We start from the raw sequence: 144179 nt of genomic DNA, 5'->3' as shown, positions 1-144179 counted from the left end.
ATTAGCGTTAGTCTCCAAGTCTGAATGCACTCTTTAGTGCTGGTTTAAAAGCAAAGAAAGGTGCACAGTTTTCTTCAGAGTGTTTCCTCAACAGTTTTATATAGTTTCAGATATTATGGTCTGTTTTCTTCTGTAAAATAGCTCCACACTTCTGACTCTAAACTCTTTTATTTACCTTCTGAGAACATCTACACTGTTGCTTGCTAGGCAATATTGTCCATTAATGGTGCCTTGAGGACACCAGATGGTATATATATAGATATACTGCCTAGCTGTGCATATGACTGTTTCACAAGCATGGCCTTTCACATTACGACTGAGCATGTGTCCAGGGCCTGCTGTCTTGTTGTTCTGTTATTTGTAGTTTTTCCTTGCCAATGTTGCCTGCTTGTAGCTTTTTGCACCTCTCTTTCTTTGTGTTTAGTATTTTTCTCATTATTACATATAACTTAATTTATGGACAGCTATGGTTTGATTTCTTTGCATATTTGGATTGGATGAGCTGGTGAGGATTTCATGTCAGTAACACCTTTACAAATATATTTACTAAGAAAATTGGTGACATGTTAAATACTTATTTCACCTGCTGTATATACCTTATATTAGTCTTAGGGTGTGTTTATACTTGTACTTGGGTTCCCTAGGTCTGGACCAAGCAAGAAAATGATACATTATTAGATTTTAGTCCTAGTTTGCTTTGCGTTCATACATATATATGCAATCAAACCAAAATTAGGGGTAAAAAAAAAGATAGATACCTGGCTGCTTGAAGAAGCAAGCAGCAATAAGCATATTGCTCTTACTGTGGTTGCATCCCAACTCACACACATATTTCATGAGGGAACTAAACTAATGAATGCAGTTCTAATGGTGGCTAGATCTGAAACACTGTGATGAAGGAACTACCAGTTGTGGAACGTAAAACCAAACAAACTTTGAGAATTGTGTAATATGTGGGCCCTTTGAAATTGGTTGGATGAGAATGCTAACTATAATTTAAGCTCTGTATGTTATGTTATACTTACCCATAACATTAGAACTACCTGTCTAATAACATGAAGGTCCCACTCATGCACCTAAAACAGCTCTGACCCATCAAGGCATAGACTCCACAAGATCTCTTAAGGGGTGTCCTATGGTATCTGGCACCAAGGCGTGAGATCAGGCCTTCTTGGATCACCATAGTGAACCCTGGGTGCATATGACCCTGTCACCTGTTCACATGTATTCCTTTCTTAGAGCACTTTTAAAAAGTACCTGCCACTGCTTATACACCCCACAAGACCTGCCTGATGTTTTGGAGATGTTCTGACCCAGTCGTCTAGTCATCACTATTTGGCCCTTGTCAGAGTAGCTTAGATCCTTATGCTTACCCATTTTTTCAGGCTCCCAACCTCAAGAACTCAGCGTTGACTAGTAGTCTAATGTGTATCTCCCACTCCTTAACAGATGTTATTCACTCCACCTGTCAGTCATTTTAATGTTATGGCTAGTTGGTGTAGTAACCCAAAGTTTTCTAATGTGTTCTGGAAAACACTGAGCATTGGTCCTGTGTGTGTGTTTGCCATGTACATATTAGTGTAAATGTAAATGTGTTAGCGTGTATCGTTAGGTTATTGTTTTTGTGGCAGCTCTGTGAATCTGTGTATGCGCCTCATGTAACGTTGTGCGATGTTACAAGGCTGAAGGTGTGCGTCGTAATTAGGGCAATATCAGCATTGCTGCTGCCGCTTTCTCTTCTCTGCAGCGATGAGCCGTGCTGCTGGGGTCTGTCTGTTGTTGCCTAATTCCCACTAACAGCAGCCGGTGTAATCACACACCCCAATTAGCCGCCCCTGCTCCCCACTTCCCTCAATCGCTTCCTCTCCTCGCCTCTCTTCACCACACCGCCTAATGAGCTTTCATCTGTCGCCGCGTCACGTCGAGCGAAAAAGAGCACCTCAGCCATCGTAACAAATACTCCGAAACTTGCAGGAAACTGAAGATGTCCTAAGTTCTCACCTGTTCTTTGCCTCACACAAATGTCTGCTTCGGCTCAACAGTGGTCGCTGAGGAACCTCACCCGGTATCTTCACCCCATTTTAATAAACAGGCCGTTTCTGTTGCTGCACCTTTAAGAACGATATGCACTGTACAGACAAAAGTATTGGGACACCCGCTCATTCATTGTTTCTTCTGAAATTAGGGGTGATTTAAAAATGTTGGAGTAATTGTCTCTACTGTCCAGGTTTTCTACTAGATTGTGGAGCATTGCTGTGAGGATTTTATGAAATTCAGCTGAAGTATCTTGGATGTTATCTTAAAGAATGTTGGATAATCACCATCCCACCTCAATCCCAACTCAAACCCAACTTATGCTTATCTTCTCCAGAGAGTGCAATTTTATTGGCGATACTTCTCTACAGGGACTAGTCAAGCTGTATCTTCTGTGTCAGCAATGGGTACAGCTTAAACAAACTGAATGAAAGGCGTGTCCACAAATATTTGGACATATAATGTAGGATAAACAAGCTCTGAAAAAAGAATGGTGCATAGTTTAACTTCAATTGTAGCTGTGTTTACATATTACTTTAAAGCCTTTTTACCCCCATGGTAGTTAAAGGGCAATTAAAATTCAGTTTTCCATCATAGGCACCATTCAAAAATAAAATAAAATAAAATAAAAGAATAATAATGAAATAAAGGGCAATTGAAATTCAGTTGTCCATGGTAGGGGCCCTTCAAAAATCTGAACAAATTAAATGAAATATAGGGGCATTTGAAGTTCTGTTTTCAATGGTAGGGCCTGTTGAAATATTTTTTTTTAAATAATAAAATAATAATATATAATAATGATAATAATAATAATAAATAAAATTCCTCCATCCATTTCCTTGATGCCCCTAAGCCATTGCATGGATTTGTTCAAATCTACTGTCGGCACACTTTATTGAACTTACTAGAACTTACAATTTATTAAGACTAACTAGACAAACCACGATAATACCTTGGACACAAGTACACTATGGACAGGGCGCCACACACCCATTTGTCCAAATACTTGCTAGGAGCAATTTAGCATAGCCAGTTTATCTACCATGTTTTTTTAGCCGTAGGCTCAAGAATACAAGGGAAACACTCCTAACACATCAGTCGCAGAGATCAAAGTGTGAAATCAACCTGCACTACCTGCGTCGCCACCATACTGCTCCAGATTAATAGCTTTTTTCCATTTGTTTCATTTGTTTGGTTTTAAGTACTGTGAATTAACCGTTTGTAGCTCTTCCTGAGCCCTAGCAATGCTCCCGACACTAGAAGGCACGTGTCTCCTCCAATACATGCAAAGACTTTTTTTTTTTTATTGCTATTGATGCGGCATTGCCAGGCACCTGATGCTCGCAGATAAGTGCGGGGTCCCCATCTCCGCCATACTAGCTAAAAGACACCTGTGCAAGCCGGCATCACTTCAAGAATGATGAGGAGCAAGATCATTTTTATGGACACGGTGTAGATCTGAGGTCACTAATAGGTGGACCGCAGTCCAGGTCCAGACCCAGACACTGTATCATCTAGACTAGACCTGTAACTGTTGAAAACTATTTCATTTTGACAGTGTTTATTTAAAATGGAATAACATAGCATGTTATGAAATAGCATTTTATCAGCCCAGAAAGCCCACAGACCAATTGCCTGTGTTGTAAATATCCTACATGATTTTTAGATCTGTGCATTATGGTGAGCGCTGCAACTCGAGTGTGTGACATACATACTCACACATACATACAAGAGACAAAAAACAGCAGTCGGTGAAGATAGCAAGTCTGAGGAAAGTTCATTAACATAAGAGCTCTGAAAAGAGAAAAGTGGAGTGAGAAAACCAAGCTTTTAATGAAGAATAAGAGACTTGCACATGTTTCTTCTTCTCACAAGCACTTCTAAACCAGCATGTCTCATATGTTCAGAGGCCGAGCATTAAAAGCAGTGATTTCAAGTGGCACTTTGAGATGAACGAATAAGCACTTCATTTTAAGATGCACATTTTTTTCAAAAGCATTTTATTACTTTATTTTTTATAATTCGTCCAGTTCAGTGTGAAAATTACAATAAATATTGTTGCAATATATTAAATTGTAATTAAACTTGTAATTGTATTGACATTCAGTTGTTGACTACATAAAACGTCTATATAGCTATTGTGCGACTTCAGTATACAGGATATGTCACTTAATCATTATCCAAGTTAGATATAATGATGTTCCGGACCTTGGCTTAAGGGAATCTTCTAACTGACTTTACTGAATTTTAGTTAAATAGTCCCTTAATGATTTACTAACCAGTAGCAGTGCAAGCAACCTTCAGTGAACTTAAGAAGTTTACTATCTCCTTCAACAATCTAATTTGGCTCCTGATGGTGGGTCACAAGGAAACAATCGAGAGCTCAATAGGACACGGTCAGAAATCACTTAATACAGCATTTCTTGACGTTCTCCTCTGTTGTTTGCTAACTTCAGTTGCCTCATCAACAGTAGACGGTCAGGAACAATAATACAAAAGTAAAATATACGTTTATATAGAGTAATATGTAAGTTTCTATATCTCAAACCCAGGATTGTGTTACAACCATGATAGACTAGACACTAGAACACACAAATCAACAACAGATAGGAGTGACTTTCAACCAACTAACAAAGAACCTGAGAAAAGAATGAGCCAATGCAGAGATGCCTGAAATGCCTCGAATGAGTTGAAAGAACAAAGTCTTTGTTGAGCACGACAAAGTCACGACCAGTCAAACCTAAAACATAGATTCAGCTCTGTCAAATACACAGTATGTGTTTATTATTAGACTCTGTATCGTCATACAGATTCTCTAATCTGATCGTCTGAGGGATGTTCTCATCTGTGTATATGATACTCCTATACACACAAATGACTGAATAAATCCAATAAAACCTATATTAATATATATTATAATATATATTATGATTATTTTATTATTATCTATTTATTTTTTTATTTTTATGTTTGAGCACCCCTGGTAACATTATATGTGGTGTCAATTTTCTAAATTAAAATAAGTTAATCTATTATTATCTAAACACACTTCTGCGCATTCAAAAGCATCATTTGTAAATTAACATATTGTAAATAAATAAAACATAATGTAAATGTGCATGAAAACATTTGACCATCCCTGGTCGAATTGCACATTGTTTTGATTTCCTAAATGTTAATATGTGAATAAATCCTCTACAGAAATCAAACTTATATACATTATAAACATTTTCTGCACATTTAGACACTAAAGCCATGTATGTTTGGAACAGATTGGTAACAATAGACCAGTGTATTCTACTTATGTGTGCACACATCACCTTCAGTGTTTTTTGTTTTATTCTGTAAATAAGCTACTGGGAGGAGGAACATACCTATATATATATTTATGTTTTATTTATATAAATATATATAACAATTTCAGTTAGTTTGATAATGTTTTCATGTGGTGCTAAACTGTAGCCAAAACCCTTTGTTAATAACGAGTCATTTATAAGGGAGTACACAGTGCTTGTAGTTATGAAGGTTTAGGGAATCTCTCGTTAAGAGACAAACAATTTTAAGAGCTACTTTCCGAAGTACTTAGCATTATGAAGCTTTTGGGAAACTCACCTCAGTACAGTTCCTCAGCCTTCAGGCCAACGTTCCTCAGTCTGAGGGAAAAAGGCTTCTAGGCCGATGAGCCCCTAATCCACTGAAAAGTATTAAAGCAATAATTAATGACTAGTCTTACTAGTACTACTTTTATTTAGCATTTATTGTGAGTGGGCCATTATTCTCAAATCGGTGTTGCTTTGACACAAGTCGACGTAGCTTTAGTGTGACTACTGCTTCTGTGTTTTAGTGAAAAGCCATGTTTGTAAAGATTTGCATCCTTTCACGCTGCATCTCTGAATTGAGAAACAGGATGTTTGATGTGAAGGCAGCAGTAGCACCTCCTAAAAACCCCCGGCATCCACAGGTGAAGTAACACCTTGTGGGAAGGCAAAGTGTGTCTGTTTTTCTACAGTGTGCTTGGCAGGTGAACGCTGCATGTCAACCTCCGACATCTCCATCCCGAAGCTTCCTCACACACGGAGACAGCTGCTTTCCAAACTCTGCTGGAGAATCTGCGATATTCTGCAACAAAAGCGCGGCCATATTAAAATGATATGCAAACATCAGACGCTGAAGGCAACTGTGCTGGTGTTTGGTTCTGGGCATGGTGTTGTCGCTTGTGTGTACACTGTGAGTGAAATGATGCAAGAATCATTTCGCCTTGATTTGACCATGAATATGTATTTGTCAGGAGCGTTATTAATGACTTGTTGTTACAAGTTCTGTTGAATTTCAAATTTCCGGCGCCGTTTCAGTAATAACACGAGTGAGGGCAAAGTTTCTTTGCTAAGTTTTAAGTGTGTAATTGTCTGTCGGGGGTAATGATGGTAAACAGATGTATGTGACAAAATCAATGTAGCACAGCTTTCCCAAACTAGAGGATCTTCACAATGTTTTTTTTCCCACTGAACCAAGAAATGTGGAGGTGATTTAGTTTTTCTAGTAGGCTTTATTGGAGGAGCTCTATGTGTTAAATGTTAGTATTCGTAGGAGTCAAATAGGCAGCATTAAAGATCAGTTGTATATGTCTGCTCTTAAAATCAATAAGATGCAGAGATGCTACAATCCCAACAACACACCTCTAATAATCTATGATTTGATATTGAACATCTTGACCTCTGCTCTCAGCTGGTCAGCTCTTTTATACCGTGCTCTCGGTTGAAATCACAACAATTAGCTTTAGAGTCCAGTTCACATTTGGCTTGGAGAGAGTGCACTAGCATTCATCAGCATCAGAACTGTGTTTGTTCACCACATACAGGACAACAAAGCATTTCTCTTAATGCAAGTGTCAACATAAATATTAGCAAAATAAGACGCAGGAGAGGTTTTACTGCTGATGACTTTCCTTCACCAAGGAAACTATGCACCACTATGTAATTGCTGCGTGCATTTTTGGCTTCAGTCATGGTCAACTTCATTCAAATTTACCGTTTCAAAGAAAAAGGCAGCTGCAGTAGAGTCTGAAGCGGTTATGCAATAGATTTCTAAAAGTTACCAAAGACCCAAGGTGTTGAACGTATGGGAGTGCTTAAGATTAGAACGGAGCAAAACATTTGTTTGCAGATTTTCCCCTTTTTCTCCCAGTTAGGTATTGCCAGTTAACCCACCCCATCGTAACTCCCCCAGCACTAGCAATGCTTTAAACATTAGGAGGGTAATCTCCTCCAATACATGCAAAACCTGCCACTGCCTCTTTTCAAACTACTGGAAGAAAGAGTTCCACACTCGGAAGAAAGAGTGTTCAGGTTTACAGCTTCACTGCACCAGCTATCTCTGCCTGTCCTGGCTAACATTGCTTTTAGAGTGATGGGGGGGTGAGCACCATCTACCCAAGGAGAGAGCACAGCCAGTTGTGCTCTCTGTTGGACTCTGTTGGTCATTTATTTCAAGGCGGCATGGCTCGGGATTTAAACTTGTACCCCTCCCCCTGGGCCATAGTGATAGCGCAGTAAACCGCCCAGCCACTCAGATCCCCTAAAAAGTAGTGGCCTATCACAGCAGTACTAGTTAAATGCGCACCACAGGAAATAAAACACAAGCACTATTCTGCATTAGGGTCAGAAACAAATAAATCACCATAAGTGTTTAGTAAGTGTTAGTTGAGAAGCTTTTTAAAATCGGTTGTAGTTTTAGTTGCTTAATGCACTCATTACACACACGTCTGCCATCTACCCTGCAATTTCATTGAATAGGAGAAATGCTAAGGCAAGAATCTGGGGTTCATCATTGATTGACGATGCCAGTGTGTGTGTGTGTGTGTGTGTGTGTGTGTGTGTGTGTGTGTGTAGTCATGTGCTTTGAGCTTGATGGGACATGTACCATATCTAACATGTAATATGTATGATAACTATCTTACATAATATAAGAACTCACATATATAAGAGGTATATGTGCGGGATTTGGCAGCTAAAACCTTCAGTTTGGAACATTTGTAATATATAACTGACAGTTATTTGTTGTCAAAATAAAGGGAACTTTAATGAAATGATCACTTTGGTTTTTGGAGGAAAATTGATCAGTCAGATTAGATTAGATTAGGCCCTATGTGCCCTCATAGACCAAGCTGACACTCTTTACATGGGCCTTAAATAAACAGTAGACAGTTCCTTCATAATCATTTGGTTGTAGCATGTAGAACTGGGTATGTTGGCACACCTTGTCATAGATGTCAGTCAATCATGCAGATTGATTGTTTAGATTAATTGCTAAAATAGTCAATAGTAGGTGGTAATGATCGTTAGTGGCTGCCCTACTAAAGTGTTCCTTATCATTTGTTTTCTCATCAAAAATGGTTGGGTAAGCTGTGAATCCTTCAGCTTTGTTGGATCCTGTTCTTTACATATCAAAGCAAATGCGACCAAAGCATGTTATTAAAGTGGAAATATCTGTCTTTTTTTGTCTTTATTGGACGATTAAAGCAGGGCACACACACATAAAATGGACTGGGATTTAGAAATGCTTCTTAAGATGGAACAGATATTGTGTGTTTTATATCCTGTTGGCCATGAACAAGCTTTCAGAGCTGCCTTGACTTGTTTTTCTTTTTTGAAATCCAATAATGTGTCTTAAAAGTAGCTTGGTAAGATGCAAGGCGTTCTGTATTTTCAGAGATATCAAATGTCTAAATGTATATGGTGTTTAAAGCCATAGGACCTGAAGTGTCTGAAGTGCTGGCCATGCCTAGCCGCTTCTCCAGAAGTGCTTCAGACCACGCATGACACCATCAAAAGGACGCAAGCAGCATCACAAGTCACCGACCTTACACTGCTAACCATACATCACACACACACTCACACACGTGCACGCGCACACACTCCCCACAGCTCTCTGCTGAGCTGTTTGTTTAGGAATCTCGGCCCGAAAATTGTATTCCATCGACCATGCTCGCTATCAACACACAATTATCTGGGTTAATCATGTGGAACAGTGGCAAATTCACCTGGGGCTTAGGAACTAATGACATTCGCGTCTGGCCTGCTTTAGTGAAATAGCCTCACACCTGCAGCAGGAGAGGCGAGATTGCCAAAGAAAATTTGGTCTCATTTTGCCACCCTTCCCACCACCCCCCCCCCCCCCCTCTCCACCCTTTCTTCCTTTCTCTCTCTCCCTCTCTCTCTCTCTCTCTCTATCTCTCTCTCTCGCTCTCTTCTATTTTCCCTCCTCTCTTTAAATCTACTCGCGCTTTTGCTTCTTTTTTGTACCCTCCTCTCCCCCCTCTTTCTTTTTATCTTTCCCCACTGTTTCCTTTATTATTCTTTTTTTTGTCTTACTCATTTTTCTTTCACTTTCTCACACCTCTGCTTTTCCCTGGTTTCTCACTCTTCCTCTCTCCTGCCTTCAGTCGCTCCCTTTCTACTCTCAACCATCTAGGGGTGCATTTATTTGTAAGGGAGAGTCCAACCTTTTCATTTTCACACTCTACATAATATTGTACACAATTGCATGTAATATTACCAACATGTATTATGTGCTGTATAATGTACTGTGTATACTGTGTATGTTATTATGCTATTATATGTACACTGTGGACAGCAAGGGTTGGGATATAACAAATAAAAAGTACTGTGGAATGTGGGACATATCTGTGTTCAGTCGACAAAAGCAGTATTAGGGTTACTTTTTATATTTTTGGTGAATCTTTTTAGGTAATTATCTAATAATTGAATCAATATACCCTCTTTAAAAGATGTACCAAGTTTTTTTATTATTAATTAACAGCATCTTTACAAGCACAGAAGTTGCTACTACAGCATGAGTAAATCTGTGCTGTTTAGATATTTATCTCAGTGTCTCTGAGCTCTACTAAAGCATGAGTAGACTGATAAATCACTGTGCTGATCAGATATTTATCTCAGTGTTACTGAGCTCTACTAAAGTCTGAGTAGACTGATAAATCACTGTGCTGATCAGATATTTATCTCAGTGTTACTGAACTCTACTAAAGCCTGAGTAGACTGATAAATCACCGTGCTGATCAGTTATTTATCTCAGTGTTACTGAGCTCTACTAAAGTCTGAGTAGACTGATAAATCACTGTGCTGATCAGTTATTTATCTCAGTGTTACTGAGCTTTGCTAAAGCATGAGTAGACTGATAAATAATCACAGCATCGATCAGTGACAGCAGTTGTTTCCCCTATGTGCTGTATCAAGACTTTTTATGTACTTTTTTATGAATATGAATTTTATGAATTGCAGACAGAATAGGTTACTGAATGCATTTAGGATGGTGCATTCTGTATTATCTTAGCGCTACTTTGTTGAAGTATTCTGCTCAGCTACCATATACTCTGTATACAAATACCATGTACCATACTTTCTTTTCAGGCGCCTCTTTTTTGTTTTTCTCTTTATTTATTTTTTTCTTCTTGTCCTCTCCTTTCATTTCTGAACAGCAAACATGCTCCGGTGCTGCTGTCACTGGGCGCATACCTGGATACATCTGATGAGAAATGCATAGGACGGGTGGTCAGATGTGTTGTCGGATGCCCGTAGATGAGTTCACGCTGCATAATTTGCGCAAAAAAAAGCTTGAAAGAAAGATGCTGTCATGGCAGACGCCGCTCACTTTATGAAGTCATTTCGGCCAAGTTCCAGTACAGGAAAGAAAGTCTCTTTGCTCATAATTATTTATCGATACTGACACACTCTTCTCATCACAGGCGGCATCCATGTGTGAAATAGCAGCGTGGGGCTGGGGGGATCATTACCTGGGAGATTATGAAGAAGGCCCCATGTGCTCTCTGGATCATCAACATTGCAATGCTATAGACCAGGCAGCCACTCACTACACGGGCCTTGAATAAACAGTAGGCAGTTCCTTCGTAATCATTTGGTTGTAGAATGTAGACCTGCCTATGTTGGCACACCATGTCACATGCAGATTGATTGTTATAGACGCTAAAGTAGCCAGTTCTCTTTCCATATTTTATTGCGGGAAGCCATGAGAGGTCGGGGTTACGGCCTTGAGCAGGATGGTGTTCATCCTATATCCTATGTCCTATACCATGTCAAATAAAAGGGCTGGTTTTACCACGGTATGTTCATTATGTCCCTTTCCTCATTAGAGTCAATGAGTCAGACATGCTTTTGTTGCATCCATAATTGCGTGACTACTGCACTGAAGAACCCTCACAGAAGAGTCCAGACCCTCTTATCTACGGCCACGGTCCTCAGTGAATGCCTTCCTCTCACTGAGCGTGCACAAATACCCCACTCGCACACATTTGCTCAGTGCCTCTTCCATCCGGAGCCAATATCCTCTGCGTTAATTGAAAAACGGCACTGAGAAATAATCAAATTTAGGGCTTAAAGATGCATTTTATAGCACAAGGAGGGGAGAAGGCGCATCAGGGGCGCATGCCGGCGTGATCCTCCAAAGTCCATGACATGGTTTAACACTCTCACGGAATTCATAAAACGCCCCTGAAGGCCCACATAATCTCCCCTTTCTCCGCGCTTAATGGGAGATAATACAAGAGCGCGCCCGATGAGTCAATATGCAACAGCGGCTTTAGTTTGATAATTAATACGGAGCGTTTGGAAATAGATTTGCGATTTTGGCAGCACAGGTCGCAGCGCAGCAAGCCCCGCTTCAGCCGTAACCCGCGTCCTTTCAGCTAATCTCATTTTTCCATTTTTTTTCTTTTTCCAATAGTGTTAATTCTTCCGCTAAAGCCTGTTATCTTATTTAAGAGGGGCTGCCATGGGATCCGATGGCACCCTGACATCTGTATTCATTCGCCACAAAATTAGTCCTGACACAAATTTAATGAAAAAAGGAATACACACACACATGCATGCTCCAAACGCGGAAGATTAGAAAGCAGGCCAAGAATATCTGAAAAATGTCTTTCCATAGGTGGGGGTGGGGTGCTTGTTTGTTTATTTATTTATATTATTTTTATTATTTTAATTTGAGACGTGTTAATAACATTTTAATGCTGCCTCTGTTTTAGGGGGTTTATTGAAACCCCATGTGTATTGGGGTCAAATATAAAAGAGGTTCTTTTAATGGGACCTTTCAGCGCGACAGTGCTGACGACACACGATCTGCCTAAATTGGAGTTTAGTGATCAAGTTTGTGATGCAGGACACGGTAATCATCACCATTCACTAATATTAAGCCTAGGACAGTTTTTTCCTTAAATTCATCAACCCCTAAGGCCCTAAGGGGACATATTTCATTATTTCCTAACTCATTGCATCCCCGATAGCAACATTAACATAGTCCTGACCTGAGCCACATTTGGCATTTACCTAGTGGCCCACACACCATAGAAATGATGGCCAAAAAGTGGACCAGATGCAGAACACATTCATGATTTGTATCCTTTTGATTTACGTCTCTTGAATGTTTTTATTTATACATGATATATATTTTTTACCTAAACAGTACACTTCAGAATGGTAATTTAAATAATTATATTTAAACAATTCTGATAATAATTATTATTATTATTATTTCATTTACTGTGCATGCTGTTCGTGACAAGTGTGAGAGGGTAGCACCTAATCTACCAACACCATCTAAACTAAAACTGCCAGAACTGACCCACCACTCAGCCACTAGTAGATGTCGGATGTCAGATGTAGTCCAGGTTTTGGGCCACAGTAATGTTGCTATCAGGGATAACTTATTTTGATTACAGAAGTAGTTGCCAAATAATAACAGTTATGAGGTATCTACTGTTTAACCTGTTAAACACCAAGGGACCCTATAGGCTGGTTTACATTGCTTCCAACAGTTGAACAACAGTAAATGTAGATGTAGTAAAAGTCACAGTTTAAGAGGTTAAATACAGGATTACTTAATTAATAATTCATTTTCTGATTGCTTTGATGTCAAGCTATTGCTAAAACTTGGTAAAATGTATTGCAGCAGGTCTGGGCAATAGGTTGATGCAATTAGACATGGGTTGCAAGTAACCTGATGGAAATGCACAATGAGAAATAATCGTGTTAGAAAATAGATTATAGAGAACTGCACTGGTTTAAAAGACGATTCTAAAAAGCGTTCTAAATAATATAAAATATGTACATGTGATATTTCCTTTTATGGCTTTTGTTATACACCAAATCACCTATAACACTATGATCACCTGCCTAATATCATGTTGGTCCTTATGCCTCCAAAACAGCTCTGACCTGTGGCATAAGAGACATGGACTCCACAAGACCTCAGAAAGTGTCCGTGGGTATTTGGTACCAAGACATGACCAAGACAGTAGATCCTTTAAGTCCTGTAAATTGTGAGGTGGGGCCTACACGGCTCGCATCAATGAACCTTAGGTGCCCATGATCCTGTCACTGGTTCATCGGTTTTTCTACCACTGCATATCAGCATATCAAGCATATCACGTCTTGCCTTTTTGGGCAGTTGTCTGGCCATTTGGTCCTTGTAAAAGTGTCTCAGATGCTTACGCTTGTCCATTTTTCCTGCTTCCAGGTCATCAACTTTAAGAACTGACTGTTACGCTTGTAACCAGATAATTAATGTTATTTTATTTTGCTCACACTGGGGCGAGCAGAAAGGAGAGGCTAAAAAGAGGCTACTACATTGTTAGACTTCAATAGGGTACATTTTCCCTCTCTTTGCTGGTAGATTCCCACAGTGTGACATACCATCTAAGAAACATATGAAGCCTTGTCCATACCACTTAAGTGTCCAGATAGTTTAGATAAATTGTACAGTAACCAGTATAAAATACTTCATGGCTTTCCACAGGTGTCTATTGAATACTTCCTGTGCCCCTGTGTACTACGCATCTCCTTTGTTTATGTAATATGAAAGGCACATGGACGTTGCTTTGGAACTCACTGCTTAGGTACAGCACTCTGACGTTTCTCCAGCAGGGCACATGCAAGTTGCTTGTGTTTGTATTTAAAGGGAGAAAGAGCCACAAGTTTACACCAATAGGATCTCACAAATGGTTCACATGGTTGCAGTTACAGTTTTTTTAGTTCCTGGAAAGCCACATGTGAAGAGTATAAAAGGAGTAACACTTTAATTTAGTGTTTGTATTATGTATTTCCCCCTGCTATTCCTGCTCTGTAAACACTGGTCATTTTGGGCATTGATTTTTTGTTGTCCGTGACCACTGACCACTGTTATTGGCTTGTCTTAGTTAAGAGGCTATGCCAGCAGTGTAGCTTTGCATAGATATACATACCTAGAAGCCACATTGCCTGTTCTCCATCTGAGACAATATGTCAGTGCGTCCAGCATGTTGGATCAGTCAAGATCTACTTAAGATAATGAGATAGGATAAGTTCTTATGATTAAATCGAGCCTTAACTTCCTCATTACCCAATCAGTTTCCACCACATTTCTTTTGTTATAATCCTCAGACAATTCTGCATGTTGATGCTTACATCGGCATATGATATGTAAACATTTTAAAGTCAGTTATATATGAACAGTCAAAGCTGAGATTAAATGAAAATGCAATGATAGGAGTAAGACATGAGGGTGAAATATATATTTAGAATTACACCTATTTATTTATCTGTGGCTTAAAAAGAGAGCGTTGGGATGAGTAAAGTGTAAGGAAAGTAGAAGAGAAATACAAACAGAACTAAGTCTTGTACACTGGAGAAAAACAGGCCCTTTTACTGCAACGTTGGTACACTTGTCTTTATGTGAATTAAAAAAAGTTCTCTGTGATAAATAAATTAACAACTGTGAAAAACAAAAGAAAAAATGGATTGCTTTATCAACCATTTGACCAAAATCTATAAATCAAACAATACACAGCCAAGTATTAATTTTTACATTCTCTTTGTAATAGTTACAATAAAAATATTCAAACAGGACAACAAGTGAAACAAGTGGTTTCCCCAAATTCAACTCTGAATGATCCAACCCCCTGAACAGAATCCCTACTTAAAGCACTACTTAAAACTTAAAAATGAAAAGTCAACACTATGGTCTGCACTTCCATCTTAAAAGTTCAAGATGACTGCCCTAAGATGGCGGCACCATTAACGCGCCTGGCAGGACCCAACATGGCATCTAGGTATGTAGGTATGTATATCTATGTGGCTTTGTATGAGTGGAGTGCTCAGCAATGGCTGCCACAGAGCTCAGCATAAAGAGACTGCACATGGTTGATGTTTTGTTTACTGTAAAAGACCAGATACAGTCACTAAATCATCAGTCAATCATGAGCCAGCCAAGCATCTTACTGCACAGAAACATTTGCTAGGAAAGTAGCTTGTTTACATGTTAGCACTGCTAGATAATGCTCATTTCTAGTGATAGGATTTTAATTATATGTTAGCATCAAGTTAACAGTGGTGTATTGTGGCTTATTCTAGCAGCTGAATTTCAGACATTTGAAGTTCATAACAGACATTTAGGTGACACATTCTTTCTGTCGGATGTTCTTTCTGTTTTGGATGTTGTTTCTTAAGTAAATAGTTCAAAGTCAAAACTTTCTGCATTAAGGGGTTAACACTAAAATGTAGTCTGATCATTGTCTTAAGATCATTTACAGACAAACACAATGTAACTAAACTAGTGGTACTGTTCACGTCTTGTATTGAGAACATTTTGTAAACATCTATAATGCAGGGTAAAAACTGTAAGTGAACCATTGAATTAGTTTACCGGTAGATACCCAATTAGCAGCAATTACCTCCACCAAACGTTGGTCCAAACTTAGAATGTCGGCTTTACATTTGCCTGTAAATGTTTTAATCCTTTGAAATTATTGATTCCTCAAGGATTGCAAGGAGCTTAGGCTCTGAGCTAGTAAAGTAGCCTGGAAATGTGATCCCTCCACCATGCTTCACAGTTGGGATAAGTTTGGTGTTGGCATGTAGTGCTCCTTTTCCTCCAAGCATTGGCTTGTGCATTGTGTGACTTTATATAATGGGCAAAGCACCCTTGAAAAACAAATTCCAAAATCATCTTCTTAAACAAAAAGACACCCTTTGACAATTGGCTCTAGGAGACGTCTTAACCTCCTGAGACTATTTTGGGAAGTATAAAAAGGGTCAAAAAAAAAAAAGAGGCCAAAGGGTCAAAAAAAAAAATTAAGTAGCATGGTGCAGAGAAGTACAAATGTAATGTCCCCATATGAGGATGCAGGGTCTCAAGAGTTTAATGACACAGAAGTTCACTTTCTTTTTCTAGCCTGCATTATGGATGTTTACTTGTGCTCCGTGTGCTCAAAGGAAATGAACAGTAGTTTAGTTAGATGATGTTTTTTATAACTGACAATTGTGCAACCTTTTAATAAGTAAGCAGTGCTGCAATTACTGTTCTACTGCTACGGGTTAAGATTAATAACTGAATAATTACGCTTTTACAGGGTAAACTGAATCAGTCCTTACACAGGGTCAAAGAAAACCTCTTGTCACCTGCCACGTTACTTTTCCACTCATTATATCTCTTCTTCATCCCTCCTGTTAAAACGCTCATTCCCCTTCTCTCCTCTTCGTTGGAGGAGGCTGCGTGAGTAGCTGCACTGATAATTCACTGTATTTGAAAAAAAAAAAAGAAGAAGACATGAAAGCAGCCATGGATGAAAGCAACTTGGATTTAATCTTTCTTTCCGTCTCGCTTGCTCTTCCAGTACACTGTGTCGATCGTTTTCTCTGGGAAGAGCGTGAAAATGCAGGCATGCAAGCAGGGGAACGTGGGGGAGGAAAACGAGCAGCCTATTCTGATCATGAAGGAAGAGGAAAGAGAGTGGTGGGAGAAACCGGTGGAATATAATCAGCCTCCCCTCCCTAATGTACACAGGAAGCTAATGAAATTCAGATGGACTTTAGAGGCTGATAAAGAAAAGCTAGCAATGCTACTGCTCAGGCCCTTGCTCTCTCAGTGCAGATAAGGAGACCAAGAAAAGTATTTTGCCTCTGAGTCAATGACCTCTTAGGTGAGCTGTGAGGGCGCAGAGTGAGAGGCAGTGGTGACAGATAGGAGGAGTTTGTAAAGGGGGGAAAGCATTGTATAATTTCACATACGTACTTTTTCTATATCCATTTATTATTCGTTCCTTGAAGAAACGATGTCGTTTTTTTTACCTTATTTGCTGTCTGTTACATTGGTTTTCCTGAACTTCGTGTTTTAGTACCTGCCCAGCTTTTACGAATACGTGCCATAGAATGTGTAGAATTTTAATGTGATATTTGGTGAATTTGTGATAGTAAGTTTGTGGTTTTGGTTGTTTTTTTTTTCTTTTGATTTTTTTCCTTTAATGGTGGGCATGTGGGGAAAAGATATGCTTTGTTTTTATTGGCTGATTTCTGTCACCATTAGTAGACTTACAGGTTTACAGTAGCCTAGCCTAGTCGAGTCCAGCCTAGCATAGTATAGCATCGCATATCACAGAATAGCATAGCTTAGCTAGGTTAAGTCCCCCGTTTGGGAAGTGAAAAATGTGGGATGTGCCCGGCTAGAATTTCTAAATTGTGTAAAATGGCCTGGATTTCACATTGATTTAAAGGTAAAGGTGCACATATTTGTCACTGTACAGTGAAATGTGTCCTCTGCATTTATCTGTGGTAGTGAATACACACACACACACACACACACACACACTAGTGAACTAGGGGCAGTGAGTACACACACCCAGAGCGGTGGGCAGCCAACTCCAGCGCCCAGGGAGCAGAGAGGGTAAAGGGCCTTGCTCAAGGCCCAACAGCGACACCCACAACCCTGTTATCTATAGCCATTGATAACTCTAACCGCTAAGCCACCACTGCCCCATAACATTCGTTCTGTGTGCAGGTTTTCTACATGAACCTACATGAAGCCATTGGTCAAACTGCTTGAGTCACACTTCCTTACCGCCACTATTGGTCCACGTGTACCTGCATCTACAATTCACCACTGTCTAAAAATGCCTAAACACAAATGTAAATAAACATAAAATAGGCTGACTTGACATGATTTAAAAATTCAAAATTCAGTTCATTTGCTTTTACATTGGCTTTGAATGAAAGGCTATGATGTAGCAATATAGGCTATTAAGGCTATTTATTAGTTTTGGTAAATGAGTAAATGTTTCTGTATTAATGTTCATTAATTTAGTTGTATGATTTTAGACATGTCATAACTCCCTCCTATTCTCACACACACACTGCCACAGTCCGACAACTTTTTGCAGCCACCACATCCTAACCATGACAGAAAATACTGCACCCCTAGCTTACCACTATAATAAGAACAAATGATTTTTTGTAATTGTTCCTGAGTCTTACTGGATAGTGTTGCTGTCTTCTTGGTGTCCTCTTAGTGTTCTGTGTGGATAGCCAGCTGACAGGCTTACAGCTAGTCGCCTAGGTTAGCTTTTAGCGAAGCAACTAGTTGTCCAAAGTTCTTTTTTTACTAACTTTTATTTCATTATAACTAACCAATCAAACAAGAACAATTTAAATAGCTCAGCACAACTAATAAAACAAGTGTTTTTTTCCGAATTTAACACTAAATGCTACCTTTAATGACTACTGCAGTCTCAGAATTATTCAACCCCTTCAAGACAAGTGTCTTTAGTACTTAGTAGAGCCACATTTTTCTGATATCACCTGCTGCAAAGCCACCTGCTTAGCCAGCGTTGCTTTCGGCAGCATTCCTAAAGCACGCCATCCCATTCCTCATGGACAATGGCCTCCATTTCACTAATATTCTTGGGTTTGTGTGCAGCAACCGCCTTCTTCAAATCCCACCAAAGATTTTCTTTGGGGTTACAGTCAGGTGACTGACAGCCGCACCAGAATCATCCGGGACTTCTTCTGAAACGAAGCCTTGGTGGACTTTGAGGCATGCTTGGGATCATTGTCTTGTTAAAATGTTATCCTAAAATTCCCTGATACTTGATTGAATCTATCTATCTCGATTGCAACTGCACATATTGCTGGAAACATTTGCCTTCAACTTTCTGTTACATCTGGCAACTCACAGCACTGTTTAATTTCTCTCAGAGCCAATCACAATTTTACTGCGCTATGCTAAACTATATTAAACCCGGATTGAGACCACAGAAGTCATAGTAGAAGTGTTGTTTTAATGTTACACCGGAAAAGGCAGCTAATATAAAGTAAAATGTGATGTGATGCCCAGAAAGCAGTATAAGAAGACAGCAAAGCATTTTCAGGTCTACAATCACAACCACTGTTTCACTGCAAAAGACCTTCAGGGAGATTTAGCAAACTCACACAGTGGTTATGCACTATTCTACTGTGCGGCAACACCTGAAAAAGAAGACCTCTCTAACTGAACAACTTGTGAAAATTCCCATTAATAATGATAAAAGACAGGTGAGCGCACAAACAGCAAGTCCAGCTGCAGACTGAGAGGAAAAACTGGAGTCTGTAAGGTCAGATTACGAATGCAGAGTAAATTTACTTTACTATTTTTCAGATCAGGTAGCTTTGCTACATTTTCATTGAACCAGTGCTGATATATCCATGCCACACTAACTTCAACAGCACATACAACAGTAGAAACAATGTGCTTTGTGAAAATAATACCTCTCAGAACCTCCAGAAGACTATATGACAGCGTAACTGTTCCCATTTAAGATGGATAAGTGGATCAGTGGAGGGTGTATAGTTTGAGGTACCCCAGACCAGGTTATAGAGGTTGCATGTGCCAAAGCAGTAGGCTGAAAGCTTGAGGTGGATGTGGGCTGCGTTCACCAGCTCAGTGTGTGTAACGTGTTTAACAACGGCATGCTGATCTGTCCAATATTCATTAACCTGCCACGGAGCCGAGAGGGGGGAGAGCGGGCCACAGGGGCGCACAGCAATCACAGAACTCATTATAGACCCGAAAAGAGGTGGCCAGAGAGAGAGAGAGAGAGAGAGAGAGAGAGAGAGAGAGAGAGAGAGAGAGAGAGAGAGACAGAGTGAGAAATATAAAGAGAGAGGGAGAGACAGAGTTGGAAAGCAAAACAATCCAGAATGAAAGAAGTGATTAGTATTATTGAAATTTACAAGACTAAAGAAAACAGTACGGTTTTCCTTTCACAATGTGATGTTCAGAGGCCTTCATAGCACAAAACATCCCGAGTGTAAGTAGAAATTGTGTATCTGGCTGAGTTGAGTGACTGGGAGAGAGGTAATCTAAATTTGTAAATGTAAATTTCACTGGGTCCCCATTTGTTGAATAGGTGGAGAATATAACCTTAAACTGATGGAAACCAACTTGACACTTAAGTTTAACCTGTGGCTCCTTTAATACTGGAGCACAGTGAGTATTACTACAGATGTACATTTTGATGTCTCTACTGTCCAGGGAAGGCTTTGTACTGGATTTTGAAACTTTAATGTGAGGATTTGGCTGCATTCAGCTACAAGAGGTTTAGTGAGGTCAGGATGCTCACCATCCCATCCCTGTAATCTGTATGGCGCTCTAGTCATCTGAAGATGCTCGGTATAAGCTTCCTCTACTTGTTAGCTACTAGTGGCATCACAGTTTGGTTCACAACACAGCATCTAGGACATCTGGGACATTTAGGCTCAGTACCCAAAAACAGCTAACTCCAACAAAAGCAGGATAAACTGTATCCCTCAGCTTGTCCAGAAATGCATGTGTAAAGCATGTTATTTAAGAATGGCTCAAAGCAGGAATTCTGCTTTCAGAATGTAGAGGGACCCCAAGAGCAAGAAATGCCAACTCTCACGTAATACTGGTTTAAAGTGCAACTATCTAAAGGATATGTGAGTAAATTTTTGTGACCCCATATGTATCATTGTGGTCTTGTGTTGATTTTTTTTTTCTATTAAAGATTTTCATTATGTTCATGCAGGTTCATTCTGCTCCTGAGAAAGAACAGTTCAGAAAAATCACTGATGACTTAACATTGCCATGGCATTCATGTCCATATTAAGTGTATTTAAATTTCCAATCACAACTGTAGCTACAGCTGTAGAATACTAAAATATTCAATATATATATATATGATTGAACTAAGTTTGACTGGCACCACTGCCAACTCTTTAAAGGACCAGAGCAGTGTCTTTCAGAGAAAGAGCAATGTATTCCATTAAAATGCAAAAAGTGTTGTTTATATGACTACCCGGGACTAGCATGCCCAAATGTCCACACGGCTGTCTGGTACTAGCAGTGCTGTTTTGATCCAGACATTGGCGTCTGCTTTTTTTTTTCCTTCTGTTTGTATGAGAGCAGTCATCCAGTGGCCACTCAGGGGACGGCCCGCAGAGCCGGGGGCCCTCAGAGCCGAAGTCCAGACGAGTCCAGACGTCATCTCACAATGTGACCTCCAGAGGGCCCACTCATAAACAGAGACAGTGGTCCAACAAGGCCGGCGGGGAGAGGGTGGGGGGGGGGTGTGGGCGTAATTGTTGGAAGAGGGCGGGGGGGGGACACTGGTCCAACAGCAGGTCCCCAGGTTGAAGGTCCTGATTCCAGAAAGTGTAATTTCCTCTGCTTGGCTGAGCATGGGTGTGTGGTAATTGTACCCCTTGGGTGGCTCCCCAGGACAAACTGTGCCATCCAAATGAGGCTCGAGCTGGCAGTCTGTGGGCTGGAGACTGCGGGGCCTTGACTGTTCAGAACATGAACAAAGCCTCAAACATCAGCGCAGCAACATTTTTGACTATTTATCAGAGTTTCCTTCTCTATACTTAATTCTTTCTGCAAAAATCTGACCAGGCTTAAAATGGTAGAATTGAAAATAAAACAATAAATAATACAAACCTCTTAACTATGAACCCAAGGAACACCCATCTGAGGACGATAGCACCCATCTGGGGCCCACATACATTATACAATAAATATATATTTAAAATACCTATTCAGTCTACAGCAGCTTAGCCCTGCCCATTTCTGCTGACATAATTAGGAGTGTTTCAACTTTTTTTGATGCATATGCTAGGGTGACCATGTTTTTGTTTTCAAGAAAGTGTACACTGGGAACGGGTATTCACCATAGTTAGGATGTTGGGGGTTAAGTAAAGCTAGGTTGTATGTTGACCTGAATGGAGATGATTTGGTCATATAGGCTATTAAGACTATTTATTGGTCTTACTAAACTGTAGCTGCATGGTTACACACTGCCACGGCCCTACAGCTCACTTGAAATCCTTCAGCCAAGACATCCCAACTATGGTGGATACACGTGTCTTCACTGTCCTCTTTTTTTGAAAACAAAAATATCATAGTATGTCCAAACTTTTGACTGGAACTGTATATCAGTCTTAAAGGCACAGTAACAAAACAGCCTGTTTAATTGTAAAGGATGAGGATAGGTTGGAAAATGTTGGCCTTTAAACATACATAGTAGAATTACTGTGTGTCATCCTTCTGGACATTCTTGAGGACAACTGCAGATGCTAGAATGCTTGCTGGGCCAATATACTCTGGCCTTGAGAGGTGCTACACCAGTCAGATGCATTTAAACTTACGTTTATTAATATTGTTACAGTGCAGACCACTGTTAAGAAATGGCTGTTCAGGGGAACTGTGGAGGTCAAGAGGAGTTCTGGAAGACCAAAAAAACTCAAAGCAAAGCAAAGCCCCCACATGACCTCTAAGAACCTGCCAGAAAATTAAGCTTAGTTAATGTTGTTCTACCATGCAGCGCTGCATGCATAAACATAAGCTTCATGGAAGATACTTAAGAAGGAAGCCCTGTCACAAAACTCTAGAAAAGCCAGACAAGCAAAGGTATATTTGGAGAAAAAATGGAACTGCACTGCATGAAAAGAACACCTTGCCAACTGTGAAGCACAGGGGTGGCTCTATCATGCTTTGAGGTTGTGTTGCAACCAGTGGCACTGGCAGTATTGTGTAGGTGGATGGAGGAATGAATTCCACAAAATACCAGCAAGTTCTGAATGCTAATGTCAAGTCAATCAGTCCCCTGAAAGTGTGTAAATCGGCCTTAAACACGCTGTGCAGTGAAAACTCTACCAGGGGACACAGCATCACCGTTCTTCAGCCGATCATCACCTGTGACTTCAATGTATCTGAGAGAGTCTTGATGTTGCAAGACCTAGGCTGACGAAGGGGCCTACACCAAAGAGTGTACCTGTCAACAAAGAGTTTTAACTGGCTAACTGAATGACATAACTGAATTTTGGGAGATGGACCACACCCCAATTTGGACCAACTTCTTCTCCTGGCCGTCAAGCTCTTTATATAACCTCGATTCTCAGTCCAACTCCATGTCCAAGAAACGTCACACCCACCTCCATCCCGTCTCCTCCCTTTCTTATATCACTCACCACCCAAACGGCAGGTTCGGCTTCACATACAGACCACAGGAAAGCCAACCCAGACTCCAAGCCAGCCTACCGTTCTATCTCAGAGCATGGTCTGTAGTAGCAAAATTTGTGCTTTACTGCACTCATGTCTCCAGAGTCTTCTGGTAGAACTAGAGACCTTCTGCAAAAATTAATGGGGACCAATTCCAACTACAAGAACCGAAAGACATTCATTGGGATTTGCTGAAAACATTATGTTTTATGTTTGATTGGTGTTACTTCTACTGCTGCTACTTCTTACATGGTGCCCAAACGTTCACCTACGACTGTATGTTATCTGACCAGCAGAGGCCATGGTTTGGCATTTCCTTTACCTTTTCACTGGCATTGTAGAAGACTTTTTAAAGCTGCATGGGGCACAACAAAGTTACATTTCCCTCCTGCTTCACTCAGCAACAGATATTTTGAGCTCCGTCGGTTCTTCTAATGGTATCTCTGAAAATGGTATAACTGAAAAGACGTAAAAGTCACTTTAAATAGAGCTGGCTTTGTTATTTCCTCTCAACTAAGCCTGGAAATTATGCGACCAAAAGAGGACATTACATGGCCTGCTTGGGGGCATTGTTGGAGGTCATTTTTAAGACCGTAGGGGTCCGAAAAATTGTTTATTTTGCCTCATGCTCTCAGTATCAGATATTTTGAGCTTCGTCCCTGAACTCTTCTAATGGTATCTCCTGGAGAAACTATGAGAAGATTAAAAGGCCTGTGCGGTGTGTCGTTAAAGCTCCTGAGGTAATTGCTCTGGACAGTTCCATCTCTCCGGGACAAAGACCCTGGTGATGAGGGGAGCAACAACGTGGGTGGCAGCGGAGCAGGGGGAAGAAAGGGGGGGAGGTGGCTGAGTGGGAGCGGGGGGGCATGAACCGGTAATGAATCTGCCAACAGATTCCCCACCATGCAAGAGAGAGAGAGAAAAAAAAATTGAATCTGAGAGATATGACTGAATACGACTCGCCGTATTCATTAAAATCTACCTTAAAACATCAATTCGTTCCAGGGGTGCGACGAGGGTGGGACTGACAGAGATGTTTAAGTCGGCGCCGGTGGAGAAAGTGAATGTGACAGGTTCAGGTGGTGTTACAGGCTGAGAAGAGGAGGAGGAGGAGGAGATGGAGGATGGAGTGCAGACATTGGAGATATGGTGATGCACACTGTTGGGACCTCCAATCAAACTCCAATCAGCCCACATTTGCCTTTCCCAATTAGAAAGGTGTGAACGTACACAGATTCTGATTACATTCAGGTGGGTAGAGTAGCCTAAAACCATCCTCTAGCAAAATTCTCATTACTTTAGTGGAGTGATAACTCAAGAAGGTGAGAAAGTAGCTACGAAAAACAGTTGAACCCGTCAGATGCCAAAGCTTCTCAAGTTCTCTTAAGAACTGCAGTTGAACTTCTTGGTACATCCAGCATCTTTCATCAGAGGTTTGTCTGGAACTATTCATCTCTTTGTTTGGTCTGAAATAAGCTGATAACAGAGTAGGTGTCCAGGAGCTGACACATGGACCTACACGTAGATCATGGACCTGAAGTTTGGGACTAATGTGGAGGAATTGTGAAACTAATGGACTATTAGCATTATCATGGACAAATACTCAGAAAATAACCTATTAGAAGTCCTTCAGAGTTCTGGTAGAACTATTACTGAGGCAACTGCAGATGTAGCAGATGGAACTGCCAGTGTCTGATAGTTCAGAGTGTGTCAATTTGATGCATTCAGTTTGTTGTATTACCTGCCTTGCCTTCATTGTAATCCTATAGGCTACATAAGCTAAAAGATTTGATTAATATTTTTTCCCCAAGCTGGTTCAACAACCACAGAGCCCTCCAGGACACGAGGGGCTGAGATTTCTTTCCTTACACCACATTTCACAAGATCTAATGCAATACTGCCCTCTGGTGGTTGGTTTGTATAACTAAATTAAGTTAGACAGTGGTTCCTCATTAGAACCACAATTAGTAAGAGGTCATCATTAGCTTGGGACATCTTATTGCTGCAGTATATAGGAGATTCACCTGCTTTTGAAGTCCACCATATCAATAGACAATTTGTCAACCACATATTATTCATGTGGTGGTCCATTCTCAACAAAGCAGTAGTGTTTATGGCACTGGTACAAGTGTATAAGGCACAGGCCTGAGCTTTTACACATGCCAGTGACTAATCTGCTTATCTAACTAGCAAACTGTTGGCTGTTTGCCCACTATGATTACAGTCCTGCAAATTTGATCTTACCCATCAGTTACCCAGAGGCAGACCCACCTTGTGGAAATTTCTACGCAGTAAAAATGTAACGTACTATTTAGTAATATAATAATAATAATACTATTATAGTAATATAATAGTATAAGATAAGATAATACAATATAATAGTAGTAACTGATTACAGCATTTTTTAAGTTAAATCAAATGTTTAGTTAAAACTCACATCTGCATCTCAGTTTGGTCAACAATACAATTTGTTTACTGATTATTTCCATCTGTATAATCTGCATATTCCCATTTGTAGGTTAGAACGCCCTCTAACACATGAAGTCCATAGAGGGTTGTGGTGTTGATGGAAATTAAAAAATGATCTCTTGACAAGCTGGCAGTTAGACAGTTGTGCCACTGTAGAGCTGTGAAATTATGTCCATTTTATGACCAAGAAAAAATTAAAAAGCATGAACTCAGAACTGAGTTCCCATATAGTGTAATTTCACAGCTCTAGTCAATTATTAATTTATTTTTGTCAAATTTCCCCCTTTTTTTCTTCTAATTTGGTACCCGTTCGTAGCTCCCCTTAGCATTAGCAATGCTCCAGACACAAGGACGACGCAGTCTGCACACTAGGGGGAAAGCGTACCTACACGCCATCAGCTTTGCTGGCCAACATCACTTTAAGGAGAGAGCGCCATCTACCCACATGGAGAAAGGACTGCCAATTGTGTTCTCTCAGGCTCTGGCTGATGACAAAGTGGCATATATATTTAAACTCTGCAGCGCATTAGAGGCACTCTGAGACACTCTGAGACAATTGTGTTAATGGGGGAGTTCTAATCTACAGATGGAAATAAACAGTCTGTGTCAGATTGAGGGAGAGGAGACTTGACTGAGCAGCATACAAAATGTTTAAGTAATTTCAGGTGCAGCTCATTTTCTAGTGTTTTTTTTTACACAGATACAGTTCTGAAAATAACCAGAACATTATACAATTATAAAAATATATAACAACAACAAAAAAAGAAGAAGAAGAATAAATGAAGTTTCCAATTTGGGGAGTCCATGCCAGCTTAAATGCGCCATTAAAGCATAATATTTATTTTAAAGTCTGGAATGCTAACTTATCTACAGTCTTCTTCTGCACTGTTTCTCTTCCAGTCCAACAGTTAATTTCAGAGTATTAGTAGACCTGGAAGCCAACCAGCCATATTCTTCTTCTCCTCAGGAAAGTGTTGTTTTTGTTGTTTGTGGTTTTGATCTACAGCGTGCTGACCTGCCATCCCTCCTGCACTGAAGGTGGCTCACATGCTGGACCTGTGGACTCAGCTATAGAGGCGTTGTGCGTGAGCAGGATCAGCAGGCCGCAGAGGAGGCAGAAGAAAGAGGCGGCAGGGGCCAGCATGAAGGAAAGGCCGTAGTGAACACTGAGGTGGAGGCCAGGGCATGCTGAGAGCCTGCGCTGGAGGACGTACTGCTCCAGAGAGGACGAGCCCTGCACCCACACCACGAACGTCCCCAACACCACCAAGAGAAGAAGGCCTACACACACACAAACACACACAGAGAGAAAAAAGAAGAAGAAAAGTTTCAATAAAACACAAATGCATTGTTAGGGCTTTTGATTAGGTATTTTTATTTGTGGCCCAGATACAGTTCTGTAGTGTTGGTTTAAAGGCAGCTGAGATGTGATCCTCTCAGGGCTGTACAATGGATGGGTTCTAACAACCATGTCTAATTTGTATCTTTGCCATCATTCTATTTCAGTATTTGGGCCACAAGTCAAAGCTGGGTTTGTAACATCGGCTATCTGAGCGACTTGCAGATTACTGTGACGATGAGGCTTATTCCAAATTGCTGTACTTTCTTACTGGTTCCTCCACAAGGATAAATGAGTGCCAGAACATTCTTGAACTTCTCAAAGGTAAAGGCTCATGATCATGGGATTGTTGTCAGGGACTTGGGGTGATCTATTAGTTTCTCACCTTACTGTCATTAAAACCAATACATGCCTTGGATTTAGGAGATCTTCACAGTCTCTGACAGTCATAAAATACCTAGTGATTAAACCAGTAGACAACTGTGCATTTACTGTATTGGTACAGGAAATTTTCATATTCCGTCCCACACAGTGATCGGACTCAGTCTGACTAAATGCAAGTGGCTAAAATCGTATCAGGAAACAATTCAGATACTAGTCACAGGAAATGACCAGGACTAAACAGGGTATTTGTGAGTGGTGCATCTGAGGCTGAAACTCATCGGACATTCAGATTGTTTAGACCTTTAGCCCAGCTCCTGACATCCTAATCAATGAGAGAGATTGCTTGGCTATATCTGACTAGGGAAAATCAGCAGACAAATTTAGGTAAAATCTTATCTTATCCAAACAAACCAGTGAAAAAAGTGCATTAAGATTGCATTAAGTGCATAAACATTAACCGATGTGATTATTTGATTAAATAATAATGAGGGTAAACTTTATTTGGATGGTCAATTGTAGATGCCTTGCACATGTTCCCATGACATTCAACTAACTATGTCTCTTAAATGATTGTTTATTGAATGTAACACTGCATCCAACCCTAACCTTAACCATACCCTTTTAGGATTAGGTTTAGGGTTAGATTTAAGGTTAGGGTTCGGTGTAGAGTTACGTTCAATAGGCAGTCATTTACATTCAACTTAAGGTTCAGTTGCATTTAATAGACATTAAGTTAAATAGTAGTTGAAAGTCAGGTGAGCATCTATAAGTGATACCATGAATTTATTTTACTGTCAGGTTGGCCTATTCTTAGTTCTCAGAAATGTTCATAGACAGCCCTGAAAGTTCACCATTAATACAAGCACTGGTTTAAGTCAGGTCAAGCCTTCTGACCATCATCCCTTGTTACAAAGCTTTGCAGTACTGCCATCAGTTCAACATGAAGGAAGGAAGGAAGGAAATAGGCACATGAAGGTTCTCTTCATTTTTACAACCCATAACCCATTGAACTCAAGCAGACATCATTGCTGTCTGTTTTTCTTCTGAGTTGCAAATCTGATCACCTCTTAATTAATATGTTGAAAGAATTAATAAATAAATGAGTGCTGTACCAGCAGTTATGAAGAGAGCTCCTCCAGCTTCATAAAGACGACGGCTGGCCGTTGGGATGCCGCAGATGGTGACAAACACACCAAGCATAACCATGGTGAGTCCCAGCACAGACATAATGCACCAAAAAGTCCTATGCACTGGACAGAATAACAGATATGACTACAGTGGGTCAGGCTTCAATGCAAAATTATACTTAAACTAAATTCTGTTTCTGGTTTTATTTGTTTGTTGGTGGGAAAAACGTACCTGTCGTTGAATCTGAGGTTAAAATACCCGAGAGAGGAACCTGAGAAAGATAGGCTGGTGTGCAAATCTTCTCTGATGGCTGGTTGGCTGTTAAAAAGGTAATTTTCTTATTAGTAACATCATATTTTAGGGGCATTTCAGATATGTGGCAACCTCTGGCCAAAATACAAAATGAGCTTAATCTGTTGCACATGTCACCTCTAGAGAGAGAGAAAAAAAATTCTTCCCATGATGCATCTTGAAGGCAGGAAGGTCTATATCTTTTTACTAGCTAGTTACAGCTAGTTGGGACAAAATATAATGAAGCAAGCAGGATTTCTTCATCACCATAGATGAATAATTATATGACATATACCATATGTCCAAATGTTTGTGGACGCCCTCTAATTAATGCGTTCAGCTACTTTAAGTTGCACCTAGCACTGACACAGATATGCACACCCACAGCTAGTCCCTGTAGAGAAGTACATGTCAATGGAATAGGACTCTGTGAAGCAGATGAACATAAACCTATTGGCACCATGTCTAATTCTAGATGTGGGCATTAGACATGGTGTAAAGGGGTCTAGAGGCATGTAAAGCCCCCAGCATTAAGCTGTGGAGCAGTGGAAGTGCCGGTGCTCCAGCCAGTACTTCCAATTATTTTACAAACTGCTACTCAGAGTCATTGGCACTGTCACTGGCACTGTCTTTTTGGGAGGTAATTTAACCTACTGATCCAAAACTCCAACATGCTGTCATCTTCTCTGTCCATTTCCTTCCAGTAGGAGCATCTCCAGAAAATGCCTTCATGAAAGGACAGGACTGTGCTTGCAGAACCGTCTTGTTCCTGTTGACTGTTCTCCTTCATTAAAATAGAAAATTGTCATTTAAAAGCAGTTGCTATTAGGTTTAAAATACTTATTCCAAACAGAGATTCCTACTAAACAAATAGCATCAGTTTCTGCTCAGTATATTCAGTTGTAACAAGTGTAGAATTACACTGAACCTGAGAATTACATTCAATTTTGCAGTAAGTGCAGTTTAGCAGCTTAAAGACTGACTCAGTCAGTCAAGACATTTGGTGTCTGAAGTCACTTATTTTGTTTTGCATGAGAGCAACAGGGCTAATTAGGATGTAACTGTACGGACATGCATGCAATCTTACAGAGAATACATGGCAAGACTGATGAACAGAATGTGGAACCAAATTTCACAACCATTGAGTTCCACCAAGAAACCTTCAGCTGTAAGCCGTTAGCAAGTTAGCATCATGTCATGCTAAGCTTAGCTCAAGCTCATGTGTGTCTGACTATGGCGAGTGCAAAGGACACACAGAAGCTAGAAGACTATCCAACTTCTTTGAAATCACCAAGGCTTATATTCTCTGTTTTGTTCTAATGTAATCTAACAGATGCTTTTAAATTTTGTAATTTTGTTTGTTTGTTTGTTTTTGATCAGCACCTACATAAGAATATGGCCGATGCACACATTGTGTTCACTGTTTAAATTGTACTGCTTAACCCACTACAGGCTGTACCAGCTACCTCAGGGGATCGGGGGAGTCGGGGGGACTGTACAACGCTAGGTGAAGCAAATTGTAACTGGTACGACTGTCAGCTTACGAATAGTGGAAGCTTATGATTTAACAGTTAACATCATGCAAACGTCTGCAGATGATTAGTGCATCATACAGATTACAGTGGCAGCTCTGTGATTGGGCCTTGCAAGACTGGGCCAACCAAAATGCCTTGTTTACTGTATTTTAAACAGAGAATAAAGTAGCCAACAAACATAAATAAGCCATGACTTTTTGTACTTTATCTCAAGTAAAAATATAAATGAAGCACTTCTTTAAAGGTTATCTGCTTATACTTAAGTGCAGAATTTTTGTACTTTGACCTGTAGACCATGGAATGTGAAATGGAGCTGTTTACTCTCCAGGTTTTTTATTGTTTGTTTTTGTTTCATTGTTGTTTTTCATAAACACAAAACATCAGTAGTTACAGATCAGTGTCAGCATTCCACCCTCAACCCCAACCCAGCCAGAAAAGAAAAAAGACCCAAACCTCTATAATGTGCAATAAAAGAAACAAGCATTCCACTTGAGACCCTCTCCACAGTTCATGATGTCCACTGCAGTCCTGAAGTCAGCAGTAGACTCTTCTATCAGTGTTAACCTATAGATTGTTGCTTCTCCTCTAGCTTCTACATAAGCTGTGCGATCTCCTCCCTATACACTGACGCATCACTGTTGCCGACAAGGCCCACCGCTGTAGTGTCGTCGTGATTTGTTCTTCATGATGTATTTTGAGCTATACTTTGCAGCACAGTGTGAAAAGTCAGGGGACTGAGCACACAAGGCACTGCTACTTCACCTGAGCAAGATTTACTTGAAAGTTACTTGAGAACTGTTGGGGGAATGATTCCATTACTTGACCAAAGCTTAAAAATAAAAAAAGGAACTTGGACACCACATATCGGATGATCTGCTGCATCTTAGGGTTGGGATAATATTCCGTAAATTTGATTAGAAACTTTCACTTAAGGCACCATGAATGAAAATACTGGAAAGAAATCTCTAGTTAATGGTAATGGTCAGTTTAGCACTGCTCTCTGGTTCATCTCTCATCAGTTGTTCTTTTTAATGAAAATACCATGAGCATGCTCCTCCTTTACCTCTGTAGTGATTTTCTTTAGGCTTACTGTGTTTTTGTCTTCTGGATCACAAGACTCCGAGGCCAAAAGCCAGTAGTCAGTCCCGAGAGAAAGCAAAAGAAAGACTGAACCCAGAGCTCCACAGAAACCGGCCATGAACTGCAGCACTGCCAAGCGCATGGTGGAAGAACCGAAGCTCATTCATCTACTGTATCATTTCATCTACATGTAGTCTCCTGTCTATATTACCATCTGCCATCCAGGATCTGGTTGTGATGTCTGAGGGGTGAAGTGAGTGAGACAGAGTGAGTGAGTGAGAGCAGCAGTGCTGCCACTCTATTATTTTTGGTACCAGCTACATTACCCAGCTCGGTTTAAAACAGAGGTGTGGCGTGATTCAAAAAATAACTGGCAGTGGAAGGATGTGTCTGACACGCATGATTGACAAGGGTTGCATTCCTCCTGGTGGGTGCTGTAAGGCTCACGCAGTGCTGTAAGGATCGTGTGGGCTGGATGGATGTGTGCAGCTGCATGCTGGAGATGAGGTAACATTAGTGAAAATAGAATCTCTCTTCCTGTGTTGCCAGCTTCCAAGATATAGTTACAGTTATAATAGTTGCAATCTTTAACACAAGCCCATTAACACAAGGAAAATATGTACATGTTTACCTTACATTTAACTTAACGAATCTTAATATTGACTATGTATATATATATATATATATATATAGTGAATATTAAGATTTGTTAAGTTAAATGTAAGGTAAACATGTACATATTTTCCAGTGGGCCACTGTTCTTCTGTGACTTTATCTTTGTGTTTAAAGCTATAAACTAAATGATGAGTAGTTTTACAGTAAAGGCTATAAATATATGTACATAATTCTGGATGAATGGACCAATTGAAATGCTCTAAATTACTTGGAATAAACTCTCTCATTTGACAGTGACATATATCCTCACTTTCACGCAAAAACCTCTGTTTCTATTACTTTTTGACATAATGCGAATCTGGCAGTTCTTTACTTTGTGTCAAAATTTATGGATAAATGGACCCATAGAAATGCTCCAAAACTAGGCACACAATCTATTTGCGTTGACTTATGAAAGTTAAGTTAAGAAGAGTTTTAAGTTTTTTCATCAAATGCTGTTTTGGAGATAATAGGCTTTTGTGTGACAGTACCAATATACATATACCATCAAACACCCACCTAATAGTGAAAATAACCACCATTGGCTCGGATGACACTAGCAAGACGTTGTGGCATGGACTGTATAAGGTGACAGATGTTGTTTGTTATAGAGGTTAACTGCTCCACAGTGGCATCGATTTCTGTACAATTCAACCCAGTCATTGGTCCCCTCTGGCATCAATGGTCCATGGGGCACCACTGTTATGCACATTGGGAGGCACTCAATGTGCTAGACAACCATTCTCTGTAAAGTTAACGGTTTCCGATATGCTACCACCCTTCGCATGGTACCCTACTACCATTGCCGTTTGACTTGCTCGCTTATTTATACATGCAGCAAACCCTGTGTCGTGGCATGTGTAATATCCTAGGCTGAGTTCATTCTAAACCAGGGTGAACATAATATTATGATATGACTGTGACAGTGGGCAAAGGATGGTAGCATCTTGGAAACTGACAACTCTGTAGGATGTTCTAGAGCTGTCGTAGTGAAGTTATACTGGAAATAAACACATTAAGTGCCTCCCAACAGCATAACAGTGGTGCCCTACAGGCCATTAATGCCAGAGGGGAATGGCGACTCCAGTGAGGGGTACAGAGCAATTGACACGCCACTGAGGAGCAGTTATAATGAACACATTTCTTCACAGAAGTCCATGCCATGATGTCTTGCTAGAGTCATCCAAGCTAAGAATGGTTATTATTCTGATATGACACACTGTGGGCAACACCTTGTTACTGGCCTTATGGGCCATTACCATTCTCATTATCTTAAATACCTGTTTTGATGGTAATAATACTTTCTGGTTAGAATTTAAAAGCAAACTAGTTTAGGTTATTGGTTCAGGTAAAACTTTTAAATCAGATCCATGCTTCAAATAGTTAATGCAGAATATGCTATATGTGCTGTTGCATGCAAAACTTTGGGCATCCCTGGTCAAATTATGGATTTTGTTGACTTTTGAAGTGAAATGAAGTCAATATACTGTCCTGTTTTTGTCCTGTTTGTGTCCCTCTGACACTTTGTTTTGGTTTCCCCCATGTGCTTCTTTGCACACGGCTCTGTGTTTGTTCTTTGTCTCCGCCTTAGCCCGGTTTTGCCATTAGTGTTCCCACCTGTGCCTCCTTTGTAGGTTTTCCTTTTTTGTCCCCTTGTCTTCCTTATCTGGTCTAACTCAGCCAAGCTAATTGATGGCTGCAGATCAGAGGAAGGCTGTTTATTTAAAGGTGCTGTCCACTGCCTGAAATTATATTATAATATAATATTAAGAAATGGTAATAAGGGGGAACTGTGAAAGTCAGGACTAATAGAAATGCATGTATGCTGGCAAGAAAGGCAAAGCGAACCCCTGTATGACAACAAAAACTTGAAGTTGTCGGTGTGATGAGAATTTTCTACTCTGCACTGCTGATACCATATACTTCATCTGTACAGAATAGGCATCCGAAGGAAATAAGAAATCAGTCATGGCTAAAAATATTTGCACCCCTGTGCTTCTTTCAGACATTTGTTGCAGTTACAAAAAGTAATTCTAATCATTCCTCACACATTCCACAGAACGCCTTTCATGAACTGGATAAAATTACTGTCACCTTTGTAAAATTGTAAGAAAAATATTTGGATTTCAATCAAATGTTGCATCTTTAATTTGTATTTGTTGCAGTAGCATCTGTCTGTGAACCGAACTGAGCGTGGAGAAACGAAAGAAGAAAATAATTGATTGTGGACAGTATGGAAATCTCAAGGCTACAGGTCCATCTCCAGATATCTTACTGCTCCTGTGTCCACTGTGTGCAACATCATTTACAAGTTAACAGTCCACGGTACTGTAGCTGACCTACAATTAAAACTGATGGAAGATTGCAATGAAGTATTTTGTTCAAATGGTGGCCAGGGTGGAGAAGTGGAGAAGACGATTCTAAGTGCCTGTGACTGACAGGGGAGGATTTGGGTTGGGGAGTTGTGGGGCCTAGTGTAATATCTTTTCATGCGGCCTAGAATCCCTGGCAGTGCCTCTGCAGGTGGCTAACTGACCTGCAGCCATGAGGTACAACTGTATCAGCTTGCACTCTCCGTCTCTATCTAAAGGGAATGGGAGGCTATGGTAGAAGATCCAGGAGGTCCCACTCTTGACACCAGTACTTACCTTACCTTACGAAGCCACAGTTCCTCTGGGAGAATGTTCTGTGGGTAGCAGGGAACTAAATAAGGGCCTCTACATGGTGGAGGTTCAGAGATTGGGATGTAAGAATGTGATTATTTTTGCTGCCTCTAGCACTAGATGCCTTGACTGTGTATATGACATAAGAAATCTGAGGACAGTGTAGGGCCCAGTGTCAGAACGCTGGGTTTCTATGAGGTCTTAGGTCTTTCAGCAGGACAATGAACCAAAGTATACTTTAAAAAGCACATAGACATGGGTTAAGACAAAGTGGTCAGCAATGAGTCCAGACCTAAATCCCATAGAACACCTGAGGAAAGATACATCACATACATCTATGGCCATAAATGTGGTCAGATGCTGTTTTGAGTATGCACCCTTCAGAGAGATCTGTGGGGAACTTTAGGGATACTTATATTTTTGGCAATAAATGTATGTAATGACAACTGAAGCTGAAGTATTTTACAACAGTACAATGACTGAAAACATACCTCCAAATACTACTGCTGCTTTATACAGCCAGGTCCATAAGTATGTAGACAGTGATGGATTACTTGTATATTTGCCTCTCTGCTCCACCACAGTGGATTTGATGAAGCAATCAAGATGTGCTACGAAAATATACTATTAACCGTTTAGGAATTACAGTCACTTTTACATAGTTCCTCCATTTTTAAAAGTAATTGGACTCTTACGGTGTGGTCTGTCCTCTCATTATTCCATGACAACTTAAGGAGACCTGGAGTTTATTAAAGAGGTCCAGAAGTGATTCCAACGTTGAATTTGGGAAAATCGGAATATGGTCTATGGTCTAAGGAGGTGTTGATGCCCTCATTAGCCTGAGAAAATGTCCAAATATGTCCACAATATGCTACTTTAGTGGAAGGTGTAAAAAGATGTGAATAGAAAGTTAGATAGGTAGCAGGAAGGGCTTCAACCGTGGTCGTCCTCCCAAACATATTTCATAACTCCAGTCATAACTTGCAATTTATATTAACATTGCTATTCTGTATTATCTGTGCAAAGTTCAGCTAAAACTCAACATGCTAGTTTTGCTTGTTTGTGCAAGTGTAGGTTTAGAATTGTTCAATATTATGTTAGCTGTGACACCCAAGATATGACCAAGATTAATTGTAATTTCTAGCTGAACTTTATTCATTTTGGGTTAATTTGAAATTTTGCTAATTATATACTTACAACAAATGACCACGTGGTGGCAGCATAGATTTAACTCAAATACGGCCATGGCGTTCATGTGTGTGTGTATATATATATATATATATATATATATATATATATATATATATATATTAATAATATTTTTTTCATGTATAAATAAATCATGTATTATTATTGATTAATAAAAAGTTATATATTCATATAATTTATTTTAATTTAAATAAACAGCGTTTATAAAAAAATATGTAGACAAATGTAAAAGTATACAACATATACGCTAATAATCTACTTATTTTTATTAAAATAAAAATAAAAAAGGTACATATTCAAGGAAATAATTATTAATAAATAGTTATTCTCGTGTTTTTGGGCTCATTATGTGCATCCAAATATGAGGATATATACTAATTTGATTCGAATAATTAAATAGGCCAGTTATTTGACTTGATTTTCTTTTAATTAATGAAGTATTAATATATCTGATGTAAAATACGTTTATGTTGGATTATTATATTATTTGATTATTAAAAATATGATGTCAGCGTGCTGCCGAACATTAGACTGCACGTGTGGTTGCAGACGGAACGTGCGCGGTGGGTGGGTGGTGCCTAGGCCGGTGATGTCACGCGCAAGGGCGGGGCGAGTCTATGCAGTGGCGCAAGAGGCAGCAGAAGCGGAAAGTGTGGTCCTGGAATATGCCTTCAGACAAGTGAGCGTCTCTGGATTATGTCGCCTTCAGGCATGGAGGGACTGTAAGGCCGACGGAGATGTAAGTGTAGATGCGTTTGGAAGATGTAGAGGCATCCGGTGGACGTTATACAACCGGGTAGTTCACCGTGAGCTGTGCAGGAGAGGCTGAAGTTGGCTTCTGGGGCGAATTATCCGTTCCACCTTAAATAGTGCAGCAGTTCCATTCTGGCGCCTGAGGCGCCAGAATGGAACTGCTGCACTATTTAAGGTGGAACGGATAATTCGCCCCCAGAAGCCAACTTCAGCTTCGTGAGCTCTTGTTTACTTTGCTGTGGTAGACACATTGACATGTGCAGTGCTCGTATAAACAGTTGACATGTGAAGTGCTACTGTGTAAGGTTAGTTTTGTATGTTTTTTTTTTTAGATTTCAGCAGTAGTTTTAATTACGAAATCAAAAATGGTGAACTAGCTGACTTGCTTCAGGAGGGCAGAATACAGTGAGCCAAGGCTCAAAGGTAGCTAGTGAATGGGTTTCCTGCTCTAAAAAAATTGTGTTGTTCTTTTCAGTTTCTGAAGAAGATCTCATGAATAGATTATCAGGCTTATCAATTTCAGGGTATCTCAACCTGGCTGAACTTCCACCCACGACCTGCCAGTTCTTTCCACACGTCCTCAAGCTTCTCAGCATCATGGGCACCTTCACGTGGGTTTGTAAACAGCAGCTTGTGTCCTGTGTGAACTCCACATTTAAGGTGCAGGGGTCAAACAGTGAGAACATGTCGCTCTACTGACCAAGATTGATGGATCTGGCCAAAGGATGGACAGAGTAGGTTTTTTAAATGGTGGGGAAAGGCTGCCACAGGTCAGGTCAGCCACAGTTTTCAGGTTTGCTGGTGCGAGAGAGTTGCTCATGCTGGGTCGGAGGCTGACAGGCTGTTGCATAAGCGTGTATGTAGGGGATTTCAGCAAGTTACACTCAGCTGAAAGGAAAACACAAGGCTCCCCGTGTGCAAGTATCCCATACACACAGCAGATCCTTCACATCAGGCTTAAACTGTTAATTGACTGTTTAGTCTAATCCGTTTAAATGGAAATCTGCTGGATGATTGCCTCGTATTCGATGTGCATTGTTTCGTCGGTTGGGATCATCTAGCCTAATGAGTAGCTTGGCTAGAAATGTTAATAGCAGTCATTTAGTAATGATTTGGCGAAACGTTGCACTAAATATTAACCTGTACTTTGCTTCCAGGTGTCCCACCGTATCTCTAAACCTATGCTAATAAACATGGGCATGAAGAAGTCAAGACAGTCATTGTGCTCTCATTTTACAATTGAATGAATATCGAAGACTAAGAACCAGTATCCAGTGCTGGTTGGGCAAATATGACCCATATCTAGATCCATCCCTACATCGTATAATCATTTTGACATAAGTCTGATATCAGTCTGACATTTCTGAGGAAATTAACCCACAGTATCGCTCAGCACTGGACCTTAACCTCATTATTGGACCTCACCCTGACTGTTATGAGTATAGGCCGCTCTAAGCTTAGCTGTAAATAGCACTGTGTTCCTTGTCCGATTGCTGGTTACTGTCTCAATAAAGTCCTCAAGCGAAAGTGATCAAGCATAGATTGGCTTTGAATGAATAAGCCTAAGAATCAGTCTCCAGTGCAGGTTGGCCACATGTAATCTAGTTTGTTTAGTAATGGAAACGGTACTGTTTCCAGTATGTTGGAATGATCAATCCTTACATCTTGTAATCTTTTTGAGATGCGTCTGGGTTCCTGTTCTATTCTTCTTCCTAGTCTGGCATTTCCGAGCATGGTAACCATCAGAAATGCTCACCACTGGACCTTAACCTGGTCACTGGACCTCACCCTGGCTGTTATGAGTACCGCTGCAATTAGCACTGCATTTATCATCATCTGGGTTAGTGTCTCGTTAGTGTCCTCTCTGTGGCCAAGCATAGACTGCCTATGTGAATTTGCCACCTTGTCTAAGAGATAAAGATATCTACTCTCGGTTTCTTTGCAGAGGTGTGCTTCTCAAGAAGAGCTTTGCAGGGCCTGCTGGGGGTTTGTGGCTCAACTTTCATATGCCTTCAGGTATGGCAGAGTACTTAACCACAGCTCTCTGCTCCGGCCCAAATGTGACTTCATCCTTAAAATGGCCGATAACATGAAGGCAAAGTCATAAAGGTGGAGGGCATAAATACGGCATAAATACAGTGCGTGGCAAAAGTGCGCAGGCAGCTTTGGTCATAATTTCTGCCAAATTTCTGCAAGGTTTTGCTACTAAAATAAGAAAAAAGGCAACGGGCCCAAAGTAAAGGTTTAGGGACCCTGCATGGTCAGTATCACAGCTTGTAAATGCTTATTTCCAATGAGATTATATTTATGCAGGAGTTGCTGCACAGTAGAATAGTGCACCACCATTACAAAGTATGCTATAGTATCTTCCTGAAGGTAATTTTTTCAGTCCGACAAAGGTTTTGTATCAGTTATTTTTAGTTAGTTTTTTATAGTTTTAGGCAGTTGCTTGGAGGAGCCCGAGGCTGCTGATTGTTGGGACTAGGTTTGAAGTATTTAGAAAGCTTTGACACATGGCCTACCTATGAATGTGAGCAAGCCGTAGCTCTAACAAGCTCATTAAGGTATGACAACTTGGAGTGCTCAAACCTTATTTTTATTCTAGTATTGTACAAAACAAAAATAAACACAAAACAAGTAAAATGTCATATTTGACTAACTTATCTATTCACAGTAACCAGAAATGTCTGTCTGTCACTGTAAACTGAGGTTTTCCCTGTACAGTTACATTGTGATGTTACCATGAGGGCAGCTGTCTTATCCACATGGAAGCATTATTCATGAGCTTATCCATCTAGTTCAGGAGACTTTCCACTTATTAAGAATTGAATAGAAAGCTAGAGCTGTAGTTGTAAGAACACACTGTGCTTATGTCATATTAGCTCATATTAGTGTCTTTCTTACCTGGATTTTGACGAACGCACAACTAGTAATGTATCCCAGAGTCCCGACTATAATGGTGCGCTTCAGAGTTGGCCTGTCGTTACACAACGCTGCTCTTTATTATTGATGTGCGTGAGTAAACTGAAGGACGTCTAGCCCACGTGCAGGATGGAGTGGAGTCAGCCCATGCATCCAGCCTACTTTTTTAAGTCTGTCCCCAAGTGGCTTGGAGTGTGCTTGTAAATGTGACTGTGCAAAAGCATCCACAGCCTGGCTCGACATTGGGGGAAATGATGTTGCGTAATGGTGGTGCTGATGCTGAGAGTTTCCACGTATTGGAATCTGCTCTCCAGTCATGTAGTACCCTAGAATAGATCTTAGAAACTGGACCCTGTGGAACAAGTGAAAACAGCTCCTTAGACTGAAATAATTATGGTGATGAGCAACAGTTGTTTTCCAGTTTATATATTTTTGTTCTTTTTTCTGCCAGATTTTTGGCAGCTAGCTCGTCCTGCAGTTTCTTTAGGGTATCAGCATAACACAATACCTTAGCATCCACCCTAACTACCACCTACCATACCATATCAACCACCTAGAAGCACTTTAACAACACTATAGCATACATTTCCCAACACTTTAGCAATCACCAGAAATAACATAGCAACTACCATAGCATGCAACTAGTACACCTCAGCCACCACCTGAATTACCTTAGCATCCACCTTAACCACCACCTTATCAACCACCTAGAAGCACTTTAACAACACCATAGCACCCTGGCAACCACCTTTTTTTTTTTTTTTTGGAGTAAACTTATGGGTCCTGAAACGGTTGATATGATGTGTTTTAGAAGCATGTTTAAAAGACACTGGTGGTCTTTAAAAAAAAAAAAGAAAAAACTGGTCATCTTTTCATTGCAGCAAAAAAAAAAACACATTCTCAGCTAAATTTCATCTTATTAATTTCATCAATAATATTTATCCCAATAAGATCATTTAGCCAAAAAAATCTCATTCTCACAATGATCTTGGTTGCAATAAGGGCTCCACAGTGCGTATGTGACATGCATCCATCACTAAGCCCTGGACAGCTTTGTTACCTTTGCTGGGTTATTGTAGATCATTCAATTAGATGGTCTATTGACTCACTTAGCATTGACCTTTGTGTGTGTGTGTATGTCCAGCGTTTATACACACTTATGTCGTTGATCTTTTGACTTAAACTTGAGTCATAAACCTGACACTGATAGAAAATGGACAGTTAACTTTACAGTCCCCATTTGTTTACTTAAAAGAACTGGTACTTGCTCTTTTCCGACGTCCAGCTGTCTTCATCAAACATTTGTATTCCTTTTTAGAGAACATCCGTCACAGAAACTGTGCATGCCAACTACACCATAAATCATCACTTACATTTGCTAGCGAGGGTGAGGGCATATCTGGAAATGTATGGATCATATCTAGCATATGATTTCGTTGATCATAATTGCTGATAAGTATTTATATTTAATTATTTTTGTATTATTTTGGACAGTGGAGATATGTAGATGTCATAATTTATCTATACTATATGGTATTATTCTGTATATATTATATATACTCTATGTTATTTGGACACCTGCTCATGCATGGTTTCTTCCTAAAACAAAGTGTATTAAAAGGAGATTATCCTGCTTTTGTTTGAGTTACTCTTTTGTTTGAGTTGTGAAACTAATCAACCAATTGTTTTCAAGTTGCTGCTAACACATCATCATTGGACAGCTGAACACAATAGGAGGAGAATACTAACCGCTAGTTCTGTTACATCAGCTAACCGACACCTGTGCTGGCTAGCATCACACTGCGTGATGAGGGGAGAGGGAGGGCCACCCTACCTACCCAGCAAGTCCAATTTCGCTCTCTGGGACTCCCAGCTACAGCACTTAGCCTACTGCACCACTGAGGAGCCCCATTTAGTCCTGTTTTAATCGCTGTAATATGCTGTAATATTGTTCTGCTGCCTCAGCCCACATGCTTCTTTACCTTTCAGTGACGGTTCTGCATCTTTTAGCTAGTATAATGCAAGTACCCATCTGCTGTGTGGAACATAAAATGCAAATTTGCTTGTTGCACAGCAATTATTGCTGGTGTTTGGGTTGTACTGAAAGGGGTTTAGGTTGTTGAATGTGTCTTGGAGAGACGGATGTGTTTGCACAAATGCATCTCGGACCATCTCCTGATGCGGTTTAGTGATGAGAGTGTTTTAAATGTGTCTTGGGTGTGTTTGCACCTGCATTTAAATGTGGGTTGGCCTTGTTCAGATGTAACCCTGATACTCAACACACATGAAGTGACCAGACATAAATGGGATCGGAAACTGACTGATCATATAGTGCTCTATGTTTCAGCGTTCATAATCAAACTCATGCTTCTCTCCCTGACCTGTGAGGTGAGTTGGAAATGGCAAAAAGTGAATGAGTAAACTGTACATTTAAACACTTCAGCATACACTAAAAGATGTGAATGGTGTATGTGTAATGGTTTATACAGTATGTGCGTTTATCTGCCCTGTTACACCAGTACTTACAACGTGTTTGGTATCTGCACTTATCAGTTGTTAAGGAGTGGTTTTGTGGTAAAGTGTGTGATGATTTAGACGTAGAGGTTGGTGGAGCATGAGCTTCTGTTACTTATTAGCCATGAAGCTCTGGTGTATCATTTAAGCTAAAACGGAAATTCTGTAAATTAGATTCGTCACTGAACTGTTCCTCTAACTCCCAGCAGTGACTAACAGTTCAAGCCTTAATATGTTCCCATCAATCCAGCTGTTTCCGTGTACAGCAGAGCACAGCACCGGATAATGATCCAGGGACAGTAAGACAGTATCGATCAGCTGCTCAGCATCACTGCAGAGAGCCCCGAAAAGCTTTTAAAAAAACGCTCTGGTTATTATACAGTAAATGGACACTGTCCACACTGGAAGTGTTTTGGGGCAGTGTTGGTTTTGAAAAGTAGCAGAAGCTTCATCTACTATTAGCATTAGTAAGTCAGGCATTTGCAGATCTTGTTTACTAGGCGTTTCAGTACCTACTTTGCATGCATTATTAATATACTGATACATCTTCATGTTTACATGAGTTGCAAATAACCACCAATATGTAAAAACTAACATCTCTTAACAGTCTGATGGTTGAATGAATACCTTTTAAGTGTAGAAATTAAAAAAAAAAAAAAAGAATCCCCTCTCCTTCTTGCTTTAGTATTTTAGCCTCTACCGCAGTGAAATGTGAGTCTGTTACATTACCAGCATCTGTGTGGCAACGATGAGCAAATGCCCTTTGCTGCTGACCTTCACCATCAAAGATTCATTGTCACCGCTTAGAAAGGGAATTAGCTGATAGAGCCAGGCACTTGTGCCTTTATGGTCTGTAAACAGACTAGAAATATTTAAATTAGATTTTATCTAGATTTTATTATATATAGAGAATGATACCTAAACGTAGGACTGAGCAGTATAACCAAAAAGATTCTGGTGGCTTCACAGTATATCACAGTAAAAATGTATTTCTTTTGCATGTTTGGGTTGTACTAAGAGGGGTTTAGGTTGTTGAATGTGTCTTGGAGAGATGGATGTGTTTGCACAGCTACAACATGTGGCTCAAATGCATCTCAGACCACCTCTTGATGCGGTTTAGTGATTTAGTTTGTTTTAAATGTGTCTTGGGTATGGATTTACACCTGCATTTTTATGAGGGTTGGCTTTTTTAAAAATGTATTTCTTTTGCATGACTGGGACTATATATATATATAGAAGTATTGGGAGAGAACATTCCACATACACAAGCAACAAGGGTATCATATATTACTTGATGCTATTGAATCATTAAGTGCTTAAGGCATTAGTTTTCTAGCTCCAGTTAATTAATTAATTTTTTTATTTTATTTTATGACCTCACCAAAGCTTCATGCAGTTCACGCCCAATTTCTTGAAGCCACGTCTGCAGAACGTACAGACTGAGGCCTTCTGCAGAACGCTTCTGTGCTTGCTTCTGCAGGTGTAACAATGTGCAGCATTGTGTTTCAAGTGAAATTTTAACTGTCTGTGTGTCACCACAAAGACTTCCTGTTATTCTCAGACTGCGAGCTAAAACAGTAAAAAGCTTTGAAGTCCCCTGCATCCCCACCTGGTATTTGGCAGGAACTCCTACAGCAGTTTCAGCTTTGGTGCGAGCAAAGAGGAACTACAACTTTCTTGAGTGAAGTGGCCTCTTGCCAGAGGAAGCTCTGCCCCTTTTCTAGACCGGCTGGTCATTTTCCGCTTACCGGACGGATCAAACTACACAGTTTCCCGATGGCCACCTATAATAGGACCCCCCCCACCCCCAACCCTGACAGCTCCCCCTGCTCCTTTTTTCAAGCACACAAAATGGTTTTGTCAATATGAAACCTGAAGGCTCTTATCTGGAAATTGATCTCAGCAAGCCATGTTGGGGGATGTAAATCACTGTGATTGCAATTTGCTTTACTGTTTCTAGGCTTATGCTGTTGTGTAGTTAGGGTGGCTACAGCTGCCCCACAATGCAATATTTTCACTATACCTGATCCCCAGTTTGATTTGGGTTGCAAGGTTTATAGATCCAAAATTTGCTAAGTACTGAGCTATGACATCGCGGTTTATTACTTCCTCAAAAAACTGGTGTATCTTAGAAAATCTGCTCGTCTGTTCATCTCATGTCAGTCTTGTTAATGAGGCAAAACAGAACTGCAGAGTTCTACATTTTACATGTTAGAAGAACTGTGAACTTCTACATTTACCTATTCAGAAGCAGACAATTTAAATCAGGATTTATCTTTGCATATTAACAAATGCTTTTCAAGAGCAATTTGCAAAAGGAGATGGATGTAATGTTGGCAGCCTCATTCACTAATACATTACTGTGGTGTTTGTCTTTATTGGAATATTGTACTAGTGCAAGGCTGTCACTGTCACAAACATTGCAAGTAATGAACTACTCGATTTTTCATGGTTTGGTATTTTGTTTGTATGTAAGGCTAGACAACAATACTAGGATTTACAGAACAGCAGTGTATTGTACCGAGACTAAAAAAATGACTGAATAACCTAAAGGAAGTCTTTAAAAACATGAACAGGGTTAAAATGCACAAAAATGCTCTGTTCCTATGACTGTAGAAAACATGGACTGTGCTACGGCCCTCAAAAGTGAAGCGACCACAGGTCTAGCCCCTCTGCTGTTTGGTTACAGTATGATGTGTAGCTCCGCCCATGCCCAAAAGTTTCAATGACCGAACATCTCATTCCCATCTCCAGTGTCTAATTCCAACAGTTAATTCGTCCCTGTGCTGATGTGCTATAAGAATATACACATATAAACATATAAACATTACTCGTAAGTAGGCAGGGTTACACTTGTGAAATGATTGACAGCTTTGGCTGGTTGAGACCATCTGCAGGACCCGCTTTGCGTCCTTTCTGTTCTGTTCTGTTACACATTCCCGAAGAAACTGGGTATTCAGGGGAAAGATCCGCTTAGTATAGCTCAATGAAAGCGGTCTGAGACAGTAGTGTCTGCTTTCTCCTGCACAGATTCTGGTTGCAGGTTTGACAGCATGGCAGACAGTTTTGGCTTCTTTTCTGTAGAACAGAGGAGGATGGAACCACAGCGTTCAGAAGTAAGGTGCAGAATTTTCAGCGTCAAACGGTATCATCCGGCTGAACTGAACAAAATAATATTGCAGCCTGTAGGCTGATTTAAGCTACACTGTTTAGGCTAGACCTAGTTAAACACAACCCCTTACTTCATATATACACTATTTCTAACCCCATACACAGGTATGTGATTGGAGAGAAACTGCTGGTGTATGTTTTCTGTCTTCAAGTGAGGCAGACTAAAGTGATGAGTGCTAAATGCATTGTGGAGAACATTCAGACAGCTGAACATGCCTTGATTAAATTGAACTAGTTTGTTGCTGACCTTTTCCCAAGCACAGCCAAAGAGTTTACAAAAAGTTGTAGAATTGAAACTGCAATATTATACTGTATAGATTATTTATACCCCCATTATCAAGTGCCATCTGTTCCAATGGCACCATTGAACTGGACGTGTGTGTGTGTGTGTGTGTGTGTGTGTGTGTGTGTTTGTTTTGCTGACATTTTACAGACAAAAAGGTTTTATTATAGCAAAAGCAGAGAAATGTTTTTGCCTACAATCTAATGAGCAACACAATGTCCTGACTTTGTAAATGATTTATTTTAATTTATTTACAAATAAATAAATATTTATTTACATTTATTTTTCTACTAAAGCTACATCGCGGAAAGGATAAAGCTATGTGCAGTAGCGCATGTCCTTGCAGTATATAAAAACAATCCTGTGTTTGTGTGTATGCAAAAGACAGGGAGAGATGTAAAACACATGCTGCAGGAGGAAGGATGACCAGTGCTCATTTTCATCTGAAAGGGTTACATCTGTTGTTGCCTTTTAAAGAAATTATGCATGCTCCGGTCTGAATAATGGCTCCCTAGAAAGGAGGGGTACTCCCTTTTATATTGCCTTTAAACACACACACACACACACACACACACACACACACACACACACACACACAGTGAGTGGTTTAGGGAGTGTATGTGGCTCCAGCACATTGATCAGTGTCTGCCCGATGGCTGCTGAGGCCATCTGGAGAGCCTCCGTGTTGGAGTCTTTCTCTATTTAGAGCATCAGTGCAGGAGGCCTCACTTCATAGAGCTGCAGGCCAGACGCTCAAGCCTCTGAGGTAGCCACAAGGCCATCAGCTGAGCCCTTGATGGTAATACAGTTGCATAATTACCAACAGGGCAAGCTTCCACTATTACTTAATGTGTATCATAACTAGATGCTGCAGCAGAGCGGATTCCATGTACCAGTTCTTACGTTTTAGAAGTGTCTTTCAGAGTACTCTATATGTCCAAATGTTTGTGGACACCCCTTCTAATGAATTTATTCAGCCATTGCTGACACAGGGAATGCACACGCATATCTTGTCTAGTCCCTATAGAGAAGTACTGTGAATAGAACAGGATTCTCTGGAGAAAACAAATACCTTTTGGCGCCATGCCTAACACCAGGCGTGGGCTAGAGGTTTAAAAGCCCCTAGCATTGAGCTGTGGAGCAGCAGAACTGTGTTCTCTGGATGATTGTGTTCAATCCAGTAGTTCTAGGATGAGCTGGGGAGTTAGGAGTGAAGTGGGGTGGTAATTATCCAACATCCTAACTAGGGTTGGGCGGTACAATGGTAATACCTTATACCGCGGTGTTTATTTAATTGAATTATAACGGTATCTCTATATGATGTTGGTGTTTCAAAATGATGACATATCTGGCGCCACAAGACCACTGTAGTTGCGAGTTTAGCGACATGCTGAGTGCGATTAAAGGGGGGTAAACTGACAAACCCGTCTACTAAATGGGCTTGAAAACGGTCAAAAAACACTCCCAAGACCATTTACTGGACGTTGTGCTCTCAGGTATGAAGTTCTATCTTCTTAATCGTGTGTGATTTGAGTCAAAGTTAGCTGATTTGAGCAAAGTTAGTCTCATTCAGAGTGTATCTTTATGCGAACTAGCTAAACTAAAACTACCTTTGCGAGTGAGCTACAGAACAACCCCAGCTTTCTGTCTTTCCAACATCAGTTGATCGGACTGAGGGTTTAACATGTATTAAATGACTGATTTAAAAGTGTACACAGTGTTCACTTAGTCTGTGACCCTGTGACCAAACCATCTGCACTATTTACTTCATTTCTAATACTTTTGGTTTCAGAAGCAACATTGAACAAGCAGGTGCCTCAATACGTTTGCCCGTGTATGTATGTGTGGTAAATGATTCATTATTCTGTTATATAGCATATAATTACAATATTAAATAATATTTTACAATTAACAGTAATTTTATGTCTGTTTGTTACTGAAGTTCAACATATGTCAATATATCCAGTCAGTGGTAAAGAGTGATGGCACAAATGAACTGAAATCAGCCATAAACACAGTGGACAATTTTTGTCTGATGCAAACAGGCCTAGAATAATATACAGTGCATGTAGCCAACCTACCTGTGCTTGGATTAGAATCGCAGTACTTGCATATTTTAGATGATCGATCAAATCTATTGTGTGATAAGGCACTTTTTTACACTAATTTAAGATTGATTTATCATAACCAGGTAAAATTTTATTTATAAATATATTTACATTTTAGCAAAAGCTTACAAGCTTTTACAAAGCTTACAAGCACAGTTTACAAGCACCAGTGCATTGCATGAATACCTAAAGTATACAAATGATTTAGGACACCCATAGCGAAAACACTGGTTAATCAATTGGTTGGAGATTTTTCCTAAAAGTTAGTTAAAGTATTGACCAAAAATAATTAGCTGAATTTTTGTATTAGAAAAGCTATGGGTCTAGTTCTTGGGCCAAACCACCCACAGAAACACTCACTATGACTCAACACTCATGGCTCTCTCTAACATGAACGTATGATTAGTCAGCATGTTAACAGCACACAGTAAAAACATTGTGATTGGTTTGATGATTTATTTGCACATTGCAGCCTTCTGAACTGGCAGCATTGCAGAGGCCAGTACCGCAAAAATGATGAATAAGCAATGCTTTGCCTCCCGCTCTAAAGTTATCTGTAATGCTTTTGATTGACCTCTTACTTTATTATCTTTACCTTACTTCCAACCTTACACCTTACAGTCATTACTAAAATATAAATATACTTTCAATACACTTCCAGAATAGAGCCTAAATAAAAATGATCGGAAAACTGGTGTTGTGAAAGGCAAAGCTTGAAACAAGTAGAAAGCATTTTTACTTTTTAAGTTAAAGATCACTTGTTTTACGTAGCTGATGAATCCAGGGGTGCTGTATAGGGTAGGGGAACGGTATGACGATTTCTAGGGACCTGTGACTCTAAGAACCCTAAAAATGCATAAAATAAAAATGGACTCGCGTAACGTGACTCGTAAACATCTCTTGCATTGCTGGAACTAACAGAGCCTTCTCTGATGTGATGTTTGAATCACCTGTTGGGTGATTTTTTCCTGCTCACACTTTTCCAGTTCCCTTCTTGAGTTCCACTTGTAATGGATGTTCCTCAGTAGAGAAACTACCCAACTGCTTGACCAGGCTTTGTTGTTCTAGGCCTTCTCTAGATATTCTCTGTAGTCTCTCAGGAAGGTTGGTACAGAAACGTGCTCCTCTTCTGAAGTCAAGCTGCTCTGACAGGAACAAGCCCAAGTCATGCTGCTTCTCTCCAGGCAGAACAGCGAAGCGCAGCAGCATGTGAGGTAGTGCGGCCTGCTCTTACATAACCGCTTCCCCAGCACTGGAAAGGAAACAGCTGGGTCTGTATACTCGACTATGCCTCACCGAGACCAGGTGCCCAGAGCTCCATCCCCTGTCTGTTTTTTACAGCATATAGAAAGCAGTTCAGAACGGTTGAATAAGATATTGTGTTTGTGGTCTGCCATGTGACTACAGCAGCTGTGAGTTTAGAGCCACGCTGCCATGCCAAATAAGAGATGAGTCATGTGTGATGTGTCCTCTGCTAGGCTTTGGAGCTGCAAACGAGAAGTAGCGTAGAGAAGCTAATGATCGTTATTATTTTAAGACAAATTGTATAGTTTAACTATATATCGTTTTAGTGTTTGCACTCGTTTCTTTAAGTAGTGTGTAGTTTTCACACGTTTGGTCACATGGCAGATTGTGTGATTTTTCGTTACACCAGAATAGGAAGTGACTTTTTTTTTTTTTTTTTTTTTTGGCTTAAAGAAATTTCCTGTTATCGCATGAAGCTTCCTTCCAGTAATGATCAAGACCTGCTAAAGGAAGTGTTCCTCTTACACTCCGTGTGGTCATGATGTTTGGTGTCTGAAATCAGGAGCCCTGCAGATTAATTATGCATTGATTCTTATGCATGACTATATGATTAGTATTGTGCAAACTGCATGTCTAAATCATCACACACTGTCCTCAGGCCACGCTGCACTGTGAGGAAATCAGGAAAAAGTAGCAACCATCATGATGACACCACCAGCAGCAACGACCGCCATGATGCCATTTTGTGTGCACTTTTGTCCACATATATAGAGACCGGTTGCTTTACAGTGTCCGAATCCACATCCGTTAGTTTAACTCAAAGTCAGCTCAAAATCCATACGATTTAAACCATAAGGACGCCCCTGCCATACTGTGTTCCTTCTCCAAAAACTGACTGAATCCAAGGTAGGCTACCATTAGAGCTGGGCAGTATGCATTATATACATTTGCACATTTCATTACAGAGAGTGTAATCAGTGTAAATTGCAGTATATTTTGAGTAGAAATCACGGTGGTCAGTATGGTTGTTGGTGCATTTTGTCTACATGACAAAATATACTGATAAATATCGTCAAAAAATGTCTTATAAATATCGTGATATCAATTTTTCCAATATCGCCCAGCTCTAGCTGCCACACTGTCCTTGAGGTACTTATGAGAAACCTCTTACAGGGCTTTGAGGAACTTGGTTAGCTAGCTGAAGAGATTGTAGCTGTAACTGGGAAGAGGCTTTCAAATGTGATGCTGCAGTGGCGTGAGCTAGCCTTCTCATCCCAGCAATCGGGGCCTACAATGATATCTTGCTCCACCTGGACCTCCAACCACCACCACCTATCATCAAGTGAAATTGGTCAGCTAGCTCAGAGACCCTCCTAACCGTAACTTGAACACATTAGTAGTGGAATAAGGCAATTTAGTGACGATGTTGATGCTAATAAGCTCCCATTGCCTTGTCAGCTACATTAGCCTCATCGCGAAAGATATGGGGCAGGGGGCTATTCATTTAACGTCACATTTTGAGGTTTTAAAGTTTTACATGAGAGGTCTAGTTAATGTATATTTACCATCTAGATTGATTCGATGTGTATCTGTGTGGTGGGGGGGGGGTGAGTGTGATGCTGCTGTATGTGGGCTGAAGGAGTGAAGGGTTACGCTGGAGAGAGCTCATTGAGTTTTAGTGCTGTAGCTGTAGTCTTTGGTGTGGGAGGGTTTGGTAAGAGATGAAATGTCAGATCTGAGGGTGGTTCGGGTCACTCACCCCCTCTGCTGCCTCTCCTTGTTAGCATGTGTGTGAGTTTTTGAGGTTTGGCAGGCAGACAGAACGAGAAAGTGGGTTTGCCCTTTTATGGACGTTAGGCTCTGCTCTCTGCCTCCTCCAGGAGCCTGTGGAAAATGAGACTCACTTTTTTTCTTCTCTGGACATTAAAACAAGGGGGTGGGCTTGGCTTGCGATTATCTAGGTTCATCTTGGCGCAGAAAGGGGTGGGAATATGAAGTAGATCAGCGAGTTAGAGGAAGTTGCGAGACAGTGTTTTGATCTTGATCACTTACTGGCAGTGTTCTCCGCAGTAAGGTGAAGTTGCTGTTTGAATTCTGATCAGAGAATCTGCAGTTCATTATAAATGTGTTGTTTATTGACAAGACAAGAACAGACAACAAGAGAGCCATATTAACCATTAGTGTTGGACACAGATGGAATTTGGCCTCCGCCTTTAACCCATCCATGCAGTGAACACATACACACTAGCAATCCAACACCCACAGTGACAGTGAGAACACGTGCCTGGAGCGGTGGGCAGCCATCGCTGCGGTGCCCAAGGAGCAGAGAAGGTGAAGGGCCTTGCCTAAGGGCCCAACAGGCCACTGCTCAGGCTTGCTCAGCCTGGATATTGAACCCACAGCTCTCTCATCAATAGTCTGGTGTTCTAACCACTGAGCCATGTATTGGTAATACGATACGCATCATGATACAGAGGTTTATGATTCAAGATATTGAGATATATCACCACACTAAATATTCCCAAATTTCCCAAAATCCCATCATCTGCTTAAATTTTGAGTAAAAGAAAATGTAGTTTTTTTTTGATTAAACACAGGGCAAAAAGGACCATTGTCTGCCATAGGGTTTGACAATATCCACAGTTTTTACATCGTTTAACCGTCTCAGAATAAGGTATTACAGTAGTACGGTGGGGAGGGATTGTGGTTACGTATCGGACAGTCTAATGCAGCTGCTGTTGACTAACTGCTGAGCTATCAACACAAGTGTTGATTTAAAAACTAGGAGTTACAGAAAGGCTAAATGAGAGACCGGTTCTGCCAAGTTTGGACTCCTAGCTAGCTTAGTATATATACTACAAAGTCTCATAATGAAATTCCAGCAACATTTTTAATACAGTATTACCATTATACCGCCCAAGCCTAGTCTGCCATCAATTTCTACATGTAAGCTAGTCTTTAAAAATCGATACTTACTGAAAATACAGCCATACACCCATAGTTCAGCGTTCTGAACATTCTTCTGAAGGGGGAGCTATTACAACTCCGAACTCAGAACCGAAAGGAAGGAAACCCACATTCAGCTTGGCAGTCTGAGTAACAGACTAACAGGCTACTCCCATAACAAGTTAGGCTTTACCAAAGGATTCACTGTAAAACAGCAACATAGAACGTTAAGATTGTAACCCTGGAATGTCTTAGACGCTTAAAATTCTCCAGACATCCATGTTTAAGTAGAGCCTGTATAAGTAGTCTTAAAGCCTGTGTGGGATGTAAATGTACACCACTATTGGCTTAACACAATTAGCTAACATAGCATTGAAAATTCCCATACATGATAGTACAAGTTACCGTTATCATATCAGCAGTGCTGTGGTTACTCCCAGAGGGAAGATCTTCTGTTGTGTAGCAGTATCTAGCCATGACTGTTTCATGAAATGACTGACTCAAAGCAGCCTAATGGATTTATCCACTTTTATTAGACTTAAATTACTCAAAAGCAGTAGTTTTTGTAGGTAAACGTAATATGTATGTGTGTTGTGACCTTTTTTGACATAACACCTATCCCTAATATTATTTGTTCCAGGTTCTAGTACAGGTGAGCGTTTTCCCAAGCATTAGGTGGTTTCACGGGCACCACATGAGTCTGAAAATCCCTCTTATTGCTACACACACACACACAGAAAGCAGAGGACCTTGGCACACCTTCCCTGAAGCCCTTTAGTGCCAGCCCTGCAGACATCTACTTTGAGATGTCTCAAGCCACATTTTTGCAAGTGTATTTAGTACATTCAATAACATTAGCCCCTTTTTTCTTATTCCAAGTGATGGTCTCCAGTTTGAATATGTGTGCCATTTTTGGCAGGTCACGTGAAAAGTGTGTCAGGCGGCCTTTAGGGGATTCGCTGAAAAAGCTCTCCCCAGCTCCTTGTTCTAGTTCATGAGACTCGGAAATCTGCAGGGGTCTCCAGGCCCTATATTTGGCACTCCAAAGTATTTCTAGTTTTCCCTCATTAATCCTCAGAGTTTTGTTTCAGTTATGGCAAAAATAGTCAGCCTTCCTTCTAGCTACATACCAACCTGCACAGTGACCGTTGTATAGGGGCTATATCATGGAAAACCATCCTCCTAGTGCTGGGAGCAATGAACGGTTTTTATGATTCAGATGGTTCTTATAGTTCATTTATCTACTTCTAATCAGCCATTGCCTTTACTAAAGAACCCTTGAAGAACCCCACTTTATAAGGGTGTAGTAAAAGACGGTACTACTGTTGTTGGTACATTAGGCCACATGACATAAGTGGAGTAAAGTAAAACAAATATGTAGATTATTGAGCTTAAAGGTTTTTTAGTCAGACCTTATTTTTACTATTTGTATCTATCAAATGTTCTGTAAATTGTTGATATTCCCTACCAGTTTTGTCACCACAGGCAAGAGAGCAGAGTCGCTCGCTGTCTTCCAACGCAGACTGAAGACCCATCTCTTCCAAGAGTACTTTGGTGAAGTGTAGTGAATGTTGTGTATTGTGGTCTTCATACTGACTTTTGTGTTTAGTAGGATCTATGCTTAGAGGGATCTTTTGGGTCCTAGCCCATACAAAGTAGCTAAGGGTATTTTCTGAGTAAACAGTGAAGCACTTTTGTAAGTCGCTCTGGATAAGAGAATCTACTAAATGCCTTAAATGTAAATGTAAATCTCCAGTAATTGTTTCAGGATATATAAAAAATAACAAAACATCAGATCAACACAATCAACAGAGTTCAGAGTTCAGCTCACTGTGATTCTTCAAGTCGAGCAGTTGAGAAGGTGTATCTTTTTATTAGGAATAGGTAAAAGGTCTAAAGTGTGGAGGCATTTTTGAAAGACAAACCTAACAAACGTAAACACTAGCTCTGTCTGCCAGGATTCTCTTTTCATTCAACAACATCGGACACGTCAAACCATTAGAAAGGGGTAAGTTGCCATGGGCGGCCATTCTCCAATTATCTGGGCAGATAGTAATTGTCTTTGCAGGCTAATGCAAAATAAAAACCAAAATTTGGTTTGGTTGTAGACCTATTAGCTGTTTGTTGTGCAGGAAGAAGAAGACATTTGCTTTTTCATCTTAAATATTTCAGAATCAAAATCACAAATGTTCCTTCAGTTTTTAGTTTGATCATTTATTTGTTTATGTCTAAGATTAATTTATAAAACAGTCGCCTAATAAACCTGTAGAAACGACATTATTTCAGAGCGAATGCACAGGGCAAATTTCTGCCAAACCTGCCATTTTTCTTTTCATCTAAAAATGAGTCAAATCTTGATTCAATTCTTTTATTATTTTAGTTTAATTTGTGAGGGTTTTTATATTTAGAGAAGAGTAAAGATGCAGGTTGATCCTGTAGAAAAAGCATTTTTATGTTAAAACTGAAATAAACAAATAGGCTATAAGAATTTGTTTTAATCATAAATACATGCTGCTGTCTGTCCCAATATTCCACAATACAGCCCTACAACAAGGTGTCTCATTGATGTTTTCTGTTTGTTTGTTTTTGTTTTTGTTTTTTAACCTTATAATACTCTCTCGGGTCGAGTATAAAGTGTTTTACCACCAAGACCATGTTTTCTTTTAGCATTTTTTTGGAAAGGGTTTAGTATCCAGTGGAGGCTTTCTGAATGGTCTTTTTTTCCCTAATGGCAGGTGGCATCTGCTTGGAAACTCACATACATACATGCATATACATACAGGACTCCTATAAGTGTTCAGCAGAGATCTTGTGACTGTGAAGGCCATATCATATGATTTTTGTTGTTTTCATACTCCTCGAATGATTCAGTGACCCTGTGGGTGACTGGAGCACGGGCATCCTGGAAGACCACTTCCATCAGGGCGGAAATGTTGCCTCGTGGGATGAAGGTGATTAGTCAGAGTAATTTTGTATTGATTTGCAGTGATTATTCGATAACAAAATAATGTACATTTGCTGACAATCATTTGTTAGCAGTGTTAGCAGCAATAGTGTTGATTAGTTGTTGCAGCTCTGTGGAGAAATTGTACATCAGTTATTCCCTTTTGGGCTGTCTGTTTAGAAGGGCCATTCGAAGCAGTTTTGTTTTAATAGCCTACATCTGTTCGGAGTGACCCTGTATAATAGCTGTCTTAAACTTCCTCCCAAGTGCACTATACAGGCTTAATTTACACTGAGGACCTCAGTATAGGTAAAACGGTGTACCAACTAAGGTGTTGAAAAATTGCCTTAATCAGTGTTATTGGGTTTTAAATGACACCAAGTCAGAAAATGAAAGTAAGCATTTAGAATAATTTTTAGAATAAAATTAGGAGAGGTATAGCTTTTTACCCATTCAAGACTGATACTTGGTAGAACCACTTTCTGTTTTAAGTCTGTAGGGGGGGTTAATGCTCACCCATTCCTCCTGCTTAATTTGTTCCAGATACAGGTTGGTTGTGTGATGCTTGTGGACCATTATTGCAATAGAGTCTGGAATGGACTGAGATTTGGACCTTGTAGAACATTTGACCTTTTATGTGTTTTTTGGCCTTGAGCTTCAATTGTTTTCCTGCTGAAATCTTCACATTCGTCCTTCAGTTATTGGTATCAGTGCCAATATTGGCACTTCCACACAGTATTGCTATCGGCACCAGAAAGCACCGATACCATGAAGCTTACTGACGCCCTACCTTTTTTTGTGTACTTTGGCTTTTACTTGTTTAAACGTTTGGTTTCAGAACAGTCGTGGATAATTCCTAACAGACATTTAATGAAACTTTTACAGCTTTTTGTTTCCATGTGTTTTTTTTGTGTTTTTTTAAGTTTCAACAGCTTGTTTAAAGACTAACACACACTGATGTTCACCTTTTTTACACAGACATTTTTTCCACTGCCCTGAAATGTGAATTTAAACACCAATTAAAAGCTGTTTGGTTGAGTTTAGCAAGATTATGTGTCCCTACTTGCACAGCAAATACCTTTGGCATTGTGGCAGTTTTTTTTTTTCATAGCTCTGAAACGTTTCAAATGTGCAGTTACTCAAACAGTAAATGCTGTTCTTTAAAGTTTATTACATCTGATTTGTTATAAGATTAGAAAACTACTTGTTAGAGTAAACAAAAAAAAACATGAATCCGTGTAGAGCATGAGAGACTGAGTGCAGAGATCTTCAGAATGCTGAGCAGCAGTAGGTCTTGACATTAGGCAGACTGCCTCTGCATCTTTGTGTCGGTGATGGTTCTGCCAAGCATGTTCCAGATACTGCTCAGGAGAGTTTGATGGATCACCTTGATGTGAGTAAAAGTCAAGTATCTTATTGGTGTGACTGCAGCAGTAAGTCTTAAACAGGCCATGGTACTCCAATGCAAAACCTGGTAATTTACCAAACCTCTGTCAGTTTGGAGTGTATTCATATCCATGTTTGTCTGGTTCAGCAATTTTGAATGACACAGTTTGGTAACTATTATTTTATGATTCTACAAAGAATTGTTTCCACAGTTTTAGAGGGTATTCCAGTGCTCTAACACATTAAGCCCCAGAAATCCTCAGAATTTAGATTTTCTGAAAGGTTTAGATGATAATGACTCAAATCTGAGGTATAAAAGTCATGTCACCTGTGTTTGATTGCTTAAAGCTGCAGACTAACCTGTTCTGCGTTTTTTGGAGCTGTAACCGGCTAGCTAAGTTAATGTTAGTTCAGTGATCAGGCCAAAAGGGCCACTTGACACAGTACAGGCTCCGGTCCAGCTAACTGTTTAGAGAATAAAGACTCTTGGGAGTGCAAGGTTAAGAGTTTTGGCTTGACAGCCGAAATCGTACATGTTGTGTGTGTGCATGTGTAGCTGTCGGCCACTGGGCAACGTACATGCTTTTTTTGTGTGTGTGTGTGTGTGTGTGTGTGTGTGTGTGTGTGTGTGTGTGTGTGTGTGTGTGGCAAGTGGTTTCACAAGTCTGTGCTGGAATGACACAACTCTATGCAGCTGTGAGAACCCCTTTATTAGTTGGTAACAGTGCTGATCCTGTGGGTCAGAAGTATGTGGGTTAAAATGGGTAAAAAAAAAAGTTAGGGTAATCAATCATACAGCTGACCTCATCTACAAGCTCCCTATGTGTTTTTATGACAGTATGAATTATACTATGCAAAACATTATAGAAGGTTAAATACTAAAATTTAAATGCCCATGCCCAAGAGGAAGCACGTGGGCATTAGTTGAAGGTCAGTCTGGCAGCTTATCGCTGTACAGGACCCCCGCAGCAGGATTTCCCAAGTCAGACCAAACTTGTCACAGCAGCTCAGTGTCCACCAAGGGCTTCGGCTGACAAGCCAGCAGCATTGAACCCAGTTTGAACCCATTTTCTGTGACGCGACACGCTAAAACTAAACTCATGTAGCCCAAAAAAGTGCACTCACTTCAGAAACGCTTACCTGGCCACTTTATTAAAAACGCAAACTTTACACCTTCACTGTATTACTCTTCAATCGCCGGCAGTAGGCCATCAGCTGACATGCATAATTTGTCAGTTCTGACCATACGGCCGCAGTTAGCCAGATGTTATTTGGGTGGAGGACCCTCTGTAGCACAGCAGTGGCACTGTCATGGAAGAGGTATGGTAGTGTGAGTGTCTCTGAGTGTGGAACTGAGATCAAGTGAATCAAGTGTTGAGAGTCAGCCAAAAGCACTTCCCAAAAAAGCCAAAAAAGTCACTCTCTGTGATAAGGGGCTAGAGGATGGCGAAGGCAAAAGTATGCTTGGAAGAGAACACTACTACAATTCTGTGGCGTTCTGTGAGTGAGGACCATCCTGCTCTTTTGGAATCCCAACCACCGATGGCTATTGCATCACCAGGGCGTGAACATGCAGTCTCCTAGTGATGATGGTGCCTACACTTGGACATTTGTGCCACTAGGGAGAACCAACAATACTTGATTGTAGAGGGAAAGAGGGCATGATGTGAACTCAAGGTGAAGTAAATGATCGCTAGTAATGTAGTTAGTAGAAACAGTGAAGTAAAGTCTACAAATTTAAATAGCAAGTGGTGAAGTGGAGTGAAGAAAACAGGTGGTGGTGAGGGTGGGGCTCGTTCTCATTTTAAGAAACCTGAATGTGCCCGAAGGTGTGGAAGGGTGCTGTTGGTGCTTGATCCTTTTGATGTTTTGACTAAAGCTATCACAGACGTTGCATTAAGACCACAGACAACGGTGTTAACTTGTAAAAAGGAGGCAGACTAAAAGTTGTAATAGGCTCATACCCATTCCATAACAACGCAGTGTCAACCATCTAAAAAGCGTAGGCTGCATGTTTTGATCCAGCTCCACAGACTGAGTTGTTAGAGGCTGTGGAGCTAATGAGCAGGCATGGCAGCCCGTTATTGTGTAACATGCGGCTACAGCACATTCTGTTTATGCATCTCTGACGACAAAACTGCGGGTCAGAGAACTGTGGTACACACAAAAAACATCATCTCCATGGAGATGAGCAATGGAGCAGACGGATGTAAACTCTCTCAACGTGTTTAAGGCTCGAGATTTTCAGCTACTTGTGAAGAAGGGTTACATGGGAGAAGAAACCCCCCATGAACTAAAGTATCCCCTCCAGAAACTTCAACAGTCAGTTGATTTGAATTTCTTTATAATTTTTTGTAATAAGAAAAATGAATTAGGGGTTGTGGAAGGAGTGAATCGTTGCAGAGAAATATTTAGTAAAAGTGCATTTTATTAAAAGTAAAATGTGAAGTGAGACCCTTGGTCAAGAAGTTCCCCAATGCAAGTGGCAGAAACACTCCTTCATCTTTGTTCAGTTTCAGTTTTTATTTGCCAAGCAAAACTTCTTGTTGCCTACTTCCCCTGCCCACCCAGGAACATTCAGTTTTCGCTTTGACAAGCTCTTATAGAAGGTTAAAGGCTTCTTATTCTGTAGCTGCCCCATTCATTCTAGTGCCAGTATTTTATAATGTGGAACAAACAGAAAGCTGGCAATTAAGATGCTAACTCCAGCCTTGTACACTTGATGTAAAATAGGTACTTCAGGGTTTCTTAAGTGAAAGCAAGGGTTCAGTGTTGAACCATGACAACTCATAATGCCATTTGGATGCTTAAATGGTCCTTTGCTTGGTTACAGTGTTCTTTGAATTGGTGGAAACCCTTTGTGGTGGATTCAGTATAGAACATTTTGGAAATGTATCTATCTACCACCAAAAGGATGCCACTATGCTTATGAGTGAAGAGTGTACTCTATAGTTAGTTGTGGTGGTGTTGCTGTTGCTTATGTGCTCTCTGTGTTTTTGTTTTAAACCATGGCTGGATTTCCCAAGTCAGACCAAACTTGTCACAGCAGCTCAGTGTCCACCAAGGGCTTCGGCTGACAAGCCAGCAGCATTGAACCCAGTTTGAACCCATTTTCTGTGACGCGACACGCTAAAACTAAACTCATGTAGCCCAAAAAAGTGCACTCACTTCAGAAACGCTTACCTGGCCACTTTATTAAAAACGCAAACTTTACACCTTCACTGTATTACTCTTCAATCGCCGGCAGTAGGCCATCAGCTGACATGCATAATTTGTCAGTTCTGACCATACGGCCGCAGTTAGCCAGATGTTATTTGGGTGGAGGACCCTCTGTAGCACAGCAGTCACTGTCATGGAAGAGGTATGGTAGTGTGAGTGTCTCTGAGTGTGGAACTGAGATCAAGTGAATCAAGTGTTGAGAGTCAGCCAAAAGCACTTCCCAAAAAAGCCAAAAAAGTCACTCTCTGTGATAAGGGGCTAGAGGATGGCGAAGGCAAAAGTATGCTTGGAAGAGAACACTACTACAATTCTGTGGCGAAATGTATCTATCTACCACCAAAAGGATGCCACTATGCTTATGAGTGAAGAGTGTACTCTATAGTTAGTTGTGGTGGTGTTGCTGTTGCTTATGTGCTCTCTGTGTTTTTGTTTTAAACCATGGCTGGCAGAAAAGTCCACTACCCTGAAGGGTAGTGTGTGCTTCCTCTGAGTAACGCAGTGTCACTGGGCAACTAAACGTGTGCTAACCCAGTGAGGGCAAGGCTAGTTATGCTCTTTGGGGCTCTTGGCCACAGATGACTGTGGCATCACTGGTGACCGAACTTGGACACCAACACTTAGGAGCCCATCCCCCCACTTTTTGGTGAAGTTCAGGTTGCTTGCTGTGGGGTTTATAACACTGACCTATAGTCACAAACACACAAATCAGATGTGAATGTGGCTTGTGAATCTTTTAAGGTGAATTTAACAAACTGTCTCATAGGAAGAACAATTTAAGTAGTTTAACACACCTAATATATTAAGTGTTTTCTCCACATTCCTCACAAAATCCCACTTTTAATGATGACCGCAGTCTCAGAAGTATTCAACTGTTCCATGACATGCATCTTTAGTATATAGTAGAGCAGCCTTTTGCTGTTACCACCTGCTGCAAATGTGATGCATAGCCAGACACTAGTTTTTGGCAGAACTCCTAATAAGTATTTCTCGTGGGCAGCGGCCTCCAGTTCACTAATATGCGACTGTGACTGACACTCCAGAATCTTCCAGGACTTCTTCTGAAACCAAGCCTTGGTGGACTTTGAGGTATGCTTGGAACAATTGTCCTGTTGCAAGGTCCAATGATACCCAAGCTTCAGCTTCCTCACAGAAGGCATGATGTTTTCTCCTAGGATTTCCTGACACTTGATTGAATCTATCTTGCCCTGTACACACTGCAGGTTTCCAGTGCAAAAATAAGCAAAGCAGCGCCATGCTTCACTGTAGGCAGGGTGTATGCTTCATTCTTTCTCCTTCAGACATACCGCTGATCCGTGGACCCGAAAAGTTCTGAGTGCTCAGACTCTGTTTTTGTTATTTGAGGGTTTAACCTCATGATGCCTCCACATCTAGTACAAAGGCAGGGTGGAAACAAAAACTCGCTCCAGCCTTTCAAAAGGGTTGAAAAGTGATGTTGGAGTAGATGAATGCAGAAGGAAATGAAAGAGGAATATGTAGATTGTAAGGAGATAGATAGTGAAAGAAGAAGGGTGTGTGCTCTCTTCTCTTCTGCCACCACGGACACATTGCTGGCCATGCAGGAAATCTCTCTCTCTCTCTCTCTCTCTCTCTCTCTCTTTCTCTCTCTCTCTCTCCCCCCCCCCCCCCTCTCTCTCTCTTTCTCTTCTGTCTCTCTCTTTCTCTTCTGTCTGTCTTTCTGTTCTGTCTGTCTTTCTCTTCTGTCTCTGAGACACACACTACCCTACACCCATATGTACATGGTGTGCTACCCTTAATGCTCTTTTTTTCTCGCCTTTTCTTTTTTTGTTGCATTTTTTCACTTCTCCGCTGCATGTCTGACTCAGAGGGGATGCTGTGGGTTGACAGCGCTACATTCATCATCCTCTCTGCATAAAGACGGAAATACATGTCACATAAATATGCCCACTGGCTCACAAATGATTCTGGAAAGGCCTTTCACAGACACACTCACATACAAGCCCTCTCTAAAAAGGGAACTTTACAGGAGAAGGAAAAACCTTCTTAGCTTTCAATGAAATTCGATGTAAGGAGGTTTTATTTCAGGTCATTTTGGAGCATTTCTATTGGTCCATTCTTTATGGAATTTTGACACAATGCAAGAAAGAAATTGCCTGATTTATTTTATGTCAGAAAGTGAAACGCAGCAAAAATTGAGATACGCAACAGGTTTTGTGCTTGAACTTGCATACCGTTGATTTACAGGATTGGAGTGTTATCTCTGGCTGAGTTCAAAGTAGGGTTGGGTTTTAACTGAAATGTGTGTCACCTAGTAAGCTCTTGCGTGTTTGGAGTGGTAGTAACTTCTGGCTCCTACAGATGCCATTGCACAAGAATGATCAAACTGTAAATACAGTGGGGTCAAAAAGTATTTAGTCAGCCACTGATTGTGCAAGTTCTCCTACTTAGAAAGATGAGAGGGTTCTGTCATTTTCATCATACACCAGGACACCAGGAAGAAAATTGTAGACTTGCACCAGGCTGGAAAGAGTAAATCTACAATAGGCAACCAGGTTGGTGGGAATAAATCAACTGTAGGAGCAATTGTAAGAAAATGGAAGACATACAAGACCATTGATAATCTCTCTTGATCTGGGGCCCCACGCAAGATCTCATCCCGTGGGGTCAAAACGATTATGAGAACGGTGAACAGAAATCCCAGAACTACATGGAGGGACCTGATAAATGACCTGCAGAGAGCTGGGACCAAAGTAACAAAGTCTACCATCAGTAACACACTTCACCGAGAGGGACTCAAATCCGGCAGTGCCAGGCGTGTCCCCCTGCTTAAGCCAGGCCCATCTGAAGTTTGCCAAAGAGCATATGGATGATCCAGAAGAGGATTGGGTGAATACCATGTGGTCAGATTAAACCAAAATAGAACTTTTTGGTAAAAACTCAACTCGTCGTGTTTGGAGGAAGAAGAAAGCTGAGTTGCATCCCGAGAACACCATACCTACTGTGAAGCATGGGGGTGTAAACATGCTTTGGGCTGTTTTTCTGCAAAGGGGACAGGACGACTGATCCGTGTTAAGGGAAGAATGAATGGGGCCATGTATCATGATATTTTACGCCAAAACCTCCTTCTATAAGTGAGCGCATTAAAGCTGGGGCTGGGTCTTCCAGCATGACAACGATCCCAAACACACAGCTCGGGCAACGAAGGAGTGTCTCTGTAAAAGCATTTTAAGGTCCTGGAGTGGCCTAGACCTCAGCCCCATAGAAAATTTGTGGAGGGAGTTGAAAGTCTGTGTTGCCCAGCGCCAGCCCCAAAACATCACAGCTCTAAAGGAGACCTGCATGGAGGAATGGGACAAAATACCAGCTAAAGGTTATGTTACAAATTATTGAGTTTAACTTTTGTTATTGACCAAATACTTATTTTCCACCATGTTTTTTTTTTTTTTTTTTCTCATTTTGTCTCTCATAGTTGAAGTGTACCTATGATGAAAATTACAGACCTCTATCATCTTTCTAAGTAGAAGAACGTGATCAGTGGCTGACTAAATATTTTTTGGCCCCTCTGTACCTGCAGGAAGTGTGACGGGATTCATAGATTAAGAAGAGGTGGCACAGTGCAGTGAATGTCTCGTTTGATGGGAAACAAAGATCGTAGTGTGAAGGAAGTAGCTAAATTTGCAGGTGTATTTAAGCATATGGTCATTGGGTCTACCACCTCAATCTCAATTCTCAAGCTATAAATCCCATCACATACCCCGCATCGCATCATCCTCATGCAAAGCCATCTGCAGGAGCCTGACTTTATTACTACGTTCCCCTATGATACTATGTTCCCTATGATACTGAATTGTCAGCTTTTCACCAAGATGTTTTCACTGTGTCCAAAAGTGGACCAATGACTCTCTCAGGATGGCTCAGAGTAGATGGGAGGAGGTGTGTTGGACAGTGGCCTTCACGCTAACGCCATCTGCTCTGTTGTTGTCTGTTCTCCATACAGGAGTATATTCAGCTTACTCCACAAGCCATGGTTTGGTTTTGGTTTCCTTGTTGGGAAAATGTACAAGAAACTGTACTTCCTTCTTGGCCTCCTTTTTAATCTTTCGTAATTTTGAATCTTTCCTTCTTGTCTGTCATTGCAGCTGTCAGAGAAGGAAGCTGCCCCAGGGCTACCTCCCCCATAGGAGTGTGTGCTTGGGTGGGGGGGTGTGTGTGGCTCCATCCCTCCTGCTCTTTTGACTTAAACACACACTCACACCAGTAGGATGTCTACAAGGGAGCGGCAACGTCCGTGGTCGGTGTACAGGGCCTCTACACTGGACATTTCTTCAGAGATGCTTAGCCTGGCGCTGGCAGGTCAGTAAAATTTGCAGTACATGATGAGTGGGTTTTTTCAAAGTGGGGTGTTCTGGGATGTGCCAATCTAAACTTTTACTGTGAGCCCAAATAAACATATGTGCTTTTCCACAATGCCTTTTTCTAATGCCTAGATTCTAATTCTAGCTGGATGTCTACCACAGGACAATATCTGATATGACCAAGTAGTCAGGCCACCACATTTATTGACGATGAGGAACTTGGAGTCAAATCAAATATACACTGCTCAAAAAGGGAACATTTAAACAACACAATGTAACTCCAAGTCAATCACACTTCTGTGAAATCAACCTGTCTAGTTAGGAAGCAACACTGATTGGGAATTGGTTTCACCTGCTGTTGTGCAAATGGAACAGACAACAGGTAGAAGTGAGAGGCAGTTAGCAAGACAACCCCTATGAAGGAGTGGTTCTGCAGATGAGGACCACAGACCATTTCTCTGTTCTCATCCTTTCTAGCTGATGTTTTGGTCACTTTTGCACTTTGTCAGTGCTCTCATGAGGTGGTGTTTACAACCCACAGAAGTTGCTCAGGTAGTGCAGCTCATCCAGGATGGCACATCAATGTGAGCTGTGACAAGAAGGTTTGGTGTGTCTGTCAGCACAGTGTGCAGAGCATTGAGAAGATACCAGGAGACAGGCCAGTACTCCAGGAGACATGGAGGGGGCTGTTGGACGGCAACAACCCAGCAGCAGGACCGCTACCTCCTCCTTTGCTTAAGGAGGAACAGGAGCAGCAGTGCCAGAGCCCTGCAATTTGACCTCCAGCAGGCCACTGATATCCATGTTTCTGCTCAAACTGTCAGAAACGGACTCCATGAGGGTGGTATGAGGGCCCGACGTCTATACAAATGGGGCATGTGCTTACAACCAAACATGATCACCAAAGGTGATTGCCATTTGCCAGAGAACACCAAGATTGACAGATTCGCCATTGGCGCACTGTGCTCTTTGTGGATGAGAGCAGGTTCAGCACACAGAGACGCCATGGAGAACATTCTGCTGCCTGCAACCTCCTCCAGCATGACCGGTTTGGTACCCTGACTGCCATTAGGTACTGGGATGAGATCCTTAGACCCATTGTGAGACCATATGCTGGTGTAGTGGCCCTGGGTTTCTTCTGATGCATGCCAATGCTAGGCTCATGTGGCTGAAGTGTGTCAGCAGTTCCTGCATGACAAAGGCATCTGAAATCTGTCACATCAGACACGTCGTAATTTTGCAATACCGTCCTCATTTTAAAATACTTCAGTGATGCCGCCCAACCCTAGTCTGATATTACTGAATTTAAAAGTACTGTCTACATGGAAAATTCACTTGTTTAGCTCAATATTGGAAAATTAACAACATTTGGCATCGTTTATGATAGGCTTCTATGCTGTATTATTTCACAACTTATTTTACAAATGCCCTAAACAAGAAAACATTGACTGGTGTCTTGATAAAATCTTTAAGAACCTCTTAGGATTTTTTGGAGAGCTGCATTTCAGAACATTTTCATATACTTATTAGTGTTTATTTTATAGTGTTTTTATCCCCCTCCCCCCCTCTTTTCTTTCTTAGGAAAGATTTTGTGAATCTGCCCCAGAAATGTATTCTTGTCCTTTAATAAAAAGGCGTGTTTCTTCTGGAACGTTTTCATGAAAATCTTCCTTTTTCCCCCCTTGTTCTGGAATGTGTAATGAGCTTATATGTTTTCTTCCTTATAGGGAACAGTCAGGATCCGGACGAGCCTGTGCTGGAGTTCAGCCTCGGTCAGTGCTATATTTCATCAAATTACACCCTGCGTTGCTTTTTCTGGCGCTGCGTGGAGGTCACAGCCAGTCGGACATTAGTTTAGCCATTAGCTGAGAGCACTGGCTTCTGTCCATCTGCTGTAAGCACTGTGTGGCGCTCTAAAATCACCTTGAGGCCTTAATGGATACGTTTGTGTCCCGAAATGTTTCTGTTCCACAGCGGCAGTGAGGCTGTGCAGGAGGGAGAATATTTCCGTGAATCGGCTGTGGGACTGTGTCCCACTGCGGACAAGTGTGTGTGTGCGTGTGTGTGTATATGGGAGGCCAGTGGCAGCACTAGGCTAAAAGCTTCTGTGTTTGGTCTCTCCTTCTCCAAATTCTGTCTGGAAAGCTAAATAGAGTCTGATCCTATCTCCACTAGGGACCAGCTCCACTGGAGCCTCTCCATAGGGTTATTAACAGCCATGTCTGTTTTGTGTATACTGGACACTTTATGGAAAATATTCACCCTGTCCTGACCTTGTGTGTGTGTGTGTGTGTGCGCGTGCGTGTGTGTGTGCGTGCAGCCTGCAATGAGCTGACTACTCCGAATTTGGACCGTAAGCCCAACAGTTTTGTATCTGTGAGCTGCACCACCCCTCCTCAGGCCTTCTGGACCAAGCACGCACAAACGGAGATCATTGAGGTAATGTAAATGTCCTATATTGGCTTCATTCCCCATGGCAGTATCAGTGCAAACTAGAGACATGTTGACAAACATAAACTCAGAAGCGTTAAATAAGGCTTAAAGGCAAGAAATCTAATGAACATGATTTATCACTGACCCCGGATGCACTGGATCAGCCAAGACATATTTTAGATCTAAAGATTGCTTCATTAGTTTGGAGTGGAAGATACTAGGGTAACATGCCATAAGACACTGCACACAGACTGTCACCAAAACGGGCCCAAAAACATCCCTCATCCCTCTCAACAATGAGTTTTACACAGACAATTTCATGTGGTGTAGAACGTGGTTTGGCTTGTGGCAGAATGCAGGACGTTACGTAGATGACATTGTGGTTCCATGTTCAGCTTGAATGCTGCTTTACATGTTTTTTTGTTTGTAACTTGATTACGTAGCTTTTAGATTGATAACATGTTTGCTGCACTTGTACTATGGAGAAGATTCACTATATGTCCAAATGTTTGTGAACACCCCTTTAAAGAATGCTACTTGAAGTTGCACCCATTGCTCACACACATCTTGTCTAGTCCCTGTGTAGAAATATTCCCAGAACTTACTGGCACCAACTTACTGGGAGGTAAACAGTGTTCTCAGTGGAACAGTGTTCTCTGGAATGATGTACGGTGCTCCCTCCAATACTTTTGGGATGGGGTGGGGTGGTGATCATCCAACATCCTGACCTCACTAATGCACTAACGATCAAATCCTTAGCAAAAGCAGTTCTCCAAAACCTAGTAGGAAGCCTTTACTGGACAGTAGAGACAGTCACTCCAACAAAAGCAGATAAACCTGATCTAACAAACATCCTAACAGTCTAATATGTTAGCCAAAAGCTAAGGCACAAGCTAACATACTAATAACAATGCTGCATTATAGTGTGATCTATTACAAAACAGTTCAGCACAATACAATATGATTACATCCCTACAAATCTAAATTCAATTTGTTAAATAGGAATGAATTATATGGTAATTATATGGTAAGACTTGCTCATCTCACAATGTTGTGGTCACTGTTTTTCAGGGCACGGCAAATCCCATGTTCCTGAGCAGCGTAGCCTTCTTCCAAGACTCTCTTATCAACCAGCAGACACAGATCAAACTGTCTGTGTATGATGTAAAAGACCGCTCCCAAGGCACGGTGAGTTACACTTCTACATATAAAGATGTCTTTCATTTTCTCTTTGTTTATCCTTGCTATTTCTGTTACCCTCTATCATTTTTTTGTATTTTTTCTGTGTAGATGTATTTATTAGGCTCTGCAATGTTCCCTGTGAAAGAACTACTGCAGGACAAGAACCACACACTACAACTGCCGCTCAGGTACAGTCCTATTCAGTCTTTCACAACTCCTTTTAGAAGCTACTTTGAATACATATTTGATACTTTTTAGATGCAAAGCAACCCCTACCTCACTCCCTGACTTGCTCCTAGCTAATAGTGTTTCACTATTAGCAAGATGGATCATCTCCACAAGGAAGAAATATTAGCACACAGGTGGTCTTTGCTTGTCACTGAAAGGAAGAAAACCCACACCAGCAGGATAGCAGGTCACAAATGCACATCTGTCCCGAGACTGCTTGTGTTTGCACACGATACAGGGTATATTAAGTGCTGCTTCTGTAGCAGTATATTAACAACTGATATGTTTTCTAAAATGAAAAACATTCACTCAGTCAGAGTAAAGATACTTCAGGTACATTGTGGAGATGACCACAGGTTAAAAAATACATGCTTCTGTGGTAGCTTGGTGCTTCACGTTATTGACACCGCAGTAATTATGTAGCCAGTAACTTGCAGCCCTTCGTGAATTCACAGACATCTTAAGAAAGTTGCCGTTCTTTTGTTTTTTTGTCCTTCAGCTCTGCAGAGAACATGAGTGTGGGAAAAATCACAGTCATCGCCTGGCAGCTGGAAGAGAAGAGGGAACAGCGGGCGCCGGTCGCCCGTTTACCTGACACAATCAACGGCAGGGTCAGTCTGCTGTTTATACAAGTTGCAGCTTCTCCCTGCGTACAGATGAATCATGATGAACTGGTGCCTTTTTCACAGTCTAATACCCACCCCTAGTCATTTTCCTGATAGCTTGAGGCATCCTGATGTGTATGTGTATGCGTTCTGTTTTTCCATAGACTGTTCTAGCTGTGGATGAAAGTCTCACGGAGTCGATGGGAATTCGAGCCAAATACGCATCCTTAAGTAAGGACACACTTCTGCGATCAGGTATAAATAACAAGTCTAATTCCCTCAACTGACTATTTGGGTTGCTGTTTGATGTCTAAATACTAAGTATGTGGCTTTGATTTGGACCCTGTAACAAGTTTTGGAAAGTGTTGCTGTTCTAGTGGGTTTCTTTCTGTGTTCAATTTGCATGGTGTGCTATGCTAGCTATCTGAAAAGATTATAGTTAGATCTTCTAGGACTGACTTTTAGTTTAGAACACCACTAGCAGCCAATTGCTTTTTCTAGCTGTTGCGCATGATTGTTGTGGCTCTTCAGAGGCCTTCATGCATATACCTGCAGTAAGACACATTTTGGTTAGAGTCACCACAACATACCGGTAAAGGACACCAATGTGACCTCATCTGACCTCTGAGATTAATAGAATGCAGCATCAGCTATGCCAAGATTATACAAAAATATAAAGCACAATATTATTCAATAGAAACTTGATTTACTAGATTTGTGTTTGTGAACTGACAAAATATAAATGTAAGCCAATCTGTAAAGGGAGATCTTTTAGACACTCTACGCTCTCATGTCTAATAAGGAAGTTTTAGTGATGGAAGCCACATTTTTAGATGAGCTAATGTTGAAGCCAACACTTCAATTTCAGTTTGAAATTTATTTATATAGGCTTTTCACAACAAATGTTGTCACCAAGCAGCTTTACAGAGATCTGGGTCCGAACAACTATCAGCAAATAATTCAGCTTGTCTTCCATATAAGAAGAACCGAGAAGGGAGGAGCTGCTAGCTCCTCTTTAGTCTCACAGTATAAAAGTCCTGAGCCCAGACGACACTGTGCCGAGGTCCAGCACACTTATTAATTTGTTAATTAAAAAAAAAAAACAGAAATTAGGTTAATTTATATATGTGTTCATTTGTTATAGTTATAGTACAAAGTTAATAAAGTAATGATTGTCAGATTGTGAGGTGTATTGTTTATTTATTTAACAATGGCATCGGATGGGTATTGACTATCGACCGATATAAGGATCTGTATTGGAAGAGAAAAAGATAAATAAAGTCCATACAGAAAAACAGCATACTCGTGCAACTACATCCCTAAATCTGATACTGAAGCTAATTGGTAAAAAAAAATATCTTTTAGCAAACCTCAGTGAATGCTAAGGTTGGCACACATTTGAGATTGTTTTCACAACAGTGATCATAGTAGAGTCTAGTTTAAGCTAATATATTAAGCTGGCTGTAAGCAGCTACATTAGGAAATGTTCTGCAGTGTTACTTTATGTTAGACGTCATATAAAAAAAACAGCTTTCCCACCATTATTGTCTTTATTATAGAAATATATATATTAGTGTCTTAAGACACATGCCTTATGCCTAAACATTTACCTGCGTTAGATCTGAGTGTCTCACTAGTTCTGTCAGCTGTGGAAGCCGTAGTGTCGTACGCTACTGAGATTTACTTCACCATCACCTGTGACAACTTTCTTGTGTGTTTATTCCAGTTATTCCTGGATTCTGTCACAGAGTTTCAATTGTTAGTGTGATCTGAGACTGAGTGTTCATGTTGGCACAGGTCCAGCACACTGAATTATACACAGCCCAGCCTTTACGGAGTGCTGGGTTTGGACAGGCGTTTAATTAGCAATCATGAGTTACTGCCCCATTTGTGAACAACGTGTTCACAACATTGTGGAGTAAATGTCACTTTCCAAATGACCTTCATGGTGCACATATTGCTTTATTTGAACAGTGGATAATGGATTTTCTAAAAATGCTCAAATTCAGGGGTGAAGGGTTAGAAGTGGAACCAGATATGCGGTTTGAACTAGGTTTAGCTTTTGGGTTAAAACTAATGCACACTGTATGGACAAAAATATTGGGACACCTACACATAACACCTACAGGAGCTTTTACGACCTCCTGTTCTAAATCCACAGGCATTAACATGGAGTCGGTCCCCCCTTTGTCCCTAAGAGCAGGTTTGGAACACTGCAGTTACTAAGCCAGCAGAGTGCTGGAGACTTTTATGCACTCAGCACCCTGCGACCCTGCTCTGTAACTTTACATGGTCGGTTTGTGGCTTGTTTTTGCTGTGGCTCCACTTTTCAGTAATACCACTCACTCACAGTACCATGCTGGAATTAAGTGAGCTCTTTAGGACCACCTACTCTTTCATATATTTGTTAAAGCACACTTCAGTATGGTGCTTGGTGTTATACACCTGTGGCAATGGGACGAAATTGAACACCTGAATTCATTGATTAACATGTGTGTCCATATGTTTTGGAAAAGGTAAGGTGATATAATTAGATGTGGACCCTCTAAACAAAATGTTTCCAGCTGAGCTGCCAGAGAGAACAACAGTCACTAAGGTGCTGAATAATTTGTGTTTTGCAGTGTTTGGAGGAACCATGTCCCGAATGTATCGGTTCCCCACCACTGACGGGAATCACCTGCGCATTCTGGAGCAGATGGCTGAGAGCATACTGTCGCTGAACGTTCCACGGCAGTTTGTCAAACTGCTGCTAGAAGAGGATGCTGCCAGGTACCGCCCCACACAAGCAGTGTTACCTTCACGTATTACGTCCAAACTCCTTACTGAGTTTGTTCCCGTTCGGATCAACGTGTGCTTTTCTCCATCGTCGTCTGAGAAAATTACTGAATGAATTATCTACAGTTTTTCACTGGACTCTGCGCTCATCTGATTATTTGGCAGATGGTCGCCACTGCATGTCATGTTTAGTCTTTCCCGAATTGCTAAACCGAACCTGGAAAATGAAGGCAAACCTGTTTTTATCTTCTTTTCACGAATTGCAACGGAGCAGCACCTCTAACTTTTGAAGCTTAAATAGGATGGCAAAACGTCAGTAATAGGACTGCATCTCCCAGGGGGAGTGGTGTGTTGGTATGTTGAGGTTTTTGACAAGAACTAAATCCTCTCTATCCACTGTCCAAAACAATGCCATAATTTGGACATTAGTTTAACATGGGAAGGTGGAGTAATGTATTTTCACTATAGTCAGCCATCCCTTGCTATTATCACAATACAGGTAAAGTGATGGCGGCAGAGCGTGAGGGTCATCCTTCCTACCCAGAGAGGGTGAAGTCTTTATGTTTGGGACTCCCGACTAGTATGGCTGTGACAACTGATGATGGAGCCAACACTGAGACTGCTGTGCCACTCGGGAGCTCGATTAACCTTCTTGTGTTTGTGTGTGGTCTTTGTCTAGGGTGTGCGAGCTGGAGGAGTTAGGGGAGTTATCTCCGTGTTGGGAGAATCTGCGGCGGCAGATCGTGACGCAGTACCAGAGCATCATTCTCACCTATCAGGAGACACTCAGAGACCTGCAGGATTACAAAGGTGTGTGGATGAAGTGCTGAATTATATGGCAGCTGTTTTTCAACTCTAGTACACTTACCATCAGTGGTTTGTGCAGTGCCTTGGAAAACTCACAATTGCACATTTGCAATTTAAGTTTTTTTTATGTTTGCTGAAAGTTAGATATGCTGTCCACCAGATGAAAGGTGGTACTTGACCATGTAAATCAGAGGTGGGCAACAGGGGTCAGAGGCCAGCACAGTTTTCTGATTACCCTGCGTTAGCAAACCTTCTAAACCTGGCAATTAACAGGTGAGTTGAATCAGGTATGCTTGAACAGGAAAAGCACAAAACTGTGCAGGAATCCGGTCCTCCAGGACTGGAATTGCCCAGCCCTGATGGTAGGTGGTACTTGAATGCATTGAGTTGAGGTGGCTCTTGGTTTAAAAGGTTTGAAATCCACTGGCATGCATTAATTAAATGTACAACTAATGTTCAAGCTCTTAGGGAATGCTCTTTTCTCGGTGGTTGTCACACTTTTTTTAGGGCCTTCGTTCAAAGCAAGCAACCTAAAGGCAGAGAAGAAATTGGAGTTTATGCCGACTAACCTCCACGTGCAAAGGATGAGAGTACAAGACGAATCTGGCTTTGGTAAACTTTACCTGTATTCCCGTCTCTCTCTCTCTCTCTCTCTCTCTCTCTCTCTCTCTCTTGTTACTGTTACACTCACCTTTTTTCCCTCTCTTACGATCTTAAATTTTCCCACATTTAAGGTAACATTAATGACACAACCGTCTCTGGGTGTGGTTTCGTAGGGGAGTGTAGGTCTTGCGGGGGGGGGGGGGGGGGTGATTTGATGATAGGAGTTTGGTAGGGGTTGGTGGAGTACAGGTGTGGGGTGCTACTCACTGTCCCTCAGGTGGTGACATGGTGCCACACACTTGGCAAGGAAAGATGCTGTGTTGCCCTTGACAAGGGAAGTCCCTATCACACACACACTTTCTTTGGCTCTGTCACCCCCCCCCCCTCCCTCTTTTTGTTTTACTCTGTCTGCTTTCTTTCCCTCTGAAGACTGTAGGAAGTGTTATTCAGAGCACTTATCACTTGTACACAGACACACTGACAAGCGGCAGTAGTGTTAGACTGCTGCGTAGCTGCTACTCTCAGAAGACGTCTTCGCTAAAAGTGTCCAGATTCTAAGACTGATAGTGGGGGAGCAGTAGTACGAGCATGTACCCACACGCATGCACAGGCTGTAAATAAAGCTTTGGCTTCAATGCCCATGGGTTGTTTTTAAGGGCACACACAGGCAGAGATGATTAGAATAGCAGATGAGGTGAGTTTGTGATGGCATCTCAGTGATATCAACTCTTAAAGCATAGAATTTTAACAGTGATATTGCTCTGATACTATTACAAATTGAGCTGATTTACATATATATATATATATATATATATATATATATATATAATATATGTGTGTGTGTGTGTGTGTATATATATATATATATATATATATATATATATATATATATATACAGTGAGTCCAAGAAGTATTTGATCCCTTGCTGATTTTCTTCGTTGGCCCACTAATAAAGACATGATCATTCTATACTTTTAATGGTAGATGTATTCTTACATGGAGAGACAGAATATTAAAAAGAAAATCCAGAAAATAAATCTAAGGAATATATATTAATTGATTTGTATTTCATGGAGTGAAATAAGTATTTGATCCCTTAGTATTCATTAGCAGTTCTGGCTTTTACAGACCAGTTAGACACTCCCAATCAACTTGTTACCTGACCTGAAGCCACCTGTTCTCACTAATCACTTGTGTGAAAAACACCTGTCCACAGAATCAGACAGATCACACAGATTTCAAGTCTCCAACATGGGTAAAACCAAAGAGCTGTCACAGGACCTCAGAGTCAGAATTGTTGACCTTCACAAAGCTGGAATGGGCTACAAAAAGATTAGTAAGGTGTTGGATGTGAAAGTAACAACTATTGGTGCAATTATCAGAAAGTTTAAAGAGTATAACATGACAATCAACAGACCTCGGCCCGGTGCTCCAAAGAAGATTTCGCCTCGTGGGGTGGCAATGATGCTGAGAACAGTCAGAAATCGTCCTGCAACCACTCGGCAGGAGTTAGCAAATGACCTGAAGGCAGCTGGGACCACAGTTTGCAAGGAAACAATTGGCAACACTTTGCGCAACAATGGATTCACATCCTGCAGTGCCCGAAAGGTACCCCTGCTGAAGAGAGCACATGTGGAGGCGCGCCTCAAGTATGCCAATGATCATTTGAAAGATGAACCAAGTTATTGGGAGAAGGTTTTGTGGTCAGACGAGACCAAAATTGAACTTTTTGGCCTCAACTCCACCCGCCATGTGTGGAGGAAGAAAAATGCTGCCTATGACCCCAAGAACACTGTGCCCACCGTCAAGCATGGAGGTGGAAGCATAATGTTTTGGGGGTGTTTCTCTGCCAAGGGTACAGGGCTACTTCACCGCATCACTGGGAAGATGGATGGAGCCATGTACCGCACAATCCTGAGGGACAACCTCCTCCCCTCTGCCAGGGATCTGAAAATGGGCCGTGGTTGGGTCTTCCAACATGATAACGACCCTAAACATACAGCAAAGGCAACAAAGGATTGGCTCAAGAAAAATCACATTAAGGTCATGGAGTGGCCCAGCCAGTCGCCAGACCTCAATCCGATCGAAAATCTATGGAGGGAGCTGAAGGTCAGAGTTGCCAAGCGACAGCCCACCAACCTTCATGATTTAGAGAGGATCTGCAAAGAAGAGTGGGCCAAAATTCCCCCTGGTGTGTGTGCTAAACTTGTGGTTAACTACAACAAACGTCTCACCGCTGTGCTTGCAAACAAAGGCTTTGCCACTAAGTATTGAGTGTGTTTGGCAAGAGGGATCAAATACTTATTTTCCTCATTGAAATACAAATTAATTAAAATATATTCTTTAAAATTATATTCTGGATTTTTGTCTTGATATTCTGTCTCTCCATGTTAGAATATATCTACCATTAAAAGTGCAGAAGGATAGTGTCTTTATTAGTGGGCAAACAAAGAAAATCAGCAAGGGATCAAATACTTCTTGGACTCACTGTATATATATATATATATATATTTAAAAACTATAAACTATATAGTTAGTGTCTTTACAGCTAGGAGATATAGTAAAATTCTCCTATTTTCTACAATATCAGGATATTTTTTTATCAGACAAAAAAATTAAATTAATAAATGAACTTGCAATTTGAATGTACCTTTCTGAAGGTAAAATAGGTGTGTGTGTGTGACATCAGTAATGCATGTTAATTAAAATTATTTAAAAAAAAATGAATTCTAAATACCATATAGGAGCATGTTGTAGCTCTACAATGACAAACTGTAGTCCATCTGTTTCAGTGGTCAGGACCCCACAGGACTGACCACCACAGAGCAGGTGTTATTTGGGTGGTGGGTCATTCTCAGCACTGCAGTGACGCTGATTGACATGGTGGTGGAGTGTGTTAATGGAGAGTCAGTATCCACTGACTGTGCACTCTGTTAGACACTTCTACCTAATTGACCCTGAGGGGATTAAAAACTCCAGCAGCACTGCTGTGTCTGATCTACTCATACCAGCACACACTAACATGCCACCACCACATTAGTGTTACTGCAGTGCTGAGAATGACCCACCACCCCAAAACTACCTGCTCTGTGGTGTCCTGACCATTGAGGAACAGGGTGAAAGGAGGCTAGGAAGGACTGTCAATTCTCACTTAATCATGCTTTCATTTAGAGACAGGATACCTCGGAGCAAAGAGGAATAGTGTGCGAGTTGCAGGCTTTATGGTTGTCAAATCTAATAACACAAAGTTCAGTTCAGTGGTTGTGTACTCACATCATTTATTTGTACACAGATATGTCTCTTTATAATAATAAAGAACGGAATGGCGGATTTAACACAACCATCTAGATCTGCTTAGCTTAGCTTCTTCTTAGTCCTTGTCATCTGGCATCCAAGTAAATCACACAAATAAATCACATTCATTGTATAAACGGCCTTATAGGGCACATATTATGGCAAATCTAACGTCCCTCACTTTAATGAAACGTAGAATATTTAAGATTATTTAAGCATCCATCCACAGCAGCAAACACATGGTAGTGACCCACTATAAAATGTCAGTGTGGATCAGCAGTCTAACATTTTAAAGAATTATCTGCTGATATCAGTAGAATTATGAAATATTCCCTACTTGTTTTAATAAGCAATAATTCATTTAATAATATTTGCAGTGATTGCTGCAAACTTTAAGAATTAAGGGGTTATCTGTGCATGTGTGTAAGTGTAAAAGTAAAAGCAGGGCTTACTGCATATATGAATGTAGATTTCCACAACTCCACACACACACTCATCTCCTTGTTAGGCTACAGCTCTCTAGTCATTAACCATTGGAAAAACTGACCTACATTACACAGGACACTGACTGTCTGTCTTTCCAGGTGTGTAATCTGCAGCAATATTAAGATATAGTGCTGTTTACAAGCGAGTCTGATATGATCTTTATGGTTTATAAGAGTGTTTACTTTATGCTTCTAAGGGCTCTCTGCAGATTGTGTATACAATAATTTGTGTAGAACTTGTGTGTCATTGTTGTATGTATGTGTGTGCATGCAGATAACACCTATGATGTGGTTACAATCGGCGCTCCAGCTGCCCACTGTCAGGGCTTTAAGAACAACGGCCTGCGCAAACTCATCCAGAAATTCGAGGAGGCCAAAAAACAGTAAGTGGCAGTGAAGGAAAGTCTGGCCTGGAAATGCAATACTAAATCTATGTGTGTGGTGAGTTTGTAAGTGTGTGTGTGTGTGTGTGTGTGTGTTCTGTATGAGACAGACAGCCTCTTTTCCACTGCGGGACCAAATACTAATGATATGCCGTACCGTTCCATGCCGGTGCGGACCCATTGAACCGGTTACGGTTTCTTTTTCCATTTGCTATGTTGCTAAATCAGGACCAGGAAGTGCACAGTGTCTCCTAATTATTACGTCAGTTTGGCTCTTTAGTCTTGCATTACAATTACAAGGCTAATGTAGCTAGCTAACTTACTGAAGCTGTAATTCATCTACTGGCATAGTGTAATCTGCATGCATAAATCACACTCCTTTTAAACCACGCCAAGGAGGCAGTTTTTTGGAAGTAGTATACCAAAAATGTTGGAGCTATATGAGGTTTAGTGCACGTGTGTGACGACTTTGCAATGCCGACTTTGTGCTGGCATAAAAGGCAATATACAGTAATGAATAAGGAACATTATCATGAACATAGTCCAGCACAGCTGTTAGACATCAACTCTGCAATTCGCTTTTAAGTGTTTGCCTTGTAAAAGTAATGCTAGTTTCTGCTAAACAAGCCGGGCTGTGCTAACGCCGCAGTAGCAATATATGATGAGCCCGGTAGCCAGGCTGTGCTAATGCCGCGGTGTTGAAGGGGGGGGCTTAATGGTTAACAGGTACCACACCATTTGCATGGTTGGTGGCTCCAAGTACAGTTCGTTAACCCTACTAAGAAAACCAGGCTCAGCTTAGAAAAGCCATGTCTATGTAGAAAAGCCACCGGAATGGTTGTCCTCCGTACTCAGAAGCGTTCGGCCCTGCAGTGGAAAAGATGCCGTGGAGAGCATAGCAAAAAGGGCTGTCATGGTGGCTTATGCTATTTTAAAGATAAATTTAGTAGTCTTTAAATAAACAGCAAGACTAATTCATATGAACAGAACAGTCCTTTACTGGAGACGATAAACTAGAAAGCCTTTAAAAGCATACACTACATGTCCCAATGTTTGTGGACACCCCTTTTAATGAATGCTTTCACCAACTTTAAGTCACACGTTGCTGACACAGATGTGGAAATATGCAAACACACACACACAGCTTGTGTAGTCCCCATGGAGAAGTATAGCCAATAGAATAGGACTCTCTGGAGCAGATAAATATTAGCATATTGGCACCATAACTAATGGCAAGTGTGGGTTAGAGGGGTATAAAGCCACCCAGCATTTAGCTCATGTCCTCCCTAACACTTGTGTGGCTGAATGCAATCAGATCCTTAAAGCAGTGCTACATAATCTAGTAGAAAGCCTTTCCTGGACAGTAGACATTTATACCAATTACCATGAATAAGCAGGTGTCCCTATACTTTTGTCCATATAGTGTATGTTGTCATGTATAAAAGTCATGGAAACAATTACACAATCAGCACAAATATATATACAATGACGTGCGTATGGTGAGGGAGAAGTGAAAACTAACCTGCTTGCTTCCTCTGCTTGGAAAGACCCTGACGTCTGTCTGCACTGTATCTGAAAACTGCCCACTTAACACTATTGTGGTTTGACATCAGCAGGTTTTAGCTTTACATCTACTGACCATAACATGCAACGTTCCATTTAACAAACAACTGCAAATACAATTTCAAGTAAAATGTTTCAATATAGGACTCTGTTGCTCATCAGATATAGTGCTCTTCAGAGGCTAACTCGCTTCTTCAGTGGCTTTGCTTTGACCACCCTGCCTGGCCATCCTCATTACATGTCATGTACATATCCTCTTGCAGCTGACATTTGCAACGTTGCATTGTAGTTTATTGCATGTTGATTATGCGGATTTCTTTGCCAGTATACAGTATTTTATGTGCAGTGAGTATCTGAGTTCTGCTGGCTGCTGCTTTTACCAGCTGTTTTCCTAGTAAAAATAGCTGCTTTCTACTGCTAGTACTGCTAGTTTCCTGTAGAGATCAAGACTTCTTTCTTTTCATTTCTGGCTCCTTAATGGCCTTTTTGTTTTCTAATCAGCATTTATGAGGAGGAATGGTGAGTTTATTTTAAGTTCCACTTTTGGTCCTTCTTGTGTCTGCATGACTTTTCTCATGGGTCCAGCATTTTACTGCACTGTCCTTTTACACATTATGCGTGTGACCTGAGCTCCATTTACATGTGTGTGTGTGTGTGTATATATATATATATATATATATATATATATATATATATATATATATATATATATATATATATATATATATGTGTGTGTGTGTGTGTGTTTTTATGTATGTTCTTTCCCTGGAGTGCAAACCCACCAACAATTGTTTGGCAAACAAGACTCAAGACTTAAACCCAGAGAGAAACCCACACTGTGGGAAACTTACACTGTGCTCCACCTTATAACCATGCTATAGTAACTGATCAGTGATCAGTATTCATTAATAATGAGTAATACTTCACATGCATGAGGAGCTGTTTGAGTAGAGATACACCCTTAAAAAAGGGGTTCTTCAATGGTTCTTGAGTAGGCAGTGATTTTGTATAGAATCATGACAACTCAAGGAACCAGTGGTTAATTGTATGATTAAATGAATCTTTAAAATACCTGCCTTTTACTACCTTTTTACTACCTTTTTACATGAGCATAGGAAATGTTACTAAACAGCATTCAAAACAAAGAAAAGTAGCCGTAGCCACTTCTCTTCTTTTGTGTTGGTTAATTGAATGACAGGAAGTTGACAGTAAAATTAGGTCCATGTTGTTCAGTTGTCGAATGCTCCTTTAGGCGAAGGACAAACTTGCTTTCCGAAGTCCGAAATCCGAAGTGTACAGATTTCCAAAAGACAAACACACAGGCTAGGTACCTGCTGGCGACAGGCGAGGCATTAAACGCTGGTCCACACCCACAAGAACTGCTGCAACATGACTGTAAACATCACCTTATCTGAGAGTCACAAACATTGGAAACCAGAGGTCAATACGCTTTCACTATGACCAGAGGTTTGCTTAGTTTGATTCACATCGTCATGCTGTTAGCCAGCGGCCAAACAATTGGCCTTGCTCTCTCAAGGTTGGGTAGATGGCGCTTTCTCCCCGCATCACTCCAGTGCCATGCTGGCTAGAGCGATTTTTTTTTTTCCACCTCCATGGCCCTCCAGTCATGTGACTCTGCCTTGTTTTATCTCAGCCCATGGAGAGGCAGTGTTAAACAGCTGGGTATGTCACATCAGGCAAATGGAAATGGTAAAGATACCTGATCATTTATTAATAATTTCTGAGTCTCTGCGTTCAGGAGACTCTCAAAGTTTGCGCTCGTCATTTTAAAAGCTGGATATTGAAAAATGGAGCTACCGGAAATGCTAACACCTATTGTTGGAAGTCAAGGAACCCCTTTTCAGGATGTGCAACAGTAGAACCCTTTTTGCTCAGAGGTGTAGGCCCATAGAATACCGTGCATCTGAAGGCTAGAGTGACTAAATACAGTATACCTGGATGTCTGAATGCTGAGCACTTTCATTCTGTATATGTGTTTGTTTGTATGTTCTGAGGAGATCTACGTGTACCTACAGTGCCTACATTTACCTACATGCCTACATTTCCTGACCACTTTTTATTAGAAGTGCCTACCCTACAGTCCACCTTGCTTGGTGAACAGCTCAGTTAGAGAGCACAGTGCATTTTTCATCTTGTACATTTTGTGTTGGCCCTTCAGTGATCACTTTCTGACCAAAGAACTGACCAAATATGAAGTGTCCCATATGAAGATTTGAACAAAAAAAAAGTGCAATTCAGGGTAAACTGGACAGAAAATCCAAACAAAACAAACTGAGATTAATTTGAAGTGTTGACTATTATCCATAAATGCACATTGACAAGAATGCACTAATTTAATAATGAGTTTCTTTCTCTTGACCAAACTGTCCGTCTTTCCTTATTGCAGTAGTGTATTGCTATCAGTCAGAATAACCATGTACATCATGCATAGGCAGCAATTACTAGGCAATGGACCCTTTTCACATTTCGGGGTTCCTACTTCTGTTGGTTTCTGTTAGCAGGTAATTTCGTTTCTGGTTGCAGTGACTCTGATGTGTGTATAAACCCACTCCTATCAGCGGTACACACATACTGGCCAAGTCTATGTCTTTGCACATTGCGAATAATACCTGTGAAGCGGCAACTATGTCATCAGAAACCGTTCAATTGTGTTGAATATTTCATTGGTTAACGTGTGTGAAATGTAGTGTGATCTGATGATGACTAGGTGTGTGAGGAATGCAGACTTTCTGGAGATGCAGATAGCCTAGAGGTTAAGGCTCAGAAGCTTTAGGGTCAGTCAGATTTAGCATGTTGCAACCGCTTCGATCGTCTATTAGATCTGAGCAGTTTGTCTATTGTATTAGATCCTCTGCTGTATTAATTGTTGCCCCTTCCTAAAGCTGTAAACAAACTATAAAGCTGTGTACTGAGACACAATACTTGAGAAGGGGAACTTTGGGGGAACTCTGGACCCCTAAGTCTCCAGCATACATTCTTCTACATTCTGTTTACCATGGGGTACAACCATGGTAAACAGGGTAGAAAAGGCTGACGCATTGTGCATTACAGCAATTGTAACTGAACACCAGTGAGGTGGACTGCATAAATAGGTGTTTCTAATAAAGTGGATGTGAGCGTTATGTAACTGAATGTAACTGTGTAACCTTCCTGGTTCCTGCAGCAGTTCTCTGACCAGCTCCCAGTCCATCGTGTACATCCCTCAGGACATCGTCCGTGCCAAAGAGATCATTTCGCACATCAACACTCTGAAGACTCAGGTCAGCTACTACGCTGAGCGCCTCTCCCGGGCTGCTAAGGAGCGCTCCGCCAACGGTCTGGAGAGAACCCTCACCATACTGGCAGACAAGGTGAGTATACCAGAAGCTCTTGCTGCGTTTTCCATCTCCAGTCCAGAGTCCCCTGCACACGGCCTGTGTTTGCGCATTATAGGCCAGTTGCCTAGACATGGATTTGGGCTGTTCTTGGATTGAATTGTAGTTCCAGTGGAGAAGCAGCATAAATGTCCAGAAGTCTTGAATTATACAATTCTTCCAGAGGCATCAACACATGTTCCTGGCTTTGACTAAGCCATTAAAGCTGAAGTAGGTGATTTATTTTAGAAAATATTAGAAATATTTGTTTGTTATATTTCTTAAAATTCTTTTTATATCCTCCAACATTAAAAAAGGAAAAGTCATTTTCTACAGAGGCCACAAGACGGAGTGAAATGTTGAATGGCAAAGAAAACTTACACTGCTAAAGAAAAAAAATATATATAGATAAATACACAAAGTTACACTGTATGTCCAAATGTTTATGGACACTCCTTCTAATGAATGCACACGTTGCTGACGCAGATGTGCAAATGCACACACATAGCTTGTCTCATGACTGTAGAGAAGTACTGCTAATAGAACACTCCAGTAGACTCCTTGGAGCAGATATACATAACCCTATTGGCACCTAATATCAGGCATAGGTTATTGGGGTAAAAGGCCCCCAGCATTGAGCTGTGGAGCAGCTGTGGGGTGGTTAGCATCCAACATTCTGACCTCATTAACGCTCTTGTCACTGAATGCAATCAAATCCTCACAGCAGTGCTCCTGAAGCTAGTTGAAAGCCATCCCTGGACAGTAGAGACAGTTACTCCAACAAAAGCAGAATAAGCCTTTTTTTTATTATAAAAAAAAAATAATAATAATTGGGTTTGGAAGAAACCAGTTGAGTGGAGAAAAAAAAATCCTGAGCCTTTGCCTCAGACACCTTGTCCTTAATATAACTGATGTTGACGTGGGAGATGACAGAGTAGGAGAATCCAGAGTAGCTGCTGACACTGAGTTTGCGCCGCCATGAAAAAACTCCAAATGATGAAATTTGTCATCTGTCAACTGTCCTGCACACTGTTCTTGGCATCATTGTCCTTGCACAACATATTTCATAGTGTAATGACTTTCAGCTATTTTGGCACTTGCATGTAGCCTGCCAGCTCTCACAATCTTACAATCACAATCTCCCACATTTCGCCATTGTTCAGTTATTTGAAAGAAGACAAACACACTGTGTACGCAAGTATGACTGGAGGAGCTATTCTGTACAAATGCCTATATCTGTCTCTCTCTCTTTTTCTTTCACACAGACGCGACAGCTGGTGACGGTGTGCGACTGTAAGCTGCTGGCGTCTGCTGTGCAGGCCCTGAACGCAGCCCGGCCAGAGTACATAGCCTCCAAGAGCTCACCGTCGGCCGACTCCGAGCACGTGGTGCTGCGGAATGACCAGGACACGCTGCTGGCTAAGTGGAGCGGCCGAAACAGTCGCTCCTCCCTACATGTCGACTGGCACGAAGAGGAGTGGGTAAGGCCTTCGCTGACCACTGGGTGAAAACACTTGTAAGGATTTAACCCCTTACACTGTAGGTGTATTTTCGGTTATTAATTCTAACAAAGAAACTATTGTAAATCATTTGCTAATCGATTGATTTAGCATATCTGGTCCCTGAGTCCCACAGGTTTGTAGTTTGAGGCCTATGAAACTAATAATTAAATTAAATTATGACAGTGCTGTAGTTATGAGAGTGATGACCAATAGCCAATACCGATGTAATTCCAAAATGAGTTCCCAAACGTAAAATGCAGAGATAATGTATATTTATAATTTCTGTAATAATTTTCCTTATTTATGTCCTGCTGTCTCCGTGACCATCAGGAGAAGGTGTGGGTGAATGTGGATAAGAGTCTGGAGTGCATAATTCAGCGGGTGGATAAGCTCCTGCAGAGAGAGCGGCTCCGCAGCAGCAGCAGCAGTGAGGACATGTTCCAGACTGACCAGCAGGGCGGCGCCCCTAAGAAAGGTAGCCAGAAGAACAGAGCGGCGTTCTGGATCAATCCTGCCTGCATGGACGAGTGTCCCTCACCCATCCCACTGGATCTGCCTTCATCCTTACCATCATCATCTCCATCATCATCATCCTTACCTCCTGCTCTGAACCCTGCATGCCCTCCTAATGCAGAAACACAACTCTGTACGTCCCCCAATTTTTTTCCTACCCTTTTTCTTTCTCTCTCTCTTCTTCTCCCTCTCGCTTTCCCTCATATGGAGTATCACTGGGCTAGCCTTTATTTGAAGCCTCAGGCCATAGTTATAATACCGCTTAGCTCTACACACACACACACACACATACACACACACACAAGCTGTTTCATTATGCCTCACTGTCTCATGCCCCCCCCTCTCACCTGCTCGACAGGCAGGGTGCATGCTACCATAGCAACAGGCTTCTGCATAAGTTTGTCATGTTATTTTTAAACAAGCTTATTTTACATTTAATCACTCATTGTCTTGTCTCTCACCCCCCCCTCCACTTTAACCCCCTTTCCTTAAACCACTAATCTTCACTCTTTCTTTTTGTGACACTCTTGCTGTATTCAGTGTCGTTCACTACATTATGTAGGGTTGTGTTATTGTGTGTGTGTGTGTGTGTGTGTGTGTGTGTGTGTGTGTGTGTGTGTGTGTGTGTGTGTGTGTGTGTGTGTGTGTGTGATTGTGTGCGTCATACAGGAAAATGTGAGTGGGTTCCAGTGAGTGGGTGATGTCATTGGTGCTATACTGGTTAATGTGAACTGTGTTCTGTTACTGTGCCATCTCTCTGCTCTTCTGGATAGTCTTGTCTCTCGTTTCAGCATATGTGCCCACTGTTATCACATGACCAGCCTCTGACTCTGTGATTGGCTAGTTGGCTGGCATGCTCTCTTAGCATCTCTGTCTGTGTTCCTGCTTGTCCGTTTGGCCAGTGCCAGATAGCAGGCTGGCAAGATACAGACATATAGCATATTGGGAGAAACACCGATCTGGATTTTTTTTTCAGTAGTGGTGTATCAGCTCTGTGAGAGTCACAGGATGGCTAATTTTTTTGGATCAGCAAATAAAGAGAGGCAAATATGTATTTGTTTTCCAATGACACACCAGAAACCTACATAATAATACATAATATGATATTATATTGCCATGTAGGCCTAATTATGATAAATAAGCCTATATAACAGCAAAATAAGATAAATAAGCCTATATAACAGTGTTATATATGATGATTAGGCTTATATGATATTGTAATGATAAATAGCCCAGTGTGGTACTATAATATGATAACTAGGCATATATGGTACTGTAATAATAATTATCCCTGTGTGGTACTATGTGATCATTAGGGCTGTGTGGTACTATAATATGGTAATTAGACCTGTAAGAAAATACTATATGTTAATTAGGCCTATATGGCACTGCAATATGATAATTAGACCTATATGGTACTCTAATATGAAAATTAGACCTTTAAGACAATATTATATGATAATAGGCCTTCTTTAGTATGTTTGCTAAATTGCAATGTAAAACCAAAACTGATCTGTACAGCTCACAAATCAACTACGCTTACACCACTATCCTTACACTCATCAATTTACCCTTAAGTTTACTCTAGACGTTTATTATCTGTTTAGCATTGATTGCGTCTGAGCTGCTTATGTTGATCGTTGGCTTTGGCACGCGTTTTGCGAATGTTGCTTAATTAACATTTAATTGGCCCTTCTATTGCAGCTTGGTCTGCTTACTTTAACGTAGCGTCAGCATTACATCCAAACAGGTCCGTTCTGCTCTTATCCTGAGCCATAATGGCCTTGTGCCTGTTTGTCCATGTGCTTTGTGTGCTGGTCCTGCTTCCTAACTGTGCATGTTGCACCTCCACCCCTCTAGATGGCAGTAGCAGCAGAGAGGAGAGTTACCCAGGTAAGAGCCCTCCCCCCCAAGCCCTCCTTTCGCTATTGCGCTTATGCTAAATGTCTAAAAAAGAGGGTCAAGTCATTATCTCATCATTTCTATGTGATGTTTTATGTGGTCTGTTTTACTTGAGGAACAATTTAAGACAAAAGGGTGCATGGAATTATAAACAGAATTTAATGACCTGCCATGCAGTTGTTGATCTTACTAATTAAAACAAACTGGGTGATTGCTTGCTTGTGTGTGTGTGTGTGTGTGTGTGTGTGTGTGTGTGTGTGTGTGTGTTAGGCGAGTGGAGTGAGGCTCTGTATCCCCTGCTGACGACGCTAACAGAATGTGTGGCGATGATGAGTGATAAGGCGAAAAAGTCAATGGTGTTTCTGCTGATGCAGGACAGAGCCCCCACCATTGCCATGGATCTCAGTCTGCAGTACCGCCGAGATGTAGTCTTCTGCCAGACAGTGAGGAAAACACACACACACGCACACTGACTCACTTTGTGTTTTAATAAGGGCTGCAACAAACGGCTATTTTGAATATTCTTTTGATTATTGAAGCCAATAATCGATTATTGAAGTGACTAAACGATTATTTCATCCAATTATTAAACATGTAGCTGTCAGTTTTTAAATTCAGCTTGAGGTAGTTTTATGCATTTGCTATCAGACAGTGAAGACAGTAAAGATAAATATTCAAAAATCACCCTATTCAAAAATTCACTGTTTTAATGAACTTTCCTGCTGATAAAAAAAGATTTGGAACATGACAATACAATCTTTTTCCTGTCGAAATGTTAAACCAAGGATGTGGAAAGTAGCAGATGTATGGCCATGCATGTGTTGCCTTATGGCTCTCGTGGCACAGTTTTTACAAAGCATAGCAGTTTTTCGTACATGTGACGGACAGCTGCTTTTTTCACTGCTGCTCTGCACCCAGATTGAGGGAGTTATTGTTGTGAGAAGTAACCGCGACAGTAACACTGTATTCCACACTATTATTAAACTTTGGAGGTTTGTCTGTGGTACATGTGTGTCCAGAACCGATCCTTGTTAGTGTGAGAAGCATGCACAATGACCACCAACTAATGGACTTTTAAATTAGTTGGCAACAACTGATTTTAGTCGATCAAGTTGATATGTTGTAGCACCCCTAGCTTTAAGCTTTAAGTAGTTGAGTAAGTCAAAATGATATTGTAAGGTACAGAAATAAAAAAGAATAGGTGCTAATATTCAGCCAATAGTCAATACAAACAGAACCCCTATCTCAAATATATATCATTTTTTTTACTTTTGCAAATGTGCCCACAACATTCAGGCTTCAAGATGAGTAGAAGATCTGAGTAGTATCTACAAAAGGCATGAACGCTAACTCCTCGATTCAACCAAGACCTTAATTAGCTTGTTAGGGCTATGGCCTGTTCATAATTATTGTCAAGAAAGTGCAGGTGATGCAGATTTCAAATCTTTAGAAAAGCTCCTCAAATCTTTTCTCAACAGTCAGCAGCTACAGGCTCCTCTAAGCAGCTGCTGAGCACTCTGAATAATTAAAACCACTTATGCTCATAAAGCAAGAGAAAGCTAGAAGAAGATGATGGAGTTGACTCTAGAGATAGAGTTGATGAAAGAGGGATTGGATGGATCCACAGTCGTCCTGGGAGCAGACTCTGTAGTGGCAGTGCACTGTTCTACTGTGCAGCGGCACCTGCACAAATGACCTAATGACACCAATTCTGGATATTAGGTCATCTTTTACTCTCTTAGCAATTCACGGTAACAAATTTTGACTGGGGTATCCAAACTTTTGCATGACACTGTATCTCACTAGAAACAGTAGATAACAGTGGATTATGCTCTCTGCTGCGTAGATGTTTTACTCTGCTTTCATGCGTGGTGACCTGCTATACACAGCTAATGACCAAGCTACTTAATTTCCCATAGTAACAATAATATTCTCTCTCTCGCTTTCTCTCGCACATGCACACTTTCTCTTTCTCTCTGTAGCTCACTGCTCTCATTTGTGGCTTTATTATTAAACTGAGGAACTGTCTCCGTGACGACGGCTTCCTGAGACAACTGTACACCATTGGACTGCTTGCTCAATTTGAGAGTCTGCTGAGTACTTATGGTAAGTGGAGTGGTGTTTATAGACAGTATATACAGTGTACATGTATACACTATAATTGATCAAACTTAAATCGCTAAAATAAAAAACAAACCATGTTGCTTTGGTGTGAAGTGAGGATCACTCTCCCTGTCTGTGTGTGTGTGTGTGTGTGTGTGACCATAGGAGAGGAGCTGGCTATGCTAGAGGACATGAGTGTAGGGATCATGGACTTGAGGAACGTGACGTTTAAAGTGACTCAGGCCATCTCTACCTCCTCTTTGGACATGCTGCCAGTCATCACGGGAAACCGGGACGGCTTTAACGTCCGCATTCCCTTACCAGGGAGCATGTTCGATGCATTGCCAAGGGAGATCCAAAACGGCATGCTGCTGCGTGTGCAACCTGTCCTCTTCAACGTTGGCATCAACGAACAGCAAACCCTCGCCGAAAAGTGGGTTACATGTAATACTATAAAGATACAGCAACACACCTTCCAGAAATGCTTTTCTAGACAAAGATGCAGATCATTATCTCTCATTCCGAAATCTTGTATCTCAAAAAACTTTTTTTTTCTTTTCTATAAAAATCTTAAAGCAATAGTTTGGGGGGGGGGGGAATGTAATAAGCTTGCTTTATCACAAACTGCAGATGCAGTCAAGCAGCCAAGCTATGTTTGGTATCTAAAGTTTGCTCCTTTAAATTGGCATTTATTAAACATTTATTGAAAAGTTGGAAAAAATGTTATTGACCTTATTTATACATTTAAGCTAAAATTGGATCTACATTATCGTCCACATAATGTCCCACTTTCTAGCACTATTCTGCTTTCAGAATAACTCAGAATGACTCTAAGACACTAAGTGCCTGTTTACACCTGGCATGCGTTTTTGTGCATTCAGATTTCAAATGTCTGAACTTAACCCCCACCCTCCATCACTTTTAAGTCATGTTGGCTGGCAACGGCGTCTGTTAACTGGTGCAGGCCAGCTGGGGGCCCAGGGCTTTCCTCTGAACGTGTCGGCTGCCTGGCTATGCTGCATTGGAGGCAGTTGAAAAAGAGGGGGTTACTACCCTCCTAGTGTTGCGAGCATTGCTAGTGCTAGGGGGAGTTATGAACAGGTGGGCTAATTTTCAGTACCAAATAAGGGAAAAAAGGGAAACAAAAAACAGGGCTGCTGGTGTTTACTAACTAACTAAATATGAAATGTATCCGAAACAGAATAGTCAGTCGAAGCAGTAGAAGTCTTGCAGCTGATAATTAGATAAAATCTACATAATAACGGCACATTTTAGTGTGAGATTAATCTGTCTGTCTGTATGTCTGTCTGCAGATTTGGGGACACGTCTCTGCAGGAGCTCATTAATATTGAGAGTCTGGCTCGTCTGAATTCATACTATGAGCAGTTTAAGGAGGTTTTACCAGAGGACTGTGAGTCAGCACTATTTATGTCTATATCTCTTTCTCTTTCTCCCTCTATCAAAAGCAGGCAATATTAGGAGGCATAATTCATGTTATGAATAAGAATTACAGCCTGTCAACTCACTTATCCCTCCCTTATGGACTATACAGTATCACTGATTCGCTCTCCCTCTCTCTCTCTCTCTCTCTCTCTCTCTCTCCCTCTTTCTTTCTCTCCTCCTCATTCTCTCCCACTCCTCCCCCTCAGGTCTCCCTCGTTCTCGTAGTCAGACGTGTCTTCCTGAACTCTTGCGATTCCTCGGCCAGAATGTTCATGCCAGGAAAAACAAGAACGTTGACATCTTGTGGCAGGCCGCGGAGGTAAACAGCATGACTCAGCAGTTTTTTTTAGCACAATATGACCTTTATCTGATCATATCAGCGAGCCAATGTTCGGGCGATTACTGAGATTGTTTAACCCGCAGCTAGTTTGCGCTGCTTTTTCTCCTGAAATGATCTCAGATGCAGTTTCGCATGTTGATCAACACTGGGGCTGCCAGTTACTTGTTTGTTAGTGTACATGTCATAGGGTCATAGAATCTGGAACGGAAATGTCTTAATTTAGTGCAGCGTCTGTTGTACATAGTGACCCAGAGCCTTTATTACAGAAACATCTATTTTCTTCTTACAGCTCACACATAAGGAGAAAATGGTAAATTGAAGCTCATACATAGTGAAACTACAGAGGAGGTGGTGGTAGACTGTCGCAGTATTAACTTGTTTATTGCACTTCAGTTTATTGTTTTTTTTTTCAACACAGTGATTTCTTCTTTACAGTTCTACTCAAACATTTGGGCACACCTGGCCAAATTATACATTTTAATATATTTTTTTATAGAGAAATAGTAAACACAGCTTCTGAAGCTAATGATACATATTTTAATGCAAATGGGGGGGGGGGGGGTTCTTAATGGCCTGGGCAAAAGTTTGACAAGCTCTCAGACATGGACAACCAAATCAGGCCTGGGGGATTAATTACCAACTGTAATTAACTTCATGTCTAAGTTAAATTACATTTCTAAGTTTTAGAAACTCTCTGATTTTCTGATTATCTTTGTGCTTACACTCAGCAACCACAGGCTTCTCTATAAACCTGTCAAAAGAAATTGATGCCCACGAGGCAGGGGGAAGGCTTTAAGAAGATAGCCAAGGGGTTTTCAGCTTGGGATTTATACAGTGTAAAGAAATTGCAGTTCAGGGGAACTGTGGAGGAAAAGATGAGATTTGGAAAACCAAGGACTACCAGAGAGAGATGATTGTATGCTGGTAAGAAAGGCAACCTTTGGGAAGGTTTGTCGTATTTAAGAATGGTGGTGCAACTTTCCACTGTGCAGTATTCCTTGCACAAACGAATTCTTAAAAAGAAAACCTGGACTGTGCACTATTAACTCATAATCAAAACTTTTTGGGCAAAACCTAGCAAAGGTATGTTTGGAGAAAACAGGAACTGCAGTTTATTAAAAAGAAATCCATGCCTAGCTCCAAGTGGCTCAGTGGTCTAGTGCGCTGCCATCTAGACCAATGCTGCTTTGCCATCGCCGGCTGGAGCCTGGGAGAGCACAATTGGCACGCTTTGATTTATCAGTTTTGAAGTGATATTGGTCAGCATAGGCGCCTGTTATCTTGAGAGATGTGTTACACTTACCGTCCTACTGTTGGAAGCACTGCTAGTGCTTGGGGGGAGCTATGAACTCGTAACTATCTGCCACTATTAATATCACCACCCAACAGATCTATCTGTTGTATCTGGTTTGGTCATTTTTATCATTAATGTTTAAATAGTTCTGACCAGAGGAGGATGGGTCCCCCTTGTGAGTCTTGTTTCCTCCCAAGGTTTCTTCCTCCAGCTCTGAGGGAGTTTTTTCTTGCCACTGTCGCCGTTGGCTTGCTCATTTGGGGTGTTTGATCCTTCATGTCTTACGTTATTTCCTCTTTCTTCTTTGTCTCTGTCTTTTATTAATTACTAATTATGTAAAGCTGCTTTGTGACGAGACAGTTGTAAAAAAACAGTTGTAAAAAGCGCTATACAAATAAATCTGACTTGACTATGAACGGGTGGGTTAATAAGCAGTACCAAATTGAGAGAAAATTTGGAAAAAATGCAAGGAGAAAAGAGTGGATCTGTCATACTTTGAGGTTGGGTTGCTGCCTGTGGTACTAGCAATACAATGCAATAATGCACAGGTGGAGGGAAGATTGGATTCCACAAAATACCAGCAAATCCCGAATGCAAATGTCAAACTCTATCTCTATTAAAGGTCTGAAGATGTAAAAAAAAAAATCTTCTTCAGCAGGATAATGATTCAAAACATACCTCAGAGTGGACTGCCTGATAAGACACAGACTGAAGCTCCTTTACAGCCCCCTGACCTAAACATCAAAGTGTCCAATCTTTTGTTTTAACAGTATTGTGTAAATTCCAACAATTATTGTCTGTCTGGTGTTTAGATCTGCCGGCGGCTGAATGGAGTGCGCTTCACCAGCTGTAAGAGCGCAAAGGACCGCACAGCCATGTCCATCACGCTGGAGCAGTGTCTGATTCTGCAGCACGAGCACGGCATGGCGCCCCAGGTCTTTACCCAGGCCCTGGACTGCATGCGCAGGTAAAACACTTATACACAGTTGCAGTGTCTCAAATACCCTGGGACAGTGTCAACTACAGGAGACTCTGTCTATCAGTCTCACTCTCGCTGAAGTTAGCACTGGTCCTCAGTACCTTGTCCTCCTGTTTTTTGCTCCTGTGTCTCTGCTGCCACATTTTGCAGAATGTTTGCTGATGCTGTCGCCACTGTCGTTGTCACTGTTGTTCTTTTTGGTCTGTGACGTGTGTTCTCTCTGCCACCCATCCTCATCCTCCCCATTCCCCTCTACCTGCCCTCCTGACCTGTGTTTGCTAAAGGGACAGAAGCATTAGCTGAGCCGGTAGATACAAGGAGAAGCCATGTCCTTATAACTGATCAGGGATTTAGGAAACAGAAGAACTGCAGCTGTGGCACTAACTGCTTGCCAGACCTTTGCTGTGTTTAGAGTGCACAAGTTGAATGGCTTGGTCCCCAAACTCTCTCTTTCTTGCCTTCTTTTTTGTAGAAGAATAACCTTCACTGTTTGTAAAGCATGAATGGAGGACGCAAGGAGGAGGCAGGAAAAGGGAACGTTTTGCTGTGTGACCTGTTTAGGCTGTATGTGTGAACTGGAGATTATTTCACAAAGCAGAATTTCTCAGTAAACTGGGTAACTTAAGCCTAAATGGTCTAATGTCTCTTCCCACTTCTTAAATTGGACAGGCTTGATTCGATTGGCCTAAAGGACTACTTTAGTGTTTCTCAGCTTCAATCTGCTAAACCTGTTGCATTTACCACAGACAACAGATTTGATGTGTTTCCCTGAACAGAAACAGATTGACTTGAAATTCACTTAGAATGGACACCCATGGATGCCAGTAGGAAATGCGGAAGCAGTCTCTCTTTTTGGCTTCTATTGTAATTGTGTTTAGAGTCAATGGGCCAGTTATATAAAACTCTAAGTCCAGATCATGGATATTAACAAAAGACACAGAAGCACAGCTTGTTCAGCTAGCTCAGGGATCCAATTATAGTCAAAAGCAACAGCAACACAAGAAAAAAGTGAAATCACAGATTAAATATAAAGATTAGGATATTTTAGAGCATTTTTAACACAAATTGGTATTTCTTGCTGCTGGGCTCCCCTATAGTCAGAAAGTAGAATTTGCACTTTGAGTCCATTAAAGAATGTGTTTTGGACATGCTTCTTTCACTGAAAGTGAAAGAAGCATGTAGACTAAGGCAGTGGAGTGATATTACAGGGTTTTACAAATATTTTACAAAGCATTACAAAGTTCTCACAAGCTTCATCTTACCCACTTAATAATAATTACATAGTGCAGTTAGCAGCAAGCTGAGCCCAGAGCCCTGAAATCCTTTTAAGAAAGTCAAGTTTATATAAACAGCTGTCAGGCGCTGACTGGCCATTGGAAAGCTCAGGAAGTGCCTTAAGCCAGTCTTGTAAGGGTCAATTATTTCATATAATATAGAGTATGCCAAGATAGCGGTTAAATCACACACAATGCATGCGAATGAAGGAAAGGGCAACAGTGCCCTTTGTTATGCAGGTAGAAGAGATATTATTGCCTGTGGTAATCTGCCTCATGTTCGGGAAGCAATTGAAAAACACTGAAAAACCTGACATACAATTGTGTGCAAAGGTTGGTCACCTCTGTTAAAATGACAGATCCACTACAGCCTATGCTAATTGTAATAATGTTATATTTGGTTAATTAAGTAAATAAACATGATTGTGCTTTGAAATGTGGAGAAGTACGTTCTCTATAGAGGACATTGACCTTTGCATTTATGTGTGTTCTAAGGGACCTGGTTAACTGACAAATCCTATTTGTTGAATGCTCTTGCGCTGCGTTGATGGCTTTATGCAATGAACACATTTTTTCAGTGCCCTTTGCAAACTCTATTCGTGGGTGTGTTTTGTTTGTGGAGTGCCACACAGCCTACACTCCTCTACAGCCTTAAAGCACTCCTGATTTTGTATTACATTGTTTTGATTCTGTCTGGACACTGTATGCAACTGTATGGGACAGTAGTTTGGAAACGCCCCCATCCCGTGTGAGTGTGCGCGCTGTGCCTGTTGCATGCAGGCAATGGTGCATGCTGGAACTGCACGGCCCTGAGCTTCAATCAACCCCCGCCCTCTTCAACAACATTCACTGGGCACGCTAGAACTGTCGCTTCTAACTGCGCTTCTGATTTACACTCTGATGAAGACGGACACCATTCTTAATTTCCTCTTCCTATTTTCTCTCTTCTTTCTCTTTGTCTTGTTGCTGTTTTTTTTGTTTGTTTGTTTTTTTCTTTTTTAAACTGTTTTCTCTTTCATTTGGGATGCACTTTTGCCCTCACGCCATTCACTCATTATCAAATCTGCATCATTTTCATTTGTTCTCTCTTTCTTTCTCTTTCTCGCTCTATTTCTCTCTCGCTCTCTCTCTCGCGCTCTCTCTCTCCTGTTGTTTTCCTCTGGCCATATTCTTTCTTTTCGTTGCGATTTTTCTCTTTTCTCTGACTTCTCCCACCGTTGACTCAAATACCTCCATCAACCCTTTGCTTTCATCTTCAATTTGAAAATACGCTTTTACTGCTTACCTTCATCAATGTTGGTACCGCCCCTTTTGCCCTGTTGCCACTGTTCATCACCCCTTCCGAAAAAAATCCCACCCTCTCATGCTCCTTGGCCCCCGTGCCCCTCTCCTGCCCCCTCCCCTGCAGCATTGGGACCAGGGAGGGGGTGACGCAGAAGAATCTGAGCGGTTTGCTGCCGGTGAGGGAATTCAGGCTGGACCCCAGTCTGCTCTACTCTCTGCCCCTGCTGGCCCTCAGCCCCAACCTGCTCATCGTCTGGCTCTTCCTCAGCCTGGCCTACCTGCTAGCCAAACTCCGCTGCAGCTGAGCCACCGCATCTTCTCTAACTCCTGACACTCTCTCTTCTCTCTCTCTCTCTCTCTCTCTCTCTCTCTCTCTCTCTCTCTCTCTCTCTCTCTCTCTCTCTCTCTCTCTCTCTCTCTCTCTCTCTCTCTCTCTCTCTCTCTCTCTCTCTCTCTCTCACACACACACACTCACTCACACTCTCTTTTTTCCTTCCTTCTCTTTGCATTTCTTTTTCCCTTCCTACACTGATGATCAAACGTTTAGAATCAGTCTGGAGTATAAAACCAATTTAATACCAAGCTAATGTGATTCTAGTCTTTCATAGGTTGCAAGTGACTACAGGAAGTAGGCTGCCACAACATATCTGACCATTCAAGGCATGGACTCCAAGAGACCTCCTGAAGGTGTCCTGTTATATCAGGCACAAAGACTTTAGCAGCAGATCCTTGTGTGTCCTGTAATGTGAGGTGGGGCCTCCATGGATCACACCAATGAGCTTTGGTGCCCATGATGCTGTCCCTGGTTCACAGGTGGTTCCTTTCTTTGGCCACTTTTAGTAGGTACTGACCACTGCATACAGGAACACCCCTCCAGACCTGCCTGTTGTTTTGGAGGTGCTCTGACACAACCTTTCAACACAGGTGCTTTCAACACCTCATTTTCAAGAACAGACTGTTCCCCTACTGCCTAATATATCTCTGCTTGACAGATGCCAGTGCAGAAGAAGAAAAATCAATGTTTTTCACTTCACTATCTGTCAGTGGTGTTGATGTTTTGGTGGATTGGTGTATGAGGCTCATAACTTGTATGTACATACAAACTTAGCAAAAATAAAAAGGGGAAATGTAGAATATGTACGCCACATCAGTGGACTTGAAATGACACAATCATAGTGTGATTGAAATGTAGACTTTCAGCTTTAGTTCAAGAGGTTTAACAAATATTGCATTAATCATTTAGGAATTACCATATCATCTGTTAAACATGGTGGCGGCACTGTTATTGATTGGGCATTGGTATGGCTGCCCTTGGAACTGGATGACTGGTGTTCATTGATGATATGACTGGTAATAGAAGTAGCAGGGTGAATTAGGAAGTGTAGAGGGCTATACTGTCTTTCCTGCTATAGCAGCGGAAGGTCACTGAAGGTAGAAAACTTAGCATTTTGTGATGTCTATGGGTTTTCAGACTTCAGGCAGTCATTGACCGTCATTTATAATTATGTTAAGCTCCTTTCTGAAAATTCACCACTGCATCTTAAAACTTATAATTTTCAGTGGTAAACAAAGTCCGCTGCGGCAGATGCCCGGTCTTATAAATTCAAATCGTCCAAGTCTCAGCGCAGCCAGTAGGAGCAGTGGCTGATGGTTTGGGCTAGTTTCATCTGTTTCTGAACTCAAATAGCTGTACAATAGCAGTCAGAAAACCTACTCTGACCTGCGTTTAAACTAAGAAGCTAAGAAGTGATTACCTCTGAAATCAACTTGCGAGCTAACGTGCTGTCTCCAACCAGTCAGTACACATATGCAGACTCCCCCCTATTGCACCTCCCACTATTGCACTCAACCGGCACATACCGCAACAGACGTGAGCGGGAAGCGCAGCTTTGGTGTATTTACTTTGGAGTGGACTCGGTAAATAATGGCTTAATAGAGTGGCTTCAATTTCTAAACGTTAATGCAATATTGTTGTTAAACACCTTGAATTAATTAAAGCTGAAAATACTGCCATCTTGGTTATGATATTTCACATATTTAAAAAATATTTGACTTGAAACCAAGTATAAATTATGAATTATGAAGGAATAGTTATGAATCATTGATTCAAAACGTTTGACCAGCATTTCATACATCTATCACAAAACACTCTCTTTCTTTCTCTCTCTCTCTTTCCCCCATTTCTTTCTCTCTGCCGATTGGACGGCAGGTTACTCTGTGTTCAGTGGCTGCATATCTTCTGTGGCTTTCTCCTATAACAGCCAGTCTAAAGGTCTACATGTCTCTTGCAGTCAGTTTTTCTCTGCCTTACTTCCTTACTTTGTTAAATGAGGTGTGAAATTGCAAGATTTGTAAACAGACTTTGTGAAAACAGTATTACAAACAATTTTCAATTATTTAAGCTTTCATCTTAAAGCTATATATATATATAGAGAGAGAGGTCTATAGTAGAGTTTAATTTATTAAGAATTGGATATTAACACAAAATAACTTTTATTTGTGGGGTTTTTAATTTGTTTGTTTATTTATTTTTTAATGAGCACATGCTAGAACATGCTGGCTATATCCAATACAGTATAGTCTTATTATGTTTTTGTTTTGTGGGTATATTTGTTGGATCTTTTATTTGTATGTCTTCCTTTGTGTTTCTATTTAAATGCAAAGTTTCCAGCCAGAGCTTGTTTTAACTAGCTTCTCGTTTACATGGAGAGGCTGGCCGCACTTTTCCAGCGCTCGTTCTGTTCTCGTCTTCCTACGTTTAGCGTAAAAAACATGCTTCAATACAAACGCCAGTGCACTTTTACTGATGCAGGTTTAGCGCCAGCTTGCGACCACTCGAAAGAAGATTACTTTTAGTCAGGGGAAGTTGATTATGCAGTAAATATAGCTAAATATTTTTTCATATAATTATTTTTCTTAGCTAGTGTTTCAAAAATAAAAAAGAGGAATATTGGGAGTTTCCATGACGAGTTGTCAAGGGTTAAATCGCAAAGGAGGCAGTTGGTTTGAAATTACCAATTGAATATATATTTTTTCCGTGCTGCGTTTTCGAGGGTGTGAGCCTAAATGTGTTGCTTTAAACTAATGCAAAATATGCATCAACTGTAAGGCGAATGTATCTGCTAGTGCCAAATATCAAAATACTTGTGTTGCTTTCTTTGTGCCATATTATTCAGGTCCCAAAGCTTCAGAGCTCTTCCCTGGGTTTCCCAGCTCGGTATCTTTGAATAGTCCTTTGTATTTTTAATATGTGTCTATCACAATTGTTTTAAAATCTGAGAATAGAATTTAAGTCTCCAATGTTCCTTGTTTTGTGCCAAAAGCAAAGTTACTCTTCATGCACTTTTGTATCCATCTCCGCCTCCTACAAATGGTTAGGTGAATGAAGTGGATGTGTACTTTAAAGGCCTGATTATTGGTACAGATTTTTATGCAGAAATATATCCTAAACGAGGGCGGAGACGTGTGCAGTCTCCTGTGACCCAGAAAAGAAATTGTCCGTCCAGAAATATCTCCATATCTTCATTCATCCTAGCCCAGAATTGTGTTGTTTTTTTTTTTGGGGGGGGGGGGGGTTGTACTGAAAGGTCAGACAGGCTTGGCTTGAGAAAAACATAGAAAGGTTTCAGGATTTAATTAAAAAATGCTGTGTTTAATTAGTTAGATTAATTGGGTCTTTATTAACGTGGGTTTGAGATGCTGCTCTGGTATTGTCCTGATTAGATAAGGGTTAAGACTTTCAGAAGTTGGTCTTAATACAGTGTAAAGGTAAGAAAATAAATTGTACTATAAAGTGATGCCATAGAAGGATCACGTTTGGGTCCATAAAGAACAGTGTTTGTAATAGGGATCGAGAGTGTTAGTGTGAAGAATCTTTTAAGAATGAAGAATAGTTTGGTTTGGGAATTGTTTTTGGATGTATTCTATTCTAGGATAAGTTTTGAGGATTGCTTCGAAAGTTTCTTGAGTTCAGTGAATCGAATCTTGAGTACGGCTTGGGGTTGAGTTGAGCTTCCTTGCATTATGAATGTTTACATTCAATATATTGCCACTGTCACATCAAAATCTTGCAATCACATGTGCAGAAAATAAATATACCTTTTATTATTCCAAAATGCCAGCTGCCATTTACCCAACACTTTATAAAGAACAGACCAGTAGACACAGCCCAATATGTCTTAGAGCAGTGGTGAACTGAGGGCCGGATATCAGCACAGTTAGGTGGTTTTCCTAATCTGGCACTTCTCCATCACCTGGATGTTAACAGGTGAGTTGAAATTAGGTGTACATGAGCAGGGAAACTCACAAAACTCTTCAGGAATCCAGCCCCTCTGGACCCTGGGCATTATCATCTGCGAGTCTCTATTCATTAGCACAGACGGTTTAACTGTCTAACAGCTAACTAGAAGCTAATAAGCTGCTTATCATCAACATCAAGCTGTTAGCCTTAGTGGTCATGCAGTCTTTTTGCACTGATTACAGGAATTCCTGCTGCAATACTCCTCAAAACCAATGAAACCTTTAGGTTCTTGTTGTAATCATAATTCAGTAATATGCCACTTATTAACAAGTCGACTTTTAGATGTTTTATAACCTATTAAAAAAGGCATTTTCAGGCCGCTTTATGGCTAATCTCTTAATAATCGTATCAAGTTTTTGTTTGTTTGTTTCTTACACTTCTTCACATTGTTGTAATATAACACAGTGTTGAAAATCCAGGCACAGTAAAAGCCAAAAATGTTGCAAGTGCAAAGCAAGTTAAATTAATGGAATTTTTGTTTGACCTTTCTTGCTCGTCTACTACTTCACTACCAAAACAGTGATGACTGGATGAGTGTAATGACCTGCTTTGCTATTAGCAATGTAATCCTGTGTTTTCTGCCCCTTTAACATAGATTCAAGATGCCATGGAATGCATTTAATCAGCATTTTAAACTGTTTCCGGGGTGAAAATTGGCCAGATCCTCTTACACACCCATTTACAACCCAGTTATTTGGCTCTAGAATGAAGCAAGGTGATTTCCTTTTATTGTGAAATTACTGTTGCAAATTATTTGATGAGTGATGTGCTCAGAATCGACATGTCTAGCCACAGCATTAGCATAATTATAATATAATTTTTTTGGACATTAAACCAAAAAGATTTCTTTTTTTTGTAGTTATTCAAGCCAATGTGGGTCTGTCTGACTGCTGTCCATGGAATGCTGCTAGGCTTGGTTTAGCTTTGAGCTTAGCACACATACTCCCTTCCAGCCTTTTCCCTTTCTTGCACGCTACTTTCTACGTCTTTCCTCGACTACTGGATTCACACGAAACCGCAATCACAAGGCTGTCTTGCAGAGTTTAGAGGGGATGTGATGCTAACCAGTGTGGCTGATGGACATTGTGGGAATGATTGTGTCAGAAAAAACAACTGACTACAAATATAACCAAAGCGCTAGAAGTGGCCGCTGGTGTTACCAGGCCACCATCTTGGATTAGGGCTAGAACGTGGGCTGGGTGTATGTACAGTTGGAGGCGTAAGTATAATGAGTCAAGACTGTTGCATAACAGTCAGGGGGGTTGAAATTAGGCTGTAATACCCCCTTATTTTCCTTGTGCAGGATGTGTACATGAATGAGGAGACAACAGTGTTTGAGGTGCACAGTTTGTCAACAGTACACTCATTGTTCATCTCTGCCAAGATAAAGACTTTTAATTGAATATTATTTTTCCCTATGAAGAGATGATGTCTGATATAAAGAGTCAGTCAGATTTTGTTATGACAGTGGCTATATACAAAGGGTTTTTATGCAGTTGCTACTAGTTGAGCCTTTTGGAGAATCATTTCAATATGCTAATAATAGACACTTTTATGTATGAAGTATCTTGTAATCAATTTGCTACTGAGAAAAAATTCTAAACTACCTCTAGATTCACTAAAGGGTGAATATGGCGATGCAAGACGAGAGAGAGACTGAATAAACACTAGATAGCCATGCGTTGATGGTGTGGTGTGGTAGTACGTGCCCGTGTGTGTTTTGCATTGGCTGTAATCAGATGATGGAGCGTCTCCAACCAGCAACGCTCTTCCCCCCACATTACGTCTTGTGTTGTCTTGTGTGTGTGTCCTGCATGTGTAGTAGATTCATACACAGTATGGACTGGAGCTCCCCCTGGTGCTGAAACCTACACTAGCACCTTGGGTTCTGACTTTCAGATGACCGAGAGGCTTCTGTCATGAGGTGTGGTGTTTTGGGCACATGAACCGCTCACTTTAGAGATTCAGAGGTTAATGCTATAAATAATAATAATAATAATAATATATATAATATATATATATATATGTGTGTGTGTGTGTTTTATATCATGCAGTCAGTCCAGTTTGATTGATTGATTGTAGAGGGATGTGTCGAGGTTTTGTTGTTAGCCGGTATCGATATGGTAAGATTGTAATGTTTTTTAACAATTTAATGCTTTTAATAATATTGAAGGAGTTTGATTTCTTTCTGTTTTCATTGCTCATAATAGAAACAGGATGTACGTGCAATAGTTTTTTCTAATGTAATTCTATGGATTTCTATTCCAAAAGCAGCAGAAGGGTTTCCTGTTGTTGTTTGTTTGTTTGGTTGGTTTGGTTTTTATTTCATTGCCAAATGTGGTTGATTTACAAGTGTAATGAGTTGTGCTCCTATCTTTCTAAATTGGACCCAAAGTGCAGCTTTTGCTGTAGGAAACCTCTTTTACTTTTAGCTACTCCCTTAAGTTTATCAGTTTATCCAATGAGATATTTGGAGATATTGCATTGGCTCATCATGCTCGCAGCTTGTTGTTGCACCTGCTTATTGATCATTCTTTTCTTTTTCTTCCATTTGCATGGAACAGACACCTCCTTCCAGTAACCCTTTATCTCCATTTTCACTTCAACATTGTGAATTTGGTGTCTTTTTACATTGTCTCAGAATTTTGTAGTGAATGGACCAATAGAAATGCTTCAAAAAGCTAAATTCCTCAGTGAAGTTCAGAGGCACCGGACGTGAGGGAAGACAGGGCACATGGGGCTTTAGAGAACATAACCGGCTCTGGTTTAGCTTCAGCTTTAGCTCTTCAGGTTGCTCAAACTCGAATAGAGGGCAGAGACATTTTAGCTTTGTGATTGGTCAGGGGTCTGCTGACATAAACCTGACCCACTTTTAAGACCACCCATTCTATGTTGAGAGGAGAGCAATGGTAGAGAAATACAGCAGACATTTATTAGACTTTGGGAAGATCTTTATAAGACATTTGTACATTTATACTGGGGGCCCTGAGGAGCCAGATTAGCTTTATTAGAAAGAACACTCAAGATTTAGGTCCCAAGTTATACTATAATAATATCGGACTTTAAAGCTCTGTTTAACTAAACCTTTATAAATTGGACCCAAAGTGTAGCCTTTTCACTTTTAGCTCCCCTCTCTATTTATCCACTGAGATACTGGGAGATATTGCATTGGCTCATCATGTTCTCAGCTTGTTGTTGCACCTGTTTATTTACCTATTTACCTTTAATTTCTTTTTCCTCTCATTCTCATTCATAGCTCGTCCAGTCTCCGTTTTTACGATGTACCAAGGGTGTAACGATTCACAAAATTCATAATTGAACTCGATATGATGTATTGTTATCTTGATTTTTCAATTTAACACAATTAAAAGTACAGCATTTAAAAGAAAACCCTACAGTGTCCTGGTCTAATGTTCTAGACATAAGCTAATATTGTCCTGGAGCTGACTCATTAGCCACAGGCTAACATGCTAGTCACAAAACAGTGTGATCACACAATGCGATCGTACAATTAATTGTATTGTTACATCCCCTACCGTCCAACCATAGCATGCGCTATCACATGTCTGTGCTGCTTGATTGTCTGGATTTTATTTTTGCTCATGATCTCTAAACATGGCCCCTTGTTGTTTTTCCCTCTTCATTTTTTATTTTGCACTTGTTTTCATCTCCCGCCCCCCCCAGTGAGGGTTGCCGGCGTGAGAACACGGTGAAGAATGTGGGCTGCCGCAAGTACGCCTTCAACTATCTGCAGCTAAAGGCCTTCCCTAAACATTACCGCCCTCCAGATGGAACCTTCGGAAAGGTGGAGACGTGAGCGGGCGGACCAGGCTTTAGGGTAAATGCGGTCTGAGATTAGCCTCAAGAGGCTAAATGCACCACAAGAACAAATCACTGTGTAGCTGGTGTGTACCGTATGCTGTAGTCAATCAAGACCTCACACTGATGATACTGCTGTTGACCTCATAGCGCACTTGCCATACTGTGTCACATGGTTTCGAACTAACCTCCTCTTAATGAATGTAAATTAATCAGTCAAAGCATAGGAAGTTGCCAGATATTCAGACCTTGACAGTGACAATATGCTTATATAGTACCGGTTAAAAGTTTAGATGACTCTGCCCCTTTTTTAATATAATTCACATTTTACACAGCAACAATTATTAGTAAATAAGTAATAAAGAATATAATAAAAAATAAGAATTTAATAAAAACAATTTTTAAGTATTGGGACACCTGCTCATTCATTTGAACATCCAAAAATCAAGGGTATCACTTCACCTCATTCCCAACTCCCAAACTCATCCCAAAAGTAATACACTGAGCAACATCATTCCAGGGACCACAGTTTCCCAATACTTCTCTACAGGAACTAGACAACCTGTATGTGTGTGCATTTGCACATCTTTGTCAGCAGTGGATGCTGCAACTTAAAGTAGCTGAATGCGTTGATTTACAGATTTCACATTTTGTAAACTTGTGGCACCGCAACACACACAAACACACTCCACCACCATGTCAGTGTCACTGCAGTGCTGAGAATGACCCGCCCCATAAATAGCACCTGCTCTGTGGGGTCCTGACCCTGTTGAAGAACAGGGTGAAAGGGGGCTAACCGTATGTAAAGAAGCAGATGGACTACAGTCTGTAATGCGCTCCTATATGGTCAGCGGAGCTGATATTGTCATAATGTCAAATCTGGCAGTTGTTCTTTACATTGTGTTAGATTTTGTATGATGAGTGGATCAATAGAAATGCTCCAAAATTACTAAAAATATTTTTCCATTGACTATCTTTCATTTCAAGTTTCTTTCATTTATAAGAAAGTTGAGGCAGGTGTCCACACTTTTGACCGGTACTCTATGCTACTGTAGCCATACTTTTCTATAACCACTCTAGTCCTTGCCACTCCGAAAGCTGATGTAGAGCACGCGCATGACCCTCTACTATTATGCAACTGTGTTGGCTTGAGATCCTCTGTTTGCCCCATGGAGCCCCACCTACCTTCCCAGACCCCCTCCACACACATATACATATATTCTGCATGAGTGTCCTTATCTTAATTGGCTCTAGACACTATAGCTACAGTAAGCATTCCAGTTTGGCTTTCATTTTTAGTTTGAGTGCATCATTTCCATTCCCTCACCCCTTTCAAAGGCCTTGTAGTTTTTATGTGATTGATCAGAACCATCCACCAGCCGCTACTACACTCTCTGCTTTAACTCCCTTTATTATGCTGAAATAAACGGCGGATGACTGCAGAAAGAAATTCTGAACTAATACACCACGCCCCATGCCTTGACCGTCTTCAGGGCTTTTTTTTTGTTGTTTCCAGCTCTGTAGTTCTGTTGTTTCCTGTGTTTCAGCCACGTGCACAACTGCCATCCGTGTACAGTATACATATATATATATACCATAAGCAGTGCCGCATTAGTCTACATAGCGAAGCCAATGCATAGCTCACTATTGTCCAGCACCAGTGTTACTGTATCAACCTCAGCTGGCAATAGTCAGACCAACTGTGAAATGCAATTTCACCGTTGCTACACTCATTACGGAGTTATTGTATTCTGGATTCTTTTTTTTATTCTTTTTCTCCTTTTTTTAAAATAAATAATTTAGAATTTTGTAACATTGCCATTCTCATTGTTTAGTTTTTTTTTCTTTATTTTAAATACACTGATCTGTTTTCAATTCCTGTACTTTATAAACTGTAATGTATTATTTAAGACGTTGCGCTCACAGATATTTGGATTGAACCTGATTTGTATTTATTTCTATTTTACTGAACTTATACCTTTTATTAAGCCCTCTTAGATGTACAATGTCTGTTAAATACAGAAAACCGCTGTACAATATGCCATCATCAATATCTGATGCTATTAAAAAGAGATTTCAACTGCTGTCTTCTAGCTTTTCTTTTTTTTAAGTGTGTTTGCATGTACATATGTGTGCATGCATATGTGTTGTAACCATTGAGAATGCTAACTTTGATTAATTCTGGTGTAGTTTAGTACTGGCCTGTGTTGCTATGTTGTGTCTGAATTGTTTGACCGTGTTGCAGATATGAAACAATATTGTCTCTGTTCCACGGAGGGGAAGAACCGCTGCCAGCGATGATGGATTGGCTGATGTGAATGGAGATGAAGCGATCTGTATTTAAAAGACAAGTTAACTTTTGTGGCATGAGCGTAAACATAAGCTTGGCATGTTTAGTGTCTAATGTTTGATATATATTTTTTACAGGATATGTTGGACCCACTTCATGAAACTGTGTGGTGATGCCACTACACCACGCAACGTGTTTGGCGTGGTATTTAGGGCTTTCAAATTAAGGGCTTTTTAACAGCACAGTATTTTTACATGTGTCCTCAGTAACATGCTATCAAATTGAACATATTGAAATGAACCCGACCCATTATACCAGCTCCACTTACCATATAGGAGCACTGTTTCTTGTTCTTCAAGGATCAGAACCCCACAGGAAGACCACAGAGCAGGTGTTATTTAGGTAGTGGGTCATTCTCAGCTCTGCGATGACACTGACGTAGTGGTGGTGGTCCGTTGTAGTGTGTGTATGTGTGTGTGTGTGCCGCGCTGGTACAAGTGGATCAGACACAGCAGTGCTGCTGTAGTGTTTAAACACTGTGTCCACTTACTGTCCACTCTATTACACTCTCCTACCTAGTTGGTCCACCTTATATATGTAAAGTCAGAGACAGCAACTCATCTGTTGCTGTTCAGTTTGTGTTGGTTATCCTCTAGTCTTTCATCAGTGGTCACAGGATGCTGCCCACAGGACACTGTTGGCTGGATATTTCTGATTGGTGGACTGTTCTTAGTGCAGCAGTGACGCTGAGGGGTATAAAAACTTCAGCAGCAAAGAGGTGTCTGATCCACTCGTAGCAGTGCAGCACACACTAACACTGCAGTGCTGAGAATGACCCACCACCTAAATAACACCTGCTTCTGACCATTGAAGAACAGAGTGAAAGGAGCCCAACAGAGCAGAGAAACCGATGGACTACAGTCTGTAATTGTAGAGCTACAAAGTGCTCCTATATGGCTCATCTCATAGATAGTAAATGTAAACGTTTGGCCGTACCGATCCAAATTTCTGTTACTGTGATTTCCAAAATGCCTAAATTTAAAGATGAAATATTTCTGTAATATTTTAAACAAGATTACCTCTTAATTTCATTTTTTACAGTCATAAAATAACAAAAAAGGAAAAGGCCCATAGCAAAATTTGAACACCCTTTGGCAAGTATCACGGCTTATAAACCCTTGAGCCCGTTTAATTCCTTTTTTGGTATTTTATGGTATGTGGGCTTGGTTTAATGGATCCATTCTTCCTTCTACCATTAAAATGTTCCCTGTGCCACTGGCTGCAACACAAGCCTGGCTGGAGAGGTGGTGTTTTCCTGAAATCCTGCACCCTTTTTTCTCATAACATACCTTTTGCTTATTGTGGCAAAATAGATGTTTACAAATGCGTCAGGCTTGTTCCAGATGTTCCATTGAAAAGTCGGGAGGCTGTATTTTGTGGTGAGAAAGTTTTCTTGGTCTTCTGTACCTCCGTACCTAACTTCACATCCACCGGTTATGCTGCCAACTGCCACTTCGTAATTCCGAACTGAAGAATCGACTCCAATAACTGACCTATTGTAACTGTGAGGGAGAGAAACTGTTCATATTAAAGTGGGTGAACGCTGTTAAGAAACTGCATGACGTTTTTATTATTTGTAGGTTAAATTCCACATTTTAAGGTAAAGGTTTAGGGTAACACGGATGGCACATTAGGTTAATACAAGGTTAATACAAAGTAGCATTTGTGGAATCTAATTTAATGGAGTATTAAAATGTAATGCAATGTAATTTAAAAATGAAAGTATAAAAATAGCATTTAAATTGTAGTCAATCTTTCATTCTGTGAAGTGAGTTAGGAGCTTTTCTTTTTTTTTTTTTTTTACCATGGTTTAGACACTGTGTAAGCATGCAGAATAAGCTGGCAGTGCATTAGAGGTCATTAATCGGTCAGCTGGAGAATTTGGCACAGGAGTGTGAATGATGGCCTTAAACAAAGTACAGGGGAACAGATTTTACAGCTTCAGAATCCATCCTATCCAACCAGAATCCACACTATACAATTCTAGATTACTTATGCAGATGTATTCACATTTTAAGCATTTTTACTTGATCATGACAATTCTACCTTAAAACAGCAGCTTAAAATTCATTTTGATGGTACACTGACTGCAACAGTCTCTGTTATTCCCACTCCAGGCCGGGATATTGCTTCTGCAGCTTAACCCCAGCTGTAGGGGGAGCCGAGGAGCAAAAAAAACACAAACACAAAATGCTGCTTTAAGGGAGATGTTGATTGTAAGTAAGATGGGTGATATTTATATATACACTGCTCAAAAAAATAAAATGAACACTCAAATAACACAGCCTAGATCTGAATGAATAAAATATTCTCATTGAATACTTTGTTCTATACAAAGTTAAATGTGCTGACAACAAAATCACACAAAAATCATCAATGGAAATCAAATTTATTAACCAATGGAGGCCTGGATTTGGAGTCACAAAATTAAAGTGGAAAAACACACTACAGGCTGATCCAACTTTGATGTAATGTCCTTAAAACAAGTCAAAATGAGGCTCAGTATTGTGTGTGGCCTCCTCGTGCCTGTATTACCTCCCTACAACGCCTGGGCATGCTCCTGATGAGGTGCCTGATGTTGGCATCCGCCAACTCCTGGACAGTCTGTGGTGCAACGATGTTGGTGGATGGAGTGAGACATGATGTCCCAGATGTGCTCAATCGGATTCAGGTCTGGGAAATGGGCGGGCCAGTCCATAGCTTCAATGCCTTCATCTTGCAGGAACTGCTGACACATTCCAGCCACATGAGGTCTAGCATTGTCCTGCATTAGGAGAAACCCAGGGCCAACCGCACCAGCATATGGTCTCACAAGGGGTCTGAGGATCTCATCTCGGTACCTAATGGCAGTCAGGCTACCTCTGGCGAGCACATGGAGGTGTGCGGCCCTCCAAAGAAATGCCACCCCACACCATTACTGACCCACTGCCAAACCGGTCATGCTGAAGGATGTTGCAGGCAGCAGATCGCTGTATACGGTGTCTCCAGACTCTGTCACGTCTGTCACATGTGCTCAGTGTGAACCTGCTTTCATCTGTGAAGAGCACAGGGTGCAGGTGGCGAATTTGCCAATCCTGGTATTCTCTGGCAAATGCCAAGCGTCCTGCACGGTGTTGGGCTGTGAGCACAACCCCCATCTGACGTCAGGCCTTCATACCATCCTCATGGAGTCGGTTTCTAACCGTTTGTGCAGACACATGCACATTTGTGGCCTGCTGGAGGTCATTTTGCAGGGCACTGGCAGTGCTCCTCCTGTTTCTCCTTGCACAAAGGCGGAGGTAGCAGTCTCCTGGTGTACTGGCCTGTCTCCTGGTAGCGCTTCCAGCCTCTGGACACTACACTGATAGACACAGCAAACCTTCTTGCCACAGCTCGCATTGATGTGCCATCCTGGATGAGCTGCACTACCTGAGCCACTTGTGTGGGTTGTAGAGTCCGTCTCATGCTACCACAAGTGTGAAAGCACCACCAACATTCAAAAGTGATCAAAACATCAGCCAGAAAGCATAGGTACTAAGAAGTGGTCTGTGGTCCCCACCTGCAGAACCACTCCTTTATTGAGTGTGTCTTGCTAATTGCTCATTCATTTTCACCTGTTGTCTATTCCATTTGCACAACAGCATGTGAACTTGATTGTCAATCAGTGTTGCTTCCTAAGTGCACAGTTTGATTTCACAGAAGTTTGATTTACTTGGAGTTTACTTGGATTTAATCTTTTGATTTTTATTTAGATTTTTTAGTCCTTTTAGGAATGTCTGTTTACACATGCACAAAAAACATGATTCTTCAGCTTGTTCTGGCTACTGCTCTTGCACAGATCTCCACATCAAGGGGGGCTTTCCCCACAAGCACGTTGATCCTCCTTCGCTTGTGGCGTAACCAGTAAGCCAATTGGCTCTTTTTTCTGAAGGGCGGGACTTTATCCATAAACAGACGTCATGTTCAGCGTTTCGAGAACTTCCATTCATATTTTAACCAGTGGCTGTTGTCTTCATTAATTATTATGGATGCACCAGTACCACTTTTTCCTTTCCGATACCGATACCAATACAGATACCAAACCTGACTTAAATACTGGATAGATGGCTATAAATCCTGATGTTTATAGTGTTCCACTTTTTATAGGTTGTACTTTTTTATGTCTTATCCCAAATCAAGTATAATAAGCTTGAAAGAACGACATTTACTGGTTGAGTAATTGCACATTTGAAAAGTTTCAGAGCTATGAAAAAATAGAAATTGTCTTTAATGCAGGAACACATGCAAATAGCAACAGCTTTCAATTGGTGTTTAAAATTCACATTTCAGAGGAGTGAAACAATGCCAGATAAGAAACATAAAAAGTGCTTCTGCAGAGATTTCTTATTCTGCTGCTTAAACTCAACTTTTGGTTTCAGAAAAAAAAAAACAACAGGAGACAAAAAATTGGTGCTGTAAGTGCTGTAAATGTAAAAGTTCCATTAAATGTCTGTTTAATGGAAATAACTATTTATGACTGGCTTTAACTGGTTTATTAAAAGTTTGGTTTCATAAAGTATGCAAATAAAAATGTTCTATGTAAAACACGTGGCGTCAGTAAGCTTCATGGTATCAGCGTTCTCTGTTGCCAATACCGATACTGTAAGTGCCAGTATCAGCACTGATACAGTTAATGTTGCAACACTATTTATAATGTCTCTGGTCGGACATATCCCAGAGTGTCAGGAATACACAGCTGGGCCAAGACACCAGTTTTATATACAAAATGTAAGTAGATGCCATTTTCATTTAAATAAATAACAATGCTGATATTAGTGAATTTACAGGGCCTACATATTAAAGCCCATGAGAAAACAGTTGCCTACAAAAAAATCATTTATACACGACTATGTGTGTTAACATCCTAATTACGACATGTATTTTCCAAAATCGTTAACCTAGCTGCCATTCAACAGTTCACATGGCCATCATGCTTGATTTGATTATGTCTCACACAAATGTCCCTCGCTTTTTAGTAAAGCAGTATTTCCGACTGCCCCTAGTCCCGTTAGTCAGTTCACTATGTAGCACATGCTGTGTAGTGAATAGTGAATGAGTTAGAGAGTGAACCATTCTGAACACAGCTATTGTCTAATCACCAACCAGCATCTATCTGCATGCGCTCTGTGCTAGCTTGCTGCAGTCTGTTTTCTCTGTTATCAGGGTAAGATTACATGTCCGTTGCCTTTATTTGGAAATGTTGGTGTTGCTCAATTCCCTGGAAATGGAGTGTTGTAGCCTGCAGCAGTGAGGTGAGGTGGCTGTTGTTGATGCTGCAGGGGCCTCTTTCAAAGAGCAAACTGATGACTGATTGGCATTTGACCATAATAGTCATTGATATGAAAGTCATATTAATATGTTCTCAAAGCTTGTCTGTAAAGTGGGTCATGGTACTCACCCATCCAGCTTTTATATATGGCTTGCTGTTTGCTGTACTTTCACTGTGGAGAAGATGCACTATATGTCCAAATGTTTATGGACACACATGCTAATGAATGAATGCATATTCAGCTACACACGCGCGCACACACACACACACACACACATACAAGAGCTTATCTAGTCCTTGTAGAGACGTGTTGCCAATACAATAGGACTCTCTGGAGCAGAGGAACAGTTTCAGCAGTCTACCACTTTAGCTGTTCTAGCCAAATCACTTGTAATAAAAAAAATATATACAAAAAATATAAAAATAAAAGTCAGTGTATGTGTGTGTTTGACCCGCACAGACTCCCATTATACACGCTTAATGACATACGTTTGATTCGGTTTCCCGAACCGACTCTTTCAAACTGAAGCGTGGTAAACGTAGTAAACGAGTCCGATTCGGTTTACTGAGCCAACTCTTTAGAACTCTGTGATTCAGTTAATTGGTTCACAAGTCTACTTCTAATGAATACCTAATGTCCCTGCTTCTGCTCAAACGTCTTGTCAGTGCGTCACGAGCCTGTAACGTGTTGTATTTCTATCAAGCTAAATTTCATTCTTGTAAGTCTACAAGCGATGCGGTGACACCATAAGGTCGGTTCTTGTGAACCGACTCGAGCGAGTTGTGAAAAACATCCGGCTCACAAGAACGATTCGTTGACGCGAACTCGCTCTGATGCACTCACTCACACAGTCAGAGCGAGTGCGCGAGAGGGTGCGTTTGTGGCGCGAGGTGGCAAACGGCTCTCAACGGCGGGAAAAAACAGATCACCGAAGCTGGAGCAGGCAGTGCGCAACCCGCCGACCTTTCAGTGGGCAGCGCCGGCAGGGCAGCCCCCTATCTGGACTGATGTGCTGGCCGAGATGTCTCGACACATTTACATCAGAAACAAGATCGGCGAGGGCATCCAGGCGCCCATATTCCAGGTAAAGAGAGGCTAACGGCCGGAGGAGCCGGAGAGTTAGCTAACTTTAGCTAGCTAGTGAGGTAGCTAGCGCTGGCAGCTAGCTAGCACCTAGTTTACTTAACTATAGTTCAGTGTGTTCAGACAGAACTTTTAAGCTGTGTAAAACTGCTTTTTGGAGTATTTTCCACTCATTTTTATTTCACATATATTTGGGTATAACTTGTTTCTGGGAAAGGAACCTACTTTTGCTCGGTTTTGGTTATTTAGCACTAGTTAAGTTCAAAGAAGAGCTAAATAATGTTACTTAGCCAAAAAGCTAAAGCTAGTGCCCCTGAAATTGTTGTGGGTTAAATGTCCTCATGTTACACCTGCTCTGCTATTAGCTAGTATCTTAATTTAGGCAAACGTGTTCCCAAAATGAGTAGAATTCAGTCCAAACCATGGTTTTATGCTGATAAATTTAGTTCTGTGAGTTTTCTAACTTAAGTTGTTCTTTTACCTGCATTCACTAACTACTGCTTGAGCCATTACTAAATCACTGAAGTAGCTGGAATCATTGTCATTTTCTCATTACTTTGCCAAATACATAGCTAGCTACATACTAGGGCAGTGGCTCTCCGTTCTGGACCTTGAGAGACCTTGCCCGGTGGATTGTTGGTGTTTTTCCCTCTCAAAAACATCTTAACCTACTCATCTGCTTCCCAAGTTTAACCGACTGCAGGGGAACCGCAGAAATGCGCAAGGTGAGGTCAGGTGAGTCCTGGACCAGGACTGAGGACCACTGCATTGGGGGATTCCACGTATTCAACCACATACCCTCACATATGGTAAATGACCACAGGAGGAACAACCTCTGTGACGCCCTTTGTGAAATGAGCACACTGACCCACTTTGAGGTGGCCCTGTTTTAACAAACTAGGAAAAGAATGAGCAGCTGGCATCTATGCTCACAGTAGCGGAGAGCCCAAGAGACTGCCAAAAATGGATCAAATCAGGACCTACTAATTAACCTATCCCACAGAGGTTCATTTTTCTATTTATAGAGTGACTATGGCTTCAGGTCGGGGAGGGAAATTGCTAGGCACGTTGGGATGGGCTAGATGTTGCAAATCTGTGATTTGTTGCACATTCCTTGTGTCTTTTGTTTTGTTGCCAGCTCTGAAGTAACAGATTTTTTAGTGCCAGTAATGGACTAATAATACTGATGTTATTAGGGGTAGGAGAAAAAAAAGAATCCAACAAAATTTTAGGTGTAAATGACTATTGCTATATTACAGGGGTATGAATGCTCCAACAAATCGTGATATTGCAGTGATGAACAAACACCAAATCAGAAGCCTAGCAACCCGTCACCCCCCAACCAGCTCTAGTTTCATTAGTAGAATATGCAGTTCATTTTGTTTTCCAATGAAAGCACTATTTTGTCGTTTAAAATATCAATGTATGAACTCTGTATAACATGAGGCACAATAAAGGCTATTTTAGATGATTGATTTTTTTGATACAACATAATCCTTACTACTCAGTAATTACATGTAAAATAAAGCAAACTGTTATTTCCCTTTTTTAGGAGGAGTGGACAGCAGGTTCTTACCATTTAAGGATTTAGGCTTATTGTGATTACCACTTAGAACTGAAGCAAATTTAGAGGTGGGCTTTGTCAGATTTGTGTGGTGCATAAATGTTACAGTGAAATCTTGCTAAAGAATCAGTTCATTTAGCTTTGGTCTAAAATGTGTGTGAAACACACTGATTTCTATGGACTGCTGTAACCTCTTTAAAAATTGTTTTCCAGGCACAACGTGTCATTATGGAGTCAATAGAGCACAAAAGATGGCCTTTGCTTTAAGAATGTCCTGTAATTATAACAGGTGTGGCGTGAGGAGAGTCTGTGTGGTGTGTTTCTACTCCTGTATTTTAGTACACCAGAATTCTCATGTTTAATAACCAAATTTCTAGGAATGATGGTGCCAGACCCAGGGACAGTGGACTGATTTTAAACTTGTTACCTTTTTCAGTTCTCATGAGTTTTCATTTCTGCTTTCGCAATGAAGATTACTGATGTCAACCAATACTGATGACATGGTTTCGGCATAGAAGTGTATCAACAAACTGAGATGCAAACAATGCAAAAACATGACAGTGTGCAATCTGAAAAACAGGCGTTTAATGGCTTATGGTGTCTAACGCAGTCGCTTGCTTCAGCAACCCCAGTGCCAATCAAGAACCTACTGCAGCATGTTCGTGCTCCTACTACAAAGACAAAGAGACCATATTCACAGTTTGTGTTGGACACAGATGGAAAACCCATGGCATGCATTATACACACAAATACACACTAGTGAGCAAACACACACAGTGCACAGTAAGCACACGTGCCTGGAGTGGTGGGCCAACGTCCCACAGAGCAGAGAGGGCCTTGCTCAAGGGTCCAGTCTGGGTATTGAACTCACACCCTTGTCAGCAATAGCCTGGTGCGCTAAACGCTGAGCCACCACTGTTCACCTCAAAAACACTTCTTCTTCTGGTTAACAGAAACCCCACTTAAAAATGCTTAGATGAAAATGACAGATTGAGCGACTGCTGTTAAAAACGACAGAAAGCTGAAATTAAAGTTCTTTCCTTAGTATTGGTTCTGTAGCCCACTTGCTAAGCTAGCCTTTGCTTAGCTACCTCAGCTACAGATACACAGAGTACCAGCTCAGTGCATCTGCTGTTGACTTACTGACCTACTGACTTACTTGGTCTCTGAGAGAGCCAAGGCTCTACTCACGCGTGTAGAGGATAAATCATCTAAGAGCACAAAGTTGAGTGAATAGAAGTGTTTTCAACTCAATCACCCAGGTTTGTTTACTTTCTTTGTCATTCGAATTCAGCGCATTGCCAAATTGCTGTGATTGTTTTTTTGCTGTGTGAATTTAAAGAGCATGACATCGCATCAGTGAGCTCCTACAGCGCCCCCATCCTGTATCCCTAAATGCACATGAATAATTAATCTATTTTCACTGAGTACTAGATAGACATGTTGTAATTTTTTAAATACCCTTTAAATATACTGTCATACTTTTCAAAACCACAGTTTTTAAAATTGTACAGTCACTAGTAATCACATTATATTGCATGTATTGTCAGTAACTAACGTCACTTGTACTGTATAACTACCCATGACAACATTTTCATTCATCAGACTCTTCTCTGTCCGTCAATCCCAAATATGGAAACATCGGTCCTCTGATGAATGAGCTGGGTTGCTTTTGCTGCCCCCACAGGTGAGCAGAGGGACATACTCGAGACGGAGCCGACTGAAACGCTCAGACGGCAGCACCACTTCCACCAGCTTTATCCTCAGACAGGTGAGCCCAGTCACTCTATATTTGCTGCTGAAGCGTCTTCTTTCAGTCAGGGGGAGTGTATTTTTCTTTCTTATAAATAATTAAACATTTGTTTAAAGAATGCTTGACCCAGCTCATAATAGCAAAGGCAACAGAGGAATGTTTTGACTACATACATTGTTCTTTTCAGCTAAATGTGAATTGGGAACTTTAAAGTACTGTTATCATTGTTCCAACAGTCGCTCTTTGTAGCTCAGCCCAGGTCAGAAAAACTAAACTGAACTAAATTAGAATGTTCTTTCTGAGCTTTTGTGGGACGTTATTGATTGGTGGCTTGTTCAGTGCTGTGACCATGTCTCCATCATGACTGTGTTTGAAAACTGTATTGTGCGTGTGATTTAAGAGTGCATAGAAACAAAATAGATTCTGCAGATCATTTGAAATTGATTTGTTTAGTGTTATAAGAGGGAAAATAAGATGCTACTTATAAGTGTGGGCGTTTTGAACTTGCAAGATCACTTAACATTTTGTCTGTGTAACATTTGATGGTTGAAACAAATCGTGACCGTACTTCGTACATTTTTCTATGATGTAAGAGAGAGTGAGAATGTTAAGAAATTAACAGATAGGCTGTGTTTTTTCCTGTATATATGTTGGATATTTGCTTTGTACTAGTTAATGATTTAAATAAAAATCAATCAGAACTTTACATTAGCATTTTATTTTGAATTACATTTGAATATATAAGACTACAAACACATCATAAATATATATATATATAGTTCTGTGGTCATATGTAATTATGATTGTACCTGTTGTATTTGTACTTTTATATGTAAATAAACAGGTGCACACGTTTGGCATAGTGGATCATGTGATCATCAGTATTATTTTTTGGCTAATATAATTATAGAACGATACTCTTCATTAATAACAGCTTTGGGTCTATTGGGGGATTTTATGGTGGAATGTGTTGAGAGAATGAAGCATATTACTGTACATTCGAATCACATCAGGGTACATAGGGGAACGGAACGGCAGGGGGAATAATATCTAACGCTCCCAGCCAAGAAGAACGCACGTCAGCACCAGCGCTGACTGGGAGGCGGCTCAGCCAATCAGCAGCGAGCAAGCCAAGTGTGTCATCAGGCTGAGATTGAGGAAGGGTTCTCTCTTTCTCTCTATACCTTTTCTCTCTCCATCTCTTCCTCTATCTCTCCCCCTCTGTCTCTCCCTCTTGCGCTCTCTCTCTCTCTCCGGTGCGCAGAGCTGTGCCTTTCGCGTGTGCATGCGTGCGTGTGTGTGTGTGTATTGAGGGATGATGAAATGCCAGCGTCAAGCATCCTCCGGGGAGCTTCTCCCAGCCTGAGGATGTGAAAGAATCGGAAGCTGAAAGAGGGATCTGCTCTAACCTGCAGGCCAAACCTTCTGCACGGGCCTGCTTAAGCCTACTCTCTCTCTTTCTCTCTCTCTCTCTCTCTCTCTTTCTCCATCCCTCTCTTTTCTCTCCCTCTCTCGCTCGTGCTCTCCGATAGGCATCTCTTGCTGCTTTTTTTTTTTTTTTTTTTTTACCACCCTGTTCTTCCTCTGGTGAGGGAGAGGATCGTCATCCCCCATCGATCCTTTTTTTTTTCGGTGGTGGTGGCTCCCTCCTCCCCCCTCTCTTCATCTCCACCTCCTCCTCTCTCTCTCATTTTTTCTGTTCTTGAAGAGGAGCTCTCTGGAATAGCAAACCTCCATGTATGACAATTTGTACCTGCATGGATTTGAAGACTCGGAGGCGGTGAGTGTGAACGTTTCTTGTTAGTTTTTTCCCCATCTTTCTTTCTTTCTTTTTTCCTTTTCTTCTCACTGCTGCTGCTGCTTGTGTGTGTGTGTATGACGAGCACTGGCTCATCTGTGCAGCACACACACACAGGGCCTGGGAGATTCACCGTAACGCAGTGTTCAGAGATGCAGCAGAACAATCACTGTGGGTGTACTGTAGGGACACGTTCGACAGAACCTTGTGTGCATATGTCTGTGTGTGTGTGTGTGTGTGTGTGTGTGTGTGTGTGTGTGTGTGTGTGTGTTTATAGATGAGAATTTATCATTAGCACACATTCCCAATCTACACTAACCACATATGTGTGGAGTGGGGTTTTTTAATGGCTCTACAACCTCACATGCATTTGTCTATACAGAGTGTCTGCATCGCACCAACGCTGAGAGGGGGACGCTCATTTTTATTCTCAGTGTCAGGATGGCATACCTGCCGCCTCTTTAAGAAAGACCTTGCATTATATATTATGATATAGGCTCTGGTGACCAAAAGCTGCATTTTACGCTGGCTATGTTAAAGGGCCAGTGTCCTGTTTCTGGCATCCCCAAGCCAGCCAGCCAGTCAGGCAGGTTCAGTGATGATGTGTAGAATGCAATGAGTCACATGGTTTAGGTGGCCCACTTGAACGTCGTGAGGAGGGACAGAAAAAGCCAGCAGCCTCTGCGTGAGTGTACGGTCGTGCCACACGTGGCGTGATATAATATTTCCTGTGCTGATCCACTTAGTTGTCAGAGTGGGAGAAATGTGTAATTTAGGGTAGCTGCCCAAATGGATTCTTGTTGGTTTCCGTTTGCTGTTTGTGTGCTTTCACAACCATCAGGTTTGATTTGTATGTGTGCACACGCCTTTGCTTCACACACGTACATGTACACATGTGTAATGCACGCATGTGTCTGAGCCCCAAAGTTTAAGAAAGAGTGAGAGTGAGGCCTATTGTTTGGGCACTGGCTACAACATGACATAAAACTTTTGTCCACTAATGTTGTTCAGAACTTGCTATTTGTACCAATTTGTTACCTGGAGCTTATATTTGATCATTTTTGGATACTAATGAAAAGTGACTGTACATCCTTTCTAAAATTCTCTTTGGAGCTAACCAGTTCTTCTGATATTAAAAACATTTCTCCCGCTGTGTCCTCTAAACCTGCACACCACAAATGGTCTTAAATAATTTGTTAGAACTGGTTCATATTGACTTTAAACACAGTTTATTTTTCTACAGACAAGATTCAGACTCTATGCTTCAGGGAACATACTGAACTGTCATGTTTTATCTTTAACAGAAAGTAGAAACAATGGAACATAGTAATACTTACATGTGGGAGGCACATAAAAGGTATTCAGTACACACAAATACTTTTTTAAACACTTTTGCTGCTAATAATTATTAAAGGATGTCTCATTGAGATGTTTTACATGACTTTTCAACTGACCCTAAGAAGTCAATTTTTCAGCAAAACAGTTATCTCGTCCAAATCGAAGATGAAAGGCGTTCATTTGAATTCACGTTTTTTCCTCAGAATCATCACTTCTGGGGGGGAAAGATAAGCATACTTGTGCATTTCTTGTTTCCCGAATCAGGCGTTTTGTGATTGGACTTGCTGGACTCAATTGGGTCCCTGCTGAAGTAAGCCTGAGTGGAGCGCTGCTGCTGCTGCAGTAGGGAAAAAAGTGCTTTGCCATGGGCAGCGTGTTGGAGTGTGGTGGGGGTTTTTTTTTTTTTTTTGCGACTGCAAAGCTTTCTTTCTCCCTAATGCGATATTGACCCAATCGCTTCTTTCACCGACTTGGGCTAATGTTGTTTCCCAACTGGATTATCACAATCAAACTCCCTCACTGTACTTTACTCGGAGGAGCAGTTCATATTAATTGAGAACTGGTGCACTTGCTGCTGGAATATCTTTTGTTATTTTAGTAGTACCGTGGTGTTGGGAGGTTTGAGAGACAGTCCGTCTCTCCCGGATCATAATGATGGAGCTTACTGAAGACCTGATGAAAATATCAGATGACAACGTTCAGATTTTGTATTGTGAGGTCTTTCATGGTCCTGGAAAGGTACTGCATGTGTTGGGTGTGTTGCACATGGTAGGATGCTATGGTGAATGCTATTTCCATTTTACTGGTAGAGCTGGAAAGGTGACCTAAGTCGTCTTCACTCTATTTTAAATTGAACCAGAGAAAGTATTTGATTGATAATAAGTGTTAAAGATGTTGTCCATAAAATGTGTTTGTTTATGTGTTCATTGTGTGGTATTTCAAGTGTTCTTAGGGTTTTTTTTTTTGTGAAATGTTTTTAAAAAAACATAGGTTTCTACAGGGTATCAAATTGATCTTCTACAACCATAGACAAAAAACCCAAACTCATTATTAATTGATTTTTTTGTATAAAACATTTTGAACTCCTTAGTTGCTTTTCATCTTTGCCTTTCTTTCAACACGCAGATTGATATTTTAGCTGGTTTAAGGTCTGTGCTTTGCATGAGTTGACAGATTCTTTTCCTAAACTGGATTACAGGTGTTTTGCTTTCTTTGCTTAAGACGCTTTCGTTCTGATTTACTGGGTAAATTTTAGTGGATCTGGTAGTCACTTTTTCGAAATGATGGCGTATTTGCTGCTGTCAGTGTTGGAATTTGCGAAGTGCGGACCACATTCACCTGGCTGAGGCAATGAAAGGGAACTCATGAAATTTGGAGCTATCTATACCCAAAGCCAGACCCCCCTCTTTTTTGCCAAGCAGAGATTGAGCATAAGTTCAAAAGTGTGTGTTTGGAAACATACTCAAAAATGGTTTACAAATGTGTACAAATTGTATTGCAAAACATGATGCAGTAAAATGTACTGTAAACAATGTGAAATTAATGTAAAGTAATAAAGATGAAAACTAAATGAATGGATTCAAAAAGCTATCAAAAACATTGCTTTACATACTGAAAAAATAATTTCTACTTTACAAGCTGCATGTATGTATAAGTAATTCACTTCTGAGTGCTGTTTTCTTTTAGGGTTCAGCTGATTCCTACACTAGCAGGCCATCCGACTCGGATGTGTCGTTGGAGGAGGAGAGGCAGGAGGGTGGGAGCCAGGGCCGGCAGGAGCGAGAGCAGCAGGCCGCTGTGCAGCTGGAAAGGGCCAAGGTTAGAGTATACTATACTTTTGCTTTTGTGATACATTTAAAATGAATGTTAACATGTGAAATGTTTTAAATGAAATGCATGAAATGGGCAAATTAGACTATTGTACTTCAGTTGCTACATACTGCAGTTGCTATTTGGTTAGCTGTATATTAAAATGTTAATTAACATTTGATGTAGTAAAGATTGGTCTGCATTGTTTTGACCAGTGCCTTAATTGTCAAAATGCTACCTTGATTAATCTTAACGCTTACAAAAGCTCATCTGAAATATCTGTAATTGTTTAAGATACTCACAATAAAGAAAAAAATTTTAATTGTTAGAACGACTCTGACTCTGAATCGTGGTTCCCACTGTCATATAGAAATATAGTTTTTTTATTTGTTTTTATTATTGAGTCACTGTATCAATGGGTTTTGTATGGGTTCACAGGCCAAAGCAGTGGCCTTCGCCGTAAAGACGAATGTTAGTTATTGTGGAGCACTGGACGAGGATGTGCCTGTGCCAGGAACAGCCATCTCATTTGATGCTAAGGACTTCCTGCATATCAAAGAGGTACGATGGTCCCGTAGCTCATTTGTCACAATTTTTGTGTCTGGAATTTTTTTCTTGGTGAATGCAATCAAAGAAACCTTATTGGGTTGCTAGGTTCTTCAGGAGTTTGTTTTGTTGTCACTAACTCCTCAAAGCACAGCTTATGAAGTATTTGTACTATGAGCAGGCAGCAAAGTGCATAAATACTTAATATATATAATATGATATAATATAGTAAATCATCTTGTAATTCTCTTGTAAAGGTCATCAAACTTTAATATTTGGATAATAGAATGTTATTCATGTAGAACCCACTGAAATTAGTTCATCTAAGATAGAAATCTTTTATGCAACATTGATAAATTCAACAAAGTATATAGAGGTGAATTCAAACAAAACTTTCATAGAATTCAAACATCCTGCCTTTGTTTCCTTGCCATGATCAACTGCAGAAGTTCAATAATGACTGGTGGATCGGGCGACTGGTGAAAGAGGGCTGTGAGATCGGCTTCATCCCCAGCCCTCTGAAGCTAGAGAATATCAGAGCCCAACTAGAGCAGAAGAAGAGCCGTGTTCAAGGGTAAGCAGTCGTATGACAGTACCTGGCCTTTCAGTTAAGTATTAAATTAGAGCATTTGGTTTTCCATGATACTGCGGGGGGATTTTTTGCAGAAAATGTAAATGTTTTATAAAGCACTTTAAATGTTTTATAAAGCACTTGCTTTGTATTGTTATATAATGTTGTGGAACTTTGCCTTAATGTAATTTACTGAATGTCATTAGGTTGCAAATTTGAACATTTTCCTGGCTTTTGTTCATTTTATTTGATTTCCTGTTTGCTTTGACAAATAAATAATTTTGTAATTTAGTGTTTTTAATTTTGTTAAATTTTGAAGTTTTCATTTTGAAGTTCTGCAAAAAGCTGTGTTTTCCTGTTATACTGTCTTTTTAAATGTGCATCCTTTATTTTGTTGCCAGAAAATCAAATGCTCTATTTAGATATAGTAGAAATTGTAATATAGAATATATAAGCATAAGAGACCAAATAAATGTCTGTGTGCTAGCATACGAATTCATGAAAATGAATTTGAAATGATTAAAATTTCATTTAGACATAATTCATTTAAGCTGCATGATTATAAACCATTTACAGTCTCATTATTGCATCACTGATTCTGATTTGGCTGCTCTGCAAATTAGCACATATTATGGCTAAGCTTGGGAAAACTTGGCCTTGCCAGTTGGAATTATGTCACTGCTTATCATGTTAAAAAATGGATTTTGAATCAAAATGCAGAGACTTTGAGAGGTCTCCGCATATGGTTCACATCAAATCAGAACACCTCACTTCTGTCCCTTTTGTCCCAGATTAACCATTGCTTGCTTGCTATTTATTGTAAAAGGAAACTGTAGTCTTGACCCCTTGAACTCTAGGTATATTGTCAAGTTATACATTTTATGAAGTTACCCAGAACATAAATTGAAATTATTTGTAAAATAATATTGAGGTTATATATCCACGAGAGTGGGTGATTACAACCTGTAACAAGGACCTTTAAGCCAGAGTTTAAGGGGTGTAACAGATCACATATCTTTATGTATTTGAGATTCTGAGACTTCTGCTCATTGCTAAGTTATTCTTCATTACCACCATAAAGCATTGAACAGTTCACTAAAACTATAAGGTAGTTAGAATTAAACTGGAATTAATTAATTGATCATTATAATTCAGTAATTGTAGATGGTAAGAATGAGTATATAAGTGTAGATTTATAGAGTAGCCCACGGTTGTGTTTGGAGGGGCAATCTAATATTGGGATTTTTTGTCTCTGTTTGTTCGCTCATTTCTTTAGTAAGTCCAGCGGAAGCTCCTCCTCCAGCTTGGGGGATGTGATGTCATCAGGTGAGCCTGTGGTCTAGGGGGTGGGGCTTGGGGAGTTGTGGGTGGGGTCACAGGAATCTCCACGAAAAACGTCGTAGGCATTTCATCAGTGGGCGATTTTACTTCATCACTGTCCTGCGTAAGGCTAAAGAATGAACAAGCAGCTTCTTGTGAGCATGGGACAGTGAATTATGATTTTATGATGGTTCGTATTTCAGCTTTTTAGGCAAGAAAGGTTAGACTGATTTCTTTTTTTTTCTTTTTGCAGGCAAGCAGAAACAAAAAGTGGTAAGTGGTCTTCGTCTTTACTTCTTTACTGATCATCTAGAAGATGACAAATATACATATATCTCCATAGCCACAGATATGGTCCACCATCAAAAGTGCCTGCAATGGGCAAGTGAACATCAGAGCTGGAGCATGCAGCAGTGGAAGAAGATGGTCTAATCTTATGAATCACGGTTTCTTTTACATCATGTGGACTGCTTCACTTGTGAAGTCCATGCCTCTATATTAGACAGCTGGTTTTAATGTAATGGCTGATTTGTGTGTATAGCCAACACCACTTCAGTAACCCATTCTCTCTGGAAATACACACCATAGAAACACATTGATTTTCTGTGATTGATTTTCAAAGGTGTATTTGTTTAAAATATGTGATAGAAGTTTTTTTTGTTTCTGTCTAGAAAAACAAACATGAAAAACAAACATCTTTTCATATATATTTGTATACTAATATTTTGGAAGCATATTTAGGTTAATTACAATGATAAGCTGTGGTCAGTGTGTATAATTTACAAATCTATTATCTGTTTACTTCTCTGTACAGTATAGTCACTCATTATGGAACAGTATTCCTGAAGTTGTACTAAGAGTATTGATAACATGTCTGGTAACGAGACTGTGACTCTTTTGTAGACTGAACATGTTGCACCCTATGATGTCGTGCCCTCCATGAGGCCTGTGGTCCTGGTTGGCCCATCCCTAAAAGGATATGAGGTGAAGTGTGTTATTTAATTGGTTTAATCCTAAATCATTTTTTATCCTGAATTACAATCTAATTTTCTTGCAACATAATGTAATATGTAAGATGTTCTCAGTAAATATGTGAATCTTTGTCTTTTTTTTTACATAAAATACACATTTGACAAAAACATATGAAATATATGCACATATTAAATATAAATGGATGGATCCATCACAAGCTGAATTCGAGATGGTCTATGTCTGGCTCTGGGCCTTTTCCCTCTTTTATTGTGTTTGTGTAAGTGCATCTGTGTTTGTAAGATACAGAGAACACCAAATCTGTTCTCCTCTCTGCATCTACTTGTACGGACAAAACAAAAACACGCTCCTCCTCTCCGCCGCTCGGTTGCCATGGCAACAACCTTCCGGGGTCCAAGAGACGTCAGTGGTAGAAAGTAGAGCAAGGTTTGAAATTAGAAAGAGAGGGGGAGAGAGAAGGAAAGGAAGACAGACGAACGAAAAGACAAAAAGAGACATAGGGCAAGGGACAGGGAGAGACAAAAACAGTGAGTGAATGAGCTGTCTGCAGACAGACATAGGAACGAACAGATAGACGAAGAGACAAAACTCAACAAAGGACAGAACAAAGCAACAGTAACAGAATGTGGGTATTAGTGTGTATTTTAAGTCCTAGGAAAATATGAAAGACCCAAATACACTGTGAAAAAACATTCCTGTAAAAGTCTCTGCATTCATCTTTATTTTTATCTTATGTTTCCTGTGTCTGATGTAGGTGACTGACATGATGCAGAAAGCTCTCTTTGACTTTCTGAAACACAGGTTTGATGGCAGGTGAGTGGAATAACAAGGTAAAGTAGGCAGTCAATGGGCCAGGTCCAAAAACACACAGAGGATTTATTGTGGTGTTAAAAGAAAATAGCATGTGGTAACACATTTACTCGTTCATAAACAAGGATTACTGGAGATACTGGAGACACTTTTACCATTCTGTAAAATCTGACACTACAGGCACGCAAAAATAGAGAATGACCTGGTTTCTTATGCAAATTTAAAAGCATTTTCTACAACTTTACAAACACGCATAGGCATTAGCCAAAATTTGCACACACACACACACACACTCACACTGGATTACCTTACACTATATGTCCAAATTGTGGGCACCACTTCTAGTGGGCACACACATCTTGTTTATTCCTTGTAGAGAAGCAATGCCAAACTCTCAAGAGCAGATAAACATGAACCTATTGGTACCTATTGGTACCTTGTGGGGAAACTGTGTTCCCTGCCTTCACTGGACAATAGAGGCAGTTACTCAACAAAAGCAGGATAAACTCTTTTTAAAGCTCTTGAGGCTTGAGCATCATGACAAACATCACAACTGCAGTTAAGATGACTCTTACCCATGGCAGGTTTAATTAATATGGCCCCGTGTGTCTTTAGCCTGTGGACAGGAATTTGTTTAATTACAGAGACATTAATAGCATAAATTCTATAAGAGAAAAAGACACTTTTTCTCAAAGGAAAAAAGACAAATTTTCCCTTTTTTGCAGGATATCCATCACTCGCGTGACTGCAGACATCTCCCTGGCTAAGAGATCTGTGCTGAACAACCCCAGCAAAAGAGCCATCATTGAACGCTCCAACACAAGATCCAGTCTCGGTAAGATATTTATAAATTCAACCAGATCATAACTGCTAATAACATTTCCCGTGGTACAGTTTATTACTGTTTGTCAGATATGTTAACAATATGGTGATTAACATGTCATAAGCTTTCATACAACTTTGCATTGTGTTAAGACACATGATAAATTAGTTGTCATAACACTACATCATGTTTTGGAGCCTTATGGAATGTGTTTTGTGTGTAGCTGAAGTGCAGAGTGAGATTGAGCGTATCTTTGAGCTGGCCCGCTCACTGCAACTGGTAGTGCTGGATGCAGACACCATTAACCACCCTGCTCAACTGATGAAAACATCTCTAGCTCCCATCATCGTCCACGTCAAAGTGTCCTCGCCAAAGGTACTCATAGCCCACAAACACTTGTACACACTGCCCATAAAATTACATGCTTAGTATTTCATGGCAGGACAGTCAACATTCTTCCTTCAGAGGTCAACAACAGTGGTCATTGTATTCTGGTAACAATAATAGAATCACAATCAACAAGAGAGGCATAGCTACACTATGTGGACAAAAGTATTGGGACACCAATTCAGGATCAGAATGTTGGATGATCACCATACCAACTCCCTAACTACCCAACTCATCCCAGAAGTACTGGATGAAGCACCATCATTTCAGATAACACAATTTCCATTTCTCTACAGCTCAATGTTGGGGGGGTCTGTACCCTTTTAGCCCACACCTGGCATCAAGCATGGTGCCAATAGCTTCATGTTTATCTGCTCCAGAGAGTATTTTTTGGCATTTCTGGCAAAACTTCTGTACAGGGACAAGCCGTGCTTTTGTGCATCTCTGTCAGCAATGGGTACAACTTAAAGTAGCTGAATGCATTCATTAGAAGGGGTATCTACAAACATGTGCACATATAGTGTATTTTTAAACTATAGCAATGCTCTGTAGCACTGTGTAGTTTCTGAGTGTGATCTTTCTCTGCTCTGTAGGTCCTCCAGAGGTTGATTAAGTCCAGAGGAAAGTCTCAGAGTAAACATCTCAATGTGCAGCTTGTAGCAGCCGATAAACTTGCACAATGCCCACCGGTATGTTAGTTTAGTCACTTACACAGACATGTGGACTAACACAAGCTGACTAATGCTAACATGCTGCACTTACTGCAACTTGCTGTTTTTCACTCAGTTGTATATGTCTTTTTACAGGAGATGTTTGACATCATCTTGGACGAGAATCAGTTGGAGGATGCGTGTGAACACTTGGCGGAGTATTTGGAGGCGTACTGGAAAGCCACCCATACCTCCAGCAGCACCCCGCTTAACCCACTGCTGGGCCGAAACCTTGGCCCTGCTGCTCTCGCCCCCTACCCGTCAACCATCTCTGCTCTGCAGGTCAGTGACCACATGTGTTTGTTTAGGTTTGTTTAGGTCTTCTTTGCTGAATAATTATATAGTAATGTTACTTGCCATTAGTAGATCAGTGGTTCACATCATGTTCTGGTATGCCCATGCATTATACATTTTCATGTTTCCACGCACCCATTTCAACTCAGGAAGGGCTTTGTTAATTAACTGGGCCAGGTTTCCCAAAAAGCGTCTTCTTGTTAAGAATTTTAAGTCATAAAGAGCATTCGGTGTTGTGCTCACTCTACAATTTATGAATCACCTTTGTGCTATTGTTTTTGATAAACCCAGCCTCAACTACTTAAATAAGGTGTGTAAAACCAATAAAAGCAAGAGGGAACAGGAACACAGCTGGGAAACATAGTATTGCTTCCATTTAGAACACACTGAGTATAAACTATATTCTTTATTAGTGCATTTTAAACTAGTAGAGAATCTAATTTTTGAAGTATTGAATATTAATATAATTTATTATTAATGGTGCTCCAAGCTAATGCAGCTGAATCAGCTAAGCTGAATGGATTGAAACCTTTATACTTTATTTGATATTGATTTAGCAATCAAAAAAAATATTTAGCACTCAAAAGTTTAATTCATATAACTAAAACAAACTGAAAAATCAGATGTGAGCTGTATAATTGTAGTTATTATCCTGATAGAGTTCCCTCTATCTCTTAGAATCAGCAGGGCCAAAGAACACGGCATGCCAACCACACAGGTGACCACTCCACACCCAACGAGCGACGCAACCTGATGGCCTCCGACGAGAACTACCACAACGAGCGGGCGCACAAGGGCCGCAACCGTGGCTCATCCGGCTCGCAGCATGGAGGCGGTGGCGGCCGAGACCACCACTACATGGACGAGCAACAAGACCCCTATCAGGACAGCTACAAGCCCCACCGCAATCGTAGCTCCCCAGGCAGCTACAGCCAGGACTCCCGGCACAGGCTCTGAGCCACTATTCCCACCCCTCTCTCTGCCCAGTTTCACCGTCCAGGCCTGAGCTGCAGTTCGTCCAGAGCTGAAATGTCATCCGTTCTCATCCTCCATCGCATTTCTTTCAGTAGGGCTTCTGGCGCCAGGGTGGACGTCATGAGCTCCTCCTGAACCCAGGTCATCTGACCGAAGCCTAAGTGTCCATCTGCAAATGTGTGACTCGAGATATGTGTTAAGAGAAAAAGGACAGTCCGGACCTCCGATGGAGGAAAGACTGCTCCGCCGCTCATGTATTCTCTTGATCATTCATATCCTCCTTTCTATGTCAGTTCTGTTGCCAAAGGCTGAGTTCTTCCCAGCCAAAACATGTAAACAGATGTCCAAAAATACATCAGAGTGATAGCCCTGAAATCCATTGCTGGAAAGGAAACAAACACACATACAAAATCTAACCCCCAGAACAGATCGGTCAAGTCTGTGCATGTGTGTGTGTGTGTCAGTGTTGCTGCTGGCACGCCACCTTAACACATGCTTCCCTCAGCCATTACTATCCTGCGAACACGCAACGGTGGATGCAACTGTGACGTGTCTAAATACATCACAGTAGCACCTTTGACACTACAGTCAGGCTTATATTAATAATAACCAACCCACTGCCAGTGATATTTTGTTACACTAACGGAGTGCAGATAGAATTCTGTAAGACCAGGGTCTTAGAGTCTTCCAAAGCCTCTGGATCTTTTGATGACGAAAGGGATTTTTTTATACAGCTGAGTAAACAGTAGGATTCATTCAGCTTTTGTGCCTGCTGCTGAGAGTGGCAGACAATAGTACACTACTAACTACTGCAGTTCTACATACTTCACACTAACGAGTTTATTCAGGAGAGAAAGGGTAACTTCTTTGAAAGCGCTGCCTCATAGCTTCCAGGGCCTAGACGGCCCGTTCAGCATTACTTGCCATTACGTGCTAGTTAGAATGGCTGCTTTTCCAAAAAATGCACACCAGCCAGACATGCTGGTGAACAAAATAGTGTTGCTCTGAGCTAGTTTACAGTACATGTAGGTGACATTGCTCTGTAGGCTTTACTCATCTTCATAGTCCAGATAATCACCACACGTAGACCTCAGAACAGAAGCAGTCCATGGCACTTTAGAAAGTGCAAGTTAGTGGGATGTATACTTCATAGGGTGCTGGATGTCAACAAAGATTTTCCTCAAGATCAGGTGGGCACTACATTGGCCTTCCAGGTGATTTGCCTCAACAGAATTGCAGGTTCTGCAGCATTCTTTTGACATGCTGATCTCTTGCATTATCAGAAGGCAGACAGCAGTCACACCTCAGCTGCTAATTGCTTAACGCTGAGGTCGGCTCCATTCTGCCCTTCTGCTTGAACATGGCGCAAAGGAAAGGTGCACAAACCGTTAAAGTAAGGCGTAAGCATGTGTGACAGAGGAACTTGAAAGTCAGGAACCTAACTCCCTGCCAAACCATGAATTTCCCCCTGCATACCCCCCTCCATTGATTTATGCTAGTTTGTGCATTTTCAAAAAGATTTTAAAAGAAGAAAAAAATCTTCAGAAAAAAAGACTGCAAGAAGTATTCAAACAAGTACATTCTGTAATGCAGTTGTCTATGAGCATGCTTCTCTGTTAATACTATAACTGAGGATGAATGAACAAAAAAACGGATTGAGAGTCGACGTCCATTTGACCATAACCGAACTGAAGATTCATCTCTGACTTCGCTGCTTGAGACAATCAGATGGAAGTTCTCTGTTCATCCGGAAACATTCTTCATCCCTTCCCAGCATCCTGCTGTCCTCCCTCCCCGGCTTCATCTGAGCGCCAACTCCGAAAAGAAGAAAAAAAAGTGTCCATTTTTTTCCTTTTTTTGTGAAAGTTGAAAAATTAATGAGGGAAATGCAAAACTGCATGCACAAATATATGATTTTAATTTATAAAAACAAATTTGAAAGAAAAAAATGTTTTATGGAAATAATTGTGTAAAAGATCTAGCAGTATTTAAGTTTTCTTTTACAAAAAAAAAAAACATAGGGGAAAAATAAATGGCCATTTTGAAAACTGGGTCAGGTTGTTTATTGGGGACCGGTTGCCGTGCGTAGGCCTCAGGACTTGAGGAGAAAATGTGTGGAGAACGTTTTTCATTTATTGTACCACTAGATGGCACTGCAGTTGTGCTCTGACTGCGTCCAAAACCGCAAAGTACCATGCTGAATATAATGTGAAAAGTAATACACAGTCAGTGCTTTGATTAGCAGTGTGGAACCCCTCATTCATAATCCCTCATAGGATACATTATACAGTTTTACTCTAAGCGATTTAACCCCCACTGCAAATATGGTTTATCCGCAAAATCTAAACTGCCAACTGCAATAAACCAATCAAACGAACTATTTTAATAGCTCAACACAACTAGTAGAACAAGTGTTTTCTCCAAATACACCACAAAATGCCACTTTTAATGATGACTGCAGTCTCAGAATTATTCAACCCCCTCATGACAAATGTCTTTAGTACTTAGTAGAGCAGTATTAGTAGAGCATTCCTCATGGGCAATGGCCTCCAGTTTACTAATATTTATGGGTTTGTGAAACCGCCTTCTTTAAATCACACCAAAGATTTTCTATCTCCTAGGACTTCCTGATACTTGATTGAATCCATCTTGCCCTGCACTCACTGCACGTTTTCAGTGACAGAGGAAGCAAAGCAGCCCCAGAGCTTAACAGACTCCACCATTCTTTACCGTAGACAGGGTGTTCTTTTCAGCATGTGCTTTATTCTTCCTCCTCCAGACATATCACTGATCCATAGACCTGGAAAGTTCCACAGAACAGAAAACTTGTGTGTTCTTAATTATCTGGATTTGAACAAATTTGAACAGATTTTTCTTGTGCTTTTGGGTCAGTAGAGGTGTACAGGCATGAAGACCTTCAGCAATGAGTATACGCCTTATTGTCGGCACCTGGTCTTATTCAGTCATTCAATGTTTTTTAACCGCCTGCTTTCTAGGGCCTCTGGCAGATGTTGATAGTTTACATTTTCTGCCATGGCCAGGTACTCCTTTAACATTGGACTTGTGAACTCTGCTTCCAACTGTATCTGTAGGAACATTCAGTGCCTGTGTTATCTTTTTGTATCAGGATTTTATTGGACTTTTTTTTTTAACTGTTCTGACAGCCCTATTTCTAAAATGCAAATGTCACAGTCAACAAACCTTTAGCCAGTCCGGGTATTTAATGTGTTTTATCTCAATCACTCCTGATGGAAGTGATAAAGCTCTTGATTTGTCACCCAGTTTGCAAATGGGTTATTTTGAGATTTTGTTCAGGGGGTTGAAACATTCTGAGACTGCGGTCGTCATTAAAAGTGGAATTTTGTGTTGAATTTGGAGGAAAAAATTGTTATATTAGTTGTGTTGAAATTTAAATGAGAGAAATACTTTTAAAATAGTTTAAATTGAATTTTTACCTGTGGTATCTGGGCAGTTACAGCCAAACAAGCTCTCCTATTGGTTAGACCTTCACAAGCTGGACAGAAAGCATTACATTCTAGATCAACCACCACCATTATTAGAAATCATTGTAAAACTGAAACGCAATACAATATGCTCATTTCTGTTTGTGTGTGTCAGTGTTCTCTGTGATAACATACTATTAGGCTGGAGATTAGGCTTGCTGTTCGGCCATGCTGCGGTCAGGGGGACAACCAACTTTGTCATGACCAGAACTGTTCACATACTTAATAATGTGCTGCACTTGCTACTGAAGGCTTCTACTAGAGAGTAGACCATTCCATTCGTCCAGCATTCGTTCTTGAATTTGTTTAAATTTTTTTACATTTATGTTTTTGCAGATTTCCACATCAACTTTTAAAATTATACTGATCTCTCACCAGCTGTTCTGACAACCATACTTGTGAAGGTGCAACAGCAAGGACACATCATACAGATGTGAGTAATCGCAGACTTAGTAACGCAGCCTTTTTTCAGATCTTTCATCTATTTAGATGCTGCTGAGTGCCCACAGTTCCCCTATCGTATTTCACACTAGGTCACAAATGCAAGATGCTGTTAAGCTATGCAGACTGGGTTTCAAAAATGTGTCCCAATGCATTTTATAACGCAGTGCAAGCTGCATTCTGAGCATTGCTGCAAGAGGAGCACTATTATTGGGTACAGAATTTGACATATAGTAAATGATTTTGGACACAACAGCATGTCATAAATAATAACTGTGCACTACTTTGGGGTTTTGCCATTTTGTAGTGGTGTCCGTAATGCTGAATTTTCAGTGCACTACAACAATCCCATAATGCACCGTTATGTAGCATATAATGTGCAGTAAACTAACATGGAATACCCATAATCCATCGCATTAGAAATATTAGAGCACATATTTTCTGGGGAAGAGCAGCATTCAGATTGTCTGAATTTTTGCATAGAGGAGATGGGCAGTTTCGGACACAGCTCACCTAAACATCAGTCTTCCTCAGAGAAGCTGTGCGCGAATATATAAACCAAACAATGCTGTGGATTATGGGTATATTTCAGACACCACTACAAAGTGTCAGAGCCCCAAGTTAGTGCACTATATAGTGAATAGGGCACAGTTTCAGACATTCTCTATCTTGGCTGTGGCTGTAGCGCCCATTTTTGAACCCCACTATGTGCAAAACCAAGTCTGTGTATCTCGAAGCGTTCATGTCTTTGCTTAAAGAATGTTTTGGGCCTTCATTTATGAGGACCTGCAAAACTGACACACCAAATGAAAGGAGGATAGGTGAGGCAGCCATCATGTGTATGCGAACGTGTAGTTAAGTGTAGCCCAGAACTCCTACTGGTTTGCGAGCAATTAGAGAAATAAGCATTATTTTAGAGTTTTTTTTTTTATCAATTTAGCTTAATGTCTAGCACCAATAGTCATGGTTTACCAGTCTATTACTGAAATATGTGGTTTTAGATGTGATCTTGAAGAAATAATTCAGAGAAACATTGAATTAACATGGTTTATTACTGATTTATCAGCCGAGACGTGGGCATCCGACATGTGCTAAAATGTACTGAAAAAAGTTCCCCTTTACACATCACAACATAAAGACACTTACGACACACACGACACAACATGTAAACACTTACCTGAACACAAAACCTGTAAGAGGAGTAATTTGGTTAAAAGTTGAACACTGTGTTTGAAATATGTATTTTATTGATGTCATGAATGTAAAAGTGATTAGTAAGAAAGCACATGCATTACATAGGCTAGTAATGGTATATCCTAGGGGAGGAGCACCCCAAATATAAGCAGCATTACCTGGAGGGGGGGAGGGGGGTTACAAGGGAAATTCCTTCTTTCAGCTTGGTGGAAGATCAAAGGTGATGAGCATCAAAGATCTATATGACTTTTCTTTTTTTTGTATATATTTTTTATAGTATTTTTGTTTTGCTTTTGTTTATTGGGTGTGCGCATGTAAATATGTAAATAATCCTGAGTGTTGGTGTGTAAATAAAGGTGACAGGGAGAAGAACTCCTGAACTAGCTGTAGTCATTCCAGTTACTTGGACCACTTGCCTGACGCTACCCATAGCGCAAGTGTGTCCCCTGCCACAGCATGCTGCCGGGTCTAAGAAACGCACTTTATCACAAAAAGCTACTCAATTTTTTAAAACAAAATCATACCTTGTTGTAAATTAATTGTAAATTAATTGTAAATTAATGTCAATTTGCAAACCAGAGATCAGGGTGTATTTTGAACTGGTTAAGAGGCATTTTAGGGCCTGCGTCTACAGAGATTAAATTGATGACAGTGTAAGTGCACATTGTCTTTACTGAACAATAGCCTTGCATTACCTGTTCTAAACAAAAGAAGCAATTTTGAGATATCAAACATGCCTTGACTGATCGACTGCATGTGGGGTCAATAATACATCGTGTTTATTCCATTTTTTCTTTTTCTTTGCTGAACTGAACTACGCCTTATAGATAGGAGCAAGGACTAGACGGCCAAGCCTGGTAGAGACTGTGATTGACATGTTTACTCCCAATATCAATTTCTTATTGTTAATTAACCCAGTTCTACACCAAACCATCTTGCCATCTCTACTGAAGCTGGACTGCTTCCTGCCAGCAGGGGGTGATAATCTTCTGCCACAGTCACCTCTTCTCCACAGCAGCTGGCCTTTGCTGCTGAGCCTCTCCCCCTCTCCCCTGCCTCTCCCCCGTCTCTCTTCTCATTCCTAGATTAAAGGCACTTTGTAGTGGAGGATGCTTTTAAGATCAGGCCATTGGATCAGTGTCTGTTCTTTCTCTCTCTCTCTGTGTGACAAGGCAAACACAGACCACACACTGAAGAAAGATTTGAGCAGACTTCAGTTCCAGCGTACTTAAAGCAGCGTGATTTAATTATCCTGACTGAGGGACTATGAGTGGCCTGCCTGAGGGACTGTAGATCTGCCTGTAGATCCATTCTGTGAAACCTGATGAGGAACTTTCAGGAACTTCTCACTTTATGTATATTTTATTATCTGCATTTTAATCCATTTAACCTTTGAAATCACAATCCTATCATGCCTAAAAGGTGTCACAGCAATTATCTAGCTGATTTAGCAGATATGCAGTGAGCAGTGGGGGGCTTATCAGTGTTATCAAGTGCTCATTCAATGGATGCCCTGGTGTTTTTTGTTTGTTTATTTTTTGTTTGTGTTTTTCTCTGTTGTTGTTGTTTTTTTTGTTTTTTTTTTTACATTTACAAAACTACAGTTAGTAACTGGATTTATAAGTATAGTCTTATTAGGGTTCAAGCGTAAATTAATCCGAACAGAACTTAAACAACTTAATGCCTTCACTTTAAATGCTTACATGGTTGTTTCCCTGGTAAAACAGATCTTAGTTTACAAGGAGTCTCTTTTATACACCCCTAGTACTCTATTTAGTACTAAATAGATCCCTCTTTGCTAACAGAGTATTCTTCTTTTAGCCGCCAGTAGAATAGCATCACTTTGAGTATGTACAGAGCTCACAGTGACTAAAGTACAGCCTCCACACAGGGTTTCTAGCTTCCACTATTTGTGAACATATAGAAGAGGTGCTGTACACGCAGAGATTGATGACAAAGTCAAGTTTTTTAAGCGCAACATTAGCCTGGTGTCTCCCTTTCTAAACTAAAGAAGCACATGCACATGTGTACACCACTCACAGTGACAGTACAGCCTCAGTACAGGGGTTAGTTTCAACATTGTGCAAAGCCACGGTCACACTAGATATTTGCACTTTGGGGCTAGACTGGAAGCCTGGTCTTAGCCTGCATTTAGCGCACTAATGTTAACTAACAACTTATAAAATGGAGTTATGTAATAACTGAAAGTTTGGGAGAAGAACAACGCCCAAACCCTTCCCCTTTATTACTACAAACTATTTACATTACATTTACATTTAAGGCATTTAGCTGACGCTCTTATCCAGAGTGACTTACAAGGTTACTGGTATTACAGAGGTGGGCCAATGTAGTGTTAGGAGTCTTGCCCAAGGACTCTTATTGGTGTAGTGCAGCATAGTCACCCAGACCAGGAATCGAACCCTGGTCTCCCACATGGTGTGGCAGCTCAGTGGCAGGTAGTGGTGTTATCTGTTACACCACACCAACTATAAAACTCGCACCCCACCACCGGCCCCTGCTCCTCCTGATGATCCAATTACTTAACCTCTACCTGACAATGGGGGTCTGGCTTCAGGTCCCATCAGCTCAAAGCCCCCCAGAGCTCCAGCCCAAATTTCTCGAGCGTGGTCCGCACTTCGCAAATATGTTTTTATTGTGTAAACAAAGTAATTCATCGAAAAACAGTGTGTTTTGTGTGTAGAGCTGCACTTTAGCTTTGAGCTAACTTGGAACAGGCTGGCTAATGCAGGTACCATAAACAGTAAACCACAAACGTGAACATAGCAAATTATTCCATGACATCGTATATGGTTTACAGCTGTGGTTGGCAGCAGTGAGGTGATTAGCTAGCTAACATAGTGATGAATATGCTAGTGCTAGCTAGCTAACTCAGTTAGCTACCATAAAGAATGAAACACAAAGGTGTGATGGCTAGCTAGCTAACTATGCTAGATAATTACATAACATATTTGCTACAGCACAGTGTGGCTCATTGAGTTTTCGTATATAAATCTGTACAAATACCAGCTGTGGTTGGTGCTAATATAATAATACTGTACACAACACCGCAATTAGCATGTTGACTAATTCGCCTACAAAAACAGTAGAACCACAGAAAAATAGCCCTGCTCTCCACAACAGCAAAACTCCTAGTGTTTCAAATGCCCTGGAGCACAGGAACTGAAGGCCTATCTTCACCTTTTCTGGAAAACGATGAAAAGTTTGGCCGTTGTTAAATCATCGCCATGCGTTTTTTTAATTGGCGTTAAGTAACCAGAGCAAAGGGCTACTGCTGTTGCCAAGCAACCCATTATTTGCTCTCATTCAGTAAACTAACAAGAGCTCTTGATGGACTGACAGTAGCCTACACTACCCTGTCCATGGAAACAGTAAGACTGATGCTGCATCATGTGGAGCTTTCAGCATCAGCATTTCAGCAAGTTAAGGGCTGCTCCTTCTTGACCTTCTCTTTTAATTAAGCGTAGACTAAGAATGTTTATGTTAACGTTGCTCAAGCGTTCTGCTGAATCTGTCCCTATAGGTAGCAAAAAGGGAGTATTTTAAGCTGTGGTGGAAGTAGGCCAGTGGACGCACATGTGGAGAGAGAAAGAGATGTGGGGGAGTCGAGGGGGAACGGTTGTCGGCTAGAAAAGGCACCTACTTGATCATTATGTAACCGAAGCAGTGCACGTCAATGTGCCCGAGACTGTTATGAACATGGCGTAGTCTCTCCTTTTTTTTATGTAGTATAAAGCTAGGCACACAAGGCAGTCAGAGTCAGGGGTCAAGTAAGATTTTTTATGTGTCAGTAATTTTAGAATACAATTTAAGAATAAAATTGTAACCCATAATGTGCACATCTTGATTTTGTCCAAACTCACAAATCGACTGGTTTTAAAATGAACTAGTCCACATGGCTGAGAAGTGGATATATTTTTTTACAATTGAGTTTTATTATAGTGTGTAAACATAGTGTCAAAACACATTATTTACTCCCAAGTGACGTCACGAAAGCCAATGTATTTACATATACCGACCAATTTAGCTTATAGCAGTTCAGCTCCGCCCAACGGCACTTAGGTTTTATGGAGGAACAGCTAAATTAGACATGATTTAGAGTAGCCAATCAGCACAGAGGTTCTTTACAGTCCCATACAGTCGAGATTCACATTGGTTCTGCCTCTCAAATTAACTGACCATTTCGCTGCCTCCTAGGTGAAACAGAGATTCTGATTGGTTCTCCAACCCATCCCGCAATGCATTGGGAAAGATATATATAGATAGGAGAATATGGACTATTTGATGGCCCTGAAGACAGGCCTGGACACTACTACTCCACTGATAAGGAGACTGAAAAACGGAGGTTGTAAAATGGTCATGTAAAAATAAATAATGACTGTTTATGTAAATAAAACCTTCACAATGATCATAAGTAGACTTCTGGGGAACAACTAAAAGACAAAAGAGCATGGGCCTTTTTTCCACTTTTTCAGGTTCCATTAAACTTGCCCACTGCAATGCCAAAAATGTTTTATTACACATTTCTGTTACCAAAGAATAGCTCCACCAGTTGGCACAGAAGTCCCTGTAGTGACTGAATAATACACCTTAGTGTGTAATAATCCAGTGGGCTGAACTAGTGGTCCCTGGTCCTGGAGGCCCAATGCCTGCACATTTTTGTGTTTCCCTTGCTTTGACGCACCCACTTCAACTCAGTGAGGACATGTTAATGATTTAATTTGTTTAGACAGGTGTGTTAGAAGCAGGGAAAAGATTAAATTATGCTGGACATTGGGCCTCCAGAACCAGGGCAAAGGACCACCTCCTTAAACTACAAAGGCTTGTACTGTATGTAGGTCTGTGTTTCAATTCCTGACCTACATTTTACTTTCATAGAAGTCACTAAATAAATGCTTAAGTAATTTGTTACATACTAAACACCAATTCAGTATTGCCTCCACAGAAGAGTGTGGCCTATGTACCTGCTATGTTCAGTGTTTCCACACAGTTTGTAGCTTAGAGTCTATTTTTCGCCACACTGACCAATCCCAAAAGGCCACACAGTGACAGCAATAGAAATGTGCCACTTCTCACCTTATCTCTGAGTCTATGACCTACTTTTTTGAAAGAAAGAGAGCTAAAAAATCTAGCAGAGCGAGAAAGGGTGAGAGAGGCAGAAACAGAAAAGGAGAGAGAGAGAGAAGCAAATCTTATAACCGCAGGCGAGTGAAGACGGGATCTGCAGAGGAGTGTGCCAGGTTGTTAGCCAGGTTGGATGGGTGACGCATGGCTCAGACGGCCTTTTTTCCCCTTTCACACCCATGATGTGTTGGCAGGATTCACTGGGCGCAACCTGACGTGTGACCATCTGTGCTGGTGTGTGTGTGCTGCCACTTAACATCAGTCCATGCAGGCTTCTACCTCAGCCAACTCTAATTTATTATTGCCGCTGGCCGAGGTGTAACTGTGTTGAAATACAACATTAGTTTAGTACTTTTAAATGAGGTAGTAACCCATCAATGTCCAACAGTTCTGTTTAGTGGAGGCGGTACCATAGATTCAAATGCAGCAGACAGAACCAATCAGAATCAGCTTGGGGGCGAATGGAAAGACCCAATCAGAAGATCTGTTTCAGCAGAGGGCGGGGCAACACAATCAAATTTATAGTACAGCAGGAGGCGGGGCAACACAGAGTCAAACTCAGCAGCAGCAGACCCAATCAGAAGCTCTATTTCAGCAGGAGGTGGGGCAACACTCAATGAAACTCAGCTGTAGAAGCAAGCTCTTTTTCAGTAGGACAGGGGGCAACAAGAAGTCAGTACAGTAGAACAGTCACTGGCAGTAGAACCAATCAGAATCTCTGCTTTAGCTGGGGGGGTGGGCCAATATTGTCAGATGGTTTTATGATACATAATTCTTTATTAGCAAGATAAGTATTTCATGCTATATGCATTTTTCGTTCTAAAAGAAGATGACAAAGACCCTGTTTAACACCTGGTCACTTCATGCATCTTGAGTCTCAGGATTATATCTGGATGAGTCCAAACCACATTAAAATGCAGGTGTAAACACACCCACATTTAAACCAAATACTTATCTCATCACTCAAACCACTTCAGGAGGTGGTCTGAGACGCATTTGAGCAGTGTAAACACATCCGTCGCTCCAAGACACATTCGACAACCAAACCCCCTCCCAGCACAACCCAAAAAAACAGTAATAATTGCCACATAATGAGCAAATTTGCATATTCCGTCCCACACCACAATCAGATTTCAGTCCGACAAACTGAATACAATCAGGATACGATCCAGATACTGGTCACGTGCAGTGACCAGGTGTAAACAGGGTCAAAAACCTGACATTGACCTCTTACGTCAAATGAGTTTGCAATCCCTGGTCTAAAGGGAGGAAACTCTAAACTGTATCCATGTGATTTGATAAAAAAATAAATGTGGTTGATGGTGGTGATATGTAAATGACCTCTGTTCCAATTGGCTGTCATTGTATTGTGCATTCTTTTATATTGCAGTTTAATGAAGGCCCTAAAATGTTCCCTAGGAAATTGTCCTTGGTTAATGAGATCATGTTTTGGAACTTGTGGACCCATAAAACTGGGATGCTTGGTTGTTTGAGGGTGAAAATGCCCACGTTCACAGATTTGCTCTGAAAAAAACATCCGATTTGCAGACCATAAAGCCATAAATGTCCACCCGTTACAATTCAGTCAGGTCTCTCACGTCCCTCACTCTCTCCTGTTGAAGTCTATCTCACCTGTTGTAAAGAAAGTCTGTCCATGATTATCTGTAGAATTTGTATCTGTATGTCCTGTCCAGTGCCCCAGCGAACAGCCTGAGTACACTTTTATAACATAGTTTCTACTGTTTCAAGGCTGGAGAAAGTTTCTTTTGAATGCTGCCAGGCTCTGGCTTAGTTGCTTAGTGACTGTCTCAGAATAGAACATCTTTGGAGGAAAATCACATGTTTTAGGCCAGAAATATCTTTGAATGTACACCCTAACACACTTTCTGTCCTCTAAAACCTGCCTTTTCTACATGGCTTCCCTAAAATGAAGGGAGTTATTCTACAGGCACGCTTAGAACCAGTAGAATCCTGTGTCTGGCTGACTGCCTGCAGTAGTCGTCGGCCGTTTGTTACTATACAACCCAAAAATGACCTGTTTGATTAATCATTATGTGGACTGTGTGAGCTCTGAGAGACTGCTGCAAGACAAGTAACACGTGTGTTTGCCGTCCCGAGCAAGCCAATCTGTGACGTCCTCCACTAGAGGTGACGGTAACGTCACCTCGCAGCGACTTCTAACCACCGTCCAAAAGGTCACTCAGAAAAAGCCCGGCTCTCCTGTCTTCTTCCATTTTTGTTGCTACTCTTCATCCTCCTCCTCATCCCCTTCACAGGCCTTTACTTTCTCATTTTCCCCGTTCTGCAGAGCACTGATGCGTAGCCTAGGTGACATTTGAGAGGCCCTTGTTTGTTTTCCCCACTAAGTTGTAAAAAACAGAGAGCGAGAGAGAGAGAGAGAGCGAGAGAGAGAGAGAGAGGGAGAGAGAGAGAGAGAGAGAGAGAGGGAGAAAGAGAAGGGAAGATCAAACAGCAACATCAAAACAGGCCTGCGTCACAGGACTACTAGCAGGTTATTGTAAAATGCCATCCATCATCTGGGGCAATTTGGTGAAGTGTGGCTCGAGAAAAAGCACCACGTCTGGGTTGCTGGACACTGCGAGCATTTGCCTGTCAAGACTTCAAGAGCATGTTATTCATTCTGCCCAGTTAGAGCCGTCTCATGCACAGCAAACTCATAAAAGCTGAGCTGATTTTAAGGGAAAGACTTTTAAATCTCACTTGTAAAGTAAGAAAGATTATTTTTGCTTGGTTATATTATTAACAGAGGCTTAAACAAAGAATTATGAAAAAAAATTATGCTCAGTTTTTAATGGCTGGCCTATGTCACTGCAACGGTTCACAGGAGCCTTGCAGCATAGCAAAGCCTAGTCTAGCCTAGCCTGGCTTAGCTAGTTTGTAATATTTTGTTTTAATTATTATGAGTCGATCACAGATTAAAATATGAATGTGAGTTCTCATAATGCTCAACATGGTGTCATTTTACAGATAACATCCTGCCTTTCAACAAAATGAGCCAATCAGCTTGCAGGATCTCCGTGAGCAAAGAACAGTAGCCAGACCAGGCAAAAAAAAAATTTGTGCATTATTGAGCTAAATGCCACAAACTATAAGGTTTTCGTCAGATTTGATAAAATATGTGTTTGAAAGAGTAACCTGATCTTCAGGCGGAGCTTTTTTAGTTTTAGGTCTCTCCCCATTCGCCTGCTCTCGTGTCACTGGAAACCGCCTGACATCGTTACAAAGATGGCTGCCGAGTGAATAGATTTGTCTAAGGACTTTGGTCTTAGTGAATAGTGTTGCTGTCTGCTCACCACAGAACAAATTCAAGTCTGGCTCGTGTTCCAGACGAGGGAATGGTCTTGGGAGTGTTTCCAACTGTTTTCAGGCACATTTATTAGACTGGTTTATTCAGCTTTGCTTGCTCTGCCTTTTAATTGAATGCAGCATGTTGCTAATCTTGCAACTACGGTTTGTTTTTTTTCCCACCTGTTTTTTTAAGAGCATACCATTAGCAATCAGTGAGCTCCCACAGTGCTTTCACCCTGTGGCTCTATTAAATGCATATGAATGAATGAATGAATGAATGAATGAACTATATTGGCCATGTACTAGATAGACACAGGACAGAGGTTTGCCACATTGGCATATTCATATACCGATATAATTGCACATTTGCGATTTTACATTTTACTACCCTACATTTTTTTTTTACCACTGTACAAACTTGTGCTTGTGTGGCTGTTTTCTGGTAATAGAAATTTAAAATAAACACTTTTTAAGGGGTAAATTGGCCAATTTGTACATAAGATTGTGCTGTTTACACTAAGTGTAATTAAAATGATGCAGTCATCACTATGTAAATACTATCTGCAGTTTTCATGTTAAGTATAACAGTTATACATCTTCATTATACTAACATCTTCATTATTGATGCGTCCTATTCATCTATATATATATATATATATATATATATATATATATATATATATATATATATATATATATATAAATATTTGTCCATAATTCCCAGCAATACAATTGTCTTTGCTTTTTTAGATGTTAGTAATGGCCATTTTTACTGACCGCTTTTTCTTCATTGTCAGCAGGGGAGGAACTGTACATTCAAATTTGCCAAAAATCTGAGATTCTGTTGGAGTGCTGCTGGCACGTGATTTAGTAGGCAGTGCTAGTGCAACTGGACACTGTGTTTACTGCTACTTTACTCCTGGGTATCTAGGTCCCATGTCATTTATACTGGTACCTTCAGAGTAATTTGTAAGAAATATGACCAACTATTTATTACATAACTTCAATGCATTCATTTTCTGTGTATTGTCATGGGTGGAGGGGGATGGGGAGAACCAGCGGTGTGTGTGTGCATGCACATGTGTGTTTTTTTCTGTCTGTCTGGATGTGTGTCCCATCTCTTTTATGCTCCAGTTGCTTCTTCTCTTGAACCCAGTGTACATGCAGGCATGCAGAGGCATGAGAGGCATCAGTCTGGCAGCTGGCCTACTTTAGCCCGCTTGGCTAGCTACTGTTGGGCTTTCTCTCTCTTTCTCTCTCTCAATCAGCATTAAGGTTTTAGCAAAGCTGGGTGGGGGGGAAGGGGAAGGATTGGGTGTTAGCTCTAACGCCAGCCCCAGCTATTCTCTGAAGTAACCCCCGCTGTTGGAGCCTATTGGGCTTAATGTGCGTACCTGCGCAGTCCCCGTAGGCCTCAGGCTAGAGAACGATTTCCCACCTCACACAACACAAAGCCGTCCCACTGCCTCATCAGCACGTGTGAAAGCCAGCAGCTTATGGCACAGGCCCGTTGGCCATGGTGTAAATGGGTTCAAATAGGGGAATGACAATGGTCAAGGTGTTAAGAGACTGCCTCTGGACACGCCAGAGAACTGCTTTGGCCTAACTACCAGCAGTGCAGGCGGGGCAATCGCACAGGGCTTGTAGTGTGTCTGTGTGTGGTTGGGGGGGGGTCCTCCCAACATCTCTACATGATTCTCTGTAGAGAAACATTAAAAACGTTAAAAATCAAGACATATGAGGAAGCTCTACAGACAAGTACACCAAGGCATGGAGCTATGTCAGTAAGCATAAACAGCTAGCTATAGTATGTATCCACACAGTATGCATTTCACAAATGCAAAACTTTCTAAAATGTAGTACTATGGGTGTACAGGTGTACAAATACTTTCTCTCCTTCTCAACCTTTTCTTGTTTCTAAACATCCCTGACCTTCTCGTTGTCCCACCTCTTGTTCCACTCTGAAGCCAGTTTTCTAATAAGCATCCGTCTGACAGGAAAAAACATTTCCTTTACCTGACTTGACCTTTGTGGAGTACAAAATTAGGACCAATATACCAGAGACAGTCATTGTATTCCTAGAGAATTATTTAATTCATGGTATGCCGTAATGCTATATTATTGTAAGGATCATCTTGATTCACCAACTGTCCACATATATATGGACACCATGCATGAAAGGGTTAGGTTAATTAGACGGATGGCATTGTACTGTATATCATGGCAGTGAAGTATAACCCTGTTGAAATTCTAGCATCAGTGTTCGGCTACTTTCTAAAAAAGGAAGCACAGCCAGGGACAGTCTGAATAACGTACTACAGCAGCAAGTCTATCAGCGTGTGCTGTTTTTGGCTATTTTTATCCATCTTTCTCCCACAAGGTTCAGCTACCTTTACTCATTCTCATACAGAGCGGCACTCAAACAGCAGCACTTTAGCCTCCCAGGGTTGGATATTTTGTAGTGTTTTAAATAGCTAGACCTACATTGCTGCTATAAAGCCCCCTGAGAGGAGTCAGGGCCTGACAGGTGCTTATGATTAGCTGTGTGCAATATGCCATGGAACCACTATTTGATTTGAAATGCAAGTGGAAGCACACGTTTGTGACAGTCTGCCAGTGTGTGGACATCAAATGTTGGAAATCGTTTGGGTTGAGATAGCAGCAGTTAGTACGCAGCTAACATTGATTTATACAAAGGCCTTGAGGTATGGAGCTCTGAAAGTGTCTGTATTACACAATGTTAGATAGCGAGCTGCTGCTGTGTCATACCTGACCGTCTGGGCAAGGCAGAGCTAGGGTAAAAGTTGAAGCTGAACAGCTACCAGATTGTTTAATGTAGTGATACAGGGGTGGGCACACCATTGGTTGGGTTGCAGTGAAGCAGTGTAGGAAATTTGGAACCCAGTCCACCAATTTTAAGATCATTTAGATGAGTTCATTGTTGAATGTTGCTCAGGTTTGCATGTCTCAACATTAAGAAATAGAGACAGCAGCTGTAGACAAGACACATTAGCATGCTAACATCAGGCTTGCAAGAACAGTGAGAGTCTAGCCTAGCATGACACGTCGTGCTCACATCTGGAATCGCCTGCTTTGTTTTATTACAGTCACATATTGCACATAAAGCATGCAATGGTTTTAAGTAAGATCAAAGCATACAGTGCTTATGATTCACAAGCTGCCTCAGGAGAACCTAGTAGCTAATGGTATTATGAGTCAGCCTCTCTCTCTCTCTCTCACACTCTCTCTCTCTCGTTTTCTCAGGTGTAGCCATGGCTACCAGCACCGCAGAGGTTGAGGTTGTAGAAGAGCATGTGTGGGTGGGAGCTATCTGCTGCAGCAGTGAATGACAGCCGATGAATGAGGCTGAACTGCTGCATTGAAAGCTTGCACATATATAGAAAAGTAAGTGAATTAGGGTTGATCCAGGGGCTGTTAGTAATGCTTAATCATGTCACTGTAACACAATGTGTGGCAAAAGCGTTAACTGCTGAATGACACTATAGGAAATGACTGCGCCAATCTGAATAGGAAGAAACCTTGAGGGTTTCTGACCTTAAGCAATGAATACTGTGGAGGAAGCTACTTGGGAAATTGATTTTGGCTGGTGATGCAGTGCTCCACTCCAAATGTAGCCAGGTTTTAACAGATCAAAGTTTCTGCATTAATTAACACATAGTAAAATATGCCACTTCTGTACTATGTCTTTGGCTACTTTGAGAAATTACAGGTGTAAACAGTAGGGGTAGCAG

The 144179-nt window shown here is 40.9% G+C and overlaps 3 protein-coding genes across 14 annotated transcripts; 2 read left to right on the top strand and 1 right to left on the bottom strand.

The window, feature by feature from the left end:
- Window positions 1-26836: 26836 nt before the first annotated feature.
- tmem182b (transmembrane protein 182b) lies at window positions 26837-31735 on the bottom strand. Its single transcript, XM_072682907.1, has 5 exons — window positions 31577-31735; window positions 29633-29762; window positions 28919-29005; window positions 28672-28809; window positions 26837-27117 (listed from the first exon to the last, which is right to left on the bottom strand). The coding sequence occupies exons 1-5, from the start codon at window positions 31733-31735 to the stop codon at window positions 26837-26839; spliced, it is 795 nt and encodes a 264-aa protein (XP_072539008.1).
- Window positions 31736-36753: 5018 nt separating this feature from the next.
- Window positions 36754-104513, top strand: inpp4ab (inositol polyphosphate-4-phosphatase type I Ab). Of its 10 annotated transcripts, none has more exons than XM_072683733.1 (24): window positions 36754-36858; window positions 63729-63942; window positions 65672-65716; window positions 66265-66383; window positions 67449-67565; window positions 67668-67747; window positions 68287-68398; window positions 68557-68647; window positions 71014-71161; window positions 71847-71977; window positions 72482-72586; window positions 76631-76739; window positions 78804-78821; window positions 81487-81673; window positions 82942-83157; window positions 83509-83653; window positions 85552-85584; window positions 85864-86036; window positions 87576-87699; window positions 87862-88129; window positions 89010-89107; window positions 89346-89458; window positions 91586-91740; window positions 102295-104513. In XM_072683733.1, exons 2-24 carry the CDS (start codon window positions 63852-63854, stop codon window positions 102425-102427), a joined length of 2811 nt encoding a protein of 936 aa, XP_072539834.1. In that variant the 5' UTR covers window positions 36754-36858; window positions 63729-63851; the 3' UTR covers window positions 102428-104513. The 10 variants fall into 10 exon arrangements, with proteins under 10 accessions (XP_072539834.1, XP_072539830.1, XP_072539832.1 ...); XM_072683729.1 differs by having other exon boundaries at window positions 83509-83824; XM_072683731.1 differs by lacking the exon at window positions 102295-104513 and adding an exon at window positions 94435-94646.
- Window positions 104514-111026: 6513 nt separating this feature from the next.
- Window positions 111027-132146, top strand: cacnb4b (calcium channel, voltage-dependent, beta 4b subunit). 3 transcript variants are annotated; one of them, XM_072683722.1, is made up of 14 exons: window positions 111027-111151; window positions 114402-114485; window positions 119290-119421; window positions 119851-119973; window positions 120405-120532; window positions 121806-121855; window positions 122103-122122; window positions 122753-122833; window positions 123594-123652; window positions 124375-124484; window positions 124696-124847; window positions 125453-125548; window positions 125666-125851; window positions 126542-132146. In XM_072683722.1, the coding sequence occupies exons 1-14, from the start codon at window positions 111089-111091 to the stop codon at window positions 126818-126820; spliced, it is 1563 nt and encodes a 520-aa protein (XP_072539823.1). In that variant the 5' UTR covers window positions 111027-111088; the 3' UTR covers window positions 126821-132146. The 3 variants fall into 3 exon arrangements, with proteins under 3 accessions (XP_072539823.1, XP_072539824.1, XP_072539825.1); XM_072683723.1 differs by lacking the exon at window positions 121806-121855 and having other exon boundaries at window positions 111028-111151; window positions 122104-122122; XM_072683724.1 differs by lacking the exons at window positions 111027-111151; window positions 114402-114485 and adding an exon at window positions 115560-116247.
- Window positions 132147-144179: the final 12033 nt, after the last annotated feature.

Source organism: Salminus brasiliensis, chromosome 7 (genome assembly GCF_030463535.1).
Source record: "Salminus brasiliensis chromosome 7, fSalBra1.hap2, whole genome shotgun sequence".
NCBI lineage: Eukaryota > Metazoa > Chordata > Actinopteri > Characiformes > Bryconidae > Salminus > Salminus brasiliensis.
This window is presented reverse-complemented; position numbering and strand designations above follow the sequence as displayed.

What these genes read in the sequence shown, in the direction of transcription:
- tmem182b (XM_072682907.1), bottom strand. Translation starts at nt 31,735, where the DNA reads ATGCGCTTGGCAGTGCTGCAGTTCATGGCCGGTTTCTGTGGAGCTCTG. An exon ending in TAAAGAAAATCACTACAGAG is followed by an intron (nt 29,763 to 31,576) that starts GTAAAGGAGGAG and finishes ATTTTAATGAAG; the next exon opens with GAGAACAGTCAACAGGAACA. An exon ending in CATGTTGGAGTTTTGGATCA is followed by an intron (nt 29,006 to 29,632) that starts GTAGGTTAAATT and finishes CCTTTTTAACAG; the next exon opens with CCAACCAGCCATCAGAGAAG.
- inpp4ab (XM_072683726.1), top strand. Translation starts at nt 63,852, where the DNA reads ATGTCTACAAGGGAGCGGCAACGTCCGTGGTCGGTGTACAGGGCCTCT. An exon ending in CACAAACGGAGATCATTGAG is followed by an intron (nt 66,384 to 67,448) that starts GTAATGTAAATG and finishes ACTGTTTTTCAG; the next exon opens with GGCACGGCAAATCCCATGTT. An exon ending in CAGAGAGGAGAGTTACCCAG is followed by an intron (nt 85,585 to 85,863) that starts GTAAGAGCCCTC and finishes TGTGTGTGTTAG; the next exon opens with GCGAGTGGAGTGAGGCTCTG.
- cacnb4b (XM_072683722.1), top strand. Translation starts at nt 111,089, where the DNA reads ATGTCTCGACACATTTACATCAGAAACAAGATCGGCGAGGGCATCCAG. An exon ending in TGCAGCTGGAAAGGGCCAAG is followed by an intron (nt 119,422 to 119,850) that starts GTTAGAGTATAC and finishes ATGGGTTCACAG; the next exon opens with GCCAAAGCAGTGGCCTTCGC. An exon ending in ACTTCCTGCATATCAAAGAG is followed by an intron (nt 119,974 to 120,404) that starts GTACGATGGTCC and finishes GATCAACTGCAG; the next exon opens with AAGTTCAATAATGACTGGTG.